General features: G+C 44.2%; 4 protein-coding genes across 12 annotated transcripts; 2 read left to right on the top strand and 2 right to left on the bottom strand.

Annotated features, from left to right (window-relative positions):
* Positions 1 to 11,990: 11,990 nt before the first annotated feature.
* GJA5 (gap junction protein alpha 5) lies at positions 11,991 to 31,215 on the bottom strand. 4 transcript variants are annotated; one of them, XM_059817358.1, is made up of 3 exons: positions 25,681 to 26,145; positions 16,672 to 16,936; positions 11,991 to 14,907 (listed from the first exon to the last, which is right to left on the bottom strand). In XM_059817358.1, exon 3 carries the CDS (start codon positions 14,852 to 14,854, stop codon positions 13,745 to 13,747), a length of 1,110 nt encoding a protein of 369 aa, XP_059673341.1. In that variant the 5' UTR covers positions 14,855 to 14,907; positions 16,672 to 16,936; positions 25,681 to 26,145; the 3' UTR covers positions 11,991 to 13,744. The 4 variants fall into 4 exon arrangements, with proteins under 4 accessions (XP_059673341.1, XP_009805099.2, XP_059673333.1 ...); XM_009806797.2 differs by lacking the exons at positions 16,672 to 16,936; positions 25,681 to 26,145 and adding an exon at positions 30,917 to 31,215; XM_059817350.1 differs by lacking the exon at positions 16,672 to 16,936.
* On the top strand, positions 25,235 to 78,468 carry GJA8 (gap junction protein alpha 8). Of its 6 annotated transcripts, XM_059817315.1 has the most exons (6): positions 25,235 to 25,257; positions 30,706 to 30,831; positions 33,608 to 33,736; positions 45,358 to 45,451; positions 53,080 to 53,251; positions 69,199 to 78,468. In XM_059817315.1, exon 6 carries the CDS (start codon positions 69,209 to 69,211, stop codon positions 70,409 to 70,411), a length of 1,203 nt encoding a protein of 400 aa, XP_059673298.1. In that variant the 5' UTR covers positions 25,235 to 25,257; positions 30,706 to 30,831; positions 33,608 to 33,736; positions 45,358 to 45,451; positions 53,080 to 53,251; positions 69,199 to 69,208; the 3' UTR covers positions 70,412 to 78,468. The 6 variants fall into 6 exon arrangements, with proteins under 6 accessions (XP_059673298.1, XP_059673290.1, XP_059673321.1 ...); XM_059817307.1 differs by lacking the exon at positions 33,608 to 33,736; XM_059817331.1 differs by lacking the exons at positions 25,235 to 25,257; positions 30,706 to 30,831; positions 33,608 to 33,736 and adding an exon at positions 44,860 to 44,932 and having other exon boundaries at positions 53,080 to 53,186.
* Positions 78,469 to 79,277: 809 nt separating this feature from the next.
* GPR89B (G protein-coupled receptor 89B) lies at positions 79,278 to 97,231 on the top strand. The gene is made up of 14 exons (XM_059817936.1): positions 79,278 to 79,357; positions 82,085 to 82,144; positions 83,023 to 83,126; positions 84,612 to 84,718; positions 85,581 to 85,682; positions 88,845 to 88,965; positions 89,218 to 89,298; positions 92,608 to 92,717; positions 94,022 to 94,110; positions 94,384 to 94,476; positions 94,836 to 94,931; positions 95,493 to 95,582; positions 96,235 to 96,300; positions 96,455 to 97,231. The coding sequence occupies exons 1-14, from the start codon at positions 79,316 to 79,318 to the stop codon at positions 96,659 to 96,661; spliced, it is 1,368 nt and encodes a 455-aa protein (XP_059673919.1). The 5' UTR covers positions 79,278 to 79,315; the 3' UTR covers positions 96,662 to 97,231.
* A 1,221-nt stretch (positions 97,232 to 98,452) lies between these two features.
* On the bottom strand, positions 98,453 to 105,163 carry PDZK1 (PDZ domain containing 1). Its single transcript, XM_009814467.2, has 8 exons — positions 104,954 to 105,163; positions 104,389 to 104,641; positions 103,285 to 103,421; positions 101,816 to 102,011; positions 101,356 to 101,552; positions 100,644 to 100,838; positions 99,537 to 99,836; positions 98,453 to 98,530 (listed from the first exon to the last, which is right to left on the bottom strand). The coding sequence occupies exons 1-8, from the start codon at positions 105,161 to 105,163 to the stop codon at positions 98,453 to 98,455; spliced, it is 1,566 nt and encodes a 521-aa protein (XP_009812769.1).
* Positions 105,164 to 116,672: the final 11,509 nt, after the last annotated feature.

Here is a 116,672-nt window from a genome sequence, read left to right as displayed (position 1 = left end):
ATGTTCTCCTGCAGCTCTACGCAACGCAGGCTGTCCCTGCACTGGGAACCTGGCAGTCATGCTGGCTGCTGGAGGAGGGTGGCATAACCAGGCTGGCATGACTGCCCAAAGTGAGCCATGAGCAGCTCATGCCGACCATGATGTCTCCCTGTCACAGTCTTGTGGGGCACATGCCTGTTTTCGGGCAGCTCCATGAACTGCATGCAGTGCATGGAATATGTCTTAATGGCCAGGTGCTTTGTTGCCAGAGCCACTTCTGGGTAGAGTAGCTGCTGCTCTGCTCTACCACAAAGTGTTTTCCTACCCTTCTAAATACCCCTTCCACCCCAAAATGTTCCCATGACCAGTTCTCTGAGTACAGTTAAGGTGCTTTCTCTCTCGTCTCTTGAAATGGCTACGGCTACTGAAATCTCAGGTGGTGTAACTGGCAGGTCTCCGCTCTTGCAACATGAGCAAGAATACATGCAGTAGCCACGTTCAGCATCACAGGCTGCTTTACCCTGCGGCCGAAAGAGCTTTTGCCATTCCCAACTGTAGAGCTAATGATGATGTCTCTGTATCCTGCAAGGATCGGTGACCACAGTAGCCATTATGAACTAGTCAGTCTGGACATGTAAGCTGTATTGCATTCACAAAGAGCAGAAATTTATTTATAAATCGTTCAAGTGTGCTGTATTGCTTCCTGTGGAGCTGTATCACTCTTGTCTACTCCAGTCTGTCTGTTGTTGTGAACCTTGTAGCCAGCTGCTTTGTGAGCAAGACGCCTGGGGAAATGGAAGGAATGTTTCCACTCCTAATTTCTGTGATCCTTTGGGGTGGAATCGGCAAAAATAAACTCCTAAATGCCACTGCAGGCCAAGCCCTCCCCGCAAGGCGCCATTCATGGTACAGTGTACAGATCTGTGCATCTCGTCTACTTTTCCGCATGCTTTCACATCAGTGGTTTACCTTCCAGTGGTGAAATGGTGTGTGTCAATCAATACTTGCAGGTCATGCTTTTATTTCTGAATTCCTGCAGGTTATGTGGGACAGTGCTGGAAGTCATGGCTGTGGCATTTAGGTTTGGTATCATGAGGACATTTTTGGAGATTTTCTTCTGTGGATTTTAGAAACAAGATATCAGACAGTCAGTTGTTCCATGTCCCTTTTGCCTGGGACCATGTGATTTTTCCTCTCTTTCCCTTTTGAATTACAGGCTTGGACATTGTTGGTGTGTGGCAGCGGGAGAGCCGGAAGCTGGCTGTGTGCTGTGCGACATACTGATTGTGTGAAGGTTCATCCCCTGCCCTGTAAACTAGCGCAGAAGATGCGCTCCCTGCCTTCTGTTTTTCTTTTGTTCGAACTTTGTCATCCTAAACTGGATGATGCCTACAGCCATCTGCTGCATTTGGTAGTTGACAGCATATGCCAACTCAATTATGCGCCTCTCTGGGATAACAGCAGGCCAGTTTTTGCTTCAACTTTGAAAGAATGTTTTTCCCGTACAAATGAAGGCTGAGATAAGTCGGAGCCTCCAGAAGCAAGCTGGATACGCTGTTCCCAACCACGTCAGGTGGACTCTTCACGTCTGTGTGGTGGAGCTGTCCGGGTGTGGTGGGAGAGCTGCCAGTCTTTCACTGCGGCTGAGATGCTGCATCCTGGGGCTTGGTGCTCTGATGTGGTGGCAGATGTGCTCCCCTGTGGCAGCGTTTAACCATTTGGCACTTCTAATCTTTACCACCTCCTTTGCTTCTTGTGAATATATATTATGCTAAGTGGTTTGGGATGATATGAAATTAAAAGGAGATGGTGCAAGTGTAAATGATTGCAGTTGCTTTTTTCTAAGAACCCAGGGGAGAAGGACTACAAAGAGATCATTTTGAGCCTTACCGTGGGTTCCTAGCAAAGTGAGTTGTTCCGTTACTCACACAGAAGTGACCAAACAGTAGGATTTGTGTGTGTGATACAACCCGTGACCTGTCTTCTTCCTGGCATGGGCTGGGGAGACATAACTGGAACCTGGGGTAAAAAGTTATTCTTTTATTTTGCTGCAGGCTTAGGTTAAGTTTTGAGACTCCAGGGCTGCTTCCCATTTTCTTCTTTGCCTTCCCTGCAACTGGTAGACCTGATGGGTTTCAACACGCAGTCATCCAGACTGGCTGTTTGAGTGCACGTGGGCTGTCCTTAGCACCCTGATCCATTTTCCCCTTCAGTGTATGCTCCTCTTTCTTATATGAGGATGGGGGTCAGATCAAGTGGTGGGGAGCTAGAAGACAGGACATAAACCTCGTCTCAAGGACCTATGCTATTTACATTCAAGAAATTTCTGGCCCCACCAGCTGTTCCATGTGTGTTATTTTCAGAAGGGCAATAATCCGTGGGAGGTCAGGAGGGTGGAATTGTGTGAATACATCGGGTGAAGGAGATCAAGACGCTTGGAAGCCCTCAGGCCTCGTCCTGACAGAGAGTCAGGATCCCAGATGATTATGGCTTGCAGACTGGGAGAACTCAAGGAGAGCTCCAAATGTGCTGCTTGTATGGCTAGGAAAGGCTGCTTAGCTGGGCATTTGTTAGCTGTTTTCAAGAGTAATCTGTGTTAACACTGCTGGCAGGACCACCTGTTCTTTTTTGAACAATAATATATATATGTGTGTGTGTGTATATATTGCTGCATTTCTGCATTTATTTTTAGCCCTTTCTGAAAACCCCCGACAGGTTTGAAAGATGCTGTGGATTGTGAGTGGTGCCTGGCGGCATTGCTCACATTGATGGTTGTCAGAATTTCCATGATAAATCTCTGCTTTGAAAGGCTTATAACTCATCCTTCTATTCTTGGTCCTGCAGCTCTCATATCCTGGGAAAAAACCCTCTTTTAAAACTGCATTTTCCCCACAGGTTTGTGAAAATCAGTTTTGTTGGCCTAAACCAGAGCTTTTTCAAAGCAGACTTCTAGTCTTGTCACTTTATTTTTCAGCGCCTAATTTCAAATGTGTGGCAGGTCTCTTTAATGTGTTTCATGTGGTCAAATGGAAAAACTATTTTGCATATCAGACTGACACAGACACTGGATGGTGTAAATCAGTAGGGAGCCAACAGCAGTTAGCTCCCCACCACCAGCTATAAGGGAGAACAAAACCAGCTGAATTATGGCAGAGGCTGGGCAGTCTCCAGATTTGGTGTGAAACCAGTTGCAGAATTACAGGGTGAATGCTCCTCGTAACAAGAATTAGCAGACAGATGAGACATACCATGTTTTTTTACATTCATAAACAAAGGACATGCATATTGCTATTATGTGCAATCAGCGAGAGAAATCCAGTACAAATCAGCAGCTCATGATTTTAATGAAGAAATACATAGTTATCCCTTATTAACTTTATGGTTCATATGTCCTTAGTGCCTTCCATCCATGCAGTGCAAAGCAGCTCACAGTCGTTGATCTGTACCATTCCCCACTGAAGTCGTACACACATCATTGTGCTTTCTAGTGCACACCCAGGAGAGATGGTGTTTGAGGAGATTTAATGATGTGCCCTGGTGATGCTGTAAATCCATAGCAAAACAGAGAACAGCACACAGGAACCCGAGTCGTGCAACAGTGCTGGAAGGACCGAGCTGCATCTCTTCTGAGAGTTTTCACAGTTTTTAAAAGCTGTTGAAATGTTATCTGCAAATAGTACATTTGCATGCAGATGGTAGGTGCTAATTCAAAACATGAAAGTAATGGACTTGAAACTGGGGTCTGACACACGATGAGAATTGCGGAGGGAGCATTAGGAACTTGAGCTGAATCAAAGTCAGTGTAATTTCACATGCTGCGTTCAGTAGACCGTTAAAACTCGGATTATCTTTTGGCAGATGGGAATAACACTTATTCCCTGCCTCACCAGGACGGCTGTGAGGTAGCAAAGTACATGCAGAAGGCTTTGTATATGCAAGAGCTCAGCTGGTTTTCGAACAATATTGGTAGCTGTTTGAATGAGGGATGTGACCTTTCCTTTGGGTCTTGCCTGACAGCCCCTGGACCATCACGGTTACAAAAACACTGCTATTACAAAATGGAAATAGTCCTGTGTTGCTTTTGTGCATGTTGCATGGGTACACACACAGTGCCATATCTGTCTTTTACTGTAGCTCCAGACACAGAGTTTAAACTCTTTTATCCTTATTTGTCTTCCTCTGATTTTTCTTTGGACACAAAGGTTTTTTTTGTTCTGGTTCCCCTGTCTATCTCTTGTCTATCCCAGCGCACTGCATTCCTGTAGGATCTCAGCACCACCTTACCGGGAGGCAAGGGCTACTATATTCATTTTTCAAATGGGAATTTCAGGCAAAGAAAGACTTGGGTGACTTGCCTGTTGTCAGACACAACACTTGCTGGAGTAAGGACCTGAGGGCACTCTCCAAAGTTTCAGACCGGTGCCTGAGCTGCTTGTCCAGACTCAGTGTTATCTTTTGTTGCCATTCTGATCCCATCTGGCTGTCAGATGTACCAGCCGGTGCTCCGTGGGTATTTACGCTGCTGCCAGTTCTCATGTCTCAATTGGGAGTCATTTAATGCGGGTGACTGAGATTCCTTGAGAGGAAGAATTTGAAGTATCCCAGACAATGGTATGGTTAACACTGGTTTTGTCGCACGACTGTTTTTTATTACTTATTTTAAGGATTGTTGACACACATGAGTTTTTCTAGGGCTTTGGTATCTGTGGTTTCAGCCGTGAAAAAGTGTCAGAGGCAAAACAGTCTTGGCATCGGAGTTTAATATCCTTTCCTTGTAAGATAATAGAATAAATGGGAAGAGAAACGTGTGATTTAAAATATTCGGTGATAGTGAGATTGTAAGAAAGGGACAGCACAACTTGCTTCACGATGCATTTGGCATTTCTGAAGAAAGATTCCTGGTAAAACATGACCACAAGTCAACAGAGTCAACAAATGAATCAGAAGGGAATGGGGCACGTCTCCCCTAGTAAAAAACTTTATTACATGTTTTCTTACTCTCAATTACCCTAATTTGAAGTGGGGAGCTAATGAATATTGCTAAGTGGATTGAAACAAACAGCAGCACTGTGGACAAAAAATAATTATTATGAACTGCAGTGTATTGACCGCAGTGAATTTTTCACAGATTTGTAGGTTTTAATGCTGGGGTGATGGTCTGACTGTCTGCTTAGTGTAGGGAAGAGACCTTAACCAGTCATTTCCAGTGGGGTCAGTAACTTCTATTAGTACCAGTGCACACCTTTTTAAACCTCATTGCAATAATTGGAAATTACCTCAACCCTAGACTGTGCTTTCAAATTGTTAATTAAAATAATAATGCTCATTATAAGAGTGCTTCTGTCAGGAGAGCAATCGGTTGTCAGAAACGGTGTCCCCATTGTAAGTACTAGTGTATCAGGATTAAAATGCTTCTTAATTTTGTCTTGATAAGTGAAATAGAGGAAGCTGTAGTCTCCCATTGCAGGCCAGTCTATGGTGCAGAGATGCTGGGGGTAATGCTGGAGCTGGCATTGTGGCAAGTACGGTGCAGCTGGGCCTGACTGTATTTGTGTTTCTGGGTCTGGGACGGTATGGATGCGTGATTCTGTGATGTGATGCATGCACATGTGTGCACTGCAGCCTTGCTGCTTGCTTAGAAACACACGTGGGGCGGTGGCGGCCCTGATTTGAGTTGTGGGGAGGAAAGCTTTGGAAAGCTATGGCCCATTTGCACCATCGGAAGCAGGCTGTTCACCTTACCCCCAGGCATAGACTCGGAGAGGAAAAGGGCTAAAGTACCTGAGCGTGTATGTATGCTTCCAAGGATTTCCTCAAGCTCTCAGGTACCTCACTGTGCTGGGAGCTGTGATGTGCTTGTGTGGTCAGAGATATCTATCAGGAATCAGTAAGGATTATTCTGAGTTCTCCTTCGTTTAATGAATGTCTTTATTGTTGATTTAGGACTGAGTACTTTCGTGAACTTTTCAGAAAGTCCTCAAATTTGGCATTTCTCTGGGAATGCCAGAGATGAAAGGAATCTGGAGAAACTAGAAATATGGAGAGGAAAGTGTAACTGTATCCTAAGAAAATACAAGGCTACAGAGGAGAAAAATAATCCAAAGCCTAATTTCAAAGGAAAAAAAGGTGAGAAAAGAGTTGTCATGATCTGTAAGGGGAAAATGAATTGGAAAAAAGCACATTTTTCAGTGAAATACCAGCTACCACATATGCTTTTGTGTTGACAGTTCCTGTAATTTCTGCTATACCTGTGTACCTAAGTGTATTCTGGGATCTGGACTGAAGTGGAAGAAAATCAAGGTGGGAACTGGAAATGGCTTCATTAAACTACATGATTTAGCAATGGCTAATTTTAGGCACTTGTTTCTGAAACGTCTTGCCTGTAGCCTGGCACCCATCAAACTAGTTCTGTTAGGAGCACTTTTCAACCTCAAACTTTGTTCCCAGGCCGAAGAGCTGGCATGGCATTTACTTAAAAAACAAACCCAAACAAATAGCAGCAAGTTTCTGACCTCAGGCTTGCCTCTCCCTGCTAATCTGATTCCTTTTAAGGGTAGGAGCTAGTGGCTAATACGATTTCTAGTGAAACCCTGTGTGCAGCTGAATATGAGCACGTCGGGTTTTGCTGGGGCTGCTGTTAAAAATGTCACGTCCTAGCAGCCCGTATCCCGTTTCTAGAAAAATTGCTTGATGTGTCTTTTGCTTTCTTTATATTGTCATATAGCTGACCACCGCTGACATGCCTTTTTAAGGTTAAGTTCATGTCCAACATGAACAAGAAAATTTAACTCTCTTGTAGGTCTCTAACAGTTCATTTTGATCTCTAACTTGGCTGCATCTCTCCTGACCTTTCCCTTCTAAATTAACCTTACAATAAAAAGGAGCTCCTGCGTGTGAATAGTGAGTTGCAAAACCCAGCTCAGAGTAATCCCTGAACACTTTCCCGCTGTGGTCCAGCCCCGAGAGATGGAGATGTCCTCTCAAAAAGTAACAGTGGTCTGCAGGGGGTTGGCCCTGCTCCTCCAAACGCTGCAGCGGGGCCGCTGCCTCCCAGGAGCTTGTCACGGGCCAGCTGAACGGAGTTTGTAATACAGAAATGAAAAAAGAAAAAAAGTGCCTAATCTGCTAATAAGATGTAGCCACCTCGAGGGAGGAAAGTGGCTTAATGTAGCAGTCCTACAGGCCTTGGTCTAGAAATAAGTTTAAAGGAATTACGTAAATGTTGCAGCTATTCAGAGTTTTGCTTCCTGGCTTGCTCTGGGGGAATCCTTTTTGCCAGCAAACGCAGCATGATTACTTTTATTCATACAGAGACCGGTGCTTTTGTGTTAGTAGGTAGGCTATGAAGCCCCGCGTGGCAAACTGCGTTAGAGGATGGGGGAGCATGTTTTGTGCCGGCGCTGTAGTGTCTTCATGGTGCTTTTGCCGCGTTTGTGCTTGGGAAGTGCAGGGGCTTGCGAGGGGGTGACGAAACCCTCTGTGCGGGAGCGCGAAATGGTGAAAAGCGTTCACGTGGAGAAGCTGCTGAAGGACTCGAACCTTCCCACAGGAACTTGGTGAGCAGCTGAGAAAGCGGGGTCTTCTGCACCCTTTATCCACATACATCCTTCTGTGGGATTCCCGTGTGGGCATCGAGGATTCCCAGCCATGTCTCGGGCAACACCTAGGGACTAGTGGAAGGTACCTAACAATGTGTTTGAAGCAACCACCATTTCCACCAGCCAGTACATCACGGTTCTCTCAGATGTTTGCTATTACTGATCTAATGCATAACTGTCTTTAAAACATCTTTTGGTGTGTATTTACTGCACATACTCTCCAGTGGAGGTGCGTTGTTTGGTTTGTGATTGGCAGGATTGGTTACGCAATGTTGTTTGTGCTTCCCGACGGCTGGAGGAACACACAGCTGCCTCTGGGGTGGATATTGGCCCATATGAATTTAAAATTTAGTTTCCATGACTGATGTTTGCTTTCTGAGAACTCTGTTCCCCGTCAAACTCCATTGCTCAAACATCTGTGGGAAACCAGTGGTGGTATGTGAATGTGGTCTCAGCAAATTAATTTTAAAAAATGTAAACCAATGCTCACTGGAGGAAAAATGAAGTATTTCTGCATTATTTGGCTAGAGTGAGTGTTATAAGCTCATTTGATCCTCTTTCTGTCATCAAATTTTCATGACAATGTTATATGTATATATATGGTATTTCAATTTCTGTTGTCCCCAGAAAGATCTTTTAATCATCTAGACCATGCAAGCAACGAACGCTTAAGGCAAAAGCAAAGCTATTAATTTTGCACTTCCAAATCACAGTTTTTCCCCCTAAAAAGTGTATCTTAAGAAGTTGCCACTCTCCATCTTCATTCTCAGTCCATCCGCACCTCTGCTGCAGCTGGTAACCTAATCACCGAAATGCTACGCTTTATTCACAAATGGGTGCAAAAACTGGCATCAGCCTTCTCCAGGATCGCCTCCCATAATCCCTGCTGGGAGCACCTGCCAAAATTCCTTGGGGCACTTAGAGGTCTTATTGGGGAAAGGAGGAAGAGGCTGAGTTCTCGCCTGACTTCTAAAGGTAAAAGTTGACCGGTCTCTATCCTGGCGTTTCTTGCTGCAAACCAGTCATAATCACAGCTGGAAGCTCCTCATAGCCCGACCAGCTCTTTCAGCTCTGAGAGCTGGATGTGATGTGAACTCAGGACGGAGCTTCACACCCATTGCCCAGGTATTGGTTCCCCTTCTCTTCTTTTATTTTTTTTTTGTTTCTCTTTAACAACTTCCAGGTTGATATTATAGCTCTGAGCAGGGCTGCCTGGTTTTGTTGTTTGGTTGGGTTATTTATTTACTTATTTTAATGCCATTTGTAAAGACACTGCTGCCCTTTTCTGTCATTGCTTTTGCCACTGCGAAACTTCTGATTTTTATGCACCTGGTGATAGTTCACCAGGTCAGAAGAAAAGCATCAGACTTCCCTGGGAGCTTTACTGAGCAGAGAAAACCAGTAGTGGGATATGATTGAAACCGTGACACTGTATCCCTTCAGCTGCCTCTCAGCTTCGTGCCAGTTCTTAAAGTCATTCTTTCTTGCTTGGATGAGTAGAAAACTGGGTGCCAGCTACTCTTGGGCCCAGAACGAGAGAGATTGTGTGCTATCTGTACCTCGATTCTCCTGCTGAGCCCAGGCTTATAGAGACCCTGGGCATTCTTTTGGCCAGTCTGCATGGTTGCTGAGAGCCTCCCAAGGGCACAGCAGCAGCAGAGGGGGCTCCCCTGGGGACAGCAGTTCCCCTTGTGCCTGCCTTAGGCTTCCCGGGAGGCAGCAGCAGCGTTGGCAGGAGAGCTGCTGGCTGCTCCACAGCTCCTGCTGATGCTTGCGGTCCGGAGTGCTTGCCATTGCTGTGTGTCGGGCTCTCTGCTATGCTACGGTGACTTTTTGAATTGTGAATTTCTGCATTCTTCTTACTTTGGCCGTTTGCCGTCCAGTCAAGCATGTTCTCGTTCCTATGAACATGCAGCGCTTTTATTCTTTGCTTTTTGGATCTTCCTAATTCCTTGGCCTCAGTGATATTTTGTGGAAGAGTGTTTGGGGGGAGATTGTGTAGTCCGGCACCTTTTTACCCATTCCCTTTTAAGTCTTAAACATTATCAGCTTTGACTTTGCTTAAGTATTGCCTTTCTCGCATATTCTGAAAGAGGAAACAACTTGCTCTACCCATGTGCTCTAGATCAGCCATAACTTTTAAGTATTTATTTCTCTCAATTTCTCCCTCATTTGTCTCTCGACCCACTCAACTGTCCCACTGTGCTGTTTGGAGAGAGACTACAGGCATGACCTTGTCTCAATTCATTACTTTGTTAGTTTTGGCATTCTATGTATTTTTATATATAGCTTTTCCTTTTATAGAATTAAGTATTTCTGTTTTAAGAGCTTGGTGAAACACACGTTTCCCTGTTCTCCTATCTTAGGCTCGGCAGCTGATCAGCACAAGGCTGTAGATCAGAACTGACTTCGGGCTCCTTCAGACACCGGTTAGAGGAGGTGATGCTGAAATGGTTTGAGGTGTGCTGACGAAGGAGATGACTGGGGATGGTATTTCTGTTAATTGTCAGTTCCAGCTCTCGCTGGAGAATTCACAGTTTTGAGAGGCTGAGTAGACCCCAGCAGGTAGGACTCTGCAGAAAAGAGGGTTAAGTGCAGAATGAAAAGCTCTCAAACTTTCTTTTTCCTCCCTCAGAGCATTGCCTTTTAATGCTGTCATTTAAAGACCGAGTGCCTATCCAAGGGCTGAATTTAATATACAATGTTGATTTAGGTCACAACTATAAGATTGTCCATCCATTCATCTGCTACAAAGCAATAAATACAAAATCTGTCTGATATGACAGGCCAGCCTCTCTGCTCGCTGGCTGAAGTAAATGTGCTCCTATCGTGGTGTGATAGCCTGGCTGGCCTTGACGGTGGATTCCAACAATAGCAGGTTTATAGTCTGTCAGCCAGGGCAAACATCTATCCATCAAATATTCCCCACTTGTTATACCTGGAAGACAGAACTGGGGAGGCATTAAGAACTGAGTCGCAGAGGGAGATTATCCGCTTTGATGCGTGTATTCTCTAGTCTGGGAGACGGAGAGCTGGGATGGTTGTACTCCTGTGGTCTCAAAGATCACCAAAACCCCACCTCTGAACACGCTTGGATCGTAGAGGTCTGAAATGGCACAGAGGAGATCCTTATCCTAATTTTTCAGCTATATCTTGCTCTCCAGCAGAGACGCTGCCCTTCTGAGAGCCTGTAACACAGGGCTTTTAAAAGTTTGGGCTATTGCTTATTATAAACCAAGAATAGTTTATTAAACAAGGCCTGCATTAGTCCTTGAATGGCCCTGTGAAGCAGCAATGTCGCTCAATTGCCGAGTTTTCCAAGGGGAGTGATATGCTGTGAATATACTTTAATAAACTCCTGACTTACTCATTGGGTATCTCTCCCAGCAAGGTGGCACCCTAAGGGACGGGCATGCTCAGGGCTGTGCGCACGCCAGTTAAAAACCCCAGGCCTGCTAGGACTAACCCTGCCTCCTTGCTGCATTGTCTGGCTGTGGGTGCTCAGGTGGCATCCTCCTCTCTGGGCTGACAAACGCTAAACCAAGGCTTCTTTGATCTTAAGTGGTCCCTGCAGTTTCTAACACAGTTAAAGATCCTTGTCTCTGTGTCCTCATCAAATTCAGGTTTCGTTCTTTATGACCCCTTTCAGGCTTCTTGTTGGGACATAGTACTCTACAGGTCTCCAGCTTCCCAGCCTGCGGAGTCCCATGGAATAGGAGATTCTGTGCAGAGAGGACAGAAGGGCACTTCCTTTGGGTGGACAGGGGGATCCAAGGTCAGAAGGAGGGAGCCTGTGAAAGTCAGAAAGTGGGAGCAAGGGATGAAATTCAGAGGAGAGGCATCAGCTGGGGGAAGAAAAGTTATTCTTTGGGCTGGACAACTACATCTTAAGAAAGAGAGCTGAGTACCCAGGGGAACTCTTTGCAGAGATGGTTAGCAGTGGATTCTCAAATGTCTTGCAAGACCTTGTCTCTTAAAAAGCCTTTCAGTGCTCTGTTACTGCATGGACGAGCAATCGGATGCTCAGGGGACAGGTTTTGCTACCCTTTTCCTGCTGAGTTGGCCTCGCATCGCAGGTGGCCTCTCCGGGTGCAGAGGTGTGCTAGGCGATGCAAGGAGGGAGCATTTCCATCACAAGAGGATGGAAGCTCTGCTCTCTGGCCAGCTCTTCCCAGTCTTCCTTGGTAATGCAGAGGCAGACAGGGGAGCTGGAGGGGGTTTCTGTTAGCCAGTCAATCAATCATGTCCCAATGTTTATTATTTATCCCCCTGGCCGAGCCCTCCCCTCATCCCTGCCACTCTGGGCGATGGGAATTTTTGTGATCCCTGAGGAGCAGAGGCTGGCAGGCAGCTTGATCGATGCTAGCAGCTCATTCTCAGCCATGTGAGAGGAGAAACGTCAACAAGGAGAGATGGAGTTAGAACTTTATTAGGAGAAACCTAGGCATGGTTGACTAAAATCTCATGTTAAGGAGAGCACGCAGGTCTTTTCAGGATTAAAAAATACACATATGTAAAACACCTTACAAACAAAAAAATGGTTTCCCCCCCCTCTGTGTGTAAGTATGTATGTATGTATATGTACAAGGAACTGTACCAAAGCTAACTATGTATCGGGAGCAAGGATTCACAGTCCCTTTCAGCGGCCCCTAAGAGAGGGAATGGCTCAGTCCCCTCATAAGCTGGTCCCAGGCCATTCCTTCACGCAGTCCAACGTTGGGAAGCTGTGGCCTGTGTCTGAAAGGGTAGTGCAGGGTAAACAACAAGGAGCTGCTTAGCTCTGTTTAGCAATTCTCTTTAAAAGAGGCATGTCAGCTCTGCAGTGAGAGAATGCATCTGGAGTGGGAGCTGTCTACAGACCTCGCCCACCAGACTCATTGTGCAGTGTTGGGCCTCAATGGCTGCTCTGAGAGGCTACAGTGGTGGAAAGAGCGGGTCCATGGGTGGTTTCTTATGCCATATGCATTAGGGATGGAGTGGAGATGAAGATGACCTGATGGCAGAACAGGGGCTTGCTGTGAGGGCAAATATCTTGGCTTGCACTGGCTGGCAGTCTTGAGAGAGCAGCCAAGAGCTGAATGATGTGCAGGACCTGGAGAGGACTCCTTGCAAAAGATGCTGAAGTGTTTTGGTAGGTTAGTGAGAAAAGACACAGGCCGTACCTCTTCTGCAGATAAACAGAGGATGCTTTTTCTCTCAAGTTGGCAGCTGGCAGCATCCTTTCAGCAGCATTCATGTTGCTTGAAAGATGAGTTTGAAAAGGGGAAAAATCACTTTGATTCCAGATGGTAATTCCTCCTTTTTTACTGGTAGGATATTTGTCCTCACAGGAGAGTCTCTATTTCTGTTAACGGATGTCTTCTTAGAACTGATGATGTAATTATCTTGGGAAAATTCCCTAGTCTTCATCAACTGGTCATCTAAGTGATATCCCCGGGCCCCAGGGCCAGTCTGGTGCACTGACTTAGGAATGAGGAAGGGATTCCAACGTTTGACATGAGGCAGCTGTGCATGGGGGACCACAGACATCCTTATCTATGGGGAAGAGTTATATACACAGTGTCAAAAAATTCAAGTAGGGTTTTTCGTATAGGTAAACTGGTATAAAATATCTGGGTTCAGGTAGAGAAAGGGAAGGTTAGAAAGAATGAGAACAAAGCAGACGAGAAAGTCTTTCTTTCAGAAAGCCTACTGGTGAGTTTCTACTCCCTGCAGGTGAGAGAAGCTTCAGCTCAGTATAATTGCCAAGCTGATGCAGCAAATGTTGAATAGACACCAAATAAGATGCAAGGGGGTTGAGGTCCAGTGAGTCTGTTGAATACAGTGTCACAGTGGATATCTGCTGGGCAGCCTCAGGAATCTGCTGGCCCGTGCTCTACCAGGCTAAGGATGGCGAGTCTCCAATCCCTGTAGGTCCCATGATGAAAATATGGCCAAGAGCTTCACATCTCGAGATTGGTGCCCCTCTTCAGTGCATGTCTCCCAGTGGCTACCCCTGCCTTAAGCTGTGAGAGGTGCTTTCTGCAATGTAACAATGATGTTCACTGTAAAGAAACAAGAAGGTGTTAAAACAGAGAGAGGTTAGTGGTAAGAGTCTGGACTCCACTTTGCAGAAGTTTTACTAAGCGCTGAGACTGCTTCTTCTCCTCATCCCTCCTGGAGACAGGTCACACAGACAAATCATCCGACCTCGCCTTGCTGCTGGCACGGCTGGTCTTGCTGAACCGGCGTTTCTCGTTGAAGTAGTTCTCGGGGAAGGCGGGTGCTGCACATTCGTTGGCCACCTCGGGACTCTCCGTGTAGCTGGACTTAATGAAGGGCCCTTCACCAGCAGCATCCTCCTGGCCATGGACCCTCTCAGTGGCAAAGTTGGCAGTGTTCTGCTGGGAGGCCATCTTGTTGCTGAAGGGGCTAATGAACTTCCCGTTGGGACTTGACAAGCACTGGTTAAAATCTGGTGGAGGAGTGTACATCTGGGCCCTTTCCACTTGTGGGGCGGACTCCAATCTGCCGGGGGCTGTGCTGGGGCTGGGTTTGTAAGACCGGGAGCACCTCTCTTTGGCTTTCTTCCAGCCCAAGTGGTACAGCTCAGCCAGACTGAGGAATAGAGAGAGCACTGCCACAGCCAGCATGAAGACGATGAACACGTTCTTCTCTGTGGGACGGGAAACGTAACAGTTGACGGGATGGGGGCAAGGTGCCCGCTGGCAGATATATAGGGTCTCCAGGAAGATCCCGTACAAGATGTACTGTCCCACAATGAAGGCCACTTCCATGGCAGTGCGAATCAAAATGCTGTAGACGTAGGTGTTCAGCAGACTGCCCCTGAGTATGATTTTGCCTCCTGATTCATCCCAGCAAGACAGCTCAGCCTTCTCTGCCGCGGGGCACTTCTGCTGGTAGTATGTGTCACCGTTATTTTTCATCTCCTGAGCCTCTATTTCTGCCTCCTTCATCTTCCTCTTCTCCTCCATGCGCACCGTGTGCATCGCGTGGCCCATATAAACCAGAGATGGGGTGGAGACAAAGATGATCTGGAGGACCCAAAACCGGACATGGGAGATAGGGAAAGCCTTGTCGTAGCAGACGTTCTCGCAGCCAGGCTGCTGGGTGTCGCACATGAAGTCAGACTGCTCATCCCCCCAGGAGGACTCAGCTGCTGTACCCAGCACCAGCATCCGGAAGATGAAGAGTACGGTTAGCCAGACTTTCCCCACCACTGTGGAGTGTTTGTGGACCTCCTCGAGGAACTCGCCCAGGAAACTCCAGTCTCCCATTTCTGCTCACCAGGAGGGGTGAGAAGTCTTGAAGGGAGAATTGGACACAGCCTCTGTGGGAGAAAATAGAAGAGAGTGGTTCTAAGGAGGGTTATGAAATGCCCAGCTGGGAATACATGGAGTGAAATGATTTGTTTTGTGTCAAGGGAAATGTTTTAATTTGACCTGAAATGAATGAGGTCTGGTTTGCTGAAAACTGTTTCACATCCACTGAAAACAATGTGTTGGGTTTTTTTTTTTTTATTCAGCTACTGAAACAAAAAGTGATCTTTTTTGCATAATCCAATACAACCTGTTAAATGGGCTGCCAAAACTTTGAGGGCGAGCCAGATTGTTTCTTGGTTCAGAAAGTCCTTTCACTGTGGTCTGCATATTGCATCCTCTGTGGACTGTGTAGTTAAAGCAGTATTCATTTGTTTGCAAACTGCGCTCTGGGGAATCCTTAATGGGCTGATCCCCTGGGAGATAAGACTGGAGTCTACAGCTTGGACTGAGCAGTGCCTTGGCACTTTCATATGTCGCCTTTGTGTAATACCTGCACCTGGAACATGAAGTGCTTGCAGCTCTGGGCTTCATTCCCGAGCTTGATGCCACCACTGAAAGAAATGCAGAGAAAACCTTCCTGTTGCCCACCTGCCCCTTACCCATAGGTTTTGCTTTGGTTTTGCAGTGTTGCCAGTTGCGTTTCATTTACAAGCTGCAAATGTTTTGGGGAGTGTAAAGACTTTGGTGATCTGTGCCAGTCCTGTAAACCTAATCTGCTGCCACCCTGTCTTGCCTCTCTGAGAGGGAACTGCTGCAAAATCTAAATGGTGGATCTTGCTCCCTCCTCTTTTCCTAAGCTCTGAGACAAAATTCGCCGTTCAAATGACACAGGCAAAGAAAAAATCCTCCTTTGAAATGCCTCCCAAGGACCATCAGCTCCTGGGAACTGCTGTTTGGTAGGTGGTCTGATGAGAGGAAAGGTTTGGTGGGCTGGTAGTAAGATTGCAACGTGAGGATGTAGGAAAGCCTGCTTCAATTTTGTTTCTGACTCTGACAGACTGTTTCTGGCCAAGTCATTTAACGCCCTGGATAAAAAGAGAACGATGGGCTTAATCCATCTTTTGTGGGGCTCTGTGAGAGTCCCTGAGCAATCATTTGATCCAGTTGTGCTCACCGTGCTTACCTTCCCAGGGCACTGCAAAGCTCTCCCTTGTGCATGAGTTAAGGGCTAGGTGCTATAAAGTGTGCAGTATTACCTTGGAGATAATGTTCTTGCACAGTCACTCTTTTTTAAAGCATCCTTTTAATAAATAAATGAAAAACTTAATAATCATCGTAATGAAATATTAAAAGCACTAGACAAGGTAAATCCCAAAGCCGTAGGGACCAAAAGTGTTAACTCTCCTTCTTTATTGTCCCTTGCCTTGTCTTTAAGAGCCAATTATTTTTACTGTACAAAGAACATCTGTGAAGAGTAGACACTGTTAGAAGCTGAGAATTTACTGCAGCAATATTGTGTAGATTTCCTGTGAGCAAAAGCTGGAGAACAGAGAGGGACGCTTGTTGAGGGAACAATATCCCCTCCTCTGGTTGTGTACGTGATATAATTTAATGTAGCAGCGCACGCGATGACTTATGCCATCGCTTGTTTATGTGTGGTGTCCATCTGCAAGGATGGATGGGACAAAGATCAAAAGTCGAATCCTTAAACTCATGCTGCTGAGGGCTGCCCTGCGGAAAGGTGAGGATTGCCCAGGTAAGGAGACGGGGAGGCGATCACTTGCTGCCCCAGCGCCAGTTGGAAGCTGTGTGGGGAGGGAGAAGGGGCATACCAGGAGGCAAAGGATGGGCTTTGGCTCTTCCCGGCTTTGGCAGGCATGCTGCAATCGTGCTGATGTAGATCCTGGTGGCTGCTCAGAGTGTGCTGAAGCTTTCATCTGCTGCCAGCCCAGAACCGGAGGAGCAGTAACACAGAAAATCAGCCAGTCCTTCTGACTCCTCTTTGTCTGCACTGGTGAATCTGCGGGTCTGTCTTGTCTTCTGAAATGGCTTTGGTGCAGTTACTGCATTCTGAAGAAATTAGCATATGGCTTCATTCTGTGGGCACCAGGGGATTAAGTACAGACAGATAAATCAGTGATGGGAAATACTTACAGACAGTCACACTGAAATCGGGGTTTTTGATATTTTTTTCCCCCTCCAGAGTGCAGACAAGGCCACCTGCTACCAACAGTTCAATGTACGGGTGCATCCAAGGTCAATATAGTGTAGCACATCTGTACGTGTGGAATATTCCTTCCAAGTCAGCCCTAACAACGGTGGGTGTCCTCATTTTTCCAGGTGAGTTTATGTTGTTTGCAGGTGCCCCTGTTGCTCCTGCTGTTCTTAGTTGACAGCTGCCTTTTCTTGATTCCCCTTGCTTGTTAGGGTAAAAATGAACACAGTTCTCCCTGGCTGTGCCAAGGCTGAACTTTCCTTCCTGCCGTGAACATATGCAATCACAAACTGAGCATCTCTTCCCATCAGTTCTACCATGTGCAGGTAGTTTGGGGGTTTACTGTGACTTGTTTTCCCTAGGGAAGGCTGCTAAACCTAGACACTTACAAATTGTAAAAATCAATGCCTCCAGAAAACAAAGTAAAGCAAACGTAAGTGCAAGAGGAGTCCAGAAATAAAAGATGTTAATAGATGCAAGAATAACAGTAATTTACCTGCCTCACACATGCACAAAATTTTCCAAGAGGAAGTAAATCAGAATGATCCAAGGCTGGCAGCAGTGAGTCTAGATAATAGGGCCGTTCCCTCTGCCCTTCCTGCTGGCTGCTCCCCGGCACAGGCTGTTTAAAGGAGGGGCTTCCCAAAGAGCCGAATCCCTTCTCACCATCCTGCTACAGCCCCACAGAGAGCTGAGATGGCTGCTGCAAGGGGGTAGGCGTCCACGGGAGAACAGGTTTTGGAAACCAAGAGAAGTAGTTTCCCTCCTAGAGCAGTGTTATTGGCTTAGACCTTTTTTAGTTATTAGTGAGCTATTTTTGTAATGCTGGACCAAGGGCCTTCTCGAGCAACAGAAGAGAGCATCTAGCTCTCTGCTGCCAGCTAGCAAAGAAGGATTGTTGTCACCTCCTGACAGCTTTTCCTGGCTGAGCAGGACTGCCTCTGACCTAGCCTTTCTCCTCAAGGCTTTACTATTCTTGGGAATTTTCCGTATAGTTCCCTTTACTCATTCCCAGACTACTGTTGTCCCCGCATGCTTTGACCCCTCAGTCTGTGAGCATCTATGGCCTTTTATATTCCTAGTTTGGACTCAGTTGGACAAATCTCATCTCATTCTGGCGTGACTCAGCGAAAAACACCTCTTGGTATCTTTGCGGGGTCTCAGCACCTGATAGCAGGCTGTCTTGACAGCGGAGTCATGCATATTCATGCAGAGTTGTGGGCTGTGCCACTGCCCGGCCGTGCTTTCGGCTGGATCAACAAAGGAGCTGTGCGCAGTCATGGGATATTGGCACCAGGAAACGCGTATGTGACAAAGACCAGCGCAGCCTGGCACAAACCCAGCGATGTGACTGTCCCGGCTTAATTATCGCCTGGAACGCTATTAAAGCTGGGGAAAACAGCGTATCACACCGCAGGCCAGGCGTGGAGTCCACTCAGCTCCAGGCTGCCTTGTGACTGCCAAATTCCATGATAAAAATACCCCAGTGGGGACGGCACCTGCCAACACACCAGGTTGGCTCACCAGCAATGGGCTGCTCTCCACCATCCTTTTTTTGTGCTGCCTTTTTCTGTGGGAGGGGAAGCGTCCGTCACTCTTGGAGCAGTTTTGCCTATCCTTTTCATGATGCTGCACACTTTGAACAACAGGCAAGCATTTCGCATCGCTGCTGCTTGCTACAGCCGGCATGCTTGCTCTGGACGGACCAGCCAGGGCTTTGGGGAACAGCTAGGAAATTCACACCAAAGAGGCAGGAGGACTGCTCCTGCAAAATCCTCTTCTTCATATGAGTTTATTTCCCCTGGAATTGTTAGGAAGAAAGTTTTCTGCTCTTTAGAAGACAGGCGAGACTATCAGCGGTGATATAAATAGCTGAGCTTGACACTTCAGGCTAACTTTTCCCACAAGAAAGGTGACAGGAGGTTGCCATCTCTGCAGGATGTTTCTAAAATAAAGTGTAGAGCCTGATTATGACACTGTTTCGGCTCTCCCTCGCTGGGATCACCTCTTCCCCTTGGCAGGTCCCAGGCGCATGGTGAGGCTCTCAGGGGAAGGCTTCTTTGTGTGTGGGAAGCGTGGTTCCCAGGGAGGGGGAAAGTAATGAAGGCAAAGCCATTGTATTTTTGCCCAATCTGTATGTGTGATTTGCTCAGTTGGATACAGATGTGTGTATCTGATAGTTAATGAGACATCCCAACAAACTAGAAGGCTGGGACCCAAGATGTCGTGAAGAGGTTCACACACTAGACACGGGGCTGCGTGTGGAAGCCGTGCAGCAAGTCCATCCCCTCTGAGCTCCCAAATGGGGAGGCAGCCGTCTCCTTTAGGTTCTGGGCACACGAGAACTGACAGCCCTGTGCAGTGGGGCATCCAGGCCAGCTGTGGCATGGTCAGTGCCTAGGAAATGCTTGTGGCCTTCCCTCCTCCGGCTTTGTCATCTCATAGCAGGTCCAGGCAAGCGTGTGGCACAAGAGAGAGCTACTGTGGGGGTATGAGGGCAGAGGTCTTTTCCCCTGCATTGATAACTGTCAGGCTGCAGTCAGAACTGAGTGGTCCCCACGCTGCAAAACTGGACACTCACACCTGTAGACACTTAGGAAGGACACTTTCAGCTCTGCACTGGAGGTTAGTTAACGCTGCTTTGCTATGCAGCTGTATGTTTTACTGAAGGATCTCCAGCCCCCTGTTAGCAGTAGTCCAGCCTCACAGCATCCCACGCAGTGCAGATGCTGTCATCTTTATCTTGCAGATGGTGATCACTGGGGTACAGAAAGGGCAAACTGCTTGTTCGAGGTCACTGTGTTAGTGGCAGTCTGGGGACAGAACTCAGGGGTTGTGACTTGCAAACTTGTGTCCTTTTTTCTATGCAGCACTGCCTCGTTGACTTGGTGATAGCGACGCAACGCTGCTGCTACAGCACAAGAACATCTGCTTCTACAGACCGCAGCCCTTCTTTCCTGTGCCCTGGGACAATACTGTCTTGGTGACCGGAAAGAAACCCCTCTTGTGCTACCCTTCTATAGCAGGTACACCTGGCAGAACCAGAGGTTCTCTTTTTTTTTTTTTTCTTTTGTTATTTTCTAAGAGACAAACATCTTGTGGCTGGCAGAGCCTGCAGCCATGGTCAGTGCCCAAAAGGAAGAAGCAGCCTTTTCAACGTGCATATACAGTGCTCCTTTGTTGCCAGGACATGGTCAGGAAGCATTGTGGGCGCACGTGGCTTACAACATTAAAAGACGAATAAAGTTAGAAATGCACTGTCCAGCATGGGAGTGGTGCTTTGAATTCCAGAGGCTTTTCATAGCCTTGTGACATAGATTGATGCTAAAGCCCACCTCAGCAGGTATCTTTTTGTTCACTGTTTACTGACATTGGCTCCTTCATATACGTATACAATAGACAAGCAATGACTTATTAGCTATTTTTGTCAGAGTGCCATCCCTCTGGCTTCATATATGCATGCATATGCTTATGGTAAGTTGCTGCCTGAAATAGGCCAGTTCTTTAGCCAAATTTGTAACTCTGATCTGTGCACAGATCTGGACTAAATAGGTTTGTACTTCTTTATGCTTTAAAAAAAAAAAAAAATTGACATGTTTGCATAGCTTCCTTTCTAGTTTCTTGGGTTCAAAGTCCTGTGCTGAACCAGTGTCAGGGAGAGTGACTTTGACTCCAGTGCTCAAATGTCACGGGAGAGGCAGAGGTCTGTGTTAACAGCTCCTGTCCTAGGAGACAGATATCCAATGTTTCTCATCTCTCTGCGCCTCCTAAGTTCACTGCAATTTCTGGAAGGGTCTTACTGGTATCCAGACCATTGGCCCTGCTTGCAGTTGCAGACAGCTTGTTATTCCTTGATGAGGTGTGCTTTCCATCTCCTCTCCAAATGTGGAAAATCTCAGAGTTCACAAAAAAGAGAGTGGGTGAGAAGATAAGGGAGTTGAATGACCTGTCACCTGCTGAACACACACACGTAACCCTGACGCACACAGAGACACAGACAGAGGGAAATCACTCAGCACCTCCAAGTGTGTACATCAGGGATGTGTTACACACACAGATGACAGTATTATGTAGAATATTTTCATCTGAAGTGATGGTGGAAGCTGCAGACTTCCAGTTAGCTGAATTTTTATTATTTGTCTATCTAGGACATCTAATGCTATTTTGCCCCTCACCTTGTCCAGGGTCAAATTGTGCTTTCATATATCCAAATATTAGGGCCAAGCTCTGCCTAATGTAGATACAGGAGACCAAGAACAGAAAAGACCTTGAACTGAGATGAGTCAGGCTGAGGAATGAATTTGTCCCACTGTGTTTGAAAAGCCTGCATCAAATAGTTACATGATAGTGGTATCCAGGCTTATATCAGCATGCAGGGAGCACCCTGTAATTCTCTTGGGATTCTTTCTCTTTGCCTTACAGAAACGTGGGTCCTTAGGGAGCCGAACAAATGTGACAAAACTGGACTTGGGATAAGCCAAATGAAGGCTCACATGTGTTTTTTGCTGGAAAAAAACCCCCCATTGATTCTCTCTCTGATGTAAATGCTGCAAAGAGGCTAATGGATATTATTCAGCTTCCTCCTTAACTAACGGGATAAAGAGCATGCAGTTCAGGATTACAGAGCTTGGTGCTCTTTCCAGTTTCTTTACCTTTGCAGGGAGAAGCTAACTGATATGAATTTGCAGACGATGCTAAATTGGGTAGTGCTGTATGCAGGAGAGGGGACAGCCAAACAGGGCAGAGGGAGCTCTGGAAAACAGAAACACGCTGAGAAATTTGGGGGCTGCTGTAGTAAAGCTGTTCCTGAGCTCTGCTGAGAGAAGCTGATCGTAAGCACTGCTTAGTCAGTAGGGGAGGCTGGTGTAAGGAGACGTGGCAGTGATGGCAGGCATCACATTGGGCCCAATATAGCAGCAAAAAAACCTGCCCATGTGATTTTAGGCTGGTTCATAGACTGCATGAGATGCGACTTGTTATAGTGTTGAAATAAACCAGACTGGAGAGGTAGTAGGAGAAGGAGAGGGCTCTCATTCAGACTTTTCCCATCCTTTCTTCCCTCCTCTCCCCCAGTGTCTCCCTGCCTATCACTTCCCCATTGCCCTCCTACAGTCAAGCTCCCCCTGAGGAGCCTTGCCTCAGCTTTTTGGCAGTTTTGAACACTTAACTCCTTACAGCACCCAGATTGCTAATGCTTTCAGCTTTAGAAAGGGGAAATTTTCAGTGACTATCTACTTCCCACTAAGTACTACCTTGTCAAATCTCATTTCTTCCTTCTTTCCAAAAATCCGTAGGATTCTCTTCACACTCCAGCCTCATTGCTGTATCCTTGCCTCAAGTATTTAATTTCTCATTCAGGGTGAAGTCTGGCTACAGCTTGTGAGTGGATTATTTTATATACTCAGTGTATGTACATATATATATATGCACCCCTCCCCTTTAAAAACAATTAATATTAAATTTGCAAAACCCAGCAGTAGGGAGTTAGGAAATGCTAGAGTTACTGTTCTCAGTAATCTTAATTCAATCTCTTTGTGCCTGTGCCTCATAACTATGAGTCTTTAACCACATCCTCACATTGTCACCTCATTCTTTGCACAGGATGCCTGCCTGGTTCTGTGCCAGCCTGGCTGGGGCTTTCTTGAACAGCAGCTATTCAATGTTTTGTTTTTTCCTCATTGTTCAGTGGGTGGCCTGTGCCTCATTTACTGTACATTATTCAACTCCAGTTCTAAAGACAGAATTATTAGTTTCCTCATGGGTTGTCCTATGGCTTTCATCACAACAGTATCTGATTGCTTCACAATTATTAATTTACTTATTTTCATTACCACCTGAGGTGAGGAGATGGTATTAGATCAATTTTACAGCTGAGGAACTAAGGCAGTGAGAGAGTAAAATAAAAAATGTTCATTAATTTTGGAAGCTGTTTGGCAATGTTGCTAATCTGGGGTTTTTTTCAGTGTAGTAAGTACTAGATAATGTATGTTCAAAGCAGAGCTCTGTCTGGTTAATGCTGGAGTGGGAGAGTTTATCACTTCCACCGGTTGGACCACATCTAGAAGTCAGATATCCAGAGGACGAGAGACACCACTGAGGGGGCATTTGTGAAGAAACGTGGCTTAAGTAATTTGCCCCATCATGACAGAGGAAATTGGAGTAAGAAGCAAGAATTATCTCTAGTTATCTTGGATAGCTTAATCTGATTTTAAACTGGAGACAGTTTTTCTCCCATCCCACTATTCCTTCCCTTCTTCACCAGACATCCAAATGCAGCTGAAGACCCTGGAGTTCTGCAGCAGTCACCCTTGCCGGACTGCTTCACTTCCCGAGCGACCCTGTGCCCTGACCAAGGCATCTGTCCTGTCAGCTTTTCTGCTTCTAAGGGAGAGGAGTTTCATATGGAAATTCTCAGCCATTCTCAAGGCATGTCCGTAATGACAAAGATAATGAAGAAAGACGGAAATGTAAGTGTAAACCCCTTAGTTCTTACATTAAAAACCACTGACCCTTCTTTAAAGATACATTAGAGACACTCAGAAGCATGCATCTCTATGCTCATTACTTACTGTGTGGCAGGAATATTTCTTTGTTTCAGGAAAGAGCTGGCATGCTAGACTATTGTTCATAGAGATCTCTCTGTTGCTTATCAATAGCCATAAAATTGATTTTTTTTACCCTCTTCATGAATTCTGAGCCCAAAGATTGAAGTTTCTCTGGTGCCTCCTGGGAACTATTTCTAATTTTAAGCCTGTCCTCGTGCCTCATACAACAGCACCCGAGGTGTGGAGCAGGCTCTGAAATGTGCTCCCTAATGACATGGTGTAGTGCTGAATTACCCACTCCTTCTCGTCTATTTTCAATGCTGCGAGATAAGTCAGAAAACAAGGGCAAACGTGTAGAATGTGTGAAATCTGTCTGAAGGTCAAAAAGAGAAGAGAGGCGAGGGTATGAAGTTCCGTATTTTCTGGCAAGGTTTAAATTTTTCATGTGAAAGCCCATAATACTAAAATATTGTGATAATATATACTGTTGAGGGGAAAAAAAAAACAACAACCCCAAATAGTTATAGTAGCAGGAATACTTAACATAGTTCCCAAGCGACCAGAGCCTGATGAGTATTTTAAACGCTGAAGCCTCAGGAATTCTCCTAAACTACTGTTCTGCTCCCAAGGAAAGGGGGGGAAAAAGTTAGAAATCTGTGCTCTTCTCAGAGTATGCTTTGAAAAGACCAGCAAATGCAGAATTTTTTGGCTTCTGGTGCAAATACTGAATACTGTGAGGCTTCTGAATAACAGTTTAACCCATTCCTAGCTGCACATGCATATGCACACATATATTACATGCATTAAGTTCTTTAGCCTTAAAGAGACGATCACATAGGCAGCAGTAGGGAAAACCTCTCACACATACTTCTTCACCAAGGTATTTTGACAGGTTTATTAGCATGGAGGAAGAGTTCAATGATTAAGGTTCATTCAACCCGTGACTTTTTTAGCTGAGGTTTGTCCAGAAATGCTACTTGCATGATCCTCTGATGGTTTTTACGGTACTTCAGGGACAGAGGCACTGCCTCAGTTTGCCTGAGCTGTTAAAATCAGAGTGCCACAAAGCTCATTAGACATGACAAATGGCCAGTAAAATGACCCTTTAGGAAATCAAAGGAATCACTGCAGATCAGAGTTGGCAATTAGCAGGCAACCTTTACACTCATTGTGATTGCTTCTTTCCAGGTGGATGTATAGGGCTACTGTGTTTTCAAGCTGGGCTATTCTTTGAAACATGCGGTAGCAATGCTAGAAGTATTAAATTATGAAAATGTACTTGAATAATTATTCCAAGTACAAAAAGGGGGGAAAAGTTAGGAAGGCAAATAAAAAGAAGCAGCAGCTGCTAGTGGGAGAGGGCGTTTGTCCCTTTAGGTCTGTGCGCCTCTTCGCTGAGGCTGCCCTGGGCAGTGTCGGGATGGAGAGGAAAGGCATTCCCCCCGTGGCGTGCGCAGTCCGGGTGACTGGGAGATACGAGCAAAGCACTTCTCTACATTTGAGTTATGTTCTCAGGCTCCATGTCACAGACCAGCCAGGACGCGATACTCTCAAGGAAAAGAAACTGCAATATTTTGAAACCATCCTGTGCGCTTTGGAATATAGGCGGCTCACACAGACACCTGATAAAGTGTTTATGCCCTGAGAGCCTCTCATAGGTAAGAGCTCCCTTCACCATCCTCCCCTGAGCAGCCTGACAGCATGCTGAAATGGGGCAGAAACTGCAATTTGCACATTATACTGTCTGAGGATACTTGGGGCTCTTATCCTGCTTTCCTGTACATTGAAATCTATCAGCATCCATGCTCATTGCAGGGAGGCTTCCTCGTAATTTCTGTGTCTGCCTGTGGCAAAGAGAGTTTAATTTTTAAAATGTCCCAAGCCCATCTTGTTACTAGTGGGAATGTTTTGGAGAGAAATTGAAAGAAAAAGTAAATTTCTTAAGTTATTTTTGGCCATCCTTCTTTTCCTGCCTCACCAAGTCCTTCTCTCCCCTCATGCTATTTTCCCCTTGAGTATAACAGCTTGATCTGCCATCAATGCTTCTGCAGTTCTGTTATTTCCCCCTCATGGTTACTTACCTGATTTCCAGTATCTTGTCTTCTGTCTCCTTTCCTTGCTTTAGCACTTTTCCTTTCTGTAGTTGAGTTGGACTCCTTGTTCTTCTCACTTGCTTGGTTTTATTCCTTTAATATGGTTCTCTCTCTCTTCCTCTCTTTTTCTCCACCCCCTTTCTGTGTCACTTTCTGTCTTCCCCGCTGCCTCTCTGCCTTTTCCCCTCTTCTTTCTTCACCTACTTTTCTTGTCTCTCCCACCCCCTCCAGCATAATCTTTCTATTTTCAAACCTAGTTTCCTGTTGTTTTTCCTTTAAAGACCATGGTTCTCATTCCTCCCTCTCCATTCTCAGCCTCTCCCCGTGCCACCCTCCCCATGCCGACAGGATGCACGCACTGGGGGCTTCGCGCCGTCCCTTCCAGTTGCTGCTACTGCTGTTCCTCGCACCTCCTCCCCCAGATAACATGCCATGGTCTAAGCCTTCCTTAAATGAAAAGAGATGGGGTTGCCCCACAGTTACAGCAGCCAGACCCTGGGAAGCTTTTTCCATGCAAGACATCAGCGAAGGATCTTTTTCTGACTCGTTCAAGCTTAATCTGGCAAAGCAGAGTTTGTGTGGAGCAGGGTCCTCCACCTCTTCAAATAATACAGGGCGTGCTCTGCTGACTTGGACCAGGGGCCCAGCACAGCTGCAGCCTTGTCCTAAAGGGCACCTGATGCTTCCCAGGAGGGTTTTACTGGCCCCCTTACTGATAAATAGAGAATAACCTGCCTGTCGGGAGAGGTGTTTTTTGACACACCCCCTCACCATCACCTTCCTGCACACACACAGTCTGATGCACGAGCATTTGGGCCTTTCTAAAAAATGGTTTTGGCACATCAAGTGTCTGAAGGTCTTGTATTCCATGTATGTGTCAAGTTGAGCCTCTGATTCCTGCACATCAGGCCCCAGGGAGGAGGGTGAATCAGAGATGCCTTCTGGCTTTGATAAAGGCTGGTGTCAAAGAACCAGTGTCAGGAGAGTGAGATTTGCACAGAAGACTCTGCTACCCTGAGAACTGGCTTGCTGCGCACAAGCTTTGGCGGGTGTCCCTCCAGCAATCCTTCCTGGTCTAGATTTCACCCATCCAGAACATAATTGCCCAGTGGTCCCTATGCAGCATCTGGTATAGATTATGAAGCAAAAGCGGTCCAGAGACTAAAATACAGGGCTAGCAACTCTTCTAATCTAATCCTTGTTCTCCCACTAATTTAGTATCCCCTTTAGTCACAAGATGGAAAGCCAGCCTAAGCAGGGACAGTGCTGTGCAGAGGCTACCTCTGGAGGCATGTCCTATGTGGACATTCTCACTCCGAAGTTAAGAATGCAACTCCTTTTCAAGAGGGCTGAATCTTCACTGATGGTTAGTGCAGGACATAGAGTGCACAGTAGATTCCCATAGCCATTTCCTGCTTCATTTCTAACTTTATTAAAAGGCCTTCTGTGGTGTCAAAGAAAATGGGAATGTTTCTGGAGTTGTTTCTCTCTCTGGTGCCTGGCAGTTGTATACCTGTGATGGAATTTCATGGTAGGGAAAATATCACTGTGTTCTTTCGTCTTTCTGGAGTAATTTCCATAAAGCATTATTATGTAAAGTCCTGTTGATTTTATGCCAGTGAAATTGTCAAGCACTTCATCATAGAAGCATCCAAAAAAAGGTGTTAATAATACAGATCTAGCTCACAGATGGCTTTGGGATAGGCTAGCTAAGGCTTGTCAAGTGTTTCTCACGTGCTATAGAGACAGGTCCTGTGAGTGAGCTGTCTGAAATGTAAACCCCTCCCTGCATGGCTGATGCTTTGCTGTACACTCAGGGCGATCAGGTCTGATTCTCCCCGCTCGCTCCTTTGCATTTCCTATCCCAGTGTTGCTCCTGAGTGGCATACTCATTCTCCTACAGAGTTAATCTCTGAATCCAGAAGACACAGTCTAGTTCTGTTGAATGAATGAGGGAGGGGAGAAGGTTTCTGACCAATGCATGCATCATGTACCTGAGGTAACTGTTACGAGTTCTGTTTTTTGGTGGTGGTCGTAACTATTTGAATTTTGATGCACAGAAAGGAAATGGGTGAAGGCAGTCAGGGAGGCAAAGGTGAGTAGAGATGTTGTACAGATACCTCAGCCTCAATGTGTCATCCCTTCTCTTCTCCATTGCACCCTCTTCAAGGGAAAACAGAGGTGTCATGGCAGCTTCTCCAGCTCCACAGCTAGGGAAATAGCTGTTTTGCCCACTGATAAGCTGGGAAGAAGGATTTTTCCTCCCCTCCCCAAGAGACTGCTATGCAAAACTTGTATGGCTTGAGTGAGGAGAGCAAGTGGAAGAGAATGCTCCCCCAGACAGTGGGAATGAGGAGAACAGCTGACAGCTTGCCATGTGCAGCTTGCAGATCTCAGCAGTTTATGATGCTGTGGAACGAATTTTGAAGGAAAGGAGAAATAAGCCAGGAGGTAAGGGAAAAATAGGACATGTACCATCTTTTGATCAAAGATAAACAGCTTTCTTGGGGTAAGATTCCTGACCCTCTAGGTAAAAGAAACATAGTGGACCTTATCTTCCTGGACTTCAGTAAGGCATATGATACGGTGTCCCAGAAGAAGCAAATTACTGGAGAAGATTCAGCTGAAGAAGGCGGGGACCATTAGAGAAATCCTCAAGTGGGTAAGAGGCTGACAAAACTGAGATACCAGTTCCCAAATCGGTTGAAGGGAAGTTAATCTGTGAGGCTGCTCAAAGATTGCTCTTACGATTGATCTTTTTTAATATTTGTGTTAATTACCTTGGTACTGAAAATAGAAAGGCTAATGAAATCTGCTGATGGAACAAAGCTGGGAGGTATCATCAGCACAGAGGTGGATTCCAACAATAGGAGAGCTGAAGGCTCTTTGTGACTGGAGTGATCGAGGTGAGGTTAAATGGGAAAGTGCAAAGTCACACACTAGGAACTTGTTGCTCAGACAGTAACATCTCTCTCAGCAATTGGGAGTTCCTAGTTGGCAGGACCGAGATGGGGAAAGTCCTGGGTGAAGGTCACCAAAGGAGGCAGAACCAGCAACGCTATGTGGGGGTGAAAAAGACAAGTGAGCTTTCAGGACGTAGCAGTATTTCCAGTTGCAGCGAGTGAGCTTAATGTCATCCAAGAGGATGTGAGACCCCACCAGAATATGTGTGCAGTGCTGCTTACCCACATTCAAGAAAGATATTCAGCCTGGAACAGGTGCAAAGAAAGGCAACGGGGTGATCACAGGGACGGAGGGTGTCTCTCGGCCAAGTATGTTTACTTATCAGTCACAGAAGTGACTGCAGAGAGATATTTGAGCTGCTTTGAAAATAGATGCGGTACCAGTTTGAGCTTTTCTGTGTTAATTATTTTGCACTGAACTTCATGCTAGTGCAGCTACCCAAAGTAATTAAAACACGGTGTGATGTGCCTGCAGGGTGAATACTATAAGGGAGCTTAGTTACTTAGTCTGGCAGAACAAAGGTTAAGAGAGGAGAGATTTGCTGCCTATAAATACTTTTAGGAATTGGGGGTTGGGAAAGTAAGTGCTAGGGGGAGAGGAGAGCTACATAAGCTAAAGGACAATGTGGCATAAGAACAAATAGATATAAATTGGCCATGAATGAATTTAGGTTGGAAATCAGGAGGTTTCTAAGCAACAGAGCAGGGAAGGAGGTGCTGGAACAGCATTCTAGTAGCACCAGTGAGGGCGGAAACCTAATGAGATTTAGGACAGAGCTTAGTAAGTTTAGAAATGGCCATTTGTTTTGTACTTGCCTGTTATTCAAAGGGATTGAACCTGATAAGCCAAGAGGTCCCTTTTTCAGTCTATTTCCTGTACTTGCCTTATTGCCTTATCATAGCTGCTCTCTTTCACAGAGAAGCTAGGCAAATCCTGAATAGTGTTTGTGTGATGAGTTTTTCGGCATTGATCACATGGATATTTAATGGAGGATTCATTCTGTGTCAGGGATTTAAAACAATAAAAAGAGCAAGCCAACACAATGCATAGAGAAGGTCTGCAAATATGCAGTAGTATAAATGAGAGCTCACATATGAAAGACCTTCACATAAAACAGATGTTCTTGGAGCATCTGGCTTTGCTGGAAGGCTGTTTCAAATATGGGTACATGATCTCCTGAGATTTGAGAACTTCAAGAGACTATCTGAAGGGAAAATTTCTTGTCCTTTCCTGCCATTACTGAGGACTTTGTGCTTGGGGAGGATGTCAGATTGCATTGGGAAATTTCAGAAAAAAACATCACCCAGCAGAGGTTGAGATAAAAACTTCTCATATGTATTTCATCTCTGATGCCTGGCCACAGCACTGCGCTTACTCTGATTCTTCATATTGTCCCATGCTGGACAGGCACCTCTAGTACCTTCTCTAAATCACCAATGGATGCTACCTTCCTGGTGAAACATTTAATCTAAAATCCCCATGCATGGATATGATTGAAAGAGAAGGAGGGAGAGGGAAGTTCTCTGTTATACATTAGACCTCTGGAGACAGCTTGAAGGCATCCTCCAGCAGGAGGCAAATTCCCAAGGGCAGGCCGGGCCCAAGAGAACAGGAGTAGCGTGTAACAATGGGCCCCTGAATGAGAGGGAACAGTTTTATAGTCACAGTTCCTTATTTAGTAAAAAATCCCAAATTATTCCATTATAGATGGACATTTTCCCCTTCCCAGCCCAGAGTACCAAACCAGCACAGAGTGAGAAGAGGAAACAAGAAGTCACAAGGCGTGAAATGTCACTATGTGTCCATCTCATTTGCCAGTAAAGTTTTCAGCAAGAAAACCTGGAAAAGGGTTTAATCTCACTAAGGAGAAATGGCCATCTATCCCAAAGTAAATGCTTAGTTGTCAGCTTTATGTTACTGGAAATAAAGCACGGCACTCACAGCTACTGCTTCCAATTCTCAACTCTGCAGCATGTCTGAGTAGTTGAGAAGTGCTTTGCAAATGATAATGTAATTACATCTCCTATAAACACTCTCCTTGCTTTACAGGTGGAGGAACCAAACCATGGAGAGCGTAAAGGATTTGTTCAAAGGATCAGCAAGTAATTTTCCAGCAAGGAGTCCTCATCTACCTAGCCACCAGACATGCATCTTGTCCTGTAAACTTCCAGCTAGGTGAATTGCTGCTTTACAAAAATATATGTGTGTATAGATATATATGTTTCCCAAAGTGAGAAGAAAAGAAAGAACAGACCTTTACCTCTTTTTGCTGAGCCTGCACAGGTAGAGGGAGGAGCAGGTGAAGTTGACTGAAGGGTGAGCTTTAGCACAGCCCCTTGGTCTTGCTGGAGCCCACCTCTCTGTCAGTGTTCAGCTCCCAGAAGAGATCCGTGTCTGAGGGAGGACACTTTGGACAGGGTAAGCAAACCCCAGTCAGCTCCCAGGAGCTCAGCCTCCTGCTCTGGTCTGACACTGGCTCACTGGCTGGAGATTCCCTCAAGCCTGGAGGACCGATGCTGTGGGAGACTAGCTCCCGAGCTGTTCCTGACATGCACTGGCAGCTGTCTGCCTGCTATTCTTTTAAAGAGTCTTCGTGGATCAGGATAAAAATGTGATCTTACGCAGGCGGCATTGTAAGCACAACTTGGCTCAAGTTCAGCTCTTCCTCTGGCTCCCAGCTACTCTATTTTTATTGAAGGAATTTGAGGCTATCAGAAAGGAAGTCAAATTGTTTTAGGAAAACAATAGAAAAGCAACTTGAAGTTTATTAGCTTCCTGCCCAGGGCCTGGGACCAACTTGTCAAACTTATTAGAGCGATGGCAGAGCTATTTATTTAAAAGGGCTAGCGACAAGACTCACAATTTCATTCCTGTTTAGGCCTTGGTGAAAACAAAGGAAAGCCATAAAATAATATCTGAAGGGAGCAGATGGCTAACTGTTAAATGGGACAAGTAAGTTTGGCCTGTGAGCCATTCGTGGCGTTCACCAGTGCAATGGCTTTCGTGGGATTTTGTTATCAAATGAATGCCTGGGCTTGCATTCATAGGCTAGCCCCATCACCGCAAATTCCTTATTGTGGCTTAAATTTTCAAATGGAAGCCTCACACCTAAGATTTCAAATTTGGCAGGAAAAGGTCTTCATTTAGAGCTACTGAAAGGAGCAAAACAATACGGCAGGTCTGCAGAAGATCCAGGAATGGAGCCCAGGTGTCCCTGATCCTGTTGGACTGCGGGAGCCCCCCATCTGTAAAAAATATTTATATCCTTCAGAAGCAGCTGCAGTCTGCTTCCCCATTCAGCTACCCCAAAGTAGCAGTGCCATTAAGTCATTGAAAACACGCTGGCATGCGGCTGGTGAGAAGAATGGACAGCCAAACTATTAGACTCACAAGCAGAAAGTGTCTGTGCTGCCTGAGCCTGTCTAAGGAGTTTCATCATTTGCAAGGAAACAAGAAGAGAATAAAACAAGTAACTGAGAAGCATTTACAAACTCTGCTTAATGCAAAGCTATATCCCTTTTTCAGAGGGCTCTCTGCTAACTGAGTGTTTAACCTGCTTCCAGGGAGCATATAGGAAGAACTCACCTCTCCTTTCAACGGTGCAGTAGTAGTCTCTAGAAAGTCAGGCGCTGAGAGGTACTGAGCCCACAGAGCTGTGCACACAAGCTTTGAACAACTCGGTAACCTTTTCAGATGAAAGGAAGAAGAGCCCACCTCAAAAATTCTCTTCCTTCTTCTCCTCATTAGCTTAACTAAAAGCGGGAATGCAAAGGTACGGTTTTCTCGGAGGCCTAGGGCAATAATGCATCTTGTATTGGCAAGTGGTAGAAGATCTCAGTTTATATGTTCCTTTTAATTTATCCAGGTTAGATGTTTATAAGAGGGTCAAAGTGAGTGCATGATCTCTGGAAGGGCCTAAGAAACTGCATCTTAAACTTGGTAGTTTTAATGTAAATGCAACAATCTTGCATTTATTTAAGGTATTCTTACAGCTTTTAGAAGGTTTCTTTAATTTCTGTCCCTCTGAGACATTTCCTTGGTAAACAAATCAGCCAAAGAAGCACACAGAGCAGTGCAGCATCCTAGTTCATTACAGTCCGTAGGCGTTTACTTAATTTTAAGTACATTCTTGAGTTGCATTGATTTCAATGAGATTTAATAGCCTGGAAGTTAAGCACCCTACATTGCCAGCCAGGCCAGCTTTGCTGGGGGAATTCCGAGGCAGACAGCAGCTAGTCGATATACTTCTCAATCGCCCCTGCTGTAAGGGATGCCACATGCAAATCACATGATGGGGTTCTGGCAATGGAAAATATTTTATTTGCACTTATTTGGAATCTGTGTCATCTGGACTGGTATCACTTACTTCTCACTTTGTTCTAGTAAGTAGTGTTTCAACCCCAAATGTAAGCTGTGAGAGTCTTTTTGTCAGTCACTCAGGACTGTTGGGCTCTCGGTAGTCCCTGAGGCTGGGATCCTGCAAAGACTTGGTCATGTGAGTAACTTGATATAGTTACGGCTTGGGGCCGTTTGTGTGGGTAAAGGTCCTCTGTGTACAAATGTCAACGACTGGAAAATGTTGTAGATTGTTGAAGCTCCTGTTTTTTCTACCAGGAGCCAATATGGTTGCTCAGAAACTTCTGGGATGACAGAGGTTACTAGCTGGCTGGACACATGGATGCTGGGGGACCGCTCACCCCAGAGGGCTGCAACATGCTGTCCCGTGGTGCCAGTGCCAGCACCCAGTTGCTGGGATGTGCTGTCCCGTGGTGGGGTTAGATAGCTGTGCTGCTGCGAGATCTCCCAGCTCTAAAGCTTGAGGCTTCAGAAAAAGGCTGCTTAAGCGATATTGCCGGTGTGGAAAGAATCACCAACACACATCTCATCATAAAGCAAGCTAGCTTTGCTGTGGGGTAGAAGGACCTCAGCCTGCTCTATACATTCTCCACAGGGGGAAGAGAAATCAGGACTTGAATCTGCTCTGAAGGCCAAGATCTCTAGAGTTTTCCCTGGAAGTCAGCTTCAAAGGAAGAAACAGTGAAAGGATTTGAGGAAAGAGAGACATATGCTTTTTATGGTGGTGAGTGAAACTGAAAAGTAAACAGCCCGAGTTATGGGAGGATTCTCAGATGGTGCATATTGCTTCCAGCCAGCTTGTTCTCTTTTGTGATGGTCTGAAAGCATTTCAAGACATGACCTCCTGGGCAAAATCAAGAACTTAATTAATTGCACAAATTTATGAGTAATGGTTCTTCCCACCAATTTTGTGATGTGTGTTGGCTGGATTCTGAAGCCTTCTATGAACAATGCAAATGACAGCAAGTGGAGGGGGCAGGAGGACACTGGTGGCCCAAGCAGATTCGAAGGGTGCATTTTATATTAGAAGACCAACTATCCATGGGCTAAGCGTGCATGTGCGCACACACGCGTACGCACATAGAACAAAATTACATTTCTTTCGTTGGCAAGAGCTCACAAGCTAGACTAACTGCCAGCAATGTTGTGGTGCACAGCGTGCAGGGAAGGTGCCTTACAAGGGGCTTCCCTTTCCAAAGTGTGCCATGAGGTCGACTTGAGCAGTGCGAGGGAAGCAGGCAGCCCTGCTCCTTCATGCTACACCTTCTGTGTGGCTGCATGAAGGCAAATAGGCTCACGGGTATGCATTAGGCACCTACGCTTGTCAGCCTGGTGTCCTGAGTATTTATTAGAGGAAGCTTGGAAAAGGTTTGTATCCAGTTTTGCTTTCTGGAAGGGTGAGGTATTTGGTCAATTCAAATCTCCTTAATTGTGTTTCTGGACACCTGGGTTTCCTGGTAAAACGCCGTCTGCTCGACTTTTTCTCGCAGCTCCCCCTGCCCAGAAGAGGTGACAGCCTGCAGAGGAAACAGGTGTGCGTTAGTCACCTACAGCCACAAAGGCAAGGAAGCGAGTGCCCTGGCTTCTCCGCAGCAGCCAGCCGAGGCCATGCAAAGAGCCACGCTGGCTCTCCAGGTGGCCACAAGCTATGTTCATGCTTAAAGCTACGGGGAGTAGGCTAGGAAATTTTCTGAGCACTGAAGTCCTGCCGATGGCCTAACCGTAGGACTTTCCCCACTTGGCTTCCCATTTAATTTCATTTCATTCTCTCCCCTTGCTCCTCATATGTAGTGCGATGCACTCCGCTCTGATCCTAACTGCTGACTGCTCCATATAAATCCAGGCACTGCATTCTCACTGGGTCCTTTGCATGCTGTAGCTTCTTGTTTGTAACACTACTGGAGGCAAAGATGAAGTGTGATCATGGGACACCTAGCAGAAAACTATACACAAAATTGCTAGCTTGTACCGAGATGTTTTTTTTGTGGGTTGCTGTTTTTTCATCTCTCTGATTTGGTGATTGACAGATGATACCAAAGTGGGCTTGCACTGTGTTAAGACCCCTGTATGAGCTCATGCAGAAACCTGGTGATAAAATCTGACCAGTAACTGATGTCAGACAGGATTGTGTCCATTTGCTGATGTTTATTGTTTTCCTTAAAATACTGGAAAAGGAACAGATATTTAAACTTGATTGAAACAAGTTGAAGTAGCTATAAATTCATTGGTTTTGAGCTGAATCTTGCAGTTCTGTACTTAAATACAGAGTTTGGCTTCTTGGTGAGAAAACTGAAATTTATTTTCCTTAAAAACTGCCCCCCACCCCAATTGAGATATGACAAAAATAGCTATTAAAATAATACACAATTTTTTTCCTAGTTGGGGATGATGGGTTTTGGCTTTCTGTGTGTGTGAGAAACAGAGATGCCTAAGCAATGCACGTTAGTAGGATAGATGGGTTTTGCATGTGATACCCACATGGTATGATGTGGGGCCTTCCTATAATTATCCTATGCCTGTTGAAGAAGAAAAGTAAATTGGTTCTTTCAGACCAAGAGGAACCCAAGACTGATTTTTTTGACAATGCACTCAGTATTTAGGAGTGTTGTCACCAAACCAGGGACACCACAGGATGTGCCCACTGAAAGATCACTTCAGGATATGAAAGGCAGTGGTTAAAAGCCATGCAAGATTGCTCACAAGAAGCAGAGAATAGGGAAATGGGAAGCCTTGATGTTGTCTGCTGTTACCACACTCTTTCCCCACTTTCCTCTCAGGCCAGCTTGGTGAAGAACCACGTTTCTCTCTCAGGGAAAGTAACAATTTAACACAGCAGGGAAGAAAGAGGTTTTGCAATGTGCTGCATGAAATGATGCAGTATCACTCAACTAACATCTGGTAAAATGTTCTTAAATAGCTTCATCGTCCTGCATCAGCGTTTCTAACATCAATAATTTTATTGGTAATAATCAGTGAGGTCTGAGATTTGTTGGAGGAGGATGGATGGCTGCATTTGGGGAGAAAATCTAAAGGGCTTTGAAGTATGCTGATAGAAGAATGCTGAGGCAACATCACAATTACTGAGCTGAGAGATCTGCACTGATTTGCAGTTACCAAACTGTTTGGAAAACATGAGGAACACTGCCTTGAGAGTAGTTCTTGGTGCTTTAATGTGATCAGATTCCTAAGAGCTGGAGAACTCTCCAAACGCCACAATCCAGGGTAAATCTAAACCTGACTTAAACATTTCTCCTGGAGCTCCTTTGGCTGCCTGTACTGGTCACATGAGGTGCTTTCTCTTGCGCTCCCTAAAGCCCCATCCCAACAACCTTTGAGAGAAGTTCTTCTCCCATTTTTATCTGATAGGTCTGGGCAAATCCAAGCCAGTCTTCCAGTCAATTTCTTTCCAGTCCAGGTCACACAACTTTCCTTCCACCCAAGCAATCCTTTCCATTTTTCCTCCTCTGCTCAGAACTGTGTGATCATCCTTGCATTAAAAAAGATACCTTGAGAAATGCACAGAATCACTAAGGTTGGAAAAGACCTGTAAGATCATCAAATTACTTCATTATAGTTAAAAAGAATTATTTTCCACTCTGGAAAGTGGACCCACATGGAAACTCCAGCACAGGAGTGACACAAGATTATCTTTCAGCTATCAAAGTGATGTGAAATAGTAGCCTGCAGCTGTGTAAGCAAATAGATCAGCATTACAAGAATCCATGCAGAGGTCAATGGTGACGTGTGGAGTGGTATCTGGCCTGCTTTGTGCAGGCAATCTGCTTGGTGTTGAACTGGATGGGAACTGACATTTTGTTTCCAAGTGCAACAAAGCTATGAGATGGTTCAGCTATGAAAAAAGAAGAAGATGGAGCTGAAGAAACTTAATGTGATGCCAACATTAATATTTTCTGGCCTTGGTAATGGCCAGAGATCTCCAAAGATGGAAATTTCTGGACCTTCTGCTTCCTTTAGCCTTCTGCTGTTACCTCCTGTCCAAGTTGCTGAACCCAGCTGGTGATGGTCAGAAATGCCCTACAGCATTTCCAGTTGTTGGAACAGGTAGTGACATAGTAAGTGTGGTTAATATGGAGAAATTAATTCTGGACTGGGTTGTAAGCTGCAGTGAAGGAGAATGGGGACACAGCAGAGAAAACGCACCACTTGCGTACCTTAAGCCATCTTAAAGCCCTCTGAGATCTGGCACTGTTTGAGGCTTCTAGCGTTACCCAGAGCAGCCTCCAAATTGCTCTATCATCTGATAATACGCTGCCCCCTGAGCTATACCACTCCTCAGCTTTCCAGGCTAGACCACAATCCAGGCTAGACTCCTAGTCTGTCTAGTACTGGTAGTAAAGATGAACTGCTGCGGAAACCAGTGTCAAAAACGAAGGCTGGTCTCAGCTGATGAAGTTAAAGAACAAGAAGTTCAAACCTCCTGATGTGCCTTCCCACCTGAATTATGCTATGACTATAAGTTGCTGGGAGCAGATGGTCTGTAGCAGATCGAGGTCAGTGCAGCAGCTTCTATACAGGTATATCATATCAGTGTACAGGATTTCTTCAGCATATCAAGAAAAGTAGTAAAAGGAGAAATTATTAATCTGATTTTTCAAAAATTTCTCAGATGAAGCTATTTAGGAGGCCAAGTGGTTTGAGGAGGAAGCTTTGTTATAGATCATGAACAAGTAAAAAGAAGGAAATTACTGAAGTAGTTTGCCAGTCTAACACAGAAAAAAATTAATAAAGGGACATATCCCAAAGCATATTGTAGCACAGGTGCTGTTTAAAATATATAGTAGTGACCTGGATAGGGACAAGAACATGACCAAATTCACAACTAGCAGAAATGTATCTATCCACCTATGCATGTATCTGGTAAGTGATATTATACACCAGCACATATGCCCCATGGCATCAATAATATTCCTAATTTGGGGGGTCAGATTGCTCACTGAGGAAGAGTCTTGCATGTTTAAAAATACATGTTACTTGCTCTTCTAGGTGCAGATCTGTCTGAGTAGCTTTTTTATTTCGGTTGCTTGAGTTTTCCTGGTTAGAAAAGTGTATCAACACTTATTTTCATGACCGGCAAAGACTTCTAAAAAATGGGCACCTGCATTCCAGATTTGTTTGCTTCCTTCTGGAAGATTGTGCCGTGACTGGGACTCCCTTGGCAGAGGATACTTTGTCCCCATAGACTATCCTTGCCTCTGAGTTCCCGTTCCAGTTAGGGAACAATTGTTGAAGTGCTTCATAGATTCATATCTTTCTTTTCATGTGCCAGGGGATTTCTGAGGCAGTTCTGAAGAGCCATCCCTCCTTCTCTGTGAGAGACCATGCCCCGAGTCCTCTGGGGGTTGCAGCCTGGACTCCTGTGATGGAGTAATCTGAAACGGCCAGCAAACAAAGCAGAGTGGTAGCAGGTGAAATTCATGGGAGGAGTATGAGCCGCTGCATTGGAAGAGGAAGCATATCAATCTTTAAGTACTCCAGGCTCCTGAATAAACTTAACTCCTCATAGTAGAAGTTGTAGGAAGCATTATTGTGACCAGCTCCCTGACAAGAGAGGCATGATTGCCCAAACATGGGGCTTATTGCTGCAGCCAGAGGTTCTGGGATTTGATCAATATAGGGCGAAAAGACAATGTCTTAATATTGATGAGAGACTGCTCTGCTGCTCTTGAGAGCAAATGACATGGCACAGCTTATATCCGTTTGGCTTTCCTCTCCCTCCCTCAGACCCCAAACAGGGTGCTTTTGTCCATGCTGCCTTGTAGGAGCCGTTATTCATCAGGCCAGCACATCCTGGGAGAGAAATTGCCAGGGAGCATGTTGACTGTTCAACAGTACTGATGATAGCGGGATCATACTGGAAGCTGTGCCTTAGTCCTGTTAGCTTGTGAGTTAAGGATGGACCTTCACTGTCTGCGAGCAAGCTAGGTTTGGAAGAGGAAGAAGGTCAGAAAGCAAGCTGTGAAAATATGACCATGCCACTGAGCTCAAGGAGAGTGGAGCTGTCCCCTAAATTGCAACCTGCTGCATTTATTGGATTGCTTTTGGGACTGTGGAGTAATGGGTAAGATGATGGATTCCTCAACTCCTGACTGCCCAAATATGTGGATAAGGACATAATTGACAGCTTTGCTAAGCTCATGAGCTGATGCAGTAGCTACTTTTTTTATCTCTGGATTGGTGTGCAGGTTAGTGCAGAGTTATGGGCGGAGTGAGCCAGGCTCTGGGCCTCAGCTTCCCAGTCTGGCACGTGTCTTGCTCTGTGCTAGGCACTGAGTACAAGCTGGCAAGGAGACAGTATAAGTAACCAGTCCTGAGATAACACGTCCATCGTCTTTGAAAAACAGTATTTGTGTGCTAACATGGTTCTTGCAGAAGCGGGGTTATCGCCTATTAAAAAACATCTGAGTTTAGCGCTGTTGTCCGTTCGTCACAGACTGGGGGAGGAGAATCTTGGCTGAGTCCTGACTGCTTTTAAACTTTGGGAGGGTGAAAAATGCATGGGAAGAATGGAACTGAAGCATGAAAGCCTGCAGAAAAAGTTGGTGCAGTCACACTATTACCAAACTTGTATTCTTAAACAGACACATGAAGCAATGTTGCAGAGTGTTTCTGGATACTGGAATGAATATCTAGTGTCTACAGAGAACATGCCCTGTGTCTGGAGATCCACTCAGCAGTGCATTGAGCATTTTTGTTTGGGGTGTCTTTGAAGTGAATTAATATGTTGATGTTTGTCCAGTCAGTGCCTGAAGGAGTTTAATTTTTTTATTTTATCTTAAGGGTAGATGAAAACAAAGACCACCATATGTATATATAAGGTGGTTACATCTAAGATTCTGTTGCAAATGCAGAACAAACCTACAGAGAATATAAAATCAGGAGCCAGCTGTAAAGCCCTGATTGGAGCCAGAAATATTTTGGCTGGCTGAAAACCTGGTTGGTGGTCACTGTTTGCCCCCTACTCAGTCAAATCAGATGCGTTCAAGAACAAGTGCGTTGCTTTTTAATGCATCAAGAATTACCAGGAAACCAAAGATTTTGCTTTATTCCTGCCTGGAGCTACTACAAAACTGTATAACTGTCTGTCAGTTCATTTGGTAGGGACTTGTCTTGGTTTGTTGGTAGGCTGCAGGCACCTGGATAGTTTTAAGTGGCAACGATGCATGCCACTGTACAGTTGTTTGGTTCTGTTGAATAAGGAGGAGATGCCCTCGCCTACTGACGTTATTGTGGTAGCTATTGCAGGCTGGAGCCCAACCTGGCTAGCAAAACCTGCTCAAGAGGAGGGATAAGGACATGGGTGGCGAGCCTATTCTCTGTTCTGTGCCACACCATTTACAGAACCCAGTCTGGCTTGTTTAAAACCAGGGTGAGTATGTCTATAGGACATGTGAGGGCTATAGGACCTACAGCCATCACAGCAGCTACTGGGGCTCAAGGAAAGATTCAAGATTTTTTAGCAGGCAGAGATGTTTTCTTTCTGCACCTCTCTGAACTCGCTGGAGCCTGAATACAACTCAGAAGAAATGCTGGACTGGGGATGTGCTGCATCGTATTGGCGTGCTTCAGAGTTGTTAGCGGGGCCTTAGAGATCTCAGAATAAGGCTCTCGCTTTGAATGCCTTTCCTTGACTATCAGACACACCATCTCTGGTTCCCAGAGACCCCTCTACTCAGCTCAGTGATAAAAGCATGTTTTAACACCAAAGCTGCTGTGTTCCCACGCCTGTTGCTGTCATGAGGGAGGCCAGTCTTAAACAATAGCAGAGGAATAAAGAATAGCCTCGCTAATCGATATCCTGCCTAGACGCTGAGTCAGGTGGCAGCTTGGGCCTCTTTAAAATTCCTGCATTGTTCCTGATTTTTCATTTGACTGGGGTAAATTTTTATCTTCAAGGAAAGAAAACAGACAGGACCAACTGTCTCTGCCTGCTCCGCTGTTCCCTTCCCACCCAGCCCCACTCAGTTTTGGTGTCTTTGTCCTGTGGTAGCCTCCAGCAGTGAGGGGTATAGATACAATTTGCCTGTTTGGACTTTGAGCTGAGCGATGCGCTGTGGTTAGGACAAGGCAGCAGTGGTCTAAGCAGGGCTCCCTGAGTCACATACATCTGCAAGGCCTTGGAGAGCGCAGTCTTTCACGCCTACATTTCCATGTGGGCTCATATTTATGTGATTGGTCTTAAAATAGTCAGAAGGTAAGGCAAGGATGCAGGCACATGTTCCCAGAAGATTTCTCCATAGGTGAATGTTTGGAGCCCTGGCAGGATACTATGACAGTCTGTGTGCGAACAGACATCTGGAAAATTGACAAAAGCGGTATTTGCTTAAACAAACTGCAAGATCCTGTAGCTCGAGCTCTTGAATCCACCTCAGCTGCACTAGAAACACTTTCCAGAATGAGAAGGGGGCCAGGGTGGCTTTCTGTAATCTCTGCATCTCACAGGGCCTGCAGGGTCCTGCGTGGGGGTTTCATTCAGCTCCTGTCATCCCTGAGCATCACCCCAGGGCTGCTCTCACAAGCCTGGACTGGGGTCAGCTGTGGCTCTGCTCCTTCCCCTGGCCACGAGCCCCGCGTCAAAGGCTGCAGAGGAGAAAGGTCAGACATGCCCCCAGGATCTTTCTCAAGGCTAGGGGGTCCCTAGGAAATCTTTGTGGCTTTTTGGCACTGCTCGTCTCCTGCTAAAAGGCCTCAGCAGAGGGAGAAAGCGTGGTCCTTGCTGTGCCGCAGGGCAGGAACTCTCAGAGCTGGAAAGGGAACTGGTAAGGGTTACATTTGCGCGTGTAGATATGAGATAAGAGCTGACCTACCCTTCACCCCAAACTGAACTCCCTGAAGCTCAAACAAGGTAAGGCGACTGCTTGTGAAAGTGCTGGGGGGAAGCCCGCCAGACCTGCCAAGTTGCTGCTCTTGCCTGAGGCTGGGAGCAGACATTGAACCACCATCCATGAGGAGCTTGCTAGGTCCATGAGGAGCTTGCTAGGTCCCCGACTAAAACACTTGAGGTCTGGTGGCACAGAGGCATCAGGAGCTGAGGGTGCCAGTCAGGACCCAGGGCGAGGACGGCTGTGCCCTGGGGCAGTGGCTGCTGGGGGCTGCCAAACGTGGCTCCCTTTGGGGGGGACACCATGGAAGCGCTGCCGAAGTCTGTAAACTTAGTGGGGGGACACCCAGCCCAGCCACAGGGCCCACTGTACCAGAGGACGTTGGGTGAAGGAAACTATTCTCAAAGTATTTTTTTTTTTTCTCCTCAGATTTTTTTTTTTTCTTTTCCTTTCTAAAAGTGCTGAAGTTCTGGAAGAATTCTGCTTTTCTAGTGGCAAAGGGAGGGAGAACGTTCGCGCGGCAAAGGCTGGTCTCACGGGCCGCGGAGCACCATCAGGCCAGGGAGGAAGCCCAGTTGGTGGCAGGGTCGCAGGGGGAGGGATGCTCCACTCAATCCCGCAGGCCTGCTCCTGTCTGGAGACAGGGAGGACGGAGAGCCGAGCGTTTGTGTCCCCCACGGAGAGGGCACCAGGGGAACCTGGCAGCCGCCCGCGCTGCCCTCGCTTGTAGGCTAGAGCAGCCGTGGCTGCTCTGAGCCGCCAAGGAGGTGCTGGCATGAAGGGCCCCCGTGATACCCATCTGTTTCTCCCCATGTACACCAGTATACCTACCCACCTCTGTGGGCCCCTCCTGCCCATTGTTCTGCAGCACCTTTTGGTTCAGGGATTGTATTTTTGCCCTAGTTAGGGGGAGGGGGGTGTTTAAAAAAAATATGTAAACGAGAAGAATCCAAAGCAGGAAAAACTCCCGAGGTTCCCAGCGTGGTACTTGGCAGAGGCACAGTCCTGTCTTTGGACAAAGCCTTTGTCCTGAGGGGTGGGGTTGGAGGGAGAAATAGAAGTTACAGACAATGGAGAAATAATTTCAGATTAAGCTGAAATAGCATCTACTAGGTATTTGAGTGGGGCCTTTACTGCACATAGCCTGTGACTGTTGCTTTCAGATATCCCTACAGTGATACACATTACAGATACTGTCACAGCCTCTCCCCCCTGTGCAAATATAAACAGGGCAACATCCACAGCGAAGTGGCCTTAGATGGAGTTCCTGGACTGGAAATCTGTTTCTTCTGGGAAAGAAACATCTCCCTTTAACGATATTCCTGGGAGCCTCAGATCTGTTTTGCACAGCACGGGAAGCGGTGCCTGCCAACGCAAGCATGGTATGGCGTGGGGAGGGCTGGCCTGGCCCTGACACCGTGCTCCCAGCCCTAATCCCTACCTGCCTGCTCTCCCGGGAGCGAGCAGGGGGCTCTGCCTGTGCTGCCTACTGCTTGCAAGGTGCATCGGTGGGATGTGTTTTTGTATTAAATCTCAAGGAGTAGGGAAAGACTCTTCTTGCCTCTGGCATCTTTATGAAGATGGGGAAACAGAAAGCACAGATATCTCAGAAGGTGATTTCCAGCAAGCACACACCAAGAAGCGTCTCTTTCTCCTCTCTCTGTGAACGTAAATTCAGGGTGCCAGCGGACCGGCAAGATGCAGCTTGCCTGGTTAAATGCTCGGTGCATCTCAACCTCACACAGGCAGGGCCTCTCTGGAAGTGAACAGAGAATTTCTCTCAGACCTGGGCTTCTGTGCTGAGGCTGCTGGTAAGGACTTCAGTGGCACCAGCTGGGAAAGGGGACAGCTGTGACAAGCACACCTGCCCCATGGGAATATAATGGAGTCCTTTACCTCACTGCAATGGTTGTAGGGGTTTGCTGTGTGCCAGAGCCTGTTAGTGGTGCTCTGGCGAGTTGGCTGCTCTCCAGAGCAGCGTTGCTTGAGCCGCTGGGCCTCAGCTGTGGTAGCTCAGGCAGTGGGAGCATCCTTAGTGTCCTTGGTACATGTGTGGATCCTTGTTATGTAGGTTGTGGAAGAGATTCCTGAGTTTCAGGTTGTTTTGAAACCCTCTGATCAGCCTGTGGCCACTGAGGCTATCTCTGCTGTTGCTGTGTGAAGTCAATGATCACCACGGCAAGGATGGAGCCAGGATGTTTTGCCTGTATTAAACCAGCATGTATTATAAAACAGCACGTATTGCTCTGTGATGTGGTTAAGCCTACAGCTTGCTGGCTGCTTCTGTGGTTCCAGCTTGGGGACTGTGGTTGCACAAAAGAAAAAGCTTCTTCACCTGCCCCTGAACACTTGGTAGAAAAAGACTTAGGTCCCAATCAAGCTGTTAGTCACAGCAGGTTTCCCAAGCCTTGGGACTTGCCTGTGCAGGGGGCTAATCTCTGTGGGGTGCATGCCAGGCATGCTGCTGGGCGCTCTGCTCTGCTCCAGGCAGCACGTGCAAACGCTTGCCTGGGAAAGCAGTCACTTCAGGGAGCAGATCTTTCCTCTCTGGGAGGGAATAGTGGGGAGGAACTGAAGCAACCAGGCTACCCCTCCATCAGCGTGTTTGAGCAACGAAAAATCTCTTTAATGCTCACTAGGGAACCTGCAGGGGCTTCATAAGAAAAGGTTTGTTCCCTGCAGGCCTGATGCTGTGACAGCTTCCCATGGAGATGAGCTGGCTGGCTAGACAGGAGCCTGCGTACCAAAAAGAGAGGGTGAAAGGTGCCGCCTGCCAAAGCAGCAGCTGGTGAGAAGGCGACTGGACTGCACAGCGTCAGCGCACACATGATCGGTGGGGAAGCGTGAGCCCAGCTTCAATCCTTGTCAATGGCACCTCGTTGACTTTTAACGCTTCCTTATCGTGTCTGCGCTCACCTCGTAGCAGTGCTGATAAAATGCCATCGCCGGTGTAATCTCCTGAGCAGCTCCGCAGAAAACGTTGCAGAGCATGGGAGGCTGAATCGCTTGCAGTCAAGCAACCAGCGTGGGACTCCAGTCCAGAGCAAGGTAACAAAGAAGCGGCCCTAATCTGAGACAAGGTGAGGGCGGAATAACCTCCTAGGTTTATGGAGCACCAGGTGTGCCGATATGACCGGCACGGCAGCACATGGATTTTCTGTTAGAATAGGGGTTTGCAGAAGTTGGGATAGCTGTTACTTTTCAGTACCTAGTGGCGTTGGAAAAGTAAGCCATCTGAAGTGGTTGCAGTATGTTAGTAGCCAGAGCTATAAACAATAGAGTTATGATAACGGGAAGGAATGCACAGGGTTTTTTGTTGTCTTTTTTTCCAGAAATAACTTATTTCTCTCTCTTGGGGTATTAAACACCTAACTGGTATTAAACACCTAAGTAGTTCTTGTACAAATCTTAATTATCACTCAAAGAGGGTATTATTTTTCAACATGTAACTGCTACCTGTAAGCCCACAGCAATTTTTTAAGCTATTTTTAATTTTTTTTTACAGGCAAGCAACTTGTAGTGATACACATGGGAGACTCCTCTTTATGGGTTTGAACTAAGGACCCCTGAATATAAAACGATAAGCAACTACTGAGCAGGTATGTCATTTTTGGAACCTGTAGCTGGTGCCAAACTGGTGTACACTATCTTGCCACTAGAGAGGAGCAACAAAACCTGTCATAGAACTGGCTGAAAGAAGAATTTTCCTTCTGAGTGAGAAATTTGGATGTTTAAGAAATGATTTTTTTTCTTTCTTTTTTTCTTTTTTTTTAAAAAAAAAAAAACGGATCCTAGTCTTAGTGTCCTTCTCCGTGAATTGGAGAGAAAAGTCATGATGCTAAAATTCCTTGCTGGAGAAAAACTTCTGAAGATTTTATCAAAGAACTTGGAGCCAAAGTACTTCACTTTTTTCATGGCTGAAGATTTGATTTCAGCTTCACTGGTCCAACCATTTTAAATGATGAAAGGTGAAACAAGGGACTTCTTTAGAGGAAGGAATTATCATTAACAACAGAAACTTCCAGTGAAATCAATGAAAAGTTTCAATTTGACTTGCTGTTTTACTTTTCCTTCTTATTCATAAAATAAGCTTACGCAGCCCTCAGCACATTTTTTTCTTCTTGGGCTACAGCTCTACTCTGTACTATGTTATTCATTAAATCTTATTATCCTGTATCTCTTATGTAGCGCTAGTCTTGTAATCATCCCTGTAATCACTTCCACATGCTGCAAACTTGCAGAATGGAGAAACTCCTTCCACATTCCCTGTATTCACATTATCTTTGCCAAGTTCTTCCTCTCCAATACTTGCTTGGATACCTTGAAGTTTATTTTCAATATCATAATCCCAAAGCTGTTCTCACAGGAATATCTAGTGTTGCCCCAGCCACCTTTAGGAGTCCCCAATTTTTTCCCCACCAGCTTTGATCTTTCCTGTGCTTCTAAACTGTTCTCCCCCTCTGCTCTCTTTCTCTTGTTTCTGTCCAACATCTTGTACTACCATCTCTTTGTTCCAGTGTCTCCCTATTTCTCCAGTCTTCCATCATCCCCTACCAACATCTGGAACTCGATGTGTGGGAAACCTGGGCCTTTTCCCAAGACCACCTCTCTTCATCACCCCCAGCACTTCCGCTGTTCTCCCTGACAGTGACATCCAGATTACTGCACATTTTACTGTATCCAAGCTCTGTCTTGCATATGGACCTGTCAGATCTCACCAGTTTTTCCTCTAAAATCTGACTTTTTGCCTACACTGTCTAAGTGAAAAGCTCAGTTGTCCTCAGTTACTGCAGTGCTGCTTGCAATCCCCAGCCTCCTCCCTCCCAGCTTCTGCTGCCTTACCCTTGTCATTCTTCAGCTTCATACTCCTGTGGCTTCTCCATCAGGTTTTAGCCTCTTCATGGGGACTCTGTATGTCCTCATTTCATGGCTGTCTGCTATCCCCTCACACTTGCCGTCTTCCTAAGTGGTGTTTAATCACTTACTGACTCTTTCTGCATCTGCTTGCTCACCTTTATGCCTCTTTCCATGCCTTCAAAATTTCTTTTCCTGCACTTCAACATTTTTTTTTTCCTTGACCCTGTTCACACTAGGCAGGATCAGGAGCACAACACCTAATTCCCCTTGAAATGAATACTGATTATCTGCCCACCTAGGAGTTAGGCAAATGAATATTGTTAAGGTATTTGAGTACCAGTGTGCCACCTTGCACACGCCATTAGCTCTTGAGACCAGTACTTAGATTCCCTACACTGCTGATGCCACCTTACCCTGGAAGTATGAGGTATCTGTCAGTAATGTCCCCAAAGTCTGCATTTGGTAATAGCCTGAGGAACTTGATATGTAGCTCTTGCTTCAGTCCACTGGGACCCATAAGCAATCTGTCCCTGTGCCAGGCCTGATCTCATACAGGTTTTCAGAGAAGGCATACAAGATCAATTGGTGCACAATGCAGGGCTGGTAGAGAAAGTAAGTGTGTGTTGTGGCCAGTGTCTAAGACCAGGAGGTAAATGACCCATCTAACTTCCTTCTTTTCTTGGAGGATGGGAAACAGCATCTAGCCCCCTCACCTCTAAAATCCACTGTTTGTAGAGATGGAGGCAGCTATGATGTTGAAGTTTGCTCAGTGGATCAGCAGAGCATATGAAATGAAGTGTATGTAATGTTAGGCTAAGCTGTCATGGTGGTAAAAAGTGGGACTGTACTTCCTTTATGTCCCACTGGCAATCTGCCCATGTAAGACCAAGACTTACATTTGCACTTTATCTAGATGTCTGGTTATTGTTCTTTGAAATTTTAAGGAGCTTCCTTGTCATACTTGAGTGAATTTCATCCTAGAATGTGCTCCTGAAGGGCAGAGCCATTTGCCCATGACACTTGAGGTCAAATGGAGAAAGTGTTGAACTTGACTTCTTTCTTTTTTTTCCACATTCCAGTAAAATGTCCTAATTAGTGGCCTACTGGGCCACATCACCACCAGCCTGGCTTACTATCTTTTTTTTTTCTGGAGTGCTTTTTGACACCACCCCATCCCCCCCGCATTATGTACCTAGACCAGGAAAGACAGCAAGGTGGTGAGTCCCATTTTGAGACGGATACCCCTGCTACAGATCGGTGTGAGATATCCATGTCCTCCTGAAGTCATGCCCTCGGTCAGTGTTCTCCCATGGACATCCTATGCGGCATCCCTTAAGGGTGCTGATATTTGCTGGTGCTCTTCGGAGGCACCCAGCGCCAGCCACCACTCTTTGTCCATGTGCAGCAATGAGGGGATGTAAACTACCAGCTGAACTGCTCCTGTGCTCAGCACTAACCAGCTTGTGTTTGCTGCAGACCTAGTGTAACAGTTCACCATGCCAGCAAAAAAAAAAAAAGGAGGAGAAGAAAAAGGGAATAGAGAAAATAAAAAGCAGGACATGGAGATAATGGAAGTGTGGGAGTACTTCTAATATTATAACTCCACCAGACTTAGATTTCTTTAGCTCCTGCTGTACTTTGCTAAAAATGAGGCTAGTTAGCAGCAGATGTGCATGTAACAACTGACAGGGGAATGAGAGAAACGATGAGAAATGCATGAACTAAGTAGATTCTCTTACAATTCTTTTGTGGGGACTTAGAAGTAGCAGTTTTCAAACTGTGGCCTACTGCTTGCTCACATCAAGTGACCGGGGTGCTGTGGAAGATGAGAGAAGGGTGCAGTAAGCAAGACACATGATGTGTCATCAATCAGAAAAAGGAGAGCACTGGGGAATGGATTACTGGAGCTGCTGAGGGATGATGGTGTAGCTGGGAGGAAAGATGTAGCTTAGGAGTAGATGCTAATGTTGCAGAAGTGGGGATGGGGATTCATGTTACTAAGAATAAATGGGTTTATGGAAAGGATACTGATGGTTATTTGGTAACCAGAAGCTTAAATGATCAAAGAGTTTAGTAAGCCCTTCTGACTTTGCCTTGCCCTTCCAAAAATATATCATGTCTGTGTGGAAGGTCACCTCCCATCCGTTCTTAAACGTTAATCACCCTCTTCAATATAGGTGGCCTATCAGATTGCATAGGCTGGGTAAACACTGGGATATATGATAGCACATTTGCTGAGCTGCAGGATCTAAAGGTAAGGTCAATATCTGGAAGGCCAAGATATTTGTGAGGGGAGGCAGGATTCTTGGTCTCTTCAGCTGCTTGCCCTCAAAATGGAAGGAGAAAGCATTTCAAATTCCAGAAGTCTTCACAGGCTCCAGGCTATAAACAGGCTCTTCCTGTATGAAGCAATAAAGATCTAACAGTAATCAGGAGACGTCTGCTTTTCCATACAGGCCTCATATTAATGGGATATGTTTTTTAAGGGGGATGAAGCCCATCGGTCCGGGGGGAAAGGAGCACCCAGTACTGCTGGTGTGGATCATCCAAGAAGATAACATCAAAGATGATAGAGTCATGGGGTAAAGAAGAAATGAAAACCCAGTCAAGCCAAAGCAGAGGGAAACAAAAAGGGGAAGGAGTCAAAAAACAGAGAGATGGAAAGAGGTAGAAAATAATTAGGGAGAGGTGGGAGAAGTATTGATAGTGGTTCGTACAATGTAGAAATGTCCCAGCCATTTAATACACCCCATAAATACTGTATTTTTTCAGCTACCTAGGCTAAGGGCCTCTGCGGGGACAAGTACACAAATGATGGGTCCCCAAGTCCTGCTGCTCTCTCCAAATTCAATGAGAGCAGAATTTATCCCCTACATAACTATCCTGGATTCATACTGGGGGCTGTGGCTGTAGCATGGTCTGGATCCTCTGTATCAGATCTCTGAGTAAGTCTGTATTCCCAAAAGTAATGTGAAGGAATATATGACCAAAGGAATGTATTTGCTATTTTACTTCGTGGATCACAGGGCAAGTGCCATATGCAGTAGTCGTGGATGCTTTGTTTATCCCCACCTGTCTTGCTAACTTGAATGTAATGGTACTGCATCTTGGGTCTCCGAAGCCGTTGTTGGCATGCAGGTTCTTTGTGTTAAAAATCTTCATGGGTCTGTCACCATAGGCCACAGCTATACCTTGGGGTGCAGAGTATGCAGGGTGTTGATGCTTGGAAGTGCTTCTAAGACACTGTTCTGTATTTCCTGGTCCTAGTCAAGAGACTAAAGTGAAGGTTACTGAAAGTTTAATATCCAGTAGCATGTTGCAAAGGCTGTATTTCCTGACAGCAATGACTACTGTTTCACCCTATAACCACATCTCTGCTCTCAGTCAGAAGCACCAAAGCTGAGCAGCCTGGAGTGCGCTAGCTTCCCTTCTGGTGTGTGTCTGACAGGGTTGGGCAAACCGCTTGGATGATGCAAGAAACTAGTGTCCCTCATAGCTAAGGTGGAATCTTCTAGGAGGTAGGTTGTTCTCACATTAGTCAGCTATGACAGTGAGGGAAAGTGCCTCTCCAGGAAGGATCTGTGTCAGTTGGACCCTTTGTTTACTCTGAGCAAAACCATGGGATTTCATACCTTCTTATACAGTGGTCCCACAATAACATGGGAAAGATCAGACATTGCTGTAGATACAGACTACTGGGACTCTGTCCCAGATGGGAAATCTGCACAGTGAGATGCCAGACCCATGAGCCCTTCTCCTCCCTGGGATGGAATAACCCACCTTTTTTCATCATGAATCTTACCAGCCAAGGGTTTGCCTCACCTCATTCATTAGCCAGCCAGTGTCGGTATAATTAGGGGTTAAGTAGTTAAGCTTCAAAAATACCTTGGAAGTCAGGGAAGCCATATATGTGCTTATTTGCAATTTGTGTAATTTGTGTACTGCCCCTGAGGCAACCAGGCATGGGAATGCAATCCTGTGTTTCTGTATTTAACAACTGAAAAGAAGATATGAGAAGATGTTTGTATTTACAACAGTATAAAGAAAAGCTTTGACTGTCTAACCTGTTTCACCTTCCCTGTTGCATGCATCTTCCTGGTGCCCAGTCCCACAAAAGCAGAAAGCCCGTGTTTTACTGTGCACTGAGACTGGCTCCTCTGACACAGGATGAAGTTAAGCACGCGCGTAAGCTTTGCCAGATCAGGGACTTGCACCACAGACACTTCGAGAACAACTTACTCACCCTCCTGTGTTTCTGTGAGAAATTTTACATCTCTGAACGACAAGATCCTAGCAGCAGTTTGAGAATTGTAAATCACTTGCTTGTGTCCCAGGCAGAGAGGTAGACTACTGTTTCTTAATTAGGGGCCCACTTGTGGTAGGCCCTGCAGAAACATGTATAAAATGGTAACTTTACCTTAAAGCACTTACAATCAAATTACACAAGGAAGATTGAGCCAGGAATAGATAGTGCTGGTATAGTACTTTTAGAGATCTTTGTTGTTGCTGTTTCTTGCAACACAGACATTAGAACTTTACAGGAAACGTGTCGGTCCTCCAAAAGGATGAAGATGTGTAATTGTAAAGGGGAATAAGCATTGTAAAGTTGGTCATTTGTGGCTGTGTACTATTGACCTCTACCATCAATGATCTGAAAGACAGCAAAACAGTCAGTGATCAGTAGGAATGACTCAAAAATCAGTAAGCTAGCAAAAAAACCCACAACATTACTGCAATAGTCTGGATCACTCAGAAAGATGGGGCCAAGCATAACATTAGCTGCTATAAGTCACATGTCAAAGAATAAGGAATACAGGCTATGCTTATCAGCTGGCAAGTTTGTGTCGGGAAGCAGTGACAGGGAAGAAGTAGGGGCTGGAGTGGCTCACTGGCTGACAACAAAATTCCAGGATGATGCTGTAGCTGGGGGAACACATGCAGATTTCGGTAAATAACTTCAAGATGAATAGCTCTAGGAGAGGCTGAGTGCATGTGTCATTTAGCACTAACACAGTCACTTCCCATGTACTCTATTTAGTGCTTTTGTCGGTGGTTCCTGGATGGGAGAGGTTTCAGGGACAATACCCGAGGGTATTAAAGAATTGGAAGCGTGCCTTCCAGTGAAAGAGGTCGCAGAGTTGAAGGGAAAAGGGAAAGCTGAAGGCTAACTTTTTTCAGTGTCTATATATACTAACATGGGGAACAAACTTTCTGTGGTCTAGCAGACTGAAGGGTAGTAAGATCCGAAAACCGGAATTTGAAACTGGGAAAAAAAAAAGTAATCTGAAAAAGAGCACTATTTTTTAACATTGTCTGTAATTGACCACGAGAAGAACTCACTGAGGGTTGCGGAGGATCCTCCACAGGAGGCTTTTAAATTGTGGCTGGATTCTTGTCAGAAAGTAGACCCTTGCAGAGATGGGAGGGATTTCTGCCACATCTTCTGACCCAGGTTTTCAAAGGTGTGGGTCTAGATGATCACAGCAGTTCTTCCTGGCATTACAGTCGGAAGCTGGCTCGCTGTTGGCTGCTATGGGGTTGAGAGTTGGGACCTCACGGCAAGAGCAGAAGGCATCCCCTCTCAACCCAAGGCATTACTCCTTTTTACCCTGCTCTGTGCGAACAGCCTACGAACAGCCAAAGCACATCACTCTCCCTCTTTAAATTTCAAATGCTATTGCGCCAGTAAGCAGCATTGCTCCTCCTTCATTCCTGTTTCCCATGCAACCATCTACCCTGTTCCCACTCCTTGACGTTGGCAGCCACCTCCACCACTGAAAGACCACTGAGGATGGTGGAACTGAGCACCAACATTTCAAAGAGGAGCTGCCCCCACCCCCACCCTGCCACCAGCCTCTCATCCCAGAGCACTGTTCCACTGTCCGTGGTGGCACCCATGGGTCTGGCTGTCTGGTTGTACAGGGTGGGAGAAGTCAGAGTCCCCATCGGGAACAACCAGGCACCATCTTTGCTGGGAGAAGAGGACATGGGCTAGATGCAGGCTTTTCACCTGAACTCAGAGTCTTTGGTTCACCTTTTTATTGGATTATGCTGCAGTGATATCCTAAAGTAAATAAGGCTTCATTAGTGTCCACTGAGGTGCTCAGTCATAAGAGGTATTAATCCTCATTTATCAGTGTTACTTTAATTCTCCTCTGGCCAAGCCAAGGCATTCCTTTGCATACCATCATCTATGGCTTGTCATATATTTCAAACTTTAAACCTTGAACAGTTATTCTCCTATATTTCTGAGCGAAACAGGAATGAGTTCTTTCACTCTCCCCCCAATGGACATTTTGATTCTTTTGTGGAAAAACTATATTCCCATGATGCCAGGCTTTTGCTTCATTTCTTGCCTTATTCCCCACAGACAAACACTGGCAGAGGCCAAGAGGCCAAGAGTGTGCATGTGATGCAATGTACCACTAGAAACTTCAGAGAACAGCGCTGGAAAGATGACCGCTGACGCAGATGGAGGTTGAGGCAATGTTAATATTTGCCAGCAGAGGCTCTGGGCCTTCGTGCACAGCCGGTATGAGCAGGTACTTGCTGTAACACTACTTCCTAGGAAACACAATGGCTACTTGGGAGCCAGCCCTACCCCAAGACAGTGGAGGAAAGCCAGGCAGGGCAGCGTGTCCCCTGCGGCACAGGAGGGCTAGCTGGGTGGAGTGTGGCAAGGGGCAGTAAGCGGGCGAGGAGCTGTGGATGTGATCGCTGAGGCTGCGCGGGGTGGGAAGCTTTTCCTCTTGTGATTTCACCTGGACTGAGTGCCAACCTCAGCACACAATGTTATCACTGCAAGCCAGCACATGGTCGGGATGGCTATGCTCGCACAGTTGGGCCCCGGGAGACTTTCTCCTGTCCTTATAGCTTTTGGCTTTGATGGCTTTTGCCAGAAACATGCCATGACCCTATTCCCTGGTTTTTATTCCGGTGGTACCGGGACTGCCTCTGCTCACGCATGACGTGTGCCACCGAGGCAGATACCTAGTCGTGGGGAGCACAAGTTAAGGGGTTTTTCAGGAACTGAAGCAGAGATCTCTGCTCTACCCCACCCCTCTGGCAATCTGCGCTGCTCTTGGCTGTTTCCTTATCTAGGGTTTATTGCTGTGCAAAACAGCTGAGTTAATGACTCAAAAGGAACGCTCAGTCCCTGCTGCACAAAAACTTTGCTGCTCAGATAGAAAACCTTCCCAAGAAGCCCATTCCCCTTTCTGTAACACACACAGAGCTGTTGAAACCATGAGTACTCTTGGATAAACATAGTCCTTCAGGGCACAGACCCAGTCTGTGGCAGTGGGCTCCACAGCTCAGGGATTTGTGGTCTGTGTCCAACCATTTTTACTTTTGTTGCTTTAAATATCTTGCCTAAAAGGGACAGTCAAGCCTGGATCATCAGAAGCACGTGGCGTTTTCACAGATCTCCTTCCACGGCAGCCTACGGAAGTTTTATCTTCTCTCTAAGGGACACAAGCTAGATAAAATGCTTCCTCTAGAAGTCCCAGCCTGAGCATGCTCTCCTCCCTGCGCTAGCAGGTAGCCTACATTATTTATTTTGTTCTGTTGTTCCACGAATAAGACTTCTATTGCACCTTGCTTGCCTTTTTGCCCAGGCATCCTTTCTTCAAAAGAAGGTCAGAAATCAGTACTCTTTCCTTAATTCCTTAGCAGCCTTTGCTTTTCCCAGGACTGATGTTTTCTAGGACAGTTCCAAGTTTTCCATGCTTTGGCAGGATAGGCAATACATTCAAAGAGTGTAACAGCACGGTATTAGTTTGCAGGAAATAAAGTGGTTCCAACCTTTGACATCTGAGATTCATCAGTGGCTAAAGACCTTGCCATCAGGGAGACCTGTTAATGCAAGTGTCAATTTCTAGCTAAATTAAAATTTGACTCGTAGGACAGTCACATGGCTTTCGACAGGCATGACAATGTATACAGCAAATAGCATCCAAGAGAATTTGCAGGAGCCTCTGTATTTTTTGGGGTCTGTTCTGGGTACGTGATTGGTGGCTGGTTGTTCATAAGTCTTTGTAGGTTCACTGACAGCTCGACAGGATTGGCATTTGTACTCCAGTAAGTAGAGTTGAAAGAGTACAGTAATAAACAGGAGGTTGCTGGCACCCTCATGCTGGACATATACAAGTCTGCTATAGGCAGTGCAGGTGCTGATGCACGATACCCTTTGATACGAATGCAACTAGGTGCTTTGTGGGGCATCGTCTGTATTAAGCTTGAAGGAGGCAGGATCTACGTTCAAGTTGTCTGTGAGCTGTCCTTTAGCTCATATGGGTTGTGCTCTGGCGGTGTGTTTATTGCTTTATTTTCTGCTGAATGTGCTTTGCTATTCTCATTCTGCTTTGCAGTAATTCTAGTCTTCTCGCTTCCTATTTGCTTCTCACATGGTCTTGCCTGTGTCCTTCAAACTACCTCCCTCATATGGATAGCAAAGATGGTCGCTATCTTTCCGGGACTGAGAGATGAGACATTGCTCACAGATGGGACCAGCTTTTGAAACGCGTGAGCAAGAATCCCCAGGATGATACTGTACGTCACCACTCGTGACACTGCTTTCTGGGTGACCTCACAGATCATAAATTGTTCTTGGGAGCAGGACTAGAGCAGATTTAAGCCTTTAAAATTACATACTAGCAGCACATGTGTAGATCTAAGTTCTCATATGATCAGTACGAGGTGAGAAGACAGTCCTGGGAGGTACCTTCTTCATTCAAGCTGGCAGGTAGTCATTAAAGCAAGCTGACTTTTGAACCAGAAAATAAGCACTCTTTTTCTAATTTGCTGAGTTAGGGATCATGTAGAAGACATAATGGGGAGATTTTGACAGCAGAGGACTGTCATGAAAATTGGAGAATAAACCAGGCAGGACTGAGGTGATGTATGTACACACCTTGCCCCTGTGTGTACATCCTAGGATCATGTTAGCCCTGTCAAGCATGGTGTTGCATTGCGAGCTCATATGCAGCTCCTCAGCTACACTGAGCTCAGAGTCCTCTGCAGAGTCACTGTTTCCCTGGACAGAGTTCCCCATAGCAGAGCTGCAGCTGAGCTCCTTGCAGATGTGCAAGACATGACCTTCCTTGTGCTACTGCAAACCCTCTCTGTGTTTGCCCAACTCACTGTGCTATCAGGGTGCGCTAGATCAGCAGTTCCCTTTTTCACGATTTGTCCCTCTCCTGGACTTAGTGACATCTGCAAAACGTTTGATGTTTTCTTCCAGGTTATTGACTAAAAATATCGTGACACCAAACACCCTCCAGGATCTCAGTACAAACATGCTATAAACAAAACAATCACTTCTAGTCCTCAACTGTATTTTGGGAGCAGTCTGATAGCTCATTTATAGTCTGTTTAATGACTGCTATCTTATTTTTACGTCAAGTAAGTTCTTTAATCAAATTGCCATGTAATAGAAGGGAACCTGCCTTCCAGGATCTCAAGTATATTGTACTAGCTTTGTTATATTTAACAACGGCATGTGCAATTTCCTCAGAGAAAAGTATTAACACAGTTCAATGGGGTGAATTTTCTATAAACCCATGTTGATTGCCCCTAGTTATATTTCCCTCCTTTTATTCCCTGTGTTCTGTGCTAGCCACTTCATTATTTAGTTCAGGACTGAGATCCTGTCACAAGTCTGTAGATACCTGTAAGTAATTACAATTATGACATAATTATAAAATAATTATGCCCTTCTACATAGTCTTTACAAAATGCCAGACTATGGGTTTTCTTATTCTCCTCCAGGACTTACCCATTGCACCAAGAAGTACAGAAAATCAATATAAATAGTGCAGAGACATCCTGCGCAGCTTATTTAAAAAAAAAAAAAAGAAAAAAGAAAGTAAGTTTCAGAGCAAGGTATCCAGTCCTGCTGATTTAAAATGCCTGATTTTAGTAGGTGGTATTTAATTCCTCTGAGGTACTGCAAGAATAGACATGTCATCAACGTCTTCATCATCTATTTTCTTTCTTCCCAGCAGTAGGATAGAGGTATTTATTGATTTCATTTTTGTTGTCTGCATTATTATTGAATAATCTAACATTTCCATCTGATAACAGATCAATACCATGATTAGGACTCATTTTGTTCTTAATTTACTTTTTAAAAAAATAGCCTTGTCAGTCTTTTTTGCCCTTTCACTTCCATCATAATTTTTTTATAATTCCTATCTTCTAATTTATATACAGCTTCTCCCCTCTTGCTATTTGTTATGTGTGTTTTACTTACTTAAAGCCACCCCCATTTCCACTTTAAATCTGGTTGTGTTTTTTCATTTACACTATTCTTTCTTTACTGGGGAGTTGTGTATTTTTGGTGCCTAGCAAAAAAATTTTAAGCAGTTCTCAATGATTATTTATATTTTCTTATTTAAATCTTTTCTTTGTGTTGATTTAGCCCAGAATTCTACTCAGGGCTGGGAAACAGGACTTTTTTTTTAAAGCATTGTGTCTTTCAAAGCATTACATTACCACTTTGGGCCGCCTTCTGCTTTCATGTAACAGTGCAGTTAACTGGGGGGGATCAGTAAACCTGCTACCAGCCTCTCATTTCTACCATCACTTTACCCATCCGGATGAGGTGAAATACAGATTTTGTTCATTTTGGATTTAAGATTTGCAAAATGAGGAAGCTGTTTAGAACACTTAAATATCCCCAAGGCTGTTTTTGAGTTAGCAACATCAGCATGTGTTAAACTAATCGAAAACTTATGTTTATTTTTAATTTGGTTAGTGCTCAAATAACCAGGGCTCCCATATTCTAGTGCTGCTTGGTTATCTGTCGCAGACCCAAATCATCAATACAGTTACTAGAACACTGACTCACAAATATTGAATACTGTTAACTAGGAAATTACTATTCCAAATCACAAAGAAGCGAACAGGTAATACTTTTTACCCCACTTCTGCCCACCCAGTCTTTCTTAGAGGTATAGCCACTGATTTTAACATTCAGTCGCACAAACCATCCCAGCATCTTTTCCAATGTCTTATAGCTGTAGTCTCCTGGGCAGGCAAAGTTTTGATGGATATAAAATGGAAAGGGATGCCACAACTCTGTACGGCTAAAGAGGATGTATTAGAATGGAACTGATTTCTATATTGTGCTTCTGCAAAAGAGGGCACACTTTTGAAAGGAAGAACCAGGGCTGCAGCACTGGTCAGTGGAGCTGATAAGCAGCAGAGGGATCAGAAACCCTCCAAAACCTGCTGTATCCTGGGCCAGAGCAGGGGGGCCAACAGAAATATTAGACTTCATGTTCTCACTTCAGAGCTTCAGGCACTGGAGAGAGACAGGTCATTAAAATACAGGCCTGTATTTTGCTGAGGAACTATCAGCAGTAATAGCTGTGTTCATTATGATGGTGTTTATCAATCAGACAAGAATGGGGCTTCATAGTGCAGGACATGTGGAAAAGTAATCAACAGTTGCTATGCCAAGGCGGGACTTGCCATAGAAGTAGCTGCTGAAAGTTTTGCCAGGTCTGACCCAGGACAGAGGCCCCCCAAAGAATCTTAATGCTTCTTTTAACAAGGATCCTGTTAATGCTTTAAACTGTATTGCTGTTAAGAATATCATACTCACTGAGCAGTAACAGGACTTCAGGGGATTGAAGTTTGCTGGAAATAATGAAGAAAAAAAAAAAACAGGTCTCTCCAAACTGGAAGCCCTTCAGCCCTACCACCTATGTTTTCTGGCAGGGCTGTACGTAGATAATCCCTGCCTCCCTCCCCTTGTCTGTTTATTAGTTTGAGGCCAGGTTGGTTGTCTCAGGGAATGCTGAAGACCTTTGGATAGATGATTTATCTATGGATGGGTTATCTTCTTGATCGGGAAAAGAGAACGACTGGCTTAACAGCTTCCAAGTTCAATAACCTCCTTTTCTTCTTAATAAATTGCTGAGGCATGAGAGGCTTCCGTTCCTTGCTGGCATCTTTACACTGTGCCCAAAGAAACAATCATATCAGGCTCAGGAAGACAAATGACTGAAAGGGCAGGGAAACAGGAACCGTCCCCACGGATGTCCTCCCCAGAGAGGCTGGGAACATGCTCTGCTGTGGGAAATGGGAAGCTGAGGTCAGCCAAAGTGCACGGCAGGTATGCGCATCTCTCGGGACTGAGAGAATGGAGATAATGGCCTGTTTTGCCATCCCCATCACTCCCCTGTCCTGCTTCTGAGCTCTCCTGGACCACCTCCACACCTTGTATGCACAGTGCACCTCCACCACGTCATTCCACGGTGTGGAAATGAAGGCAGGGAGATAAAGGTGGAGAGTGGGTGGTGACAACGCTCGTGAGAGCCCTGAGCCTACCACTCAGCAAGGCAAGCTTTGGTGGTGTTAGAAGAGCCCAGAATAAGGGACAAGAGAGTAGGGAATGATCACCCAGCAGAAACTGGAAGGCAACAAACCTCACAGACAGTGAGGTAACCTGGGATGTTTCTGGACATACCCACTTGTTCAGGTCTTTCAGAAGCTTTGTCCTTTCCAGCTCCTTGTGCCTGAGGCTGTTAAGAGATTGTACAAAAAGTCTTGATAAAACAAACATATGGATATCCCCTCAAGAGGCTAGGAGATATTATTAGCCCCTCTTTTACTGGCAGGCCTGGAGCAATTAATTATTACCAGAAGTATTATCAGGTGCTTGTCACTGCTTTCCCTGGATCCACTTTATGTAGTCCAGATAGGCTGTAAGCAACGTGTTCCCTAACTGGTCTGATACCTCACAGGTCCCAATAGCAGATAATCCAGTTCTGTGAGGAGGGTCTCAATAGTGGTGGAAGAGCCATAATCTAGAATATATGCAGAGGGAAATTTGAGTCCATGGACCACCTAAGTATGCAGCTTGCCTGTATTCTCAGATCTTCTCAGTGATGTCCTCCAGCTGGTGCGCTCCACCTCCATGTCTGCCCAGGCAGTAGGTTCTAGGCAGGGGGCAGAGAAAGGGACAGGTAAGAGGAGGGTATATGGGGACCTAGGAAAGGCATTTTGTTTACGATGGCTCCATAGAGCATGTGCTACATCTTGCCTACAAGCTGTGGGCCCTTTCCCAGTGCACCTTGTCAGAAATAGCAGCTGCGCTGGCACGAGAACTTGGAATTTCTAACCAGGACACCGTTGTAAAGGTCTGCATTTCTAGGAATAGCCTGGTTAAGACTTAAGTGAAATCATGCCGATCCATGAAATCATGTGTCTAAAAGAGTATTCTTCCCTTCCTAGCCCTGTTTGTGCTGCTGCTGCAGTACCATAGCATCTACCCTTGACATGTGCAAGTTCATCTCTTTTGCCTTGAATGTTCTTTGTAAGTTTAGTGCAGTTTTTATTATTAACCATGCTGTTATTAAAGGGAGAATCATGGAGGTCAGCTGGTATACATGAGAAATATTTGCTCGATAAAGCATGCAGATTCAAGTGAAAACACAGATTATACTAGCAAAAAGAGTGCTCTGTCAACAAAGTTTATACTGATTCTATAGGTAAAATCAATGACATAAAAGTGACCTTCAAGTCAGTTTAAATCCATCTATTTAACCACCGTGAAAGTACTATTAAAAATCGTATTCACAATAGGTATTACTGGATCGCCACAACTTTCCTGTGTTTGCTTTGCCTTATTTTTTTATCTTGCAGAAGAATCTCAAGAAATGAGGGATGAGGGAAGAGAAAGGCAAGGTTTAGATCCAGCGTAACAGGCACACTGTGCCTTCTCCTTTCTCGTTTATAGCATCCCTCGGTCTCCCCTGGTGCTGTACAGTGCATGAATGAGAAAACACCGCCCGCTAGTGGCTTAGGCTGCAGGAGCCCGCCAGCCGGCTTGGCAGAGGCTGCTCCCTCTTTCTGCTTTGCTGATGCTACTCCAGCAATTGTACTGGGACAAGGTGGGTGGCTCTTATTCCTCCTGCCCTCAGATAAAATCAGCATCTCTGGAAAAGGTCAGCGCTGAACTGAGCGAGAAAAGAGGTTCTTATTGGAAGTGCTGTGGGTCGCTCACACCCTGTTTTTCATGTTTAGCGTCAATGTCCAGATGAAACACTCTAAATAAGCTATGGCATTTAATTTTACTGTTACTATAGTAAGAGAACAAATTGGCTGAAATGTGGTTACAGTGAGCAAACACCTCTAAATCTGCAGCACGTTCAGAGCCATCACTGAAGTCAAAGAACAAAGTAGTGACCCTCCCGAAGCTTCCCTGAAGACAGCCCTCCTCGCAGGGTGGTGTGGAGATACCTCTGGTAGCCCGGGGTGAGCTAGCACCAGCATGGGAAGTAGCATAGCACCAGCGTGCTTCATGCTGCACCAGCTAATTAGCCCCACTCCAGAGAGAAGATAATTAGCTCAAGTGGAACGCTTTGCTGACACAGTTAACCTGCTCCCAGACCTGAGCTGGTATCTCCCCAGCTCAGCATTGCACCGGCTGGTGTAGACAACCTGGGATGTCCAGGCTTAGTTTTCAGGGTTGGTAGCAAGATACCTTTTTTTTTTTTTAAGCTGAAAATATTTCTCTGAGATTTCTCTAGGTCTTTGGCCCTACATAATACCATAGAGTCAAAGACCTCAGAAAGCCTCCCTCTCCCCCCTGATTGTTTTCCTGCTTATGAGGTAGGATCATCCTTAACAGATGTTTGTTTACCTCTTCGTAAAAACCTCCTGTGATTCTACAGCCTCCCCAAGCAGTGTGCTGCAGTGCTTTGCAATTCTTACTGTTGAAAAGGGTTTTTCTAATGTTTAGCTTTATCATTTTTATTGCAAATTAAGCTGATTATTTCTTCTTCTACTTCTGGTGAACGTAGAGGACAACTGCTTAGTCTCTCCACCCATAATAACAAATGTTCATGTGCTGGAAGACTGTTATCACGCCTTCCCTCCTGTTGTTCTTTTCCTAGAGGAAACAAACTCAGTTATTTCATCCATTTCTTATAAGTCATGTTTTTTTTCACATCTCTTATCATTTTTTTGTTCTTTTTTGGACTCTCTCCAATTTGTCTACATCTCCTGTAAAATGTAGTGCCTGGAACTGGAGACACTGTTCCTGCTGAGAGCTCAGCAGTATCCAGTAAATGCACAAAATAATTGCTTCCCTTGCCTTATACACAAAACTCCCCTTAAAGCATCTTGGAATGAGATTTGTCTTTTTCTTCAGGAATCTCACTTAACAGGCTCATATTCGGTCCCACCCCAGCTCTTTCTTTGCTGCACTGCTGCCGAAATGGTTACAATCTAGTTTGGACCAGGGCATTTGGTGTCTATGCAGTTGCCTTTCCTGACTTGTACCTTGGTACAGTCACCTCTGCAGAGGGCAGCCCAGCTCTCCAGTGTCTCATATCCCTTTCACATTCTGATCCTGAAACTCCCCTGCCTTCAGCAGGGGCTGCCAGCCCCCCAGCCCAGCTGTCATCCTTTCGGTTTTGTCCTCTAGTCTGTTGTCCAAAACAGGCACGGAAATACTGAGCAGCCCTGGAGGCAGAACTTCAGGGATATCATCCTCCCAGCTGGAAAAGTGAAGCCCTGATAATTACCCTTGATTATGGTACTTCAACCTGTGCAGCATCAGAATGGTGACTTTTTCTGCTTGCTGCTCTGGGAGCCTGCGATCTCGATATTTTCTAAATGCTTGCTAAAGTCAAGATATTCTATATCTACTATTTCCTCCTCATCTACCAGGCCTGTAGTCAAAGAAGGAAATTAGCCTAGTTTGACAGGATTTGTTCTTCAAAATTCCCAGCTGGTTGTTTCTTATCACCTTATTGTCCTTTAGCTACTTATAAATTGATTGTTTCATAATTGGTTCCTGTATCTCTCTAGGTATCATGGTTGGGCTGACTGGCCTGTAATTCCCCAGATCCTCTTATAACAGTAATTTTCAGAGAAGAATTGCATTTAAGTTAAATAGATATTGAAAGACGCTCCACTTTTGCCCTGCTTATCTTTATTCATTGTCTAGTTTTGTTCCACCCCTTAAATTAAAAATACGCTTCCCATAAGTATTTATCCTCCACTTGAGGCTCAGCACAATCCAACCTCTTCTGTGTTCTTGCCCAAACCTTCCTGTTAACTTGCATACTTCCCTATTTCCCTCCTTCTTGATGCTTTATATCTTCCTCCCTCTCTTTTCTTTATGGTTTGTTTGCAGTTCCCTAGCAAAATATATTCCCCAGCAATTTATATCCCCCAGTGCCCTGAGGGCTCTTTTCCTCCTGGAAAAATCTCAGACCTCTGCCCTTAAAATGTGGACAGTGACATTTACCAGTCTTGCAGGGACATAGTAAGTTCTCCCTAAAGATTTGCCCAGGGCTAGCTACATTTAAATGATTTCTGAGACCGGTAGGTGGCAGAAAGAAGATGAAATCTGGGAGACTCTGGTCCTAGTGATCAGACAGAGACCGCTTTGGCTCTAGGATGGACAAAGAGACGTGTTACTAGAAAGCAGGTGTCTGCTAAGTTGAGTAGTGTCTAGCAAACAAGAGTGTTGGTAGAGCTCTGAGCTTCTTGTAGGGAGGCTGAATACATCCAGTGTTCAGCTTCAGCCATGAGCAAAAGGTTTGTGTGTTCAGCAGAAGAACAGGAAGCATGTGCCACTTTCTAGCTAAGCAGATCAGGAGAAGATAACTTTGTTTGAGGGAGAGGTATCGTTATCCAGGGTTGTGGGCTATATAATTGCACAATCTGCTATCATGCATGAACAGAGCTGTTCAATAGCACGGCCCTGCCTTGTCCTGACATCATGTCTGTGTTGGAAATCCATTTGGAATGAAAAATCCCACATTCCCCAAGTGACCTCGTAGTCTCTGAGCAAAAGGCTGAGTTGCAGTGGAGACTTTACAGTCTCAGTGGTGCCAGAGATGGGAGCTCATTCATCACTGTCAAAGCAGAGAAAGGATGAGAAGTCAGCAATAAAGCAAACTTCTTTCCAAGGAAAATAACATTTTTAAAGTGCAGGAGATGGCCATGGTTCTTTGAAGGGAAGAAAAAGTCACTGTGAGTAACAGCGTTACTCTCATTAGCTGCTACTATTTCTAGCACTGGTTTTTGGAAATGGAAATACTCAGCACTTCTACAGGTTGCCTAATGAGAGCATAAATGCTGGGCCAGGTACACATGTTGGAAGTGTTGGCTATTATCAGTCTGGCACTGTCAGTGTTGCAGTTCTTTTGTAGACTCAGCGAATGTCGCATGCTGCGTGTGAGGTCCAGTCTTCTAGACATTATGGTCTCTACTCCTTTCTTTCACAGCCATTGCTTTCGTACTACAAAGGCAGCCCTGACTTCCAGCATTATCCTGATGCCTGAGAGAATCAAGTCGCCTTCTTACTCTTCTCCTGCTCCACCCTCTCCTCTTAATCCCCACCTCAGACAAACGCTTCCCTGTGTAGCCCCAGTACAAGAGGAATTCCTCATTGGCCATCTTCATATTCATTTAGGCCATTTTCTGTGGCCATTTTCTTTGGGGGGAGGAGGCCATAATGAGCTGGAGAATCTGGCCCAGAGCTCAGTGGTGCCTTTTAAAAAGGCATCCAGTTGAAGGGACTGTGTGGTCTTCCCCAAACCAGAAGTGCCCAGCAAACTCAGTGTGCCCCATGTTAAATGCTCTGCACCCTAGAGATAGCAAAGAAAGTCACCCTGATCATTCAGATGAAAGTAACATATACCCAATGATCAGTGACTTGAATATAATTTTTGCATCAGCTGCATCTTGCAAGCTGTTCTGCAGCTTGCCGCAGTGTTTGATATTTGGATAATGTTTGCAAGTGGCAGACAGAAGGTTAATGGGAAACGTCTCTGACAGTAGCTGGATGTAATTTAGAGATGGACTACAGCCACGTAGTTACATACCAGATTTGGGTTTTGGCTTATTTTATTAGAGAGATAAGGCCCAGAAAGGGATACGCACATTCAGCCAGAGCTGAGTTTTCCAAAAAGACAGTTTCAGTCTGGAAAGGGATGGGCAGTTTAACATCTGAACCATCTGGTCTCTGTGATGCAGCAACTTGCAGGAACTCTTGAAAGGTGTTAGCTGCTGGTGGTATCATTTAGTCCTCCCTCTCTTACAGCTTCCCAGAGAGGGGATGAGGGTGGCAGTGATGACCAGTCACTCATGTATTAATCCTAGTTTATCTCAGTAGCAGATAGCAAAACGAAGCAACAAAGGTATTCCTTACTCTTCCTTACTGTCCTTATTCCTCTTGTTGATCAAACTGTGCCTGTTCTTACTCACTTCATGTTCTTGGGACTTGTATCTTCTCCTCTGTGTCCTCTCTCCAGGAAGACTATTCCTATGCTTTATGTAGCACAGGCTGAAAAATGTCATGTATGGACCTCTACTACTTCTCTATTAAGAGAGTGATTTATTAAGGTGTTCAGAATATGACCTTGATTCCAACTGCATGCATAGAGATCGATTTTTCTTTTGTGTCTCCAAACTGGTCCCTCTTGCAAAATGTGATTATTTTCCATTTCTTGCTTATCCTTCAGCTCTTTTGAAATCCAGTTTGAGAAACATCATCTCTGCCTCCAGTTGTGCTTTGGACTTTGGAGCTATACAACTCAGCTTAAAAGCTGCTTGGGAAGACAACTGCTGAAATGAGGCTCTGAACTTACATAGGCACAAACACCCAGAAGCACTGAAGAGAAGCCTGAAACCATTGGTTTGAAGATACAAAATTTTGCAGCCCTCATATTGTAATATCTCACTGAAATGACATCTTTTCTAGAGACAGAGCATCTCCCAATGCCATTCTGGGGAATTAAATTCAGTGTTGAGTCTGCATAAAGAGAGAGGAGAGCTACTTGGTGCTTCATCACTTTATGAGCCTCGTATCTCTATTATTGCTTAGCAGATCTCGCTTCCAGTAATCCTCTTTTTCTTCAGAGCTGAGTGCCAAGAGCATATCCTGAACAATTCAAGACTACAAAAATAGCACCAGAGAATAAAGTTACCTCCTTTGGTTCATAATCAAAACTCATGGGGCAGTTAGTTGCACTTGTGGATGCATTACTGAGCCTGTGATTTTTCTCTTCTGTGGGCTCTCTAGCATTTTTGCAGGTGGCCAGGGGTAGGCGAGTGTGCCTGGGGTAACATTCCTGTTTGCTGGGCTGCTGGAATTCGGCTATGCTCCTTAACAAAACAGTTTGGTTTAGACATTTTTGATGCATGAGCATGTGCAAGATGCATTTGGAGGAAAAACTAAGCAGAACTAAGAGACTGAAAGGCGAGGTTGTGAAATTGGTATTTCTCAGCTTTGATTAACATTGACTGATGATCTGGTTTTCCCATACTGCTTCTTTTTCCTGGTAAAAGATGTTAAAGAGCAGTCCAAAGTATCCGACAATGCCAAGTACAGGTCCAGTACCTCAGTGACTGCCTGTGCTGGAAATAAGCAATGCGACTTGGCTGTCAGAGCTGGGTGTAGGGTAAGAAAATAATTCAATTAGTTCTGCCACCGTCAGAGATGTTGGCACTCCCTTTTCACCTGTCACACCACAACACCTAAAGACTAGCGAGCGGGGGGACACACAGAGCTGTGCTGAACCATGGCAGAATTGCAGAGATACGTTGGTCCCTGCTTAACTGTGCAAACTCCCATTTATGCATGTATTAGGTTTTCACTGCCTGTCGCCTGTTCCTCTCCCCCCTCTGCTTTTTCATGTTCAGTGGATTCTCCTCTCTGTGTCTCTGCCTCTCTTTCTCTATTTTTTTCTCCCTATTGTTCCTCACATCACTAACTGTCACTCACTTCATAAAGCCGTCTGGCTCAGAGCTTAAATATTGCAGGGCAACTAAAACCCACCATCAGAGCCAATTCAGTCATATCTGCTCAGTCGTGCGACAAGATTGGGACTTTTAGGGTAGGGAAGAAGAGACACAAAAGTTCACTCTTCCCTGCAGAGTGCCAAGAGAGGAGGGGGACACATTTCTTCGGTGGAGCCTTTCACAGCGGCAAGTTGCTTGCTCAACGTCCATAATCTATAGAGTCTTTTTCACTGGTAGTGTGCTCAGGTTGCAATATCTGGAAGTGCAGGGTAGGGGTTTGCAACAAGCCCATGTGAGTTAAGAATACGAGTCTGTGGACTCTGAGTGGGCTTAGGCGGTCTCCTGCTCTTTTTCTTGTGATAGGCAATTTCAGGGAAAAGGTGACTGCCTAAATTGAGTCTTTTGCTTGCTCCTTTTTTGAGACTTGAGGGGCCGACTGCTTACAGGTGGAATCCTAGACATCTGAACTGGTCGTAGGACTCATCTTCAGTCTGCCCGAAATTGTTCCTTGCAGTTGAACTGATTGAGCAACCTCGAGCCACTTCACTTGCAGAAAATAGAAAAGGTGGTCATGGCAGATTTTTGGAAAACGTGACTGGTTCGGAAGTGATCTCAGGAAGAGTTTAGCCAAATGTAGCAAGCTGCAAGCGAGACATTTGATGGAGTTAGACAGGAAACATTTTTCCTTCTCTTGTACAGTGAGTTTTCCGAATGATAAGCTTTATCACATCTAGAATGTCGCTCTTGCGTGCTGCAGTGGAAACGTTCAAACGGTAGCTGTGGATATCAGTGTGAGTCACAAAGAAAGAAAGGGATGGAGTTAAGTGCAGTGCGTGGGGAACAATGAAGTTTATATTGTGTATAGTTGTGTTTTTTACAGAGTTGCACATGATTGGTAACTGTCGGGTGTACTTTGCTCTGTGAATCTGCAGAAAGAGAATGTTTAAATCAGTTTAGATAATGTATGTAAACAGCATAATCTTCTGCTAGACTTGTTAATGTAAGTGCTGACATTAACACACTCCTTTACACAACTTTAATGACTGAGAAAGTAGCAATTTTCTTCGGTGATTAAATTACATGTTTGCCACTTACGCATGCAAGGTGTTTGTGCTAGCTGAAGGACTGCGTTCTGTTCTTCGTTTCCTAACGCGGGTGTCTGGGGTTAAAATTTTACAAGGTTTGAAGGCAAGGAAAATGAGTCCATCTTGTTTTAGAAAAATAACATCAGAAGGAGTTTTTTTGGTTGAAAATTTGTGATATTCCCCAGAGCCATAAAACTCTCAATATTTTGTGTGTTTGTGTATGTGTGAATGCGTACACACAGTAGTTGAAACAGACTGGTATGCGTTGGTGTGTCGCAACATATGGTATTACAAATATATCCCAGTGGTATCTGAAGGAGGAGGGAAGTTTAGATACTCAGATTTCCATGCTGTTGATTGTACCTTCTTTCTTCCAGCACTTGTGTATGTGTGTCTGCATTTAGGAAACTATAGATGGAGGTAGTGTCTAAAAGATTAACTTCTAGATCCCTGTGAACAGCTATTTTATGAATAATGATGTTCCCTCTTTCACTTGTCATGGTCCATAAGTCGGTCTTTCTGGATCACTGCAATAATCTGCATTCCTCAGAGTCTTCAGACTGCTGTGATGTGTTAAATTAGCCCATCCCAAACAAGCTTCCTCTTTATTTCCCTCATTCATAGATTTTTCCTTGCCTAAAATTATATAATGGGAAGTTTAGGATACGCAGGTTGAAGTCCTGGCCTAGGAATAATTTCTTACGCAAAAATAATAACAGATGTAACATTTGACTTGCATTACTTGAAAATGGACTACTTTCTTAGCTTTCCAATAGGATATCTGTAGCTGGCTTCCAGCTCTGTGTTAGTCTGAGATAGCAGTACTGACATTTTAGAGACAGAAAAAAGTATTTTAGGTCCCAGTTACAGACCTTTGTGTTTTTCTTCAGGTTGGTTCCAATGTCAGTGTGGCAACTGACTTCAGAAGAGAATACAATGAATAGCGCCAGTAACACTGAATAATTATATTGTATATAATGCATACTGCATAGCAAAACTGGTATATATGGTAGATATTAAGCTTATACAGTGTTACTAACATAGTAATGGTGTTGAAATTGCTATTCTTACCTAACAGAGTGATTTCTAATGTAGAATTAATATATGCAACCTATAGAGAATTCAGGTTTGTGTGGGTGCAAGATGGGCACCAATTCGAGACCTGTTTGACCCATGTGTGGTTCTGCTGCAGAAGAGCTTGGGTGCTTGAAACCTTCACTCCCTTTTCTAACCACTGCAGCTGCATGCTGATAAATTTGCATTTCTGTACTGCTGGCGAGTGTTAGTACGTGCACAAAATCTAAGCAGGCTCACACAACTGAGCCTACAAGGCACCACAGAAGACTCTTACCTGGAAAAGCAGTTAAATATACTCCCCGGCTGAAAAGTAATTGCCCATTTAGAGCCAGGGAAGAAAGAATTTAGCAAGCAGTTTGCTCTGACTTTCCAGCCCTTCTTCTGCTAATACATCATTATGATCAGGCAAATAAGCAAGCAAGCAACCTTCTTTCTGTTCTCAAAGCATATTAGGGCAATACTAGTTGAAAGCAACAACAGGCATCAGTGGGAAAACATGAAATCTTTTAAATTTAGCATAATTTGTGGTCATTCTCTTTCTTTTTTTCTTTCCTTAGACAGTAAGAAATGGGTGACTGGAGTTTCTTGGGGAACCTTTTAGAGCAGGTGAACGAGCAGTCTACTGTCATCGGGAGAGTTTGGCTCACAGTGCTCTTCATTTTCCGCATCCTGATCCTGGGAACAGCTGCTGAGCTCGTGTGGGGAGACGAACAGTCAGACTTTGTGTGCAACACCCAGCAACCTGGTTGCGAGAATGTCTGCTATGATGAGGCCTTCCCCATCTCCCACATCCGGCTCTGGGTCCTGCAGATCATTTTTGTATCCACGCCTTCGCTAATGTACTTTGGGCATGCGGTGCACCATGTCCGCATGGAGGAGAAGAGGAGAGCGAGAGAGGAAGCTGAGAGGCGTCAGCAAGCTGAGGTGGATGAAGAGAAGCTGCCCCTGGCTCCAAATCAAAACAAAGGCAATAACCCTGATGGGACCAAGAAGTTTCGCCTGGAGGGTACGCTCCTGAGAACCTACATCTTCCACATCATTTTCAAAACCCTCTTTGAGGTGGGATTCATAGTAGGTCAGTATTTCCTGTACGGCTTCCGAATTCTCCCCCTTTACCGCTGTGGGCGGTGGCCCTGTCCCAATCTTGTGGACTGTTTTGTCTCCAGGCCCACGGAGAAGACCATCTTTATTATGTTCATGCTGGTGGTGGCTGCCGTGTCCCTCTTCCTCAACCTGGTGGAGATCAGTCACTTGATCCTGAAAAGGATCCGGAGGGCTCTGAGAAGACCAGTGGAGGAACAGCTAGGAGAGATTCCGGAGAAGCCCCTCCATGCCATCACAGTCTCCTCCATCCCGAAGGCCAAAGGCTACAAGCTTCTGGAAGAAGAGAAGCCAGTGTCCCACTACTTCCCTCTCACAGAAGTAGGGGTTGAGCCCAGTCCCCTTCCATCAGCCTTCAATGAGTTTGAGGAGAAGATTGGGATGGGACCATTGGAAGATCTCTCCAGGGCATTCGATGAGAGGTTACCATCGTATGCACAAGCGAAGGAACCAGAAGAGGAGAAGGTAAGAGCGGAGGAGGAGGAGGAACAACAAGAAGAGGAGCAGCCAGGACCTCAGGAAGAGCCAGGGGTGAAGAAAGCAGAGGAGGTGGTGAGCGATGAAGTGGAAGGGCCTTCAGCACCTGCTGAGCTCGCCACTGATATGAGACCCCTCAGCAGGCTAAGTAAAGCCAGCAGCCGGGCCAGGTCAGACGATTTGACTGTATGAAGGTGCAGGAGAGCACATGAAAAAGAAAAGGTTGAAGAGAAAAGGAGAGATAAGAAAGAATCAAAAGATATTTTTAAGCAAAGTGCTAAAATGGCCATTTGAATATTATTTCCTCTTGAGATTCTCAACTGGAAAGGTACTATCATCGTAACTGTGCCTTATTTGCCCTGTATGTCCATTTGAAAAGGAACATTTTCCCTGTTTCCAGATGCCAGCTCACTCCTTACAGTAATATCTACACTGTACACATAACTGATGTCTTTTAAACCTTAATGTGGCAGTGAAACCCAAATGTCACCCACTGTGAACGTATTTACTGAAGCTTTGTGTTCCACATTTCTCTAGGAACATAGGGAGGATCTGTCCCTTCAGCCAGTGAGGGGGGAAGACTGATCAACAACTGTATCTACTATTTCCTTTTCTGCTACCTATGGAACGCTGAGCAGATCTCCCCTTTGCTGTTGGCAGGGAATTGCAGTTATTTCATTCACAAAGTGAATTCTGTGCTTAGCATCACCACACTAAAATAGTAAGCATTATTTAACATCTCTATTCACAAAATAAAGGCCAAAATGTCCCCAATTTCTCTGAGAATGCAAATCAGAGTTCGGTAAAAATATTTTCCCTTTGTCAAAAATATTTCTGGTCTTCAAATGACATTGACAGTGGACAAGGTTAAGAGTAGTTCTCTACTAGGATTTAGCAGATGCCCACAGATGGATTATTTGTTCCCAGGGGGTCATCCAGCCCCGAGCCTATGTCAGAGCACTGGAGAGAATAAATTCAAGTGATATTTTTTATTTGTAGTCTTGTGACTTAAAGATCTGAAACTCGATTTAGCAAAGCAAGCGTGGGAAGACTTCTGTGAGAGGAGGAAGCAGCTACAGCCCCCAGAGCATGAAACCAAATATAAGTCTTCATGGCATGATCCTGACATGTGCTGAGTTCCTGGAGCTCCCAGACTTACAGGCATGCAGCAAATCTCAGGTACAGAGTCCTGAAGGCACCTGTGAACCTAAACCAGGGGTCTGGGTAACTATGTGACTACTTAAACCTCAAAATACAAAACTGGTTGTTCCAGTTTGAGAAGTCTGATATGATAATAGTCTTTTGACATCCTTTGTTTTTAATTTGACAGACGGAAGCCATCCAATGGTCTACTTCTCTATTAAATGCCAAAGTCTCGAGTAAAACAAGGCCTTTCAAAAGATGAGTTAGACCTTTTGTGCCAACAGGTCTGTACAGAACTCGCAGAGCCTCTGAAAAATCTTTTTTGTTACAAAAGGCAGAAAAGCATGTGCTTGCAAATGTTTAAATGTCTGTGAATTTCTAATTTTAGGACTACAGCAGCACCTTTTGGCTGGGACGGTGCAGCAATGCATTCAAAAGCTTCAGGTTAACAGCTATGCCCCCCCCAAACTGAGCCTCATGCCAGAAAAGTGCAGGTATGCGCTCTCATCTGCTCTGCTCTGCAAACCTCAGACCCTGCCAGCTCAGCAAATTCTTTCTGCTGGGCTGCAGCCCATCCCATTGTTCCCAGGGCAGGCTCTAATCCAGGTCAGGAAAAAAAAGGTCTTTGGTATAATGCATAAAACTCATCCCGCCATTAGCTAGAAAAGACCCCCTGCGGTCTTCCATTGTAGCAGGGCTGACTGCTACTGCCCATTGAAGTCAAATGGGTGTCTGAGCGAGCTCTGGGTAGGCTTGGACTCACACCTCCAGTCCTGCTGCCCCACGTCCCAGCCCAGGCAGCCACCAGTACAGTCGGTTCTGTCACTCGCTGATCTAACCTGTTTGGTGCAGTTCCCGTGCCTTGTTACGCAGCTGCCCTATACGAGCGCAAAGGTGGCTGGACTTCGCTGCCAAGTGAAGCAAGCTGTACATATGTAGAAAGTTTGTAGGGTGCATTGGGATTCTTCAGCACCATAGCGGTGCCACGTATTTTTTTTTTTTACATACTATTAATCCTTTTGCTCCTCTTGGGCCTGTGTATTTTCCCAAGGTTTGCAGCCTGAGGTCAAAATCTTTGCTCCCTTGACAAAGGCTGTTAGGTTGTCCTTCTTTGTGAAGGAAGACTGGAACGTACCTCCTCAGTTTTAGGAAGGAATATGACAAAGCAACATACGTGAAGGAACATGCAGAGGGAGAATCTGGAGGCTACCATGTATGCACTCTCTTAATACAGAAACAGGAGAACAGTTAACACAAATGAAAGGCAACTGAGGAAAGAGAATGTTTTTCAGCAGGAAAAGGGTCCACTGTGCCTCATACTCTACCAGAATTCTAGCAAGGGCGAAGATTTAGATGAACAGCAAAATCACCATACTTACACGAGATGGGATCTATTACTTTTTATTTTCTTCACAGAAAGATAGAAGAGTGTTTTAATGGTTCTAAGCATAAACTAGCCCACTCGCTGAAAGGGGTTGGAAACACACTTTCCTGTAGATAAAAAAATAGAAAAATCTGTAACGGTTCAGTATGAGATATCTTTTACCTTCTTCAGAGCATCTGACCCTTCCAGATAGCAATGGACTAGAGGAATCACCCCCACTCTTGTTTAATTCTAATTACTTGACAAGTCCTTTTATATACAAGCTATTTTAATAACCATTCCTGTTCCTGACCTCTGACATGCATACCTTCATTAGATCACTGGACTAATTAAGATGAGTGCTTATTCATCAGAGGTATACGGTTCACAATATGGCTGCCGGGTGGTCCAGTCTTTAATCATCAGATGTTGAGTATGTCATTGTTTTTCACTGAAGTGCCTCAGTAGAACGCACTATATGCAGTGTACTTAGTGAACACTCTGTAGTTCTCTCACAGCTGCCACAGGAAAGCTCGTTTCTTCCTCCGGGTCACGACAGCACGATGAAACAAGCCAGCGTTTCCCTCCTGCATCCAGTCAACTGCTTGTTGATTTTTTTTCAAGCCAGTTTTCAAGTACCCTGCCAGACTAGTAGTGAATCTGTAGCCACCAAGTGCAAGCCATGGCATCAAGACAGCGCTTCTCGGCAAACCGGGCAGGCAACTAACAGTCTGGTCTTCTGGCACTCAGCCTCATCTCTGCAATGAAATCACTGTGGGACTGTCAGCAAGTCATCCTTCCTTCTTGTACAATTGGCAATAATTTTCTACCTCACAAAGACGATGTGAGGCTCGATATATTGTGTTAGTAATAGAATGGGAGGTCCTCGGATGGAAGGCCCTACAGATGAGCAAAGGATTATTGCTATTTCTGGATGTTATAGCATATAAATGTGTTTTATTCCTTCTCAATGAGACAAATTTAATCATTTATTCAAGAGATTCCTAGTGAAGTTGCATAACAGCCTCAGAGCTGTGGATTCAGTGTATGATTCTACTCGAAAAATAATTAAGCAAAACATAGGCATAAATGTAAAGAACAGGGAAAATTATTTTCTTGGGAAGGGGGAAGTCACTGGACAATTAGAGCCATGCCTGGATCATTTAAAGGTGTGTGTATCCCCTTGGCTCCCTGTGCAAATAAATTACTAACTGGCTCTCTGCAAGGAGCATAAGATGCAAGTGTCAAAATCACCAAAGGAAGTGAAAGTAGATGAGAAAGGTAGTGTCTTAGGTTACAATAGCATGTGGGAGTTGGTGTTCTCTAGTGTCTAGAGCAGTGGACCTAGGATAATAATCTTAGATTTATTTCCAGCTCTGCTTCTGACTTGCTGTGATAATCACTTTACCTCTCACTGCCTGTTTTCTCCACCTGTAAAACGGGTGTAAGAATTTCCACCTACCTCACAGGGATGTTGTGAGGCTTCCTTAATTCTGTTTGTAAAGTAAGTAGGCATGATCTGATGAAAAGCACTGCTGAAATGCATGGTATCCTTGTTATTTCCTGGCAGAACTGCTAACTTGGTTAATACATGACTCCTCAACCAGAAGGGCAGTAGTTTGAAAATGTGAACACTGCATTGCACTGACAACATCAACACAGATGTGGATTTGCCATGAGTGAAAAAGACTCCATTGATCCCCCACCCCTTTCTCCCACCTTAGCCTTGGCCTGGCTGTATGATGCAGTGGTGACAGTGTGGTTACATGGACCCCTCTTCTCTACCCCCAGCATCCATTCTGGGGCAGCATTTATGCTTAAATAAGACAGTTCCTGGAGGGGGGTGCAGGTTTGTGGAGCTCTGACAATTTTAAAGGCCTTGCAAGGCATGTGGGAGAGGGTTGTACAATGCACAATATTGCTGGGCTTCTGTTTTAAACCACTCAGTGCAAACTCCAAGAAAATTTGCCAGAGTTTCCATGGAAAAGTTTACAATTGCTTAGGGCATACAGAAGAAAAGCCACCCTTCATGAATGCAAAACCATAAATTATCATGTTATAGTGATTCTTTCCTCTAAGTGAGATAGATAGCAATGATCTCTTAGCACTGAAACACAATGAGGTACTGATTCCTCCTCCTGTAGGAGGTGAGAGGTTTGGGGGGGATCTCTGCTCTCTAGGTGTGTGTGGGCATGAAATCTACTTACTGAGGGAGGGAAGTCCAGCCTCTCCTGGCATTCAGTAACTCACTGACTGTGCAGTTTTACATTTAAAGAGTGGCTGTGTCACACAATGCTGAAAAAAAAGTGGCAGTTTGCTGTTTTGTATAGAAAATGGCTTTTCAGGCTGACAGCTGAAAGTAATCCTAGCCTAGGCGTAGTTTTGTTTAGTAAAGACAGGAACATCCATGAGAACTAGACTAAAGCCTTCCTATAAGCCCGAGGCAGTTGTGATAAAATGGTATATGGTGCCAGATTTCCTGAGGGCCAGGGTCAGATAAGCATACCAAAATCAGGGGACTTGTCTAAGTATTGGAATATTTTTTTTTCCCCAACAGAACGATACTACCATTTCTTAGGCTCTGTGTGTGCTACACCTTTTAACATGGCTCAGGAAAGGCTTTTTGCCAACACCAAATGTGCTTATACAGTTGAGTAGTAACCATGGCAAATAAATGTGTGTTGACTTGCCAAGACATAGCCTGGCACACAGTCATTTCCTTGCAACTAGCTTGGCGTGCACCTATTTCAGTACAACTGGCAAGACTAGTCTCTCTCTGTCAACAGTCCAAGTTTTTCTCTCAGCAGCTTGATGTACAGAGACATTGAAGGCTTGTTCAACCTAGAGAGGAGGAAGCTAAGGGCTTTGGGAGGTCTAACTGCTGCCTTCAGGTACATAATGGGGAGTTACAGGGAAGATGGAGCCAGACTCTTGACAGACGTGCACAGCAAAAGACCAGAGGCAACAATCACAAGAGGCAGCAATGAAAATTTTGACTAAAAAATTCTGACAAGGAAAAAAATTGCTCAAATGGAGAGTGGTTCAGCACTAAAGCAGGTGCCCAGAGACATGGTAGATTCTGCATCCCTGGAGGATGAAGCCTGACTGGGAAAAGCATTGAGCACCCTGGTCTGACTTTGATGTTGGCCCTGCATTGAGCTGAAGGTTGGAATAACCGGTCCCTTCAAGCCTGAACCATCCATCCCATGGGAGGTTGAAAGCTCAGTGCAGCCACTGTGTGGTGGAACAACGGGTGTGGGGCACTGTCTGCCTTGGTAGAGTTTGCTTTGACTGTCCCAGCAGGCAACATCAACTAACCGGGCACCGCAGCTGAGGCCGATGCACAAACACAGTCAACTGATGTTCGGTAGCTAGAAAAGCTGCTTGAGGCCAGAACCATGTATTGCGTAACTGGTTTGGAAAGAACATTAAAAATAAAATTAAAAAAAGTGTACGCTTGTCAACAGAGAAAATCATGGAAATATAAGGGGCTTAGGTCTTTCCTGTCCCTTTAATTTCAGTGTCAAGTGTACCTTTAAATCCATCTGAAAGTGCAGAGGACTGCATTTTAATGTTCTGTCAACAAAAAGCTGTGTATTTTAAAGCTTGCTGATCTGGGATGAAACAGAACTGAATAGAAATGGTGATTACAGAGCTACTGACAGAACATTTTGAAAAAAACCCCAAAGACTGTTGGCCTTTGCCTTGCTAGATCCAGCCTGGCACAGTAAAAGAAAAAACAAGCCATTTTTTGGTTTCTGAGGAGGAGAGGCTATATTGCTTGGAAAAGTCATGGAGTAGCCCACTGAAAAACTTTTAAGTCAACACAGCAAAGAATTTGTGGTGAAACAGTAAACAGAAAAGTTGGCTCCTATGGTGTTTCTCTGAAGCTCAGGGGAGAGTTGGATTGAAGGATGATTGAGATAAGGAAGCACAGTTTCAAATGAGCATACCAAAAATCCTGGATTACAGGCAGTTGCGGGGCAGAGGCCGTGCAGGAGGGCAGCAGGGAGGCCCAGGTAGCGGCGCAGCACGCCAGCTGACCGGCAGGCTATGGGCAAAGGCTGAAGCGAAGAAGTGTGCAAGCTCATCGTCCAAATACCTCATTGTAAGGGTAAGGCAAGCCAACCCGAGACATGAATTAAACCCAGCCTGTTAGCAAATCTGGTATTTCTGGATTTTAAGAAGGTCAGCAACTTAAAATAATTTAATTGAACTTTTATCCACTGGTTCCTCTATTTACCTGGTAGAATTGAGAACCAGAACTAGCATGGGCAAATTTATTTTCCCAATCCTTCTACCTAAGTATATGAAGAATTACTGGGACAAAAACCCTCAGGTAAGTTTCTCAACACATACATGTTAGTTCAAAGAAAAGTCATAGACAACCCCATAACGGAATTCATCTATTGCCAGTGAACATCATCATCTGAACTCACTACAAATAAATTAAAAAGAAATTCAGAAATCAGAATGATGTCGGATTACTCCCAGCTTCAGAGCTCTTGTTTGTGAAAACCTCTGGTGAGAAGAGAAAAGAAAATGGATGGCCAGCTGCCAGCTAAGCTTATTTGTCATGAATATGCCCCGTAGCACCTTCTGGAAACCTGTGCTATTTCTAAATATAGTCTTGGCCAACAAACTGCTTTAATTCAATATGCTCCACCTTTCAGCTTTACTTGAACGTTCCCTCTACAAACAACATAAAATAGCCACATTCACACTTTAATATGTGGAAGAATAAAATATGGAACTGAGCGGAAACCTGCCAAAGTACTGACCAGCCCTTCTTCCTCATGCACTGCCTCTTCTCTCTGGCCACCTCCATCTATATTCTGTTTAATGAAACTACCAGCCCCTCAGAACTGAGAAGCTGCCTTTGTGCCTGTGGAGTGCCGTGGACCCTTCTCCCCACACAATGCGCATCAGCGGCTATCTAAGGAGGAACAACACAGAATAAGTTTCCCATTTTCTTTTTATACTTCTTGTCTTCCCTGAAGGAGACGTCCTGGGGCTGGGGGGTGGCGGTGGCTCTGAGTTTTTCCAGTAGGAATTATCTTCTTCCCTGTGTGTTTCTCCCAAGGCTCAGGAAACAGTAATTTACAGCTAAGCAGAGGCATGTTTCAAGCCTCTTCGTAAACACATGCAAAGAAGGAAGTTTATAAAGAGCTGTGACCAAACTCTGCTGTGTTTTTCAACTTTGTGTTGACTTGAGCGGAGTTGCCAAGGTGTAAACAAGAGCAGAATTTGGCTTTGTATAATTTATTTTTAAAGGATTTCCTGTTAACTTCTGTCTTTAAAAAACAACCAACAACTAACCTTGCCCCACAACCTACCAATACAGAACAAAACCACCACAAATCCCTCCAAACTCAGGAAGATCATCACTTCAGGGAAGGTCAGTTTCTAAGACTGAAAGGACTAGACGCAGAAAGGAAGGACAGGGAAGCTCAGATCTCAGCTCTACATTAACTGGCAGCAATACCAGAAGCTGTAAAAAAAGAGGCCTCAGATCAGATACAACAATCTGCTCCCTCGGTTCATTTCCCCATGAAAGCTGAATGTTTTTTTCTCTTTGCAATGCTGTAGACAAGGAGACAAATTTCAAAACCAAGACGACTGACAGCAAGACAGAAACCCAAAGAGACTGTGGGACTAATCCGGTGACTCAGCACAACCAAATGTAGATTCATTTTCCTAGTGAAATGAGTTGTAATGAATAAAGGTTCCTGATTTTCAAACAGCAAGGGCTCTGTGCTTTGTTGAACTCCCAACTAACCCCACTGGGTTCTTTCTCTTCCCGTATGATTTATTATTCCAAATATAGAGAGTTTTGAGTGGCAAGGGATAGGTGTGTTTTTAAGAGGGGAAAAAAAGATGCAGACGCCATTAAGTTCACGCGGGGACACGACTGCCTCTGGAAGGATTGGATCTCACGCCCACAGGCATCAGGAAATCCCCTGTTTGAACTTTCCGTGCCCTTCTGGCCCCATTCCTTGATACACTACAATCAGAAGGCCCGAAAGGCCTCTCCAGCCTGGCTGCCGGCGCAGAGGGAGGACGGAAAGGGCCCCACGCGGGAGATCGGTCTCCCCCCAGGTGGGAAGGTGGGCCCGCAGCAGCACTGCCGCGCCACGCGGCCACTGCCGCCGCGCAGCTCCCGCACCGCAGCCAACGACGGTGCCGGCGCCTCCAGCCGCGCCTCCTTCCCCGGCCGGCGGCAGGTCCCCTTCCCGCGGCTTCGCCCTGCGTCTCGACAGCGGTCAGGAAAAGCGGTCAGGCTTCCGCCAGGGCTCCCACTCAGCAGGCTGCCTGCGGCCGCAAATCCCAGCCATGGGGCCCACTCCCGTTTCCCCCGGTGGGGCGAGACCCCCTCCCTGCAGCCGGCGCCACCGCGGCTGGCCCCCATACGGGGCGGAGCTTATTCTCCCGCCCCGCCCCTGTCCCCGGCCCCGCCCCCGCCCCCGCCGCGGGGAGGGCGGTGCGCCGGGCTGAGGAAGGCTCCCGCGCGCCTGCGCACAGTAGCCGCCGGCGCGAGCGCGGGGCCGGAAGTGGGCCGAGCGGCGGCAGCGGCGGCGCCGGTGGCCACCATGAGCTTCCTCATCGACTCCAGCATCATGGTCACCTCCCAGGTACCCCGCTGCTGCGCGGCGCGGTCCCCCCGCCCTGGAGGGGTGAGGGGGGCGAGATGGGTCTCGCCGTGGCCTGGGCCACCCGCCGCCGCTCCGGAAGCGGCCGTTGGGAGTGCGCGGGGGCGGTGCCTGTGGGCGCGCATGCGCAGCCTCGCGGGGCGCGCGGACCCCCGGGGCGGGCTGTGCGGCGGCGGGGACGGGGAGCAGCGTCAACGGCAGTGGCGTGCCGCCTTGCTGCTGCCCGCGCCCCCTTGGCCTCGCCTGCTGAGCGGGGGGAACGGCTCCGCGCCTGGATGCGTTCGCCATCCGCCGCTCAGCAGCAGGGTGGAAAAACCCTCGTCGCTGCGAGTTTAGGGGTGTTAGGCTGATGGGTTGTCTCGTTATGGCTGCCCGCCCTTTCCTATCGCCTAACCCCCTGTTGCAGGGGAAGATAAGGTGTATGCATCTTTGGACTGCTTCCTTATGTGTCACGGTGACCGTTGCTCTCGTGCAATTGTCAAGTCAGAGTGTAATGCATAAAAAGGTTCAGTAAATAAGGTTGTAGGGAATGAAGGTTTTCTTGTAATACTGCATCACTTCCATAAACTTAAAGTTTTCTTTGTTGGAGTAGAGAGGAAAGTTCATTTAGCTATTCTCTATGAAGTACTTTGTTTTTGGTGTTCTTCAAGGCGGCTAATCATTTGTGTCTTCTACCCCTGGTTTGCTACTGAGGAGTTTGGTTGTTTACAACTTTGGAAGATTTTTCATGATCTGCTTTAGCAAATCTTAAAAAGATGCCACTATTTTATCTGAAATGCCTCCATCTCCATTGATCCATCTGTGATTCAGCACTTCCTTCAGCTTTCTCTTTCTGCTGCCATCAAAGTCATCTTTCAACTATAGTCTGTGTTTTACACCAGCTGAATTCACCTAGGAGCCCTTTAAACCTTTTCATGTCATCCTATGTTTATCATTGGAAAGTGGGTTGTGGTCTTAACATACTTGAAACTGTCCTATTGTTTTGTGGGAGGAAACACCTGCTCCTTCTTCATTAATTTCCTTTGCTAGTAATTTATCTTGTCATTGTGTTCTCTTTGACCTTTGTCTCCTTCTTGCTACGCTGCTCCCTCCTCAGTAAGCATCTAAATACCCTTTCTTCCTGTCCGCCTCTCTGGCAACTGAGATGGTCCAACTGTTTGCTTCTGCCAGAAGGGGAAGGTTCTGCTCCCTCTTCACTTCCACTTTGCTGCAGTTATACTTTCTTATTTGTGCTCTCTCCAGTATTTGGTTTAAATAAGATTAACTGGATCACAGAGGGATCTGATAAGCGTCTGAGCTGTTGTGAAATTTTTGTTCTGTAATGAGGAGGGATGAGCTGAGGAAAGAGGACCTTCCCCCTCTCAACAGCAGTTGGTTATCTTATGTAGACTTTCATGCACAACTTCCTAACAGTTTTCAGGACAGCTTTTGGCCATTAGAGGTACAACGTCGCCCTACTTGATAACACTTTGATTTTTGCTCCTATCATTTGCTTTGCATTCCAAGATCTAGCTTACCTAATTGCTTTTCTCTCATTTGTGATGACAGCTTTGCGTCTTCCCATCGTCTTCAAAAGTATCAAGTTAGATATTTAAATTGCTGCATGTAATTGTCAAATGCTCAAGAATTTTCTGACTTAATGTGTCACATTCATCTGTAGTGTTTTAGAGTGTGAACTCTTAAGATAATGCCTTTCTATGCTTTTGTACAGTCTCTAAAACAAAGAAAATCTAATTTTCATATATACCTTCCTCTGTTATTATGGTACTTGATTGTCTCCTCATCTCTTTCTTTTACTTTATTTACTTATTTCTTTTTGAAGAGTTTGTCTCTACCTTTTTCCTCCTTTACACTCTTAAATGTGGAATTACTTTATGTAAATATCACTTGCTTATCACACTTCTTTGACTTACGACCTGTAGATAGGAGGCTTGTGGAATACCTTACCTTTTCATTTTGCTATCAATTACTTTAAAGTCTGAAGTCCTCCTCAAACAAGTTTTGCCAGCTGTTACCAATCACACACTCAGGTGTGTGTTGAAACTTAACTGAATTTTGTAAAGTGCTCTGAGAGCCATTGAAATGCAAAGCATTATTGGCTTGTCTTGCTTCACCTACCTTTTCTCTGTGGCTTTCCTGCAACTCCAGATTGTGGTTTGAGGCATTCAACACTGCCTTTTCCTTTATCTTGGAGATGCTTTTAACACCTTTCTCTCACATTTGTGTCAGAGTATAACCAGATTTAGTGTTAAGAGCTCTCCAGAAAAATCAAATGCACTTCTAATCTTAAAGAGACAGCAGATATTTTTATAAAATTTTCTCATCCCTAGAAGATTTGTATGTTGTGGACATCTGACTGTTTACTTTGCCTCTTTTACTGTGTTTCCTGTAAAAACTATAAGCTCTAATTCTGTACATTAGAAGGGTGAAACAAGAAACAACTGAGGATACTAACAACTTGGGAATACAGAAATGGGCTGTCTTGACTGGATCTTCCATAAGGTTGTAGCCTTCAGTGTCTGCTACACTTGAATATTTAAAATATGCTTTTCTCAATGGTAACGTGGCAAGTTTTAATCTTTTGTGGATCTTGGGTATTTTGGCCCAGCTTTTTTCCTTCCATTTCTTTCATCTACAGTCAGTAGTGAAGCAGCTCTGTATTTTGCAAGTTGCTGGATACAAATGTTAAGTGCTTTCTCTCTTTTGCAGGTGCTGTTCTTTGGATTTGGGTGGCTGTTCTTCATGCGTAAGCTCTTCAAGGATTATGAGGTGAGAAGGGGCCTTTACAATTCTACCTCTTAAAAATTACTTCCAGTTACAGAAATATTTTAAAAACTGCATCTGGCCTTTTCCTCTCTTTAAGTCCTCTTATCTTATTTTTAATTGTTTCTACAGTTACTTTCTTTTTCATTTCCTCTTGTGCTTCTTTTTGAAAGATTCCTAGATATCTGAGGAAATGGGTTCTCCTGGAGCCAGTGAAAGTTTCCATATTGGCTGCTGTTAAATAAATGAAAAAAAAAAAAAAGTGGAGGAAGTGCAGGGATAACAGGAAACTATTTTGCCTTTTGCTTGAGTAAGCCTGCCTTATGTAATTGTAAAATATTTGGGACAAAATCAAATTCAGTGGTCAACTTTAAACTCTGTAAGGTGTGTTCATTGTGACTGATTGTTTGTGAGGATTGGATGGGATGAAACTGTCACATTCTCTTATCATTAGAGGGGTATGAGAGAATATAGTCTAGGTCAGAGATGGCCTAAGTGCGAGCCAAATTCAGACCCAAAAATTTTTTCTGATATGGATCTTATTTTTAAATCTAAGGTTAAGACCAAAGAGCTCTGTTAGCAAGGGTCTATCATTAGGCAAGTTGGCATAGGGCGTTGCATGCTTGACATCCCTTCTGTGTAGGCATGTCTGTTAAAAGATAGCTGCAATCACTGTAGTGCTAAGCAACTTATGAGTTTGCCCTCTGTTTCTAACAGGCTGTTGGTTTCTTCCCATTTAGATGAAGGGCAAGGTGCCTTGAAGCAAGAGACCCAGTTGTGTGCCATTGTACCTTGTCATTTGTTTTTTGTTACCTGAGGGATATCAGGATGCCATTCTGGGAATGGAAAAGCCTGATGTCTCTGGCTTGTTTTCTCCATTGCAGGTGCGACAGTATGTGGTCCAGGTGATATTCTCTGTGACTTTCGCATTCTCTTGTACCATGTTTGAACTCATCATCTTTGAGATTTTGGGGGTGCTGAACAGCAGGTGAGTCTAGCAGGTCACTCAAGGACGAGCCTGCCTTGTGTTCAGCAGCTTCAGTCCAACTTCTAAATGCATGGATTAGTCTTGGGTTGGGGAAATTGTGTGAGAAAATTGTCAACAGCTCAACAAAGAAGTTTGAGCAGCAGGATTTGTTTATTTGACAGAACATGAGACTAGAAGCCATAAGCTCCTGATTTTTCATGCAGTTGCTACTAGTGTGGTCTACGGCCTTAGGGCAAGGCTTTAGTCTTTGACTTTCTCATTTTGTGAAGTTAAAAGAAACAGTTTCTTCTATGGGAGTGTTGTGAAGCTTCAGATCATGCTGAAGAGCACTTTTCAGATGTTAAGGACTACAGAAGCTATAAGCACTAGTTTTTCTGTGGTGGTCAGAGCAGCAAATAAGATGTGAAGCTAATTATGGAGTGAAAGCTACTTCTGTAATAATACGGTATTTGTGAATCAAAGGCGTGTCCTCCCTTGACATAGGATGAGGACTTCTACATAAAGGGGATGTTAAAAACTGTCTACTTCAGAAGTCAGTAGGAAAGAGAAGATAGAACAGTAACATGCAGAGGCTAGCTGGGTTTCCTATTTATTCTCTCTCATCATACTAGTATAAGAGAGCAGTCAAAGGAGTTGAAAGGCAGGAAGCTCAAAACTGATAAAAGGTAATGTTAGTTCTGACCGTATGTTATTAAATCGATAGAGCTTGCAGCCAGAGATATCACTGAGGAGAATGCTTTTATAAGCTTCAATAATGGGCTGGACATCAACATAGATGAAAATGTTTGCTTCTGAATTCGCTGGGAAAGAGTGACAAGGATCCTCATAATTTCTCCTTCCCCAAGGCATAAAGAGGATATGAGTTGTTATTGGGAACAGGACATGTATTTTTCTATTCAAGCTAAGTGAAAAGTCAGTTCAGCCAAGATGAATCTCATCTGCATTTGAGTAATCTCCTTTGGTCAGAGTAGTATTGATCGTTTTGATATATATGTGTAGTTCTAAATTCTTGCTTTGCAGTGTCTTGTACATGAGACAACTCACTTTGAACTGAAACATGTGGGATTACAAACATTATTTTTAATCTTTTCAATTTGAATAAGCTCTTTTTTGACTCAGCCACTCATTACGAAACTAATTACTGCTTATACTTAGTTTTGATCTACTGTTCAACTAGTTGAGCAGTAAATCAAATGAATCATGCTGCAACCAGCTTTAGTCACTGTAGAAAATACAGTATTTGATAAAATAGCTCAGTGTGTTTTTCTGGATCGTTGTTAATTTTGAAATACACATTCTTAAGCTCTGTGTTAAAAACCAAACCAGAACCCTAAACCAACAAACAAAATCCAGAATATTCTATATGCTAGGCCAATATTATCCAATGTTTGATGTAGTTGAAAGGATTGCATTTACATGCAGTTGCCTTTGAGAAATTTGTTGTATTATGATAGCGTGCTAATCAGTATTTTGGCTTTATTTTAGCTCTCGATATTTTCATTGGAAGCTGAACCTGTGTGTCATTTTGCTCATCTTAGTCTTCATGGTACCCTTCTACATTGGTTACTTTGTTGTGAGCAATATCAGATTATGTGAGTACTTGGTTTACGGCAGTGGGGCTGCTAACTTGAGACTACGCATACAAATGAGAAATAACTTTTCTGAGAGAGACAGACATGTGTTGGTCACTATCCCTGTAGCTCCCTCCTTACTCTGTCTGCCTTCTGGCTACGTAACTTCTCTTTGGAACTTACTGCTTTAGCATGAACTGTTTATTGGGTAGTTAGGAGATACTTTATGTGACCCCAACAAATGTAGCTTTATGGATTTCGACAAAGTTGAGCTCTTTAGAGTAACGTTACTGGAATTTGTTCCTTTACAATTGTAAGCTTGCAGCCAAACCCTGGAACCCTTGGCAAGGCTATGTTGTTCTGCTAGGGTGTAAAAGAAATGAGGCAGAGAAGCTCAATGAATTACTTTTGAGGCAGAAAAGCTCAATAAATTACTTTGAGACCTCTTCCGTGTGCTAACGGACATTTAACCTTGAGCTGTTGATACTCATCGCTCTTTTGTATTAGGCTTAGGCATGTAGGTTGGGAGTATTAAATGTGTAGTGTTGGCTTGAAGATGAAGTTTCCAAGTGTCATGTTCAGGGTCACAGAAGAAAGATGCAGATGAGTGATCCCCTGTTCATAGTGCAGCCCTCTTCATACATCCGTAGGGAAAAGCCAAAGTGGTATGTCACTGCATTAGCTCTTGCAATCGGTGGTGGCTCAGATAGCTTGTAGGAATTGAAGGGGTGCATACTGCTAGCTGTAGCTCTGTCAGTTGACTCCTGTTTTGGCCACCTGTGCTCAAAGCAGCCTTTGGACCAATGTAGCAATTTTGCAAGCTAGAAAAAGCCCTAAAGGAAGAACGTCTTTAAAATACTGTTTTTTTCCTCCTCTCTGTTAGTACACAGACAGAAACTGCTTTTTGCCTGTGTTCTGTGGTTGACATTCATGTATTTCTTCTGGAAGTTGGGGGATCCGTTTCCTATCCTCAGCCCAAAACATGGTGAGTTTCATATCCTTGCTCATTCCTTCCCTCCTGAAAATAGGCTTTGATATCTCACTTTTATGTTGGAGCTATTATTATGTTATCTCAGCTCTACAGTTGGGACTGTAGAAAGTAGTTCTTGCAGCTGAGGGTCTGCTCTGCTTTGAAATCTGCAATCTGAAGGTTGTCAGTCTGACAGAGGGTGGATACATCTGAATTATTTGCATTAGTTTTCTTTCAGTACCACAGGAAAACTTTAGGGAAGTGGATGAATCCTAACTGAAGCTAGGGTATGTAAGAACACAGTGTACTTTTTGAGGACACAAAAACTTCATCTCCACAAAAAGTTGATCACAATTTTTATTCACTTGTTTCTTTTCCTGCGGAGACCAAAGCTAATTTATTTAAGAAGACAATCGACAACCAATGCTTCATCTGCCTTTTTTTCAGTCAGATTATTGTTTTTTGTGACTGAAATCAGATCACTTTAGCATAGGTGGCTGTCCAGCTGACAAAACATGGCAGGGTGTCTAAACACCCGAGCTGTATGGACTGTAGCCAGCAACACATCTGGCAGTGTGTGCTAGCTTTGGTACAGCTTCGTACACTGCCTGAGCCCAGAGGCAGTACAGTTGTATGGTACTAGAATGTGAGTTGGTAAGTCCTGCTGGAAGCCAGAGCTCTTTATGTGCAGAATTAGCTTGGGCATCTCTGCGTTGCAGTGATGGAACCAAGAGTATTTATAGCGTGATGATACTGTGTGCACTTGGGCTAGTTTGGGTCCAACAGAGCTTGTTAGCATGTGCCTAACGGTGCTGAATCCTTCAGGCACCTAAGTGTGCTGAAGGATTATAACACTGTAGAACCAGACTATTTGTCAGCTGGGTTTCCTGTGAAACTTCTCTTGCCCTTATACCCTGCACTGGAAAGTTGTTTGTATATTGTTCTCAACAGGTGAAATTCAGTCAGTTTCACTCAGATTGGTGAATATGTCTGTCTGCATAGATAACGGTCAGCTTAATCTTTCTGCTCTCTAGGAGGCTACTTTACTCTGTACTAATGTGTAAGAGAAAAATTAAAGGATACCAACGGCTGTAGGGTCTGCTCACCCTTTCATCTATGATCCTAAAACTTTCCTAAGAGAAAGTGTGTGTCTGTGTTTTGTAATTGTGTCACTTGCCACTGAACTACAACAGCTAGTATATAGTGCAGATCCCGCTGCCCAGTGTTTCATTGGCAAGAAAAACGTGTATCTGCTTTGAGTTGCAGAAGGCACTTGAGTTGGCAGAATATAATAACCCAATGGGAACTTAGCCATGGGGTTTAGGTAATCCTCTTCAGATCACTGAAAAGGTTCTGGGAAGCTGCGTAACAAGTGCGGATTTCCAGAACTGGTAGTGGGGTGTTTTGTATTTTTAATTTCTGCCTTACAGGATGATACCTCCACTTAACAGTCGTACAGTGCCTTATCCTACCAGGTGTAGACATAAGGTTAGAGCAAAGGATTTTAGGCTTTTTTTCCCCTGCTGTACTGCTAGGGTGCTGCTGTCCTGCATGTACTGACAAAGCTGCTGCAGGGCTTTGTTGTGTGGCGGTGGCCCAATTCAGACAGGCAGGATCCTGTTGTGGAGGGAGACATGACAGGAGTTCATGCTTAATGAGCCCCTCATGCTGCAGTAGACACCTGTAGCGTCTTTCTCAGTGTGCTCCTCCCTGCCCACCTGCATGTACAGTGGTGTGCTGCAGCTGGGGAATTGTGCTGACTAGTGGGTCCCTTTCAAGTACCTGCCCTGGCATCCTGTGTCAGGGGTGCCTTGCCTGGGGATGGTGATGGCGGTATGCTGCAGCTGGGAAATGCACCATCAATCTGAGTCAGGAGTCCTGATTGATCTGCAGTTTGTTTAATAGACCTGAGTTTGGGAGCTCATAGTAGAAGGAAGGTTATGTACTTGGTTGCGTACTAGTATTTTAATAAAACTCTTACCTTATCTGAGTTGATAAAACACTAATTTTATCTGACCTAATTGCAAGAGTAGAGTTGCTGTGAGTGTTATGGGGGAGCGTTGCTTTAACCAGTGGAATGTCATGTCATTTTGAAGGCACCTCTGTTTTAACTGCTGCTGTCTGACAGTGTGTGGGGCAAAAGGCCAGTATATTGTAGCACATTCTGTAGCTGGTGTAAATCTCTATGCAGCTGCACATGACTGGGTGTTTCGGTCTCCCTTTGTGAAGTCTTTTTACCTTGTTTTCATCATTTATTCCCCTTCTCTGAAGCATGAAATGTGGCCTGGCGCTTGGCCATCTCAGCTTTGCAATCATGTAAGCTCCAAATATGCTGCGTGTGGCAGCTGCTGTATAACTAGCTCCCTAAAAAGTGAGTGATGTTTAGTTGCACATGCCGCTGGACCCTGAGGAGACCGCTTGAGGTCTGTGTTTAATGGCTGAGAAGAATAAATTTAACTTCAGTGCTTGGTGTTGGTTACAGCACAGGTTTGATGTTCATGCTGTATTACATGAATATATGTTTTAGAGTCCACTTGTTGCTCTGGTGGAATGCCTTGGTGGTCACCTCAACAGTGTGTGTGTCCACAAGATGGATACTGAACAGCCAGGAGCAGTGTAAGCTTCCCATGCTTTCATAACTCCACTGTCCTACAAGCACAAATTGCATCTGATCTGGAGGGGTCACCTCTAATGACAGTTGACAGGATAGGGCTTCCTCTCTATGGTCCAGACATTGTGGGGCCAGTTTGCCAGGACTAACTGGTTTGGTAACTCTAATCCTGGTTATTGTAAAAGTGGTTTTGTGGAAGATACCTCCTTTATAGTGTCTGATGGATGATCTGTGTTCCCACCTCAGCAAAGTTCAATCACTAATGTTTTATTAACTTAGAAACAGAATGTTGACTGTTAGTCCCCTCCAGATCTGTCTTAAGCGTCTTCATAGCTAGAGTTTCCCATCCCTGTTTTTAAAGCATGGTAACGTGCTTTCTGAGGGAGACTTTCTACCTCTTTCTTCTCGTAATCTCTGTCTGTATTTCATATTACCTCTGGTCATTGCAGTGGGAAGGCAGTCAGATTCATTAAGCAGCTCTGTATGTGTGTTATGTTGTGAAGGCACCAAGTGCAGAGCAGAATGAAGAGAGCAAGGTTACTAATACTGTGTTTTTCCTCTCTCAGGAATCCTGTCTATAGAACAGCTCATCAGCCGTGTGGGTGTGATTGGGGTGACACTCATGGCTTTGCTGTCAGGATTTGGGGCTGTCAACTGTCCATACACTTACATGTCCTACTTCCTCAGGTAACTGCAGCCTTATGAAATATTTTGTCCACCTTCTTGAGATTATTCTTCTGCTTTTCCTGTGGCATTGATTCAAGTTTTTTCGTAACTTTTTTTCTGGATCTAGCTATTGCCATGTCTATATGCTAGAACCATTTCCATTGCTAAAGCATATTCTACTTTTACAGGCTTCTCTCTTGTTTGTTTCATGGGCATGTGCATATTTCCGCTGAAATGGGATAGCAGGCCTAATTGGGTGTCTTCATTTTGCAGGAATGTGACAGATGCAGATATTCTGGCTTTGGAGCGACGACTCCTTCAGACTATGGACATGATTGTTAGCAAGAAAAAAAGGTGAGAAGACAGCAGTAGCATGAAATTATTTGTTTCAAGGATTTTCAATCAGTATGGTATAAGATGGTTCTTGAAATTACCAAAATTATTAGTCCTGTCAAGGCTGCGTGTTCCGGTGAAACAAGTGGCTGAATTGGGTTGAGCTGTGTTGTGTTTCATTCTGGCCTGGTACACAACTTTGTTTTTTTCCCAGACGTGTACTAAATAGCATCCTTTCTTACTGCAGTGGCACAGATTAGGCTTGCAAGACGACAAATTGTAACTCTCTGATGGCAGCTTGACTAGTCTGTAAGATGGGGACATTTCTCTCCTGATGAGTAAGTGGCCCTTAAGCCACTGCAGCTGGCTCTCTTACTGGTGGTTTCAGTACAGCAATTGGTTCATACATATCGAACACTCTGTTGCTCTGTGGCTCTGGTGTTTCCTGCTCAAAGCTGAAGCCAGCTATCGAGCTGGTGGGGACACAGCTATATTCTTGCAAATGGCAAGGTTTACATTAGTTAAATTTTGCAGAATTGCAAAACATTGCTGAAGTGAATGTAGTGTAGTGCACAAGCGTGCCATAAGAACTCTGCTTTTGTTGGTTTAGCTTATTCCATGTACCCCAAGTGAAAAAGCTACTTTCGGAAACGATATAATTTCATTTACACTGGAAAGGTTTTTGTGTGCTGTTACAAATTACATATTATGTGCCTTATTAGTTGTGCGGAATAAATATACCATAGTCACTTCAATGAATTCTCTGAATTCTCACAGCTGTCCCCCAAACTTTACTTTTGGTGCACTAATGTTTTAATAGAACCTTTTAATGTATGACAAGGGAGCTTTTAGGTAGTCTAACCTTGCTGAATTAGTCACCAGCGTGCGTATCTGCTAATCAGTATTAGCATATGAAAGTGTAGTTAAAGCATAACTTTTTTCTTCGCCTTTGAAAATGTTAAGTGGTGAACAAATGTTAACTCAGTATTTGTGGTCATGTGTGTGATGGTAAATAGCGAGGAAAATTTAATTACTCAGGTTTAATTGATTTAATTGACCAGAAGCGTACTAAAATACTGGTTTTGGAGTTGGACTGTTGTGTAGTCCTGCTTCTGACTCTGTGCTCTTTTGTTTGTACAGCGTTTCTGGACCTCTGGTCCAGGGAGGGTGATGTTGGGGGAAGAATAAGGATGTCTGGGACTTACAAATGGCTAGCACTTTCTTGCCTTGCTATGGCCAGGAAATCTTCTGAATATAGCAACTTTCTTACCATTATGAAAAGTCACGTAAAGTGTGTTAATCACTTGGGAATTATACTGAAATTCATGTATTTGTGTTTGAAAAAAACCCAACAACCAAAACCAAAAAAACCCCAAAACTGTGTAGTCCCAGAAATATGCAAGAAATAGCAGAAGCTTGAGTTCTGTAGATTTTGTTCTCTTTTTGCTTTGACAGGGAGCAGCGGCTTGCATAATTGGACTATTTGCTCATATAAAGCAGAACTTAAACAGTTAGAATTATATCAGTCCAAATGCAATCCAAATCATTTGGCAGAACAAGCGGGAATAGCAGTATTTTACAGGGTAGGGCAAACGCTATAGTTCCATAAACTGTCAGTTACTTGCTGGCCACCTTTTCAGTACTACTCTTAACTCAGAACTTCTCAATGCACACAAAAGCTATAAGGCAATAGAACGTAAAGCTTTTTTGTTTTCTTTGCTGATCTTGACATTTCTTCTCATACCAACCCTTATTCACACTGGCTTCCTTGTCAGTAGGAGATAGTTGTTGAAAGTTGTTTTCCGTGATGTGTTTGCACAGGAATTATTTTTCTCTCCTTCCCGAGTGTAATCAAGTAAAGCCTTATGGAAACTCGCTTCTAAGTTTGGCAGGTTCTTTATACTTGTCCTTGCAGGTATGACATAACTAAGCCTCAGGTTTGAAATGCCTAGGTTCTGTGACACCATTGCTTCATTTTGGTTCATGTTAGAGTCAAATCAGCCTATCTGATGTAGATGTATCACCTATCTACACAAGCAAAGTGTGTGGTTTTTGCCTGTGGATCCTTTCTACGAGGTCTTCAGAACTCCTAACTACTGTGTGGGTACAGAGATCCCTGTCACGTCTCAGAAGAAAAGATTTGCCTTTGTATACCTATAGCCTTGTGCTTCACCAAGACATAGCTGCATTTTTGCTGTAATGCTGTGGGTCATTTTGGACGGAACATGTGAATCGGGTACTGGGAGGAAAGCAAGGATTAAAAATGCAATTCTTACATTTGGCAGCTATCAAGATGAATTGAATTGTTCCGAGATCTCTGTTATTTGTAGTCTGTGGCCATATGTGCTTTTATGTGTGTTATGTGGGGTGCCCCAAGGGTGTTTCTTTTGCTGGATGTCAAGGAGAAGTGATTTTTTTTTTTTTTTTTAAATTATACTGCTTATCAACAATCTTGAAGAGGGCTCAGTGCCAAATGTAGCAATACTGGCTGCAGCTACAAGAAAAGGGCCTAAACGCTGTCAAATCATGGATCGCCTTGACAATCCTATGAATAGTTTTCAGCTTAGGAGTGGATAACTGGCTCACAAATTTCAATGGGGAGAAATGTGAGGGAATGAGGCCAGAAGCCAGCACTGCTCATGGGGATTATGCTGCAGTGCACATGGGAGTGTGAGGGACAATATGCAGCTGCTGCTGTAGTGTTGGAATTAGCTTTAGGAGTCACGTTCAGATTGCCTGAAGCATCCAGTGGTTCAGTCCAATAATGGATTTATGTGTTTCTGCTTCATAACAGCTTGTCATGCAGCCCAGTAGTGAGTGACAGCATATCAGAGAGTGCTGCTGCATACCATCCAGCTCTCACAGTTCTGTGGAGGAGGTGGATGTGCAGTGATAAAGAAGAGGTGTTCAAGGGGAGAGAGGAGCATGAGAAGTCTTCCAATTTCTGAACTTGAGATAGCACAGTCATGTTTTGAGGAAAGGAAAGCGACTAATCGTATAACTGAGAAATCCATTTGAGTTTTTATTTTTAAATGGGTTTAAATCCCTTTAAGGATTGAAGTAGGATCCTGAATGGAAGGCTTGGGAAGTGTCTCATTGAATCTTGCTTGATTAGATCTGGGCTCTACTCCAGAGCTAATCAAGATAACGTTATGAAGCGAGATTGGTGCTTAGGGGGAAAATAAAAAAGGGGGCATCTGCTTGCAGTGAATTGAGTTTAACAGTGTCTTCTAAGGAGCTGTTTTTGGGCATTTTTTGGGGTTTTTTTGTTGTTTTGATTTTTTATAAAAATACTTTATTCTTAAGGACTTGTGTTTTCTGTTCTTTCAGGATAGCAGTGGCTCACCGGACAATGTTCCAGAGAGGAGAAGTGCATAACAAACCCACTGGCTTCTGGGGAATGATAAAAAGTGTTACAACATCTGTTGCAGGCAGTGAAAGTATCCTTCATCTGCATGTTGGCACCTGCCTTGGGAGGTGGCTCCAGCTTTCTTCTGTTTTGAAAGGAAGAATGTTAGTTGGGCCAGTTACCAAGCATTTGTGTTTCAACACGTTTCAGCAGTCTGAGCAAAAGGCTTAAAGTCTCCTGGGAGGTTTGCTCTCTAGCACTGTACTGTCTGACCTTTTGCCCAGGGCTTGGACACATAGTTTTACTGTGACACAGTCAGGATTTGTATGCTGCTGCCCTGCCCTATAAATGTGCTGTTGCATGACTGTGGTTGAGGTGTACAGCAGGTCGCAGGACAGATGTGCACACTTATGGTGTCACGTTGCAGATGTCTACCCCATCACATCACTGATGTGGGAGGCAGCTTTCTATTCCAATGTATCCTCTGCTCATAAGACTGACCTACATGCATATTTTTCTCTTCACTTGAAATATGCTCTCCCAGGATGGAGAACCTGTGATGTACTTGAGCAAAACAAAAGGGTTGGCCGAGGTGCAGGAACAATTTACCTAGCCTATAGTTGGTTTTCTGGCCATGTTGGAAAGCTGTGAGAAAAAGAAGGGCAGGAAGCCACTTGACCAACTAAATTGTTCTCATGGTATAGGCTGGCCACTGGTGCTATACCAGTGTGACAAAAAGGTGGGTAGAAACAGGTGAACAAAAGTTGTTCTGCCCATGTGAAAGGGGTAGAAGGAATCTGTTGGGAATTACAAGGGTCTGTATTTCTCTAACTTACAGTTGCCTTCTAACAGTTTCTGCCAGACCACCTAAAGGGTGCAGTTTGCATATTTAAGGCTGAGGACTTTTCTTCCTCTCCTTTCCCAATAGCTGTTAAAATCAGAACTTGGCTATTTGGCTAGACTTTTCATAATAATCACTGATCTCTTGGAGCAATTACTCAGAAGTTTTGTTTATGGAGATGATGTGAGAGTGACACATGACGATGCACTTCAGTGACAAGGGACGCTGATCAAAGTGGAGCAGCAGTCTTCGAGAGCTCTGGTTCTATTCTGTGATGTGTTCCTCAGGCAGAGGAATAAAGAGCTTGTTGCATGACTGCTAAATACTGTGTACTACCTACCTTCTTACATACATTGCACACTACTCCATTGTATCCTTGAGGTTTCTTTGGGTGCAGTATTAACAAGGAGCATTAAGACTGAATCAAAAAACTGAACTGGATCAAAAAAGTGGTCAAACCATTAGATGTGGCCCTTGGGCTGAAGGTAGGGAATGTTTTGTTTTTAGTTAAGAATTTGTGACGTATTCTAGCCTTGACTATGCTGGTTTGCCAGATCTGTCCCTTATCCAGCAAGAAGTGGATGCCCTAGAAGAGCTGAGTCGGCAGCTTTTTCTGGAAACTGCTGACTTGCATGCAACAAAGGTACATAGCAAAGTAGCTGCCCAGATGGGTGCTGGATGCCAGAGTAGTTTCAAAGAGAATGTATGTTAAAAGAAACTGAAAACTGTTCAGCAGGTAAATGTTGAAATGTTGTGATGCGGTGGAGTGAGGATCTGTTTCTTTAATTTGGGGTCTAGATGGCAGTTTTCTTCAGGTTCTATTGGTGCTCCATTAAAATTTTTTGCTGTGGGTGATTGTGGAAATGATACCATTTTTTTGTGTTCTGTTTCCCCTACCCTCCTTTTGTATTTCCAGGAGAGAATAGAGTACTCCAAAACTTTCCAGGGAAAATACTTTAATTTTTTGGGTTATTTTTTCTCCATCTATTGTGTCTGGAAAATCTTCATGGTATGTAAATGTTTTAATGTGTTTTAGGTAGACATATGCAAATGTCACACCCTGCATAGATTATGCTGTACTTGCAGTTCATCAAGTAATGGTCCAGTTTCCATAAAATCCTGCTTTTGGAAATTCTGAAAGAAACTGGCCCTTAGTTGAAATAAAGCTTTGGATCTGTCTTTTTTTATAGAGCATTAAGACAAACAGTTCTTACATGTGTCCATTTTGCTCTTTCTTAGACAATCCCATGTCCCCCTGCCCCTTTTCTTTGGTGATCCAAAGTAAGAGTCATGCATGTGTCTCATGTGTAACAGTGAGGTATGCTTTTCGTTTTCTTGTTTGAGTGTAAATCCATCCATCTCTTACAGGCAACCATCAATATTGTATTTGACCGCGTGGGGAAGACTGATCCAGTCACAAGAGGAATTGAGATCACTGTAAATTATCTGGGAATCCAGTTTGATGTGAGACACTGTTAATTCTTACAGCCTTTTCAGCAACTCCTGTCTTATCTAAACAAAATTATACTGCTGATAGGGAGAGAGTGATAGAGTCCTGAGCATGTGGTTTTGACTTCTGACTTATTGAGGAGGAAGGAAAAATGAACTTTGCATTCACAGTGTTTTTTATGCTGAGATGGTAATGTGGTCTTGCCAGAGAGGCAGTGATTTGCTTGTTTGTTTTGGGCAAATGGAAACATGTTAGTCAACTTGCTTAGATTAATACATTTAACTACAGAGTAATTATGTTTGCTCATGCACATAGGTGTTCTGTCATTTATGCTTTTTAAATATATCCCTGTGAATACAGGGTTCTTTGTGATTGGTGTAAGCTAAATCTGTTTTTCTCGTGTGTTTGGAGTAAACAATTGCTAATATATTTGTGGAAATGTCTGTTATATAAACCTGTCTACAATGTATATCTGTTTAATCAGGAAATACAAAGGCCCTGAAGAACTGGCAGCTGTACAATGTGGTGTAAATGGTGTTAGCATTAGAGATTTAACTGTATTCTTGTTGATACAGGTGAAATTCTGGTCTCAGCACATTTCCTTTATTCTTGTTGGAATAATCATTGTTACCTCTATCAGAGGATTGTTAATCACACTTACAAAGGTAAGAGCCAGGACTCTTACGTGGTTTTTGGAGCAGGAAAGCTGTTATCAGGTCTTTAACTTTAGATGGGACAAATACTGTATAAACTTTCAATATACATTTATGTTTTAAATATCTGAATATAAATACTTGCAGAGGGAGGAAGGGAGGAAAAATACCTTCTGCAGTGTATTTCCCCAGTCTCTGTTGTTGTTACTGTCACGAAGATATGTAGATGTTAAATGAGATGTTAAATGTAAGCAAGGGTTCAAAATGATGCTGTAGCCAGGGCTTATTAGTAAGGTTGATGAGATGTTGATTAAAAGAATTTAGATTGCTTAATTTGAGCTGCTGGTAGGACTGGAAAGGCATTAACTCAAGAGATATGTGATTCATTGTCTTGACCTGGCTTTTGGTACCTAAGCTTAAACTTCAATATATATCGTTACATGACTTTTACCACATGGTGCCACTGGCTTGGGGAGATTCATGTTTAAGACTAAGACTGCAGGTTTCTGAAAGTAAGGTACAGACACCCTTCCAGAAAGTATGCTTTTTATTGTTTTTTTTAAATGAAAAAGTGTTGGGTGGTATGTACCTTTTGTGCTGTCCTAAGGCACATTAGACTTACCCGATTGCTTATTTCCAGTGCTTTTTTTCTTTTTTTTACTAGTTCTTCTATGCCATTTCCAGCAGCAAGTCCTCCAATGTTATTGTTCTGCTTTTAGCACAGATCATGGTGAGTATGTAGAACCATGGGCACGCCTATATAAATTTATGAATGCATATGTATTTGTGTGTGTGTACATATACGCATAATAAAATCCTTGTATGCTGACCCATGTTAGCCACATAGCCAATTGTGAAACAATAACTACTTTTTTAATTTACAGGGTATGTACTTTGTGTCATCAGTGCTCCTGATCCGGATGAGTATGCCTCCAGAGTATCGCACTATTATTACAGAAGTCCTGGGAGAGCTCCAGTTCAACTTTTATCATCGTTGGTTTGATGTGATATTCCTAGTTAGTGCGCTGTCCAGTATCCTCTTTCTCTATTTAGCACACAAACAAGCCCCAGAAAAGCATATGGCCCTCTAAGTAAGGACTGCAGTGACACACTGCTCTCTTGTCCTTTCAACTGCACTGCTGCAACTCCTGTGAACTGCAAAACTTGAAGAGAGCCAGGACTATTCTGTGTGTTCCAGCAGTGTAACTGGCTCTTTGAACTTCCACATGTGTCATCATCAAGCTCTGCGGCTCATTTTGTTAAGGTGCCACAGCTTGAAGGAAAGGACGTGAACATATTGAATGTGAGAGAGTTTGTTGCCAAGGAATAAGGGCACTCCTTGGTACACCAATATCTAGGGGCATTGGAACTTGCATAGTAGGCTGTCTGAGGTAAGACCTCTTACAGTTAGAAGAACGTCTTCATAGAAGGCACCAAGGAAATGTGATTTTTCTTTTGAAAATCAACTCATAATTGGGATTCAGAGGACGGCAATTCTGGAGTTGAATGTTTGAGTCTGTGGAATTAAATAAGCTTTTGTAATATCTCATGCAAGTATCACAGTTGTTTTTTGTCAGCCCCAAAGATTTGGCTGGAAGCAAGGTAGAAAGTAACTAGGATTTGCTGCCTGGTAGAAGTGAAGTGGAGAGAATTTCACTCAATTTCTGCATGGAGTGTATGCTAGTGTGTATCACTAGTACCTACTGTCCTTAGGAGCTGGCGATTAGCTTTCTGTTGCTGAGTCTCAACTTTGTTTTCTCTCCCTGCATAAATGGAACTGAGGTTTTGGATTCCTCTTTGCTAGAGTTAAGTGTGAAGTCAAAGACCACAGCTATGCCTTGTTTACCTTATATGTTAGAATTTGTTTACCTTATATGCTGTAAATTTGGTGTTCCCCACAACCTGTGTATTCTTCTACAGTAGCCCGTTTCCCCTTCTTGATGTAATTCAAGGCATAGAAGTAAATTTTACTCACGTGACTTAAACTTGTAGCTTCCCATAGCCACTCTCCTAGGCTTTGTTTGTTTTAAAATTGTTCTGGAAGATAAATCATAGGTGGTAAGAGTAAGACCTGTGGGGGGGCGGGAAATAGCTGCTGTAAACAATTTATTTCTGTGTTGTCTTTGGTGTACAGCAAGGAGGTAAAGTTTACAGCAGCAGTATTACAGAGCCATTTATGTCACATTCAAAACAATGTGTTGTTGACTTGGAGTTAGACAAACCTGCATGACTGAATTATGTATGCTGTTCTAACTACCATGATCGACAACTGTATGTAGAGGAGAGGGAGAATAGTGCTTAAACATCTTGAGTTATGAATTATGAAGTTGGCTTAATGTTTGAAAGAAATTTCTGCAATGTTGGCAGGAGAAAGGAGCGTAATGCACAGAGTACGTTGGCTCATGCCATTTCACAGCAGTTGTACTGCTGTAAGTATAGCATAGAAGAGTCACCACAGAGATTGGGTTGATGGACTTGGATTAGGGGGACAACTGCCTCTCCTGGGAGATGTGGAGAAATCAGTTGCTTTTTATTAAGAGCTTATCCTTAAAAGGCTAAGATGCTTATGAATCTGTAAAATGTTTCTGCCTTCTGCTGCAGAATACTTACTTCTAGTTATTTAAGCCCTTACAGAAGTAAGTGACTAACTGGCTGCTTTATAAGGCAGAAAGGCAATGAAGTACAATTGCAGTGTGTTAAATGAATGCAAGTTACACTGAAGTGTTTATTTCAGGCAGCCGCATTTCACCAAGAGATCGCAGTCCTTTACAGGCATGGCACTCCTAGGAATAGTCAGGTTCTAGGAGGTGTAGTAGCGAAGAATGATTGAAGAAAGAGGGTTTGGAAGGTTTCTTTTTTTGTTCTTGGCATAGTTTGTCTCTTTACAACTTTGTGTCATCATTGTTGTCGCTGTCTGCTCTTGTAGAGGCAGCTGATTGTGAAGAGGAGGATGAGCTTGCCTGCAAAGGAGTAGCAAATGCATTCTGATTATTTTTAGTTTGTAAACATACTTGATAGTCCACAGTGTTATGAAGGACTCCTATTTTCATCTGCACTGATCATGTACTTGTTTGGATGGCAGAATGAGCCAACAAATGTGATTTTTGTGGTTGAAGCGCTTTTTGTTAAAGTATGTTTAGAGAAAAATTTGTTCAATAGAGGTTTCCTATTGTTTAATTCCTGTACCTGCTGAATTTGCACACAAAAATGGTGCTAACTTCAGATCTGCAAAATGCAGCTTGGTGACTAAGAAACTTTTGAAAAAACTTGCAGCTGGATGTTTGCAGACACGAAAAATGAATGCTAATGAAAAATGAATAGGAGGCAGTACTGGTCTTACTCTTTCTTGTCTGTCTCTTTTGCATGATCAGAAAAGAATCATTTAAATATTTAAGGCTGACTACACAGAGGGTTCAAAATAGCTGTTTCAATCAGAAATAACCTTCCTGCTTTTCTGACTTCTGTCATGCTTCAGATTCTACTGGCATGAAGTGAGTAAAATAATTTCAAATCAGCACATTTCCTAGAAAATGTCATCGTAACCTATCAGTTGCTCTTCCTTCTACAAAATGATCTGTTTTGAAATATTTCACCTGAGCAAAACCCCAAAAGCGGTTTATGTTTTTTGCTGTATATAAGCACTTTTTTCCCTGCACTTTCAGGATTGTATTGCCTGTTTCCCATCTTCATTAAGGATTACTCTATTTGGATTCTTTTATTCCATAAAATCTCTTGTATGTGCATCCTTTTTGTGATTTAATCTTGCATTAAAGATACTCACCTGTATTATGTGTTGGGAAAGGCAGAGTTGTTTATGATAATCCAGCTTCCCTTTTAATAACATGGACTGACTTGTAAAAACCCATGCTCAAGTTAAAAATCCTAGCTCAGGAATACATACTAGCTGAAAAAAGTTCCTATCCCCTAGATGATCCCTCAACATCTACTTAATGCAGTATTACTCACCCTTTCCCTTGGTTCAGGTGAGTTTCTCTCTGGCTCTGACAGATGGTTTTCTGTATAAGCAGGAGGTTCAGGAGTGTCATGGACTGCATCTGCCATAGAGGCTGTGATGGGAATGTTCTGGCCCTGGAAGTATTTATAAGCATCTTTGCTGCACACCAGCAATGTTAGTTTGTCACCACTATCTTGGATTCTTGCCACCACTTTGTCATAGGATTCATTCATCACATTCACCCCATTCACTTCCACCAAAAAGTCGTTATTTTCTACACCTGCTGTGTCAGCTGGCCCATGGTTTTGTACCTGCAAAGGCAAGTTCAAACTGTGATACTAGCATAAAACTTGGAAAGATGATTAACAACTGATGGTTAGCTAGACTATTGTGTTACTGCTTTCCTTACAAGATGGCAAAATAAGCATGGGGAGGGGGAGATTTGTGGGGCAGAAATGAATTGGCAGAGGCGATAATAGACCTAGACATAATAAACATGGAGCCCATCAGTTTGAGATTTAAGATGCATCTTGATATTGATAGACTTCTGTTAGAGAAATGTGGCATGGTAGAATCATGAAGACAGGTGGAAAACCAATTTTCTTATTATTTGCAAATCCCTGTCCAGTACCTTTAAATTTAACTTTACTATGTTTCACAGATTCCTTAGTAATGAGTGGAAACCCTCCTCTCAAGAAGGCTAAAGGCACAGACATAATTTGAGACAGTAGAGGTTTGACTTTTGCCAGCTGTGGAATTCAGAGAAGGGGGGTAGAGCGGGGCGAAGGTGTCTCTTACATTTAGGATGTTCTACAGTCAAAAAAAGCTATTTAAAATACTGATCTAAGCATGCCAGCCTCATGAATAAAAGCAAAAATGATGCAAAAGCTGGATTCCCCTTCCCTCTAGACATCTAACAGAATGAGGAATGTTTTCTGGTGCTTATTTTTTATCTTGGTCCTACAATGTCAGTCTGACTAACAATTACAGCTCTTATCTGAGGGCGCTGGAGAGGAGACTTGTCTTTTGTGGCTTTTCTTGAATGTATTTGCAGGACAGAAGGGAGGAAGCTGTCTGACTACTTGAGCTTTTCCTTGTTCCTCATTCTACATTAGTACCTCATTGATGAACAGTCCAGGCTTGTTCTTGATCATGTTTAAACTGAAGCCAAATCCACTAGGCCCTTTCACCATCTTGCAGATTCTCGGCTTCTGGTTCACTTTCTGCTCAGTGTGCAACTCCATTTTTTCCTCCATTTTAGCTGGAGTTGGATCTTGTGCTTTGTAGTAGTATGAGAAAGGGGAAATTTGAGCCTGAAAAAAAGTGACAAATAAAATTTTGTTAACATAAAAACTTCACTTGTGAAATCTGTATTAGGCTTTCATGCTCAACATGTTTTGTTTGAAACCTTTTTAATGACTCAGACTTAAGCTGCAATGAAGAACACTTTGCTATTAATTTCTGTCTGAGTGGAAAACTACAGTGTTGATCTATGTGAGAAGGGAATTTTGTTACTCGTTTTGTTCATAAATGGTTACAGAGCCACATAGCTCTGAATTTGCTGTCTTAAACTTCTAACCTTTCTTGTGGTGTCTTCAAATTTAGAATTGTTCCAATAGTGCCTATAAAAAGCTGGAAGAGGCCAAAAATTTGGGTGTTTTGTGACTTGCTGTACAAGTGCAAGGAGAGTTGCTGAAATAAGGGTGTATTTTAGACATTTCTTGCAAATTGAAGAAGTGTCTATCAGAGCAGACTGGCTGTTTCATTGCTGCGTGTGTCTCTTCATGATGATAAATTATCAATTCTTAGCAGTAGTTTGCATTTTCTTACCAGTTTATACATGGCGTCAGTCTCCTTATCCACTACCACCAGTGAGGTTTTTGACTCAGACTGCTTAATTTTTCCTACTACGCTTTCATGATCCAGACCATCCACTTGCTCGCCATTGACAGCTACTAAGATATCATTGTCTTTGAGACCTGCCTTGGCTGCAGGGCTCCCAGAATCAACATCCTTGATTACATGAGCTAAGATCAGAAAGGAAAAAAGATTGATGTGAAGGCATATGCTTGGTCAGTTTAAAGACATTAAAATGCATGGCAAAGGCTAATTGTCAGAATTGTACTTCAGGTTGAGAGCATTTCCCTTATGTAGCCCCGTTTGCAACACGGCTATAGAGGACTTCTCCTAGATGACCAGTAAGAAAGCAAAGAGAATGAGGTCTGCAAACCTTGTGCAGGAGGAAACTCTATAGTGAATGTCATGGTCTCTGTGTTAACTTTGTTCTTACCACCAGTATTTTGTTCCATCCGTAGATAAAAGCCATAACCGTTTTTTCCTTTCTGGATCTCAATAAGTCGTGGTTTGAGGGGAAGCAATCTTAGGCTGGCGTTCTCTTTGCTCAGTACCATCTTCTGGCTTGTGTAATAGTGGTCTGTTTCTTCATTTGAAAGTAGAAACATAACATGATTTTCAGACTTCTTTACCTGTGATAGTACATGTACAGTCTCAGATGTCACCCCTTCGACAACATGTGGGAATTGTAGATACTTTGGTAACTGGTGTACTGACACATAGTGGTGTGTAGGTGCTGTTGATGAATGAGCCATAAGGTGTAGGCCATGCTACTATAAGTTGAATTTTTTGTTTTTTTCTCCAGTCAGAAATTTGGACCATGACAAGATCTCGGGCATGTAAGATCCAGCATATATATGAGGAAATTTTCTGTGTTTCATACTGTGTTCCTGACCTCTAGGGAATTAGCTGTAGAATGCCATGAGGGTGTCATACAGTGCCAGTAGAATCCAGTCAGCCTCAGTAGATACTGCTTGGCTTGTCTAGATGTGGAACTCTACAATATAGACATACCATGCCATCTATATGACTATTTTAGATTACATTGATGAGTCAAGTTTCTGTCACTCTTGGTCCTCTTGCATCTCCCTGTATTACTGATTGTGAGGTTTTGGGTTTTTTGTTCAACCTCTCCAACCAAGTCCATCCTTCTCTTACTCCTTTCTAGTCTAATGGGTGCCCTCTTTACTCATCTTAACCAACATCACTCTGCTGCTGATGTTACAGCAGCTCAACAAAACACAGGTGTTGCATGGTTTTGTAGTTAGTAGCGTGCACTGAATTGTGATGCTGGAACGCTGGGGTATGCACTGCCTGTCTCATGGCTCTCTGAAATCTCTTCAGCTCCAGCTGCGTTTTAGCAGTGCCAGTAGTGGAAAGCTGGAAGCCTCATCAGCAATGTTCTTTGCAGCTGAGGCCAGGTGGTGAAATTACTTGCACAGTAATTTTCATTAATTTTGGACTTCTTAACAGGAGAAAGGAGCTACTGTCTAAAATAATGAATTTTCCCTGTTCCATGCTAACTGTATCATCAGAGAGTTCCCCCTCTTCCTGCCCTGAAAACCACATTTCATGACTTGCCCTCTTACCATTAGGAGTATTTCCAGGACTTCTAGGAACAGAGCATGGTTTATTTAATAGGGTTCCTGGCAGCAGTATACTTCGGTTATTTAAAATTCTTTGGCCTTTCTTGATGGCAGTATTCATTCAAAGTCAGTTCAAGAGGCTGCTTGACAACAGAGCCAAAGCAGAGGGGTACTCTGCCGTGTTGATGATACACGAACAGTAGCTTCCAAGATTTACTGTGAAGCATTCAAATCAGCCAGACCTGCCTCCTCAGTAACCCTGATAGGTTGCTGTGAAAGTGGGCCAGAACAGAAGATGAATCAGTATACAAACAAATACCTTTTCCACCACTTCCTCATGTGTGTCATTTTCCACATTTTTTCCATTGATTTCAATCAGGCGATCGTTATTTTGGACACCAGCCTTTGCAGCTGCTCCTTGTGATGAAAGCTCTACTATGAACAACCCCTTCTGTCCTAAAATAAATGAGAACTCATTACACAGGGTAAGTCACTGAAATATGCCTGAATTTAATGGTTAAGGAAACTCAGCACTGATGACTTTAGTGACTCTTGGTCTCTGCTTACATGCAGATTACAGTGGCACCACAAATCTTCCACAAAGGCACACCTATATCTCTTACTCTGTCCTGGAAAAATCACTTCTGTGGGGGAGGGAGGCATTTGTTCACTATCTGCAGCTCAAACAATCTTTCCTTTCTCTACCAAGTGTGCCAAAGAGGCTGATTAAGATAGCAGAAAGGGATTTGATTCCTGTCCCCTCCTGCCTCAATTTGAAGTGAGGAGCTGCTTTTATTGTTGTTTTATACATTTCATAATTTCCTGTGTTTGGAAGGCTTCCATGTTTGATCTTTCAGTTATATTGCATTCCAAAGTATCCTCTTTAGAGGTGATACTTTCCAGAAGACTTCCCTATTCTGTTGACAGGCCTTGGAAGAAAGGCATATGTGGAAGAGGTTCAAAATCCCTTGCTTTCTGAGTGAAATAACTTACAAATCAGGAAAAGTGTTTATTACAGCTATCTAGAACCTTGTGTGCTGATTCCTGAGGTGATTTAGAGGAATGGAACAGGACTTAATGTAGCATCTTGACTGTATATCTGGTATTTGAGCAGGAACTGCAAATTTGGTTTTGATAAGTGGGCTCAAATAACAAGCAGAAAATAGCTTATTCTTTTTATCTCTTTTTTTTTTTAAATCTTTTCTCCACCCCATAAGGAATGTGGTCCTCAGAAAACCATGCACTGCATATGCTGTACAGAAACGGATTAGAGATGGATCTGAACTCATCTTGCTGCTTCTCACTTTTTCTGTTAGCAAGAGCAGTTTGTGTGTCCCTATTGGCACCCACATGTTAATTTTGGTTGCCCCTGTCCCTGCTGCCGTATCTATACACACACCATCTCTTCTCCCCAGGCTCTCACCTTCTGTGGTTTTCAGAGAGAAGCCATAGCCTTTCTCCTCCTTCACTAGGTAGCAGAGCCGGGGTTGTGGAACTGCAGTGATTGCTCCATTGGCCATGGGTGGTGGGGACTGCTGCTCCTGCTGCTGTCCTGTTGACAGCTGTTGACCCAGCTCTTCCAAGTTCACTCCCTCCCTTTCTGCCTTTTGATAGGATGCGTCATCAAGAACAAGAAGTACAACAGAATTCCCGCTGTTCTTGACAATCTCCACCACCTGTAGTGAACAAGGTGAAATGGCAAGCCAGTGCTAGAGTTATCGACCTAAAAGCTCTCCCCAGGAAGGGTTGCACTGTCTACTGTTTTTGTTGTCTCATCCCTCTGCTTAAGCACTGTGGTGGTACCTCAAAGACATTTCATGCTCATGGTGGGTAAGGAACAATGCAGGGAGGTACTCAGAGCAGTTGACTCAGCTCTTGGATTTCCTAGCTGAAGATGCTATAAAAGCTGGAAGAGAAAGCTTCACATAGTGGCTGTGGGTCTGGGTAATGAGGGAGTGTTGTGGATCCCAGACTAAACAGAGATGTACCTGTGCATGTTCCTCCTTGTCTACAAACACACCATTAACTCTAAGGACTCTGTCTCCATCCTTCAAGCCAGCCTTTTCAGCTGGACTATTCTTTTCCACGTTCCGGATGAGATGCCCTGCTGTGTCTTTCTCAATACGCAGGTAGAATCCGTAGCTCTTTTGGGGCTTTTTGGTCACTTTACATTCTCGGGGATGGAGAACAGAAGTCATCTCTACTGGATAGGATGGAAAAGATACGTATGAGTAAAAACAGTAAGCTTACCGAGATATGTTCCCTCTAAATATATATTGAGACAGTTTGCTTCAGAATTCTTGGGATTTTGTTTCCCAGGAAATCCAGCTGTGCAAAGTTGAAGGTAGTTAACAAGGCCTGGGAGAAGAAACCAATCCCTTTTCCCTCTCTCTCCCCACTTTTCTTATCACCCTATCTCAAATGAGGTTAAGCAAGATGCAGAACTGGAAGAAAGAATTTGTCTGCCTGTGATAACATAATGAAAGTTGGGGTGAGAATTTAATACCAGAATTAAGTCTTACAGAGGAAAAATAATGGCAGCACCAAAATACTGGAACACTATAGGAAAGTTATGTGACAAAATGGGATTTCACAGAATCGCAGAATGGTCAAGGTTGGGAGGCACCTCTAGAGGTCATGTGGTCCAACCTCCCAGCTCAAGCAGGGCCACCTAGAGCCAGTTCCCCAGGACCGAGTCCAGGCAGCTTTTGAATATCTCCAAGTAGGGAGGCTCCATTACCTCTCTGGGCAACCCGTGCTAGTGCTCAGTCACTCTCATAGTAAAAAAGTGTCCTTACATTCAGGTGGAGCTTCCTGTGTTTCAGTTTGTGCCCATTGCCTCTTGTCCTGTCACTGGGCACCACTGAAAAGAGCCTGGCTCCATCTTGGCACCCTCCCTTCAGATATTTTTATGCATTGATAAATTTCCCCTGAGCCTTCGCTTCTCCAGGCTGAACATTCCCAGCTCTCTCAGCCTTTCGAATATCTCCAGGGATGGAGACTCTACAACTTCTCTGGGCAACCTGTGCAGGTGGATGAGCAGGTGGGATCAAGGAAGGACCTCATTGTCCTAACCAGGCTTTCCTGTTCTTAGGGTTTTTTTAGCTAAACGAAAGGAAAAGACATTGTACCTGGAGTGTTATTGTTAATGAGTGCAGAGTGTGCACTGGAGGGTGGACAGCAAGGACTGTAAAGGAACTAGGAAGACCCTTGTCTCCACTTAAAAGCTTTTTTTCTTCTAGCTGGGTTTGATATCTCTATGTCTCAGTTTTCATACAAAATGGTGCACTTGCTTTATTTCTGTGTCCTTTAGAAGTTACTGGTAGAATCAGAGTTCTTGGAGCTATCCATGTTTGCCTCTGCCTCTGAATCCTAATTAAACACTCTTTGATTCTGTTATGAAGAGGAGCTAACAGAGCTATTTCATTTTGGTCTATCATTATATGTGAGACTTGGGTAAGATATGAATGCAGGTATTATGAGGTCTAACAAAAGTGTGGAATATTTAGGCATACACCTACTGACGATGTGAATGTGCCATCAGGTAATTACTTGCAGGAGACATAATATAATACTGCCTGGTCTGTGTGGAACAAAACAGAGGAGTTGACAGTATGCTTATCTTGCAATTCTCACATGAATCCTGAAATGACCATAAAGCCTCAATTTGCTGGCTGACTAAAACTTTGCCTCCAAACTTGATGACTTTCACAATGACATGAGATGTAATCAATATAAAAATGACAACGGGTGAGTAAGGGAAGAAATTAAATTTGTTTTAGAAATGACAGGCTGCTGAAGTAACTGCAGTAGTTTGATTCAAATGATTTCTCAATGAATTTGTGACAACTGGAGCAGAATTTCCAGTCAGTGTCTCCAGGGTTCTGTGTTACTTCCCCAGAGAATTAGAGGCCAGCTGGTGAAAGAGTATGCTTGATGCTGGGGACTGCTACCAGAGTGCTATTAGGCAGTGACCTTTGTCCTCTGGAAGTTTTGGAGCAAATCCTCCTAGAAGCTGTGTCAAGGCACATATGCCAAGGACAGGAAGGTGTTTGGGATCAGACAGTATGGATTTACCGGTTTTTGTGATACCTGATGAACCTGATAACTTTACCTGATGAGTGGACTGGCTTTGTGACAGGCAGAGAGCAGTGGATGCTGTTCACCTTAACTTTTGCAATGACTTTGATACAGTCTGTAGTACAGTCAGTGTAGCCAATTTGGTGACATGTACTGGATAAGCAGATTACTAGATGATGCAGAAAATTGGCTGGGCCACCAGGTTCAGAGGGGTTTGATCAGTGGTGTATATAATCCAGCTGTTGGCTGGTTATTAGTGGCATTCTTGAGGTGGTACTGGGGCTGATACCATTTAATATCTTTATTTATGATACGGACAGTGAGACAGAATACATCCTCAACAAGCTGATAGATGATACCAAATTGAGGGGGAGCAGTCAATAGTATTTAGAGGGACCTCAGCAGGCTGGAGAAATGGGCTGACAGGAGCATCAACAAAGAAAAGTGGAAAAAAAAATAAAAATCTGTATCTAGACCGTGCACAACAATACAGACTGACTGTTGGCTGGCCAGAAGGCAGTGTTGCTGGACAGCACACAAATGCCCAAGTTGAACATGAGTTAGTGGTGTACCTTTGCGGTGAAGAAGGTCAACTGTATACTGGGTGGTATCAGAATGTAGCCAGCAGGTTACAGTGCACTGCATAATGCTGCTTTTAATCCATGAAAGCTTTACATGCAAAATTATTAGGATTGTAAAAAGGAGTTTTCTAAGGGAAGAGGGGTTAGAAAAAAGGAATTTCTTACCTGTATGTCTATGTGGAGCAGCCTTCACAGGAATTCTCTTTTGCTGTCCCTCCTGTGGCTGTACCTATAAGTAAGGCTGGACTTTGATTGGGCAAAGGTTGATTTAAAAGATGATTTATTTAACCAAGTTTTACTGAATATGTTCAACACCTTGATAAGCTGCCTTGTCCTTGCCTGCAGAAGTGCTAGTCACATGCATTTCTCAGCAGCTTTGAATTTTGTTCTACTGATAATTATAGTCAAAAACTCAGTCAAGGAGGTCATCCGAGGCAAGCTTGATCTTTGCTCTGGGCAAGAGCCTTCTCCAGCTGTAAGAAATGTCTTAAAGGGAGCAGGTTTGAGTTGTGGTGGATTGACCTGGGCCAGCAGCATTTGACTGCAGATCAAGAGGTTATTGGTTCAAATCTGTGCACTCTGTGTTGCATGCCAAAAAAAGGACTGTGATGGGTTAACCTTGGCCAGCAGCCAGATGCCCACCAAGCCGCTCTCACTCCCCTCCTCTACAGGACAAGGGGAGAAAATAGGATGAAAAAGCTTGAAGAATTCAAGATAAAGGACAGTACCTGGGAGAGATACAATAAAAAAATGGGCTTGTGATTGAGGGGTGGCCCTGACTGTTGAAGACATCACAATGTGAAACATGCACTGCAATCAAGTGACCCATGTGACTAAAGTCTCCCTGGAATAGAGGGAGGGAGGTGCTCTGAACTTGCCATGGCAAGTGCTATGGGTTTACCATGGTGGAATTGTCTACTGGGTGACTGGAGACATACCCTGTAAACCATGCCATTGTTTGAAATGCCATCCTGGGCCTTGAAAGTCAAGTTCTGTGTCATGGTACCCCAGAAAGAATTGAGTCAGACAGTGCTACTCATTTCTGAAATAACCTCATATACTCCTGGGCCAAGAAACATGCCATTGATTTGGTGCATCATGTACCCTATCACTCACAAGCCTCTGGAAAGATTGAATGATACAATGGACTGTTAAAGACTATGCTGACACCATAGGGTGCTGGGGAATGGAAGCAGTGGGACGCAAATTTAGCAGAAGCCACTTGGCTGGCTAACGCCAGATGATACATTAACTGCCCTGGTTCTGCCCAAACAAAGCCCCTACATACTGTGGGAGGAGATGAGGTCCCGTAGTACATATAGGTAAGTGGCTGGGAAAGGCAGTGTGGGCTGCTCTCCCTTGCGGAAAAGGAAAGCCCATTTGTGGGATTGTCTTTGCTCAAGGACCCAGGTGCAGTTGGTGGGTAGTGCAGAAGGAAGTGGAAATCTGGTGTGTACCCTGGGGGAAAATAATCCATGATTTGACTTGTATGATACAGAAAGTAATACGGCAGGAATCACCTGAACCTATGGAGAATGAGACTCACAAAGAACCATGTGAGTGCAGTGCTGACCCAGCCCAAGCGGTCTTGGTGCTCAACAATCCAACATGCTGCGTCTCCTGCCCTGAGTGATCTCCTTGCCAGATAGGACCAAATTCATCGACTGTTCTTACAGACATTTGGGTGAGGGGGAGCATGGAATTGGGGGATAATGTCTGTATATATGTCAAAGGACAGTGGTTAATGAGGATGTATAAACCTGACTATTTGATGTAAAGATGGTTTAAGTATGTACTGTAAGTTGTAAGTGTTGATAAGAAGGAATTTCAGGAATGAGAGAATGAAAAGGTTTGAGAAGGATATAGAAATTAAACAATGTATGAATGGGACAGAGGATACTTAGATGTATTGGGTAATGTGTGACCTGAGCATGATGTGAATGGTATGGAATAAGGGGTGGAGTCACCCTCACTGGAGGTGTTCAAGGAACGTGTGGACGAAGCATTGTGGGACATGGTTTAATGGGCATGGTGGTGTTTGTTGGTTGATGGTTGGACTTGATGATCTTACAGGTCTTTTCCAACCTTAGTGATTCTGGGATTCTGTGATGCTGAGAGATTGTATGGGTCTGGCTGGGATGGAGTTAACTTTCTTCATGGCAGCCTGCATGGTGCTGTGCTTTGCATTTGTGGCTTAGACAGTGTTGATAACACACCACTTTTTTGGCTGTTGTTGAACAGTGTTCGCTTTCTCTCAAGGCTTTCTCTCCCCCATGGCCTGCCAAGTGAGTAGGCTGGGGATGAGCAAGAGTTTGGGAGAGGACAGAGCAGAGACAACTGACCAAAGGGATATGCCATACCATTTGATGGAGTGCTCAGCATTAAAAGCTCAGTGAAAGGAGGAGGAAGGCCAGATGTTTGTGGTTATGGCAGTCTTCCCAAGCAACTGTTGTGCATGTTGAGGTGCTCCTTCCCATGAAGTAGCTAAAGATCTACCTGCTGATGGAAAGTAGTGAATGAATTCCTGTTTTTCTTTGCTTGCATGCGCAGCTTTCCTTTCCCTATCAAACTGGCATTATCTCAATCCACGAGTCTTCTTGCCTTCCTTTTAGTTTTTCCCCATCCTGCAGGAAAGGACTGCAGGAGTCAGGGTGGGTGTTTGGCTGTTGGTTGGGTCAACTCACCGCAAGGCCATATCTTATCTACTGGCCATAAGCATGTGCAGGATATGCTTATAGACACAGACTGACCTGATGGTGTTTCTAATAAGGGGGGAAGCCTCCAAATTTGACATTTTGGTTTACCAAGATACTTAATGAATTGACCATGTGAAGTTCTTGTTAAAAAATCTCATTCAGTTTTAGAAAGCTTTAAAATGACTTATTTCCCTCATTAACTTGCTGTGGAATTGGATTATTAGAAACAATACCTGTATTTTCCTTGGCTGTCTGCTTCAACTGTTTAATTCAAAGGAAAGGTAATAGAAATAAGCATAACCTAAATGTCCTGCAACAGAACAGTCATTGATGTTATAAAAGCCTTACTGTAATCCACTTACTCTAAGTGGACTTGCAAGCCTGTTATGACTAGGAGTTGTTCCTCTTTGTATAATGTACAATCTAAAAACCTAAGTAAGTAAGCCCCAATGTTGTAAGCACCAGTGAAGTCAGACCCTGCCCTGTCTTCTGCTTGCAGTTTTTCAGAGCAGTGAGACAAAGACTGAATGAGGAGGGACGTAGAGAGGGGAATCACAGTGGCTCATAGTGTTGCAGTGAAGCACAGTGCAGACAGGAACACATACAAGGATCTCAGGTCAGCATACAAGGAAACAACACAGCATTTGAAGCAAGATGTATTTTTTTTTTTTATTGTAGTGCCACTGTGATAGTCACTTAAGATCATTTTGGGTACAGACAAGATTTTTTCAAGAATAAGGTGCTACACAAATGTAAAATGTTAGCAAAACATAGAAACATTCTGTGTTTCTAGAAGGGAAAGTATGGTCATGTTCCAAATGGGAAGTAGGTGGAGGCTCTGCAGCAGTTTCAAAAGGCTTTGAAAAGAAGGTTGAGGGAGAAAGGTCTAGCAGTCAACAGACTACTTAAGCTTCTAGCATGGTGAATTATGAAGCATTAGTAAATACGAGTGGCGATGGGAAGGTTCTTTGAGTTGAAGCTGGTGGTTAGCCCTAGGGCCATGAGAGGAGGTTGAATGGGATGCTGATGACTAGGTGCAAGGAGGTTGTGTATCTCCATGTGTGCTCAAGAACAGGACTGTGCGTGTCTTACAGCTGATCTTTGCATCTGTGGGGCCAAGGTGTAAATTGTATGGAAGGCGTACTAATTCATCCAATGCTGACAAGCCCTTCAAATTCAGAAGTTCTGTCCTTCCGCCAGTAGAATGAAAATTGTTTAAGAATGGAACAGAGTAAAGGCAGTTTGCAATATCTCCTCTTCTGGTTCTTGAGCCTTTTGGAAGTGTCCTCAAGCATATTCATGCAGCTACAAAAATGAGGAACCTAACTAAAAAAAAAAAAAAAAAAAAAAAAGAGGAAGAGATCTTACCTTTTAAGACTTTGGGAAAAGTGATAAAACCTGGGAAAGCCTCTGAATTCACGGTATTCTTATATTGCAGGAGTTGGCCACAGTGACCCAGGGGGTGTGGTTCTGTTAGCACAGGGTGTAGACTTAGGGGGGTCTGCTTTCTCCAAAGTACGTTCCTTTTCATCTATAGCCTGGGTGTAGTAATATAAGGATCTTTGTTCCTATCTTCATTGCATTCCCCTGTGGATTAACATTTACAAAATATTTTCAATCATTCTTTTTGCCAAAGCTTTTCTGATGTTTGCTTAGAAGAAATTCTGTGATACTTACCTGTGTTACCAAAAATTGTCAGAAGTAAGCATTTTCATTAGTTGTAAGTGATCACATAGTTTCCTCAGCATGTTGGTAAATGGAGAGAAGCACCTGTGTTCTTAACTTTGGTACTTGCTAGGATCTCTGGCTTTAGTAAATTCACAGGTTTTGGTAAGTCCTAGCCTCCTTCCCCCAAAGCAAAAACTTCCCACTTCCTAGTGCTTCCAGTAACAGCACTGACTGTAGAGATGTGTTGGTATTGTCTCTCTGAGCCACCTTATTTTGATCCTCTGGAAGGCTTTCAAAGAAGTTGACTTGAGCACATAGCAGTAACAGAAAGTGCCTCAGCATCCTTGTCCACACATTCTTTGTAATAACCTGAAGAGCTGCCTAACTTGAAGGAAGGGTGAATGTGTCCTCTGCTAGCAAATGGGCAATGGTGACACAAAAGGTAATGGTATTTTTCCTACTTAGCATTTGAAATAAGATGAGAGCTGTGCTGCACACGCTCTAGTAGCCTGGAACTGGGGGTACGTGTGGCTTGTTCCAGAGTCTCACAATGCTGGCAGAGTGCTCCAGAGTGGAGAGAGCCAAACCTGGTGCACTTGGTATTGTGCTAGGGCGTAGCTTCAGTAAGTGCTATTTACCAAAGTCTTGCTCTTTGCCAGGAAGTATGTGGCCCAGGTCATCTCCTGGCCCTGTTTTGGACACAGATATGAGGATAGTGTGTGCCCATTGGTGCCAGGATGATGGCCCTTATTTAACTTACTTACTCACATCTGAAGAGTTCATACACAATTATGTCTGAGTTCTTTTTTTTAAAGAAAAAAAAAAGAGAGAGAGAGGAAAAAAAAAAGATGTAACTAGCCTCTGGATCACTTGTAATTTTTTTTATAAGCAGTCTTATTTTGTTTTTTTTAAATTGTGACTCACCAAGGTTGTGTTAAGAGGTGGTGAAGAAACTGCTTTCGTGGCTGTTCCACTGGATGAGAGGAGTAGAAAACAGAGCTGTTAAAGAAAGATTGGTGAAGTAGGTCTTTATAGCACAAGCATAAAGTTACAAAGGTCAGTCAACTAAAAGGTGCCTTTTGTTATTAAAACAGTTATACAAGGAGTCCAACCCTAAATTTGAATGAATATAGTTCATCTCTTTGGTTCTGAAAATAAAAGTTGTGCTCAAATGATATGTATCACTGCCAGCATTGTTCTATTGACAAAAGGTTTATGTGAGTGTTTTGCTGTAAAAATACTCCCTCTCTTAAATCCTTATGATGGTGACTATACCTATCACAGCTGAACTTTCTTGCCAGGGAGCATGTACATCCCTTAAAAATCGATGTAATGAAGATTTCTAAATAGTGCTTGTTTACCTATATTGCTTACTGTACACTTGCTGACCACAAGCTCACTAGTCTCCTTGCAGTGCCATCCTTTTCTTGGATTCATAACAAACTACTTAATGAAAATTCATTTTTCAAATGCAGCGTGTTGAGAGAATACAGGCTTATTCGTGTCCTCTGCTGACTCCAGCTGGGACAATCGTAAGGCTGTCCCTACTCCCTGCAGAAAATGATGTCCCTACAGCTGAGTTCCGGAAAGGTGGTACGCCTGGTCTAAGCCACTGCAACCCAATGTATTAACAAGAGGCAACACCACTTTCAATTTATATTAATATGCAAGACTGTGAACGGTGATGGGTGAAGGCTGTGATTCACAACCTCTGTCAGGTAGAGATGTGGTCCTTGAGGAAGTTGCTGTTCCCATCTGTGGGGGCAGTGGCCTCTTCAGCTCAGTCTTCCTTCCACAGCTAAGTCTGACAGGGATTGTGAATCAGAGCCTTGGACTGTTTTAAGGTCTCCTTCTGCAGAGTAATACAAAGGCATATTTTATTTGTTCTTGCATTTAAGCTGTTCAAAATCAGTACAGCCCTTTCCCTTTGCCCCTTATTTTGCCAGTGATGGTTTTTCCACTCTAGTTTGGCAAGTATTATATAAAGCACCATGTGATTTGGTAACAGGAATCTTTGGTTCACTGAAGTCCTCCTTAATGATGAGGCAAAGTCCATTTGAGCTACCAAATGAATATTCATCAGTCATCCTGCACAAGGCCAGGTGGTAATGAATTCTTTCTCTTCTGGTGACCACATAATCCTGTTACGGTAAAGAGAGGGGGGGAAAAAAGGGGGGGGAAGCAAACAGGAATGACATTGCAATCCTGCTGGTTTGCAGGCTTGCAGAGGAAGGGGAGAATACTCCTCCTTCTAGTGTTTTGGGCTTATGTCTTCCTAAAAAACAGGGCAGGGAAAAAAAAAATCATTTGCTGTCCCTGTGTTTGCAGCAAAGAAAAGTATTCCGTTATCCCCTGGACCTGTCAGTGAGGAATTATAGTGGCAGTCCTCTTCCCCCAGGCTTTTCTCTTTGTGCTTTGAATTCTGAATTGTCTTCCCTAGTGACCTTTTTACTGGGGAATATAAACTATAAACAATGCTTTCTTCTTTAGCTATTCAACAAATATTCTGTATTGATCGTGAATTTGGGCTTTTAGATGCAGAATTTTTTACAGACTTAACTGTGAGGTGTGTCTGTGCAGCTTCTTTTGCTGTCGTGTCAAGTTGAAATCAATGTTTAAAAACTGGAAATTTCTGCTGAAGCAAAAATTCAGAGGTCTTAAAAATGAGGAATTATGTGAGTAAGTAGACTTTTTGGAGGAGCTATGTGTTTGTGCATGGTAAATGGCTGTACGCATGTATATATATTGACATGCATGTACAGCAATTGGGCTGTCTGCAGGACTGTTTGGATAACAGCAACTGAAGTTGATTTGATTAATGCTGCTCCAATGGCAATGCCTTTGGAAGTCTCATCCTCCCTCTGGCCCTTGTAACTTGTGGGAAGACTTTTCTTTCCAGCCTCTTCTGTTGGGCATTTTCTGGTTATGTATTTCTTCGGTTCTGCCTTTTGATTGCTCTATCATTCAGTAGTCTTTGGACATGCAAGGTGCTGAGACATAAAAAATGATGTTATAAATCTACTAGTCTGGCTTTTTCCATTCAGCACATGGAACTTCCTTTTTTCTAGGGTATGTACTCTTATAAAACTGTTCTCTTCTGATCTGTGAAAGAAGAGAGTAAGTTACTTAGATCTCAGTTGCATGTGCATTTCTTGGCCTCTGGAGAGGGATTTCTGAATTTGACAGTAGACTGTGTTCCTTTTCTTTTAAGCTTTTGAAATGTATAAATAATATGTACTATATCTACTTCACTATTCTCTTCAAGAAGCACGAGGAAGAGATGCTTATACAATTGCTCTAGAAAGCATATACTCTTCCTCCAAAAATACAGCTCTGAGAGAGGAAGTATCCAGGCCTAAGGCTTTGACACAGCAAGTGTGAATCTCTTTCTCTTCCCATCTTCTGTTCCTCTTCCTGCTGCCTGTGTACCATCTCGTGTGTCGTCCCGTTCCCCCCCCCCCCGCCCCCAAGTCTGTAATCCATCCAGGAAATGTCCCTAATTTCTGTATTAACCTCTATATTATTGAGTATTTAATTTCACTTTGTCAGTAAAGATGCTATTCTGACACTTCATTGCCCCAAGCTCAGGCTGAACTGATGTCTGAACTGATGTCTGGAGGGGTAAGGTGCATTAGCCTCAGCAAATATCAATGATGTTGCTTCATGGAATCCAGGAAAATTATTTTGACTCTTCTCTGTATGCCAAGGACCTAACTTCTGCTTCAAATTTCTTACTGGGTGCATCCACTCTTCCTCTACAAGAAGGATTTAAATTGGAATAGCATCCATTTACCTCTCTTTCTGAGATCAGTGATCGTAATGGAAAGTCTGAATGTAGCCTTGAAGGCAAAGAGAAATACAAACTTCCTGTAGAAGTTTCCATCTTCTCGGTCACCGTATATTTGCTTTTGTGTTGGGGGAACTATTATGTTCTGCTCTGATGAGGCTTATATGATGCTTATAGAACTGTTAATAGAAACATGGGTGTGGATAATGCCTGTTCTTTATTACTTCTTGTCACTTTGTGGCTTTGAAAGGCTTGTTATCTGTTATCACAAAAAGGAAATGGCTACTGCTATGCTTGGCACTGCAGAAATGCAGAATGCAGCCCTTTTCCTGCGTAACCATTGAAAACCCTTATTATAAGCTTTGGGAGCAATATAAATCTAGACACTATTTGAAACCAAGATTACTTTCATATGAGAAAAAAAAAGTATAAAAATAAATTATTTTAATATCGTGTAAAAGCCAGTAGAGTTGGTTATGAGCTTACATTTATTCATTTAAAATCCCTTCCAAACAAGCAACAGATCCCACCAGAAATCCATGCCTCAGTACTAAGGACAGAATAAATCTCCATAAAAGGCATACATGGAAATATGGTTGGCTTGGTTGTAAGAGTAAAACTGGTTTTGGTGACAGCAGAGCTTGTGTCCCTGATTTCAGCTGGAAGATGACACTCAAACTTTCAAGAAAATACTCACCTACATCTTAACTTTTTGCCTGTCTTGAAGATCATCCTGAGTGACATGACTATATCTGGGCCTAAAAAACTAAGTGATCCTGAAATGCTGAACTGGGTTCAGAGCTGGAGCAAGCAGGACATGCCTTCTCAAGAAGTAAAGACCAGAGAAGGAAAAAGAAAAATTGTGTTATCCACAGACATAGCTGAAGTTACATTA

The sequence above is a fragment of the Gavia stellata genome, chromosome 1 (assembly GCF_030936135.1).
Source record: "Gavia stellata isolate bGavSte3 chromosome 1, bGavSte3.hap2, whole genome shotgun sequence".
NCBI classification, from domain to species: domain Eukaryota; kingdom Metazoa; phylum Chordata; class Aves; order Gaviiformes; family Gaviidae; genus Gavia; species Gavia stellata.
Note: the sequence above shows the minus strand (reverse complement) of the source record. Positions and strands in the feature narration are given on the sequence as shown.

Coding starts and splice junctions, on each gene's coding strand:
- GJA5 (XM_009806797.2), bottom strand. CDS start 14,854: ATGGGAGACTGGAGTTTCCTGGGCGAGTTCCTCGAGGAGGTCCACAAA.
- GJA8 (XM_059817307.1), top strand. CDS start 69,209: ATGGGTGACTGGAGTTTCTTGGGGAACCTTTTAGAGCAGGTGAACGAG.
- GPR89B (XM_059817936.1), top strand. CDS start 79,316: ATGAGCTTCCTCATCGACTCCAGCATCATGGTCACCTCCCAG. Junction 85,683..88,844: donor TATCCTCAGCCCAAAACATG/GTGAGTTTCATA, acceptor TTCCTCTCTCAG/GAATCCTGTCTATAGAACAG. Junction 94,932..95,492: donor ATCTGGGAATCCAGTTTGAT/GTGAGACACTGT, acceptor TTGTTGATACAG/GTGAAATTCTGGTCTCAGCA.
- PDZK1 (XM_009814467.2), bottom strand. CDS start 105,163: ATGACTTCTGTTCTCCATCCCCGAGAATGTAAAGTGACCAAAAAGCCC. Junction 102,012..103,284: donor ATGAGGAAGTGGTGGAAAAG/GTATTTGTTTGT, acceptor GTACTATCACAG/GTAAAGAAGTCTGAAAATCA. Junction 101,553..101,815: donor GATGGAACAAAATACTGGTG/GTAAGAACAAAG, acceptor TTCTGATCTTAG/CTCATGTAATCAAGGATGTT.